Source organism: Prionailurus viverrinus, chromosome A2 (genome assembly GCF_022837055.1).
Source record: "Prionailurus viverrinus isolate Anna chromosome A2, UM_Priviv_1.0, whole genome shotgun sequence".
Classification (NCBI taxonomy): domain Eukaryota; kingdom Metazoa; phylum Chordata; class Mammalia; order Carnivora; family Felidae; genus Prionailurus; species Prionailurus viverrinus.
In genome coordinates this window covers 85,228,282-85,372,460 of record NC_062562.1, presented here as the reverse complement: position 1 = coordinate 85,372,460, position 144,179 = coordinate 85,228,282, and the positions used below count along the sequence as shown (strand labels likewise).

Below are 144,179 nucleotides of genomic sequence, written 5' to 3'. Positions count from 1 at the left end.
GATAATAGACCTGATAATTCTGTTACACCAGTATATGCAGATGTCATTATTTTAGAGTGGCAAAGAACAGTTTTGAATGAGGTATTCTCTTCCATATTCTGCACCTCATTAGCCACCACAGGACACCCACAAGTGGAAAAGGAGGTTCGTGACATTGTTTAGAAGTAGGATTATTTGCTTTGCTGTCATCATTGAGCTATACTTACAAATATATAGATTTACTCATTTAACATCTGCTTCTCCCATATGGTTACTCAGAAGTACAGGCTTAGATCTTTCTTGAGATAAGCAACTAAAATATTTTCTTAACTAATGGATGGATAATGATGCTATCAATTTTGTCACTTCTGCAAATTCATCTTTGGACACTGTATTCAGATTACCCTCAAATGTGCATTTAAGTATCAGATACCACCTAAATGTCAGGGAGAGAAAAACTAGACTAATCTTGACAGCCTGGAAGAGCAATGTTGTCAAAGGTCATCAACAAGTCTGACAGAACAGTCCTCATTAACAGTGTCTGTCAGCACCTCCATTTGGAAGTAATTTGGATATTTGCAGTGACCCCATCAGTTCTGATTGGCTGGGCAGTGACCTTGACCAGGGTGAAACCTGTTCAGTGTAGCTCATACAATGCACTGTAGGTGGAATTCAGGATGACAGATGGCAGTGGGGTCAGTAAAGAGGAACTTGTCCGTCACTGCTATTGAAGACGAAGCCACTCAACAGCATAGTTCAACCGGCACAGGAGCTGTGTGTGCATGTGCCACAAGAGAATTGTTCAAGTTCTTTATTTTTAAAGAAATTCTAGTCTCATAATCTCAGAAGTCATGAGATTGATGAATAAGTGGAAAGAAAAGCATAGCGGTTGGAGTTTAGCAGTAAACTATGCATTTCAAAACTTGTCTTTGAGTCAATAGCCAAGGCCTAAAAAGTCATGCTGCCTATATCTTTATTGTAGATGAATTCCTAATCAAAAACTAGTTCCTGTAATATTTTTCTTCATTCTTGCTAAAAAAACTGGGTTACCAAGAGTAATTACTTGGCTCTTCTGGCAGATACAACCCTTCCTTTTACCTCCCTCATATATCACAGAATCAATATGAAATATAACTATGATAATACAATATATTATATATTCTAAGTGCTAGACTATAAAAACAATTATAACATCTTCTGGAAATAATCAACCTTTGATAGAATAATCTGGATCTGATTTTTGTAGTTACAGCAGCACTTCTTTTTAGTATAAAAAATTAGGAATGGATCGGATATTGAATGTCATGTATAGCACAGCATTTCGATTCTGTGCTCCGAGTCTGTCATTCGGAAAACACAAGGCATGCTGATGGGCTAAGGACCTAATGGAAATGCATATATGTCAACTAAAATAAAATGATGAATCAAAAAGAAAATGCCATAACTTTCAATTACTCATGGGATTTTTAACAATCTAGAAAACCTTTTTGAATTCAAGACCTTTCTTCCCCATTCGCTGCTCAGCAATTTCTCCCAAATCTTTATCGTTGATTTCCTCCTTATAATATTTTGTACCAAATGGCCAGTCATTCCCAACCAAAGATAAATAAAAAATGACAAATGGATTTATTTCATAGAAAAATACATTAATAAAACTAGAAACAGATGATGTAGTTAAGTTGATTTCCTGCCTTGTGGATTAGTCAGTGTCCACATCTAGCATTTATTTGTTTGTTTGAGGTATAATAGACATACAACATTATATTATTGCCAGACCTACAATACAATAATTTGATATTTGTATACATTGTAAATGAGCACTCCAATAAGTTTAGTTTTTCCCTGTTACTGTATAAAGTTACATATTATGCAAAATAATATTGACTATAGTCACCATATTGTACATTATATACTTACGATTATTTCTTTCATGGCTGCAAGTTTATACCTCTTGATCATTTTCTTCAATTTCACCTCCTCCAAACTCCATCCCCTCTGGCAACCACCAGACAATATATTCCATTGTGTATATACCATATCTTCTTTATTTATCCATCAATGGATACTTATTTTCATATTTTATCTATTATGAATTATTATGAATAATTCCACAGTGAACATACAGGTGTATGTATTGTTTCAAATTGGTGTTTTTATTTTCTTTGGACAAATACCTACATGAAATTGCTGTATCATATCAAAGTTCTGTTTTTAGTTTTCAAAGAGTCTTCATACTGTTTTCCACTATAGCTTTACATTCCCAAATTTACATTCCCAAAACAGGACACAAGTGTTCCCTTTTCTTCACATTCTCTCCAACACTTGTTATTTCTGATCTTTCTTGTAATAGTCATTTTTTGTTGTTGTTGTTGATATTCAGCTGAATTTTAGTGTAATATATCTTGGCTATTAAACATTTATTTGTTAGTATATATCACATCATATTATATCAAATCATATATATTGGATATATGGGAGTAGGTTGCCTTTTTATTTTGTTGATTTTTCTTTCGCTGTGCACAAGCTTTTTAGTTTGATATAATCTCATTTGTTGATTTTTGCTTTTGCTACCATTATGTTCAGAGCCAGATCCAAAAACATAGCTCCAAGAGCAATGTCAGGGAGCTTACCACCTATGTTTTCTTCGAGTAGTTTTATTGTTTCAGGTATTATGTTCAAGTTTTCATACTATTTTGAGTTAATTTTTAAGTATGGCGTGAGATAGTGATTCAGTTTCATTCTTTTGCATGAAGCTGTCCAGTTTTTCCAGCATAGTTTACTGAAGAGACTGTCCTTTCCCCCTTGCGTATTCTTGCCTCCTTTGCCATAAATTAATTGACCGTATACATGCAGGTCTATTTCTGGGCTATCTATTCTGTTCCATTGATGTGTGTGTTTGTTTTTACACTAGTACCATACTGTTTTGATTATGATAGCTTTTAATATAGTTTTAAATTAGGGACCATGATGCCTCCAGCTTTGTTCTTGTTTCTCAAAATTGCTTTGGCTATTAAGGATCTTTTGCAGTTCCACGCAAATTTTAAGATCGTTTGCTTTATTTCTGGGAAAAAATGCCATTGGAATTTTGATAGGGATGCAGTGAATCTGTAGATTGCTTTGGGTACTGTGGAAATTTTAACAGTATTAATTCTTCCAATCCATGAGCATGGAATTGTTTTCCATTTATTTGTGTCTCCTTTATTTTCTTTCATGAATGTCTTCGTTTTCAGTGTATAGTTTTTCACCTCTTTGGTTAAATTTATTCCTAAGTATTTTATCATTTTAATGCAGTTGTAAATGTGATTATTTTCTTAATTTCTCTTTCTGCTAGTTTGTTATTGGTGTATAGAAATACAACAGATTTCTGTATATTGATTTTGTATCCTGCAACTTTACTGAATTTATTGATTATTTTAACAGTTTTTTGGTGGACCCCAAAACTGTTTTTCCTTATATAATATCATGTCATCTGGAAATAGTGTTCTTGCCTAATTGATCTGTCTAGGACTTCCAATACTATGTTCAATATAAGTGGTGAGAGTGGACATTCTTGTCTTATTCCTCCTCTTAGAGGAAACACTTTCAGCTTTTCAACATTAAGTCTGATTTTAGATGTGAGCTTTTCATATATGACCTTTATTAGATTGAGGTACATTTCTTTTATATCCACTTTTTGAAAGTTTAGATCATAAATGGGTGTTGAATTTTGTCATATACTTTTTCTGTATCCATTGAGATGATCTTATGATATTTATCCTTCATTTTATTAATTTAGTGTTTCACATGGATTGATTTGTGGATGTTTAACCACCCTTAAGTCCCTGACCTTTACCATTCTTTCTCTTTCTTCTACTAAATTTGGGCTTTCTTTTTCTTTTTCTACTTCCTTGACTTGTAATGTTAGGTTGTTTATTAGTGATATTTTTTGTTTCTTGATGTAGGCATTTACTGATGTGAACTTCCCATTTAAAACTTTTTTTGATGCACCCCATAAGTTTTGGTATTTTAATTTGTCTCACGTATTTTTTTTTCTTGATTTCTTCATTGACACATTGACTTTTCAGAAGCATGTTGTTTGGTCTGCATATATGTATGAATTTTCCAGTTTTTACTTGTTTTTTTTTTCATCATGAGTAGAATGCTTTCATTTATATGAAATTAAGCTTCTGTGAATTTTCAAAATGTAAAAGTATCAAAGGTTTTACACAACATCAAATGAGAATCAGTAATGCTCACCTTCATATCCAAAAAAAAAAAGTCAAGTAGAGGTTCAACAATCATTATATAAAATCTGAAATGAGTGGCCCAAATTTTAAATTATCAGTAGATAGCTCTTCAATTTTAAGGGTCCCTCAGTATACTTTGGTTTGAAACCACAAAAAAGGACTATTTATTAAAGCATGAAAAATATTTCCAGAAAAGTGTCCAATTTGGAAAATGAAAACTGTAACCCTTGGTAAGTAGGAAAAATACAAATCATACACTGAACAGAGGGGAACAAAAAAGGCAACTGACCTTTATAGGAATCAAGACAACACCATGGACTTATATAAAGTCTTCCCAAATCAGCAACATACCCTGTATTATCATGTTTTAGAGCACTGTAATTAAAGCATGATAGTTTTTTTATTAGTTGCATAATCTAAAAAAATGAGGAAATTTTGAGCTATACCTCTAAAAGGACCAGAGTTGTCATTGAAATACACTTTTAAAAAATTTTTTTTTTCCAACGTTTTTATTTACTTTTGGGACAGAGAGAGACAGAGCATGAACGGGGGAGGGGCAGAGAGAGAGGGAGACACAGAATCAGAAACAGGCTCCAGGCTCCGAGCCATCAGCCCAGAGCCTGACGCGGGGCTCGAACTCACGGACCGCGAGATCGTGACCTGGCTGAAGTCGGACGTCCAACCGACTGCGCCACCCAGGCGCCCTGAAATACACATTTTTTAAATGTAGGCCTCACACCCAGCATGGAGCCCAGTGAGGAACTTGAACTCATGACCCTGAGAGCAAGACTTGAGCTGAGATGGAGTCTGACACTTAACCAACTGAGCCACCCAGATGCTCCTGAAATAAACATTTCTTGAGAAATTGGGCAAAGTTCTCATTTATGGGAAATACGTTTTTTTTTTCCACAAAGTGAAACTGAGAAAAATTGTATCAAATGAGAAATCTTTTTATCCAAAGTAATCTCTTTAAATAGCTCAATAATGCAGTACTTAAGAAATGTAATTTTTCAACTCAGACTTGAAACAAATTATTCAATAAACATAATCGAATCTTAGTGCTTGGCCCCAGAGTTTTCAAAAATTGAACAATTGTTTAAACCATCATACTGTTGTTCTTAAATCCCATTTTAAATTTTTTTATGTAGTGCTACTTTTTATTTTCTGAAGATAGTTTGTTCAGTCTAAGACAATCTAGACTGAACCCTGCAATGTACAAGCATGTCTCAGTTCACTTCAAACCAAATGGTCAGCCTTTTGTTTTTATCAAAATCATATTATGATATTCATAACAATTAGCCAGGATTTATCTGTGAACAAGGAAGGACCCACAGGACATTGTCTGTGGCATTCTGTGGAAAGTCTGTTTGTTCCTTCTTTCTGCTTCCTTTTCTGAAACATTTTCATGAGCTTCTTGTTACTCCACTTTTTTCAAAGGTTGAGAAGATTCTGATAATAATTATTTTGGGGGGGGAAGGGTATGGCTTGATCTGTATCTTTTTGAAGGAAAAAGGCAGTGCAGCACAAATATTATACAGAGTCCCAATGGTAGTCCTGAAAGCAGAGTTGCTAAAAGCAAAAACTGTACATTATCCCCAAACCCATAATCAAAGGTCTTCAATAAAATAGTTACAGCAAGTCCTGATCCATGAAGATAGCTGAAAGAGTGCTAACATACTATTCATCAGAACAGATTCTGGGCCAAACCATGATGAAATGGGTTCAGTACTTTTCCACTCTTTCTCATTTATAGTTTATGAAGTCCTTCTTATTCATTGAGCCCTGATAGCACCTAAATTCACCATCTTAACAATAGTAGATGGAAGGAAGGGCAGTTATGATAAACCATCCACTCAGTCCTGGCTGCTCTATGACATCCCCTTTTGCAACATTAACCTCAAGATGTTCTCCCCATTGAGCGAAACTTCTCCATTCTGGTTGTAGATTCTGACAAGAAAGACACCATGGAGCATAAAATTCTATCATCCATTCTCCTTCCAGCAACTCTCTCCTGTTCTTGCCATGATGTTGGGCACGTCACTCTACTGCACATGGGTCCAGGGAACCCCACAAAACAACAGCAGGAGCCCTGCTACAGGAACCATGAAACTCCTGGAGGGTGTCATGTCTGGTGTTTGCCCCCCCCCCCCCCGCCACATCTCCATTTTTACTCGTAATTGACTTCTAGTTTTATACCACTGTGGTTAGAAAAGATGCTTGATATAATTTCAGTCTTCTTAAATTTATGACGATTTGTTTTGTGGCCTAACATATATTTATTCTGGAGAATGTTCTGTGTGCACTTGAGACGAATGTGTGTTAGGTTGCTTTTGGATGGAATGTTCCATATATATCTGTTAAGTCTATCTGGTCTAACATGTTGTTTAAGGTCAATGTTTCCTTATTGATTTTTCTTTTCTTTCTTTCTTTTTTTTCCTTATAGATTTTTCTGTCTGGATGATCTATCTATTAAGGCAAGTGGGGCATTAAAGCCCCTACTATTATCGTATTGCTGTCTATATCTCCATTTGGGTCTGTTAATATTGGCTTTATATTTTTAGATGTTCTTATATTGGGTACATAATTATTTACAGATATTATATCCACTTCTTGGATTGACCCCTTTATCATTATATAATCCTTTTTTTTTTTTTGACTCTTATTACTGTCTTTGTCTTGAATTCTATTTTTTTCTGATATAGGTATAGCCACCCCAGCTTCCTTTTGGTTTTCATTTGTATGGGGTATCTTTTCCATATCTTCACTTCGAGTTTGTATGTATCTTTACTTCTGAGGTGAGTCTCTTGTATTTTTTTTTTTATTCAATAAAGACTTTGCCTTTTGATTGAAGAAGTAATCCATTAATGTTTAAAATGATTATAGATAGGCATGTACTTATTGCCATTTTGTTCATTATTTTCTGGTTGTTTTATGGTTTCTCCCTGTTCCTTTCTTTTTCTCTTGCTATCTTCCCTTGCGGTTGATAAATTTCTTTAGTGTTCTGTTTAGATTCCATTCTCATTACCTCTTGTGTATCTACTATAGGTTTTTGCTTTGTGGTTATGTGGCTTACATGTATCTGTTGCCTAGATGTAGACCAATCTATTTTAAGTTGATAGTAAGTTAAGTTTGAACACACTCTAAAATTCCACATTTTCCTGCCCCTTTCCCATGTTTTCTGTTCTTGATGTCACATTTTGCATCCTTTTATTTTGTGTATGCCTTAATTGCTGTAATTATACTTATTTTTACTGCTTTTGTTTCTTAACCTTCATGCTAGCTTTGTAAGTGATTAGTCTACTACCTTTACTATAGATTTATCTTTACCAGTGAGATTTTGCTTTCTTATATTTTCTTGTTATTAATTATTGCCCCTTCTTTTCAGCCTATAAAAGCTTTTTCTTTTAAAAGTCAACATGTTAAAAATGTTTTTAGGGTTTTTTTTGTTTTGTTTTGGTAATGTTTATTTATTTATTTAATGTTTATTTATTTTTGAGACAGAGAGAGACAGAGCATGAACAGGGGAGGGTCAGAGAGAGAGGGAGACACAGAATCTGAAACAGGCTCTGGGCCCCGAGCTGTCAGCACAGAGCCCGATGCGGGGCTCGAACCCACGGACCATGAGATCATGACCTGGGCTGAAGTCGGATGCTCAACTGACTGAGCCACCCAGGCGCCCCTTTGTTTATTTATTTTTGAGAGAGAGAGAGATAGAGCGAGAATGAGCAGGGGAGGGGCATAGAAAGAGGGGGACATAGCAGAGGATCCAAAGCAGGCTCTGTGCTGACAACAGAGAGCCTGATGTGGGGCTCAATCTCACTGAGCCGTGAGATCATGACCTGAACCAAAGCCAGATGCTTAGTTGAGCCACTGAGGTGCCCCCAAAATCAACATTACTTTTAAAGCTGATTTAGTGGTGGTGAATGCCTTTAGCTTTTACTTGTGTGGAACACACTATTTATCCTTCAATTTTGTGGGTTTTTTTATTTAAAATTTTTTTTTAATGTTTATTTATTTTCGAGACATAGAGAGACAGAGCATGAACGGGGGAGGGTCAGAGAGAGAGGAAGACACAGAATCTGAAACAGGCTCCAGGCTCTGAGCTGTCAGCATGGAGCCCAATGCGGGGCTTGAACTCACAGACTGTGATATCATGACCTGAGCCGAAGTCGGAGGCTCAACCGACTGAGCCACCCAGGTGCCCCGTATCTTTCAATTTTGAATGTTAACTAACTGCCAGGTATTCTTGGTTGGAAGGTTTTGCTTTCAATACTTTGTATATATCATGCCACTCCCTTCTGGCCTATAATGTTTCTTTAAAAAACGTGCTGATTGTCTTATCGAGGTTATTAGTTTGTAACAAGTTGTTTTCCTTTTGCTAGCCTTAAGATTCTCTCTCTTCTCTCTCACTGTATCTTGATGTGGCCTTTTTATCTTTTGTTGTGGAGGATCCCTTTAGCTAGTTTTCAGGTCTGTTTCAGAGAGAAGTGTTTTATATGTAGCTGTAGATTTGGTGTGTCCATGGAAGGAGGTGAGTTCAGGATCTTCCTATGCTGTCATCTTGAGCTGCCCTCCCCATATCTGGCATTTAGAATGCCTCACACATATTTAGAACAAAGTGAGAATCCTTAATAAGAACCCACTGAACTCTGCTTACTAATTACACACCAACATTCTTCTCTATTCTAGTTTGAAAAGGAGCTTGCTGCAAGGCAAAATATTACCCTGGACATCCAGACCACAACTTATGGACATTTATGGTTCAGTTATCAATTTAATTTTTTCATTTGGTCATTTTATACATGACAGATGACGTCATCCAAATGGCTTTTAGGATAATGCTTCATTTTCACTGAAACACTTTGCCTAACTGAATTTGAGATACTTCCCATTTGGGTACAGCAGCTTTTATAAAAATTGCCTCAACCAGGCTCATTACAGCTAAATTTATACCACCTGTTTTAATGTGTATATTGTCATGACCCACAGAGACCGCATTAAGTAATTAAGAGACAGACCACATAATGTCATTTGCTGTAACTGAATCTGTGGTTTCAATCAATAACCACCTGAAAGTGCCTGGGGGTACAGGATTAGGGCATAACCTGCTGAGTCAAGGCCTAGGGGGTCCAAATGAGGGTGCATTAATTTGTGACACCATCCTGCTGTTTTCAGTCTCTTTTCAATTAGTGATAAAAGAGCATAAACCAAGTTGTTAAAACCATCCAAGATAGATTCTTCCTTCCCTTAGAAAAGATCTGATATAGAGCTAAAGGTATAAGAAGACTGCCAGTAAAAATCATGCATTTTAACTGCCTTTCTAAGATGTAGCTTATCTCCTAAAGAAGGGCTGAATCATGTGATTGCTGCAGGCTTCCTTATTCTCTAAAGACCAAAAGAAATAGCCATTCTGAAGTGCTAATGTAACTATAAACACAATTCATTTTATTTGAGTTTTTATAGTTCCACCGGTAAAAGGGCTGTGCAGCTGTTGTTTGCTAAATTGTCATTTGTTGGGTTAAAAGTTCGTCCCACTCATCCAAAGTATGGTCACTGCTCAGGAATCAGATGACCACACCAGAGCTACATATTATATGGATCATATAATTTAATTTGGATCAGTTGCTTTCCAGATGCTAAAATCTGGTGTATTTATTAAAAATTGGCGTAAGCCCTGATTCACTCTGGAATTCAACTGAAACAGACTAATCGAATGGGACTCATCCCAACACATATGTCTCCTCCAAGCTGCTAGTGATTTAGGGTTTTGATGGCACGTAGTGACCATTGGGTAGATTTGTACTTATTCTAGGCAGTTCACATGCAATAGTGTTTCCACCCTACAAGAAATCTTGAGGTGGATGTTTCCCAAATGCATTTTCGGACAAAGGTCTTGTACAAAAGAAGAAAAGAACACTTTTACAAAGACCAAAGAATATTTCCTATTTAAGAATTTTGGATGGACATATTCAAGGGCTTTTTCAAACTCTACAGGGTGCTTTTGGAATATATTTGGAACATAAACACATGTTTGCACATTGCCCAGCTGCCACCTGGCCTAGAGTATGACCTTTCATAGCATTTTTGTATTTTGAAGCAAAAAGGAATCTTGGTGGTCACTGGGGTCAGACTGTCCTTTGCAGAAAAAAAAAATGGGACTAAGATAAGCTAAGTAATACACTTGCATGCATTTGATTTCCATCCCAGCCTCCACATGCTCTCCCAGGGCCTCCTGGTTCTGTGGCAAGGATGCAACTCAGCAGCATGGCACTTACTGGTGACCTTCTCTCCCTCCTGCTTTTATATTCACTTATCTCCCTTTCACTTCTGCCTCTTTTTTTTTTTTTTTTTTTTTTTTTTTTTTTTTTTGGTTTTCCCTACATTTACTCCTGCTCTCCCACTCCTATTTTCCTATCTTTCTTTTTGAAACCATCTCCCAACTCTATCACTAAGTTTTAATTATAGCAATAAGAATAGCCTGCAGAAATAAAACAAATACAAATCCTACTCAATAATTGCTCATATAATTTCTGACTCCTCTCAAGTTTCAAATGAGAGTGTTTATTGTCTATAGCATTTGTCTGAAAACTGTACTATCTTATGATATTTGAGGTCTTATTGTATTATATTTACTTTTACTTTTTTTATGTGTATATGTAGACACAGAGACCTCAGATTACTTTGAATCCCCCAGAGTACCTAGTACAGTTCTGGACTATCTGATTATTTAAAGAGATTGATTTTATGTCTAGAACTTTTAGATCAGTGGCTTTGATTTAGAAAATCCAGTCGATCACATGGCTGCTTCCAAATACTTTAGGGGGAATAAACACTTCCAAAATGCAGATTTACCTGTACCTTGAATGGCATAGGCATTTCAACACCCCATTTCATAATGAGGTGAGATAATCCTGGTATTTGATTTAGGCATTTTAAATTTTTAGGGATTTAACTTCCCTATTCAATTGAGAAATTATCTCAACTCTTTCATTAAATCTTTGCTTCTATGACACACACACACACACACACACACACACGCACACACTCACACACTCACACACATACACTACCTGGAGTGCAAATGTACCAAAGAAATAAGTTCATTTGAATCACTTTAATCATTAAAGTTTGTTAACCTTATCTTCAGTCCTATATATTCAGAATTTGTGTGATAGCTATAACAGAATGAATGTTAGAAATACCATGTTAGAATTACAGAAATGTGTTGCAATCCCCATCATTAATCATAATGGAAGTCTAAAAATTAAGGAAGTAAGAATAACCCAGGATAACAAAAAGAGCTTAGGAAACAGCAACAGAAAATATTTGCAGTAAGACACTGATGGGGAAATGTGTCATGTGGAGTGCAAGTGTGACTAACAGAAGGTATAGTGGCCAGGAAGAGACTGAGGATGACAAAGTGACATAGAAGCTAGCAGGAAGGGTGTGAGGACTACACTGGCAGGAAATGCAATCGTTCCTGCGGATGGAATGACTGGAACACAGCACTAGAGCAGACTGACCCATGTTAGCCAATCATCATTGCTGACTCACGTGGGTCACAGAAATATGAAAGGTCAATGAGGGGCATATTGGATGATATAGACTGTACTGTGGGAGTACTGAAAGTTTAAAGAGAAATGGGCAGGATAAATTACTGAGATAATTTGTTTTGCTCTCATGGTGTCACTTCTCTTTTTACCTGGTCCTCATACTTCAAAGGAAGTAACCAAGCCATGGTATTCTCTTGCCCTTGAGGAGATTTGTGTAGCTTGAATGAAAATCAAAATTGCCTTGGAAAAATTGGCTCTTTAAGATTCACTACATATTATGGGGTGCCTGGGTGGCTCAGTTGATTAAAGCATCTGACTCTTGATTTTGACTCAGGTCATGATCTCACGGTTTGTGGGATGGAGCCCCACATTGGGCTCTGCACTGGCAGCACGGAGCCTGCTTGGGATACTCTCTTCTCTCTTTTCTCTCTTTGCCCTTCTCCCTGTCCATTCTCTCTCTCTCAATAAACAAACATTAAAAAATGATTCACTACATATTCTTCATATTGTGTTAAATAACTTTATATAAATTAACTTCATTGCCTGAGGAATTGCATTTAAAAGTATGTTTAAAGTTTATGTTTCTAGTAATTTCCCAATTTTATTGAGATACAATTGATAAACAGCACTGTATAAGCTTAAGGTTATAGCATAATAATTGAACTTACATATATCATTGACACAATTACTACATTATGTAGTTATGTCATATAACCATTATCTTATATAGATATTTAAAAAGGAAAAGAAAAACTTTTTTTTCCTTATGGTGAGAATTTGGGATTCATAACAATATTTCTCATAACAACATTTATATACACCATACACACAGCAGTGTTACCTGTAGTCATCATGCTGTACCTTATGTTGCTAGTACCTACGTATTTTATAACTGGAAGTCTGTACCCTGGACCACCATCCTCCATAGGAATATGTTAATATGTTTATTAACTTTTGCATATTACATCATGGTGTATGTCCCAGAAAATTTTTGAAAAATAAACATGTTGGGTTTTTATTTTCTAATTGTTGATATTACAGATTCCACATGCTTACACATACTATTGCTTTTCCATATACATGTTCCATCCAAGCTGGTCTGCTCACTGATATGTTCTGCATATTTCTTTCTGTAATCTTTTCCATTTCATTGGTGGCATGCCTTCTCCAGCCTCTTCTCAATGGTTGTAAGTCCAATCCATTGTCTATAGCCTGTTTGCCTTTTCAACCCTTGCCCTGAATTTTCCTTTCATTTATTTTTTGTGTATTCATTACTTCTCTGGGCCTACTTTGCTCTGTTACTAAGATAGAAATATAATATCAAACCCAGATAGTATTTGTGAATATTAGGTGAAGTCAGTGTAGGGAAACATTGAATAAGTGATTAAGCACTACAAAAATATAAATAATACCATTCATGTTTTGTTATATTTTGTTTTTCAATACATTGTTATGTTCTAATTATTTATGTTATTATTTGTTGTGTGGGTGTCACTGTTATCAATTTGTGTACCTCCTGTGTGTATACATATTGCCTTTTCACTAGATTACTAGGACTTAAAGAAGGATTCACTGTTTATCTGTGGATCTTCCACCAGCACATAGATGGCATCTTGTACATGAGAGATCCTCAATGATATTAATGGGATAATAAATTCTATTACATCATTGATTCTAATATTTGGATTTTGAATTTAAACTGTTCTATAAAGAATTTTAAAATTAAAACAGCGGAGTATAAATGATGGTCCAGAACTTATATGTAGTTTATTAGGAGAAATGCTCAACCAAAGGGCACATCCTTTTGCACCGGTATGCTCCATTCCACCACCAACTCCTATAAATACATATCTTGAAGGAGTTTGTTGAATCTACTATAAAACACACTTCAGATCACAACTTCTCTAAGAGAACTACAGACCTCTCAGACACAGCTAATCACATTCTCTGACTTATTTCTGTGACATCTGTTTCATCTATAGATTTTGTTTTTCCTTCAATTATGTTTTAAATGCAATGACTTCATTTACATGGCTTTTCTCCTGTTATATGGTAACACTTAAAGAGTAGTGATAGTGATTTTCATTCTTCTCTTCCCAGTCTCTACCACGGTGCTTGGCACATGCTGTGTCTATAATGTTCATGAAATTAGAATTAATTAAAATTAATTTGAGGAAATTAATCATTTATATTGCTTGATAATTGCAAAAATGAAAAGACTTGAGATGAAAATTTGATCTGGGAAAAATATATATGCATTTATACCATTATGTAAGTTTCATCATCATAAAATTTTGATAAACTTAATAACAACAATATGCAAAGATGATATATTACCATCAAGCATAGAGTTGAAAAGAAAAAGGATTTCATGGTATCTACTAAATATAGTTCAGCCAATATCCATTTGTGATACCATTAGTTACTACCTACTGGCTAGTGTTCAACCATAATCAGCAAATTAACACATTGTTTTCCTGATGATGCTTCTATTTTCTGCCTAATGGTGTATTAAGTTGGCTCACATTGGGTGTCCTGATTAGAATCAATTGACACATCATAACATTGTTTATTGAGCATAGCAAATGTTTGCCTAAACTCTTTTGCTTTTGTGTCTTAAAATAAACAAATAAAAAGTGTGCTAAGGAGTCCTAATAAGAAAATTAAAGTCTTCTGTTGAGAATAGGTGTTCTGTGTTCTAGTCCAAACCAGTGAACACTTTTTAGAATTTAAATTAACTTGAGTGTATTCCAGCATTAGATTCTGTGATCATAACCCTCTTCTTGAAACACTCTTTAGCTGGCTTCCTTGAGATTATTCTTTTAACACTAGGATATCCTTGTCCCTACCTGGCCACAGTTCAGTCTCTATTGCAAGTTCTGCCTATCCCTTAGAAGTTAGTTTTACTCTGATTTCTGTCTAAACGCTTCTTGTCCTCAGCTGGTGTCATACTGGTGACTTGAAAATCAAGATATTGGGGCTATCAGTGCTATTTTATTATTGTTTTTAGTTAAAATTGTGTCTTTTTTAGCCTGTGAATAAGTAATGATAATCTATATGCTTACAGTGAAAGTAAACCCACGAGAAGCATCTAGCACCTTGTCCTGCACTGGTGGTTAGTAAATGTTTCTTGAGTGCTAAGTGGATACTCCACAAAATATTTTTGACACAAATAATGATTTTTAAAAACACCTTTTGCATGATTGGAAAAATGAATAGTAAGTCTTTCTGTGGGCTTACAGAAGCTTCAGTTTTCTTTGTCTATAATTTTCATGTATTTTAAGATAATTTCCTATTGCCCTGAAATTGCTTTGGATAAATGTTGAGTTCTCAAGGCCATGGAAGTGACAATTGTGAGATTGCAGAAACCCCTTATTTCTTTTGTAATGGACTTTTGGTGTGTGCAGGGACCATCTTATTGAAGAAAGGTGAATCAGAAAAAAATTTGTGTGAAGGTAAAATTTGAGCAGCCATCCCAAATTGATTAAAAGTTCTCAAGTTATTTGGTGACTTAATCTGGAATTAAATAAGAAGTGTTGGTTTGCTGGCTTTTTTGTTAAGATGCTCCCCAAAGCTGATTTATTAGTCACCTTATTTCTGGAACATTCTAGTCTTAATAGTGGTAAAATGTTATGAAGTAATGACAAGGGAAAGGCAAAGCCATGGTTAATAGTCATTGTGCAATAAAACCAAGTCTATTCACCTTCAAGGCTCAGTTCAGGATCTGTTTAACAAGATTTTTTTTCCTAATAAAAGAGAAGTCAGGCAGTTCCTTAATTTTGAAATTGCATCATTTCTTATTATTCTGTTGGCCTGGCTTTTATATTCATAGTTCCTGTAATGTATATTATTAGTACAGTTTTAGAAGTAAAAGTCTAGAGACTAGTAATTATTATTGTATTTTGGCCTGAAAGTAGATTAACTTTTATAACTAGTAAAAATAATACTGCAATTAAATGTATAGTATGTACAAAACATGCCAAACTTATTTTAAAACGTGTACCTTTTGTAAATTATTGAATATGAAAATTTCTTGCTATCCATAGAAATTTATTCACCAATTGGCATGAGGAATATTAATGTGCTAAGCAAAAAGAGTAACATTAAGACTCTCAACATTGTGGGACTCACCTTTTTTTAAAGCATGGAAGTTATTTTATATTAAAAAAACCCATAAAATTCCTAAGTTACATTTGATGTAATTAAACCATGCACAATTTACTTTTAATAAGAATTAATAAGAATTTCGAAATGATTTGTGTGCATTAAAAAAAACATATCAGACTCGATAATAAAATCAAATTTTCCTTAATATTTTGCCAGAAGAAAAAAGGTCTTCTGTAAACTAACCAAAGTTCCTAGAGAATTGAAAGAACAATAATGCCACATAGAGAATAATGAATTAGCATCATTAAAGTAAGACATACTTGATTCTGACTGAATTATGAAATGGCCAGCCAGTACCAGATACTGGAATTTGTCGTAAGTTACAGACTCACTTCAGACAGAAACATAGGTCAGAAATACCACTGTCATGATTATAGTGGACAAGCATTTTCTAAATTGTGAATAGTAGTGGACTATTAGAGTGTTATACATTCTCTTATTGTATCTGATGCACCCTAAAAACATGGCTATTGTGGGCTCTGCACTGAGCGTGGAGCCTGCTTAAGATTCTCTCTCACTCTCACTCCACCCCTCTCCCCAGCTCATGCTCTTTTTAAAAAGTAAACAAACAAAGATGTAAATAAAAACATGGCTTTCCCTCTTTTGTTTGAATAGAATAAAATTTTAAAAAGTGGAAGAATCAGCATAGAAAGTATTTTGAGGACATTTTTCAAGCTCTGTATTTGCTTCTCACATCTGTAATAAAACAAAAACATACCATAATATCTTAATCTTTGTTTGTGCAATACACAGTATGTGAAACTAAAAAGATTCCACTTATATCAATTAATAAAAGAATGAAGTAAGGAGAATTAGTTGCTCTAGCAAAAAATAAATCCTTTTTAAATATCTCATTTCCAAAATGATTGCCTAAGGGTAGTCGTTCTCAAAGTCTGTTCTCTGGACCAGCAGTAGCATCACCTTTGTACTTGTTATAAATGCAGATTTTCAGGTGCCACCCACACCTACCTAATCAGAAAGTTCGAGAGTGGAGTCCATCAGTCTGAGTTTTGATAAGCTCCCCATGTAATTCTGATGTCCACTACAGTTTGAGAACAACTACCTTAAACCATGAGCATAAGTTAAAAGTAAAAGAGAAAGGTCTGAATTTCTGGGTAGACTCATTGGTTCTCATTGAGTCTCAGTCCTGCTTACTGATCCCATTTGGGGATGTTTTCAAGACCCCAGCCCAGATCAAATGAATCAGAATCTCTGCCTTAGCACGAGCATTTTTAAAAGTTCTCTGGTGGTTCTAATGAGCAACAGGCTTGAGAGGCATGGTTATTAGTTCTCTGTGCTTGTTCTATAGGTCAACCATTTCCTGCATATTCAGGTTATTCATGTTGCACTTTTCCATTGATCCTGATTCCCTGATTTTCTTTGTTAACCCATTAACTGAGGTATAGAGAGCCAGGGGTAGCATGGATCAGCTTCCAGAGTAGTTATATATGCATTGCTCCCATTTTGGGCAAGAACTTTTATATCCAATTTAAAAATCAGCCCACTATCCTTTGGATTATTAAATAGACTTCACTACTGTTATTCTTACTCTGTCTTCTCCCTTTTCAGTCCATTCTCCACATAATGCTCTAGCCAGCATTGTCTTTCTAAAATACATATCTGGTCATATTCACATTCTTAAAAAAGGGCTTGCAGGGTTGCACATAGGGTCCTGTTTCCTCTGTCCACTATTCTCCTCCCCAAATTCCTTTTATGCTGCAGCCATATGAAATGTTTAGTTTAGTTTGTTAGTTTGAACCCAGCATGTTTTCTCTGAACAGAGTACATGTTACCTGGAACACTGCTCCCTGACAAGTGGTCACCATTCACTCATTCATCCAAGACTTTAATGTGATTCTTCCAATTTAGCTGATCATCAGCCCTTGAGATAACACTCTCTGAGGCTCCTTAGAATCTCCCTTATTACAATTTGTTATATAGCTTGCTTACTTTTCTGGAGTTCCCAGTGACTTAAAAATTAATGAAGGTATTAGGGTGCCTGGGTGGTTTAGTTGGTTATGCGTCCGAATTCGGCTCAGGTCATGATCTTGTGGTTTGTGAGTTCAAGCCCCGTGTCGGGCTCTGTGCTGACAGTTTAGAGCCTGGAGCCTGGTTCGGATTCTGTGTTTCCCTCTCTCTCTGCCCCTCTCCTGCTCATGCTCTCTCAAAGAAATAAACATTAAAAATAAATAAACATTAATTTTTTTCATTAATGAAGGTATTATTCATGTATTTATTGTTAATTTTTTGCATCTAACATAGATCCTAATCATAACATTTCCAATACAATTTATATGTAGGTGAAAGACTGTTAACACAATTAAATAATAAATTAAAAGTAAATAAGAAATGCACCAAAAGAAAAACAAAAAGGCAGTATAGAGTCAGGAGTGAAAGTTGTGCATTAACTGTACTGTGATAGACAAAGGGCCCAGATGGCTGATCTCTCAGGTAAATGGCCTTTTTCGTACACCAGCCTGACACTTTAATCCTTTCCTTTCCATCTTGCGTGAAAATACTATCTTCTGACAAAACATTTCAGAGATGCCATTGTTTTATTAAAGGGAATTAATAGGTCAGCATTTCCTATACTGTGTTCCTGAAGCATTAGATACACAAGATTTTAATAGATATTTTATATAAAAATATTCTCTGGCCAAATAATTTTGGGAGATATTAGATTAAGTAGGATTTATTATGCTAAACTATTTTGTTAATCTCCAAAAGAGAAAAATTGTAAGCATTTATTTGGATTTTTTTTTGAGAGACATCTAGCAGAGGTACTCACCAATTAATTGAAACAGTTTGAAAAACAATAGTCTAAAAGTATCAACAAAACTCTAAGAAAGTTGAGGGGAAAAAAGGGAGAGGGTGTTGCAGAGAGGTTTCCTCCATCCTAAGGAAACTAACTGATCAGAATTATTTTCTGATCCATGGGAACTTTGTGAGCTTGAAAAAAAAAACCTATACATACAAGTATTTTTTAAAATTTTTATAAGGGTATATAATTTATTAGATTTACCTAAAATTTTCCTATTAATCAGGCTCATTAATATTGTAAAAAGAACGTCAAAAATCAACACGTCATATAGAAATTCACATTGATTGCCAAACTAAAGTTAAAATATCTTACTGCTATTTTAGCATATTTTAGAAAGATAATTTGAGCCTTTTTAAAAACTACCTTGGGAATAAAGAATTGACCAATTTGTGTGTTGTCAAGGCTATTTAAAAGTATGTATTAAATATATAAATATACTGCATATAGTATACAATATGATAAGCATAAGATATTAATCATTCTGTAACTACACATTTTTGTTGAACATGCAAGTCACTGTAGTGTATAGATTTTCTGAAATGTAAAGTCTATAAATGCATAACAGTTCAGAGCAAAAGTATAACAATGCTGGCTGAAAGAGACAAGGAAAACAAAGATACAGGAGGGACCTAATTTGGCCCTGAGGGAGAATAATACGGGACCTTTTTAGAGTCTTGGAACTTGGAGTTTAGATTATATTGAACAGTGGAATGGGGCAGCATTCCTTTCCAAAGTTAAACTTTGAGTGTCCGTGGGTAGCATTAGTGGGTACCCTACCCTGTATGCATTTGTAGTTAGGAGGCTTCTGGGAGAAAAGGCACTGACACCTCAATCATTGAGATTTGAAGGCATAAAAGCCTAATTGCCTGGCTACAGTGCAAAAGACTGAGTTAATCTTGTCATTCTCAAACTCCCCTCAGTAAGGGAAGCTGGACCACTAAAGAACACTTAGTGCAAAGGCCTAAGTTATCTGGGGAAAGTGACTTTTCAGGCACATTGTATGCTTAATTCCAGAACTTCTCTGAATGACTCTTCTGGCACAGAGGGAAAATTTAGAGATAGTCACTGTGACTGGCTCATGTCATTAAAGCCATTTCAAGTTTCTCTTATACACGGGGAACATGGAAGTGTAGAATCCTAACTGGGCTTACTTTAGAGGGGCCTAGTGGGCAGTGTGTGTGTGTGTGTGTGTGTGTGTGTGTGTGTGCGCATTGTACATGCACACATGTGCTCATGCTTCATCATTATTTCCACCGAGGAAATGTTCCTCTTCCTTTCATAGTGATATTAGTCCATAGTCCCACCCTCTCCTAACTACAGGACTAGGCCCCAGATTTGGCCTAGCTCACCGGGATAAACTATATCCCCAATCAATGAGTGTGGTATTCCAACAGGTAGACATGGAACACTAGCAAGACCAGAGTCCTTCATGAGATTAGATAGACGCTGGTAAAGAGAGAGGCTTGCTATCTTTTGATTCATAAAATATGTAGATAGTGAGCTGAGGCTGACACACATCCTCTTTCCTAACATGTGCCTAAGAATGAAGTTATCACTGGGGCACCTGGGTGGCTCAGTCAGTTAAGTGTCTGACTCTTGATCACTGGTTAGGTCTTGATCTCAGGGTTATGAGTTTGAGTTCCACATTAGGCTCTGGGCTGGGTGTGAAGCCTACTTTAAAAAAAAAAAAAGAATGAAGTTGTCGCATAGAGGAAAGCAAGAGTCCAGATACAGAGAAACTGAGTCAGGCAGCTTTGTCAGAGACTCCAGATTGAAATGTGCTCTAAGTCTACCCCATGCTTTGACTTCCCATGTGCATAAATCAACACTTTATTTATTTACTTATTTATCCACTTATTTAAGCTAGCTTCAATTTGTTTTTGGTTTCTTTTAGAGAGAGGCGTTTACTAATGGATACATCTTTTCACAAAGAGGAGGCAGGAAATGGATGAGGTCACTGGTAGAAGTTTTCATCAGGATCTTGGGGAGCATGGCATTATGGATGCAGGAAGAGGTGTTTGATGTTCAGGTGAGCCACAGACTTAAAGAATTGCTTAGGGCTTCCAGCAAAGTTAGCAGTAACGTTTTATGTACAGTTGGACCACTAGAAAGAATAACCATCAATCACTGGCAACGTCACATGGGCCATACTCAGCCAATGGAAGGAAGGGGTTTGGAAATGGAGTTTGACCTGTAGGAGCCTGCCTTGTGGTATTGCTCCCTTGGTATCTGAAGGGTAAGTCCAATGACAAATAGTTCATTATTCACCACAAGCACACGTTGAACATTTTTAGAATGGAAGTCCTTCTAAACATTGTAATTTCTGTAAGCAAGCTTGGTAGCCTTATAGCTACTGTGATTTAAGGTACAGTTTTAAGTGTATCTCAAATTTCTTACATTGAAAAGAAGCGAGGAGAAGTCACTCCAGAGATAGGGAAGTATTGACGATGAAACCTGGGTAATTCATAAGGCTTGGAGAGAACATTAGACTGACAAAACAAGGTGAAATTTTGGACGGGGGTGTGAGAAATAAGCCTGGCTAGTTAGAAGGCTGGGTTATGGTGCAGTTTGTCAGAGAAATTTGAGTTTAATGTGAAATGGTACAAGGAGGGTTTTATTATCACCAAATAAATGTGTGCTGTAGGCACAGAGCCAGATGTGGGTCTCAATCTTGCAAACCCTGAGATCTTGACCTGAACTGAAATCAAGAGTCAGACACTCAACTGACTGAGCCACCCAGGCACCCCATATATTACCAAATAATATAAATTTAGCATCATTTATTTAACTTGGTTTCAATAAAAATGCAATCACACTTCTTACTTTCTAGCTAGTTGTTTGAGTTTTCAGGTTTCCTTCTATAGTATAAGATCCTTTATTTCTCTTTTGAAGATGTCCCACCAAACTCCCACCCCACCCCCATGCTGAATTGTCCAAGAACCAAGGGGCTTACACATAAAGGATATTAGTTCTGCTTCCAAACACCAGATAGTAAGAGAAGACAGTAAGGTCAGGTTAGCCCACAACCACAGTTGGTTTGATAATGAGCATCTCACATAATCAGATGATGTTTCTTCCTTCCTTCAGAAATGTCCTGTTAGTCCAGATACCCACACAAGATGGCAGTGGTGGCCATCTTCCAGCTTCAAGAATGCAGACCTTAAATAACATTTGTCTTCTAGATGCTGTTTTCAAAAACAGGACACCATACCACAGTGGCTGGGGGTCTTAACTCATGCTGACTCACAAGAAAGCTAGAGCACAGGGATGTTCTTAGAGAGTAAACTCCAAATTCCACAAGCTCTGCCTCCCAGCAGCTGATTATGGAGTAAATTTTGCTGCCCTCCTGCAAATTGGCTACAGGCTGAATGATATCTGATGTTCTCGAGAATGTGGATAAACTGCAACCTTTGTAAAATGCTGATCAGAGTACAAATTGCTAAACCCACCTTGAAAAGCAATTTCACATTTAACAATTTTCAAGATGCTTATATACAATAATTCTCCCTAAATATAAGCTCACGATGAGCATGATGTTCGGCAATGGAGAATGACTACAAAAATTATGATATGGTCATGCAGTCGATTAAAATTCAATAGCAAAAATGAATGAACAAGAGCTACACATGTCAACATAGATAAATCTCACAACAACAAAATCAAAGCATAGAAGAACACATGCAGCCTGAGGCCATTTATCATTTCAAAAATATGAAAAACTGAAAAGTGTAGTTAAAGAATATGTACATGTTTGGTAAATCAATAAAGTAACACGTGGATTGATAAACACAAACTTCAGGATCCTGGTTAGCTCTAGAGAGGATGGAGAGAGCTGTGATTGGAGTTAGGTGTATGGAGGCTCCAAAGATAGTAACTCTATGTAATATAGACAACGTAAGTGTTTCATTCTTTTTTTTTTTTTTTTTTTTTTTAAATTTTTTTTTTTCAACGTTTATTTATTTTTGGGACAGAGAGACAGAGCATGAACGGGGGAGGGGCAGAGAGAGAGGGAGACACAGAATCGGAAACAGGCTCCAGGCTCCGAGCCATCAGCCCAGAGCCTGACGCGGGGCTCGAACCTCCGGACCGCGAGATCGTGACCTGGCTGAAGTCGGACGCTTAACCGACTGCGCCACCCAGGCGCCCCAGTGTTTCATTCTTTAAAGCATACATACACACTGTATGTTTTATGCATTCCCATCTACATACAAACACAAATAGAATTTCATAATGAAAAAACTTTTAAAGCATCATTTTAGTGGTCTCTGTAGTTCTATAAAAGTGCAAGTCCAGTCAGAAAACCTTGGTCTCTGGCTCACAAACTACAGGGAGCTGAAGAACTATTTGCATAAGAATCTCTGGGGCTTTATGAGAGTGAAAGACCATAATAGCAACTCCTCCCTAGCTGTTCTCTACACACAACCACAGATACTTGTGACCAGACCATGAGACACTGGGAGAGCCTCCTTGTACAAAAGCCTTCCTGTGGACGATGACCACTCACATCTTCTTCCAGGAGTTTTACCTCCAGGTCTCTCCCTTCCGGGTGACCATGGCTCAAAAGTGTCTACCTGTGTGCTCATCTACTCCACATTTGTTCAACATTTCTATTCTTCTAACTTCTTCTATCCTTCTCTTTTCTTTTTTTCACCTACTTCCCTGTTTGTTGTTTGTTTTTGTTTGTTGTTTTTTGTTATCTACTTACCAAATTCTTTATTTTTTTTAAGTTTATTTATCTTGAGAGAGAGAGAGAGAGAGAGAGAGCAAGTGCGGGAGGTTACAGAGAGAGAGAGAGAGAGAATCTGACGCAGGTTCTGCGCTGTCAGCACAGAGCCTGACACTGGGCTCGAACTCACAAACCGTGAGCCAAAATCAAGAGTTGGATGCTTACCTGGCTGACCCACCCAGGCATCCCTCTACTTGCAAAGTTCTTACAGTTCAAAGTAATTGAGAAGAAATGGGGTGGGACGAAGAGAAAAATAGGAGGAAATACTTAAAAAAAAACTGTTCTAAATCTACTCATTATGTCCCTGTAGGTGTTTGAGGGGGACAATGCCTCCTTCATTCAGTAAGTATAGCAAATGTAAAAAAAAGTTTTGTTTTGTATCAAGACTTATCATAGTCTTTAAAACTCTAAGAGGAGAGGGGTGCCTGGGTGGCTCAGTCGGTTAAGTGGCCGACTTTGGCTCAGGTCATGATCTCGTGGTCCGTGAGTTTGAGCCCTGCATCCGGATCTGTGCTGATGGCTCGGAGCCTGGAGCCTGCTTCTGTTTCTGTGTCTCCCTCTCTCTCTGCCCCTCCCCCATTCGCGCTCTGTCTCTCTCTGCCTTTCAAAAATGAATAAATGTTAAAAAAAATTAAAAAAAAAAACTCTCAGAGGAGAAGCTAGTATGCTTTTAATTCCCAAATTTGTTTAGCAAGTATCTCCCCTCTTTTTCAAGTACCTATCTTGAATAATACTATGTGCAGTGAAATAATGATGGAAAATACTGAGTTTGAATTACTACCAAGAGTGTTCTTATAGTAAAAGCAGGAGTTAAGTGTTATGCTTTTTTTTTTTACAGTAAATGTCAGTAATAAAAAATTTTACTGAATTCTCCTTTCTTTTTTTAAAGTTTTTATTTTAATTCCAGTTAGTTAACATGCACTGTTATATTAGTTTCAGGTATACAATGTAGTGATTCAACAATTCCATACATTACCCAGGGCTCATCAGAAGTGCACACCTTAATCCCCATCACCTATTTCACACATCTCCCCCTTCACCTCCTCTCTGGTAACCATCAGTTCTGTATACATGAGTCTGTTTCTTGGTTTCTGTCTCCCTTGCTCCCCTGTGCTCATTTGTTTTGATTCTTAAATTCCACATATGAGTGAAATCAATGGTATTTGCCTTTCTCTGACTTATTTCACTTATCATTATGCTTTCTAGCTCCATCCATGTTGTTGCAAATGGCAAGATTTCATTCTTTTTTATGGCTTAGTAATATTCCATTGTGTATATGTATGTGTATATATATATTTTCATGTACATACATATATATATTCCTATATAGATACACACACATACACCACTTCTTCTTTATCCATTCTTCCACTTTTGACACTTGGACTGCTTCCATATTTTGGTTATTGTAAATAATGCCGCTATAAACAAAGGGGTGAATATCCCTTTGAATTAGTGCTTTTGCATTCTTTGGGTAAATATCGACTATTGTTATTCCTGGATAGTAGAGTAGCTCTATTCTTTTTTTAAATTTTTAATGTCTATTTATTTTTTAGAGAGAGAAAGAGAGAGACCGAGAACGAGCAGAGAGAGAGGGAGACACAAAATCCGAAGTAGGTTCCAGGCTCTGAGCTGTTTCCATAGAGCCTGATATGGGGCTCAAACCCACAAAACATGAGATCATGACTGGAGTAGATCTGTTTTTAACTTTTCAAGGAAACACCGTACTATTTTCAACAGTGGCTGCACCAGTTTACATTCCCACCAGAAGTGCCAGAGGGTTCCCCTTTTTCCATATCCTTTCTAGCATCTGTTTTTGTTGTTGTTGTTGATTTTAGCCATTCTGACAGGTATAAAGTGATATTGTATTGTAGTTTTGATTGCTTTTCCTTGATGATAAGTGATAATGAGCATCTTCTCATGTGTTTGTTTGCTACATGTCTTGGAGAAATGTGTGTTCATGTTTTCTTCCCATTTTTTCATTTGATTACTTAGGGGTGGTTGGTGTTGAGTTGTGTAAGTTCTTTGTATATTTTGGACACTAACCCTTTATTTGTTATGTCATTTGTGAATATCTTCACCATCTGGTAGGTTGTCTTTTAATTTTGTTGATTGTTTCCTTTGTTGTGCAGAAACTTTTTATTTTGATATAGTCCTAATAGTTTATTTTTGCTTTTGTTTCGCTTGCCTCAGGGGAACTATCTAGAAAAAAAAAAGTTGCTATGGCCAGTGTCAGAGAAGTTACTGTCTGTGCTCTATTCTAGGGTTTTTAAGATTTCAGGTCTCAAATTTAGGTCTTTCAACCATTTTGAATTTATTTTTGTGTATGGTGTAAGAAAGTTGTCCAGTTTCATTCTTTTGCATGTAGCTGTCCAGGTTCTTCAACACCATTTGTAGGAGCAATTGTGTTTTTTTTCCCAGTAGATATTCTTTCCTGCTTTGTTAAAGATGAACTGACCATATAATTATGGGTTTATTTCTGGGTTTTTCTATTCTGTTCTATTGATCCCTGTATCCATTTTTGTGCCAGAATCATACTTTTCAGATTACTACAGCTTTGTAATGTAACTTGAAGGCCTGAATTGTAATGCCTCTAGCTTTCTTTTTATTTTTCAGTATTGCCTTTGCTATTGAGGGGTTTTTTGTGCTCCAAACTTAAGGATTGTTTGTTCTAGTTCCGTGAAAAATGCTGTTAGTTTTGATATGGATTGCATTAAATGTGTAGATTGCTTTGGGTAGTATAGACATTTAAAAAATATTTGTTCTTCTAATCCGCAAGCATGGGATATGTTTCCATTTCCATGTCTTCAGTTTCTTTCACCAGTGTTTTATAGTTTTCAAAGTACAGGTCTTACACCTCTTTGGTTAAGTTTATTGCTAGGTATCTTACTATTTTGGGTGTAATTACAAATGGAAATGTTTTCTTAATGTCTCTTCTGATTAATTATTGGTTTCTGTACATTGATTTTGTATCCTGTGACTTTACTGAATCATTTATTTGTTTTAGCCACTGTTTGGTGGAGTCCTTCAGGTTTACTATTTATAGTATCGTGTCATCTGCACACAGCGAAGTTTTATTTCTTCCTTATTGATTTGGATGCCTTTTTGTCATCTAACTGCTGTGGCTAGAACTTCCAGCTCTGTGTGGAATAAAAGTGGTGAGAGTGAGAAACCTTGTCTTATTCCTGAACTGAACGGAAAAGCTCTCAGTTTTTCCCCATTAAGGATGATGTTCACTGTGGACTTTTCATATATGGCCTTTATTATGTTGAGGTGTGTTCCCTGTAAATTTACTTTGTTGGGAATTTTTTTATCATGAATGGATGTTGTACTTTGTCAAATGCTTTCTCTGCCTCTATTTAAATGACCACATGTTTCTTATCTTTTCTCTTGTTGATGTAATGTATCATGTTGATTGCTTTGTGAGTATTGAACCACCCTCGCAACACAGAAATAAATTTCGCTTGATAGTGGTAAATGATTTTTTTAAATGTATTGTTGGATTTGGTTTGTTAGTATTTTGTTGAGGAATTTTGCATTTCTGTTCATCAGAGACAGTGGTCTATGGTTTTATAATTTGTATGTGATGTCTTTATCAGAATAATGCTGGCCTCATAGAATGATTTTGGAATTTTTCCTTTTCTGTTTTTTTTTTTGGAATAGTTGAGAAGAATAGGTATTTCTTCTTTAAAATTTTTTTAATGTTCATTTATTTTTGAGAGAAAGACAGAGCATGAGTGGGGGAGGGGCAGAAAGAGAGGGAGACAGAATCTGAAACAGACTCCAGGCTCTGAGTTGTCAGCACAGAGCCAGATGCGGGGCTTGAACTCACCAACCGTGAGATCATGACCTGAGCTGAAGTTGGATGCTCAACCAACTGAGCCACCCAGGCACCCCTCCTCTTCTTGAAATGCTTGGTAGAATTTGCCTGTGAAGCCATCTGGTCTTGGACTTATGTTTATTGGGAGTTTTTTATTTATGGGTCAATTCTTTGTCGGTAATAATTCTGCTCAAATTTTCTATTTCTTCCTGCTTCCTGTTTTGTTAGATTATATGTTTCTAGGAATTTGCACATTTTTTCTAGGTTGTCCAATTTGTTGGCATGTACTTTTCCATAATATTCCCTTATATTTGTATTATAATTTGTATTTCTATGGTGTTGGTTGTTATTTCTGCTCTCCCATTTGTGATTTTATTTTAGTCTTTTCTCTTTTATTTCTTGATAGCTCTGGCCAGCATTTTATCAGTGTTACTGTTTTTTGTTTTCAAAAAATCAGCTCCTGGTTTCATTGATCTATTCTACTGGGTTATTTCGTTTTGTTGTTTTGTTTTGTTTTAGTGTCTATAGCATTTATTTCTGCTCTGATCTTTATTATTTCTTTACTTCCTCTGTTGTTGTTGTTGTTGTTATTGTTCTTTTCTTGGCATCTTTAAGTGTAAGGTTAGGGTGTTTATTGGAAAATTTTCTTGCTAGCTGATCTAGACCTGTATCGCTATAAACTTCCCTCCTAGAACAGTTTTCACTGTATCCCAAAGATTTTGAACTGTTGTGTTTTCATTTTCCTTTGTCTTAATATATTTTTTTAATTTCCTCTTTGATTTCTTGGTTGACTAGGCTTTCTTGATTTCTTGGCTTCACATTTGGTAGCATGTTATTTAACCTCCTTTTATGTGTGTGTGTGTGTGTGTGTGTGTGTGTGTTTTACAGATTATTTCTTGTGTTTTATTTCCAGTTGCATAATGTTATGGTCAGAAAAGATGCATGGTATGACTTCAATCTTTTTGAACTTGTTGAGACTTGTTTTATAGCCTAATATTTAATCTATTCTGGAGAATGTTTCACGTGTACTTGAAAACAGTGTGTTCTGTTTTAGGATGGAATGTTCTGAATATATCTATGAAGTCCATCTGGTCCAGTGTGTCATTCAAATTCCAGTGGCATTTTTTGTATAACCAGAACAAATAGTTATAAAAATTTTATGGAGCCACAAAAGACTATGAGTAGCCAAAACAATCCTTTTTTAAACTTAGTTTTATTTACTTAAAGTTTATTTATTTATTTTGAGAGAGAAAGAGAGAGAGAGCAAGAGCATGAGCAGGGGAGGGGTAGGAGGGGGGAAGAAAGAGAGAATCCCAAGCAGGCTCTTTGTTGTCAGAGCAGAGCCTAATGCAGGGCTTAATCTCATGAACCATGAGATCATGACCTGAGCTAAAACCAAGAGTTGGTAACTTAACTGACTGAATCACTCAGATGCTCCCAAAGCATTCTTGAAAAAGAAGAACAAAACTGGAAGTATCATGGTCACAGATTTCAAAATATACTATAAAGTTGCAGTAATCAAAAAAGTATGGTTTTGGCACAAAAGCAGACACACAGATCAATGGAACAGAATAAAGAGTCCAGAAATAAACCCATGATTATGGTCAATTAATCTATGACAAAGCAGAAAGGAATATGCAATGAAAAAAGTCTCTTCAGTAAATGATGTTGGGAAAACTGGACGGCTACATGCAAAACATTGAAACTGGACAACTTTCGTACACTACATACAAAAATAAACTCAAAATAAATTAAGGACCCAAATGTGACATGTGAACCCATAAAAATCCTAGAAGAGAGTACAGGCAGTAATTTATTTGACATTGGCCATGGTAATATTTTTATAGATGTCTCTTGACACAAGGGAAACAAAAGCAAAAATTAATTATTAGGACTACATCAAAAGAAAAAGCTTCTGCACAGCAAAGGGAACAGTCAATAAAACCAGAAGGCATCCTGCTGAATGGGGAAGATATTCACAAATGACATATCCAATAAAGTGTTAGTATCCAAAATATATAAATAAGTGGGGGCCTTCCTGGCTCACTTGGTAGAGCATGCAATTCTCAACCTGAAGGTTGTGCGTTCAAGCCCCACATTGGGCATGGAACCTACTTAAAAAAGAAAAAAGAAAAGGAAAAAAAAAGAACTTATACAACTCAAACTAAAACAATCTCCCCAAATAATCTAATTGAAAATGGGCAGAAGATATGAACACACATATCTCCAAAGAAGACATTACAAATGGCCAACAGACACACGAAAGATGCTCAACATCACTCATCATCAGTAAAATACAAATCAAAACCACTATGAGATACCACCTCACACCTGTCAGAATGGCTAAAATAAAAAGAAAAAAGAAAAATAACAAGTGTTGGTGAGAATGTGGAAAAATAGGAAACTTGTGCACTGTTGGTGAGTATGAAAACCATTGCAGCCATTGTGGAAAACAGTATGGAGATTCCTCAAAAAATTAAAAATAGGGGCGCCTGGATGGCTCAGTCAGGTAAGTGTCTGACATCAGCTCAGGTCATGATCTCACAGTTTGTGAGTTCGAGCCCTGCATTGGGTTCTATGCAGCTTGGAGCCTTGAGTCTGCTTTGGATTCTCTGTCTTCCTCTCTTTCTTCCCCTCCCCTGCTTGTGCTCTGTCTCTCTTTCTCTCAGAAATAAATAAACATTCAAAAAATTTTTTAATATTTGAAATTCTTTGTCTAATAGTTTGTAGATCTCCCTTTCTTCAGGGTCAGTTATTGGAGCTTTATTAATTTCTGTTGGTGATATCATGCTTATCTCATTGTTTGTAACTCTTCATTGCCTATGTTTTATCTGTGCATTTGAGTAAGTGGTCTTCTCCTCCAGACTTTGCAGTTTGGTTTTCTTCGATATGTTTGTTTGTAATGTCCTTTGCTGATGGACTTACTATCAGGGCCTATTCTGTGAAAAGGCTACTTTCCGCACTCTGAGGTGGGCAGTGGTAGAACGTCTGGCTGAGAGCAGTTGTATAGGACTGTTGGCTTGGGTTTCTGCCCAAGTGAGGATGTAGAATGGGTTCTGCAGTTGCATGGATTCTCTGGTCAGGTTTACCAGATGGTCAGACTCAGTACTACACTCAGCGATAAATGGATCTATGATTTTAGCTTTCGTAAACTTACAGATCAACCAAATGGGCTCCAGTGTTTACATGGCTCATTTTTTAAGAACCCAAATCAGGCAAGCCTGGGAACTGAATTACCTGGCCTCATAGATCACTGATGTTGCTCTGCAGATGGGGAAAACTATGGGCTGTGCTCTGTATTCAAGTGTTTCTGTAAGCAAGGCTATTGGATGAGATATGCAGCTTATACTGTTTGCTCTTGTTAGGTTCCCTGGCTAGGGGCTGCAGGCTGTTTTCAGCAATGGGAATACACATTTGTTTTCCTGCCTGGGCAGAGAGAGGAACAGACTTCAAGCTCAGTCAGGCCCTTTGTGCTCTTGACTCAAATCACCCCACTCCCTCCCTATGTTCCCTGGCTGAACTGTGCACTGGTTTGCTTTGCAATTAATTCTACTTGCCAGGCACTGTGCTCAAGTGGTTCTTGGGCTAGGTAGCTTCTATGTGTTCCCAATCCGACTTTCTTGTCAAGGTGGGCTAGGATGTAAGCTCAGCAGCAGGTTGGATTGTTACTCAGCTGCTCTGCATGGGCAGAGGCAGATTAGGCTCCAGGGTTGGCAAAGGTGAATTAGGCAGACCTGCATCCTCCTGTGTTCCCTGGTCAAGTGCACCACCATCTTGGCTCTGCAAGTGAACAAAGCTGCTCTTTGGTACTACAATTTGACTACCGCAAGTAGGAACTTGGTCTGCCATCATCTGAGTGCTGGTTGTTGCAAGCTCCTCCCTGCTTCTCCATCACAGTCAGATTCTTAGGGGTCAAGTCTCACAGATTCCCCTTAGCCCCATGGGGCGATTCCATCGCCCCATGGGGTGGGCGCTTCCAAGAAGCAACCCATACCACTGGAGGAGTTGAATAACCACCCTAGGCGCTTTTTTTTTTTTTTTTTTTTTTTTTTTTTTTTAACTGGAGGAACCACAGGAGGCTCCGGGGAGATTTCTGAGCATGACACTGCACCAGTGTGGGGGAGGGGCAGTTTGGTCAGGGGCTCTTCTTACTCTTCTAAAGTGGTCTGTGTTGGTCTCCATTGTGCAGGGGGAGGGGTGCTTCAGCCTCAGAGCCATGTTCTGTGGTTCTCTCACTGAGAGAGAGAACCATGAATAGTTGCTAGTTATTCTTCTTGTGAGGGGGAGCAAAGTCGGGAACAACCTATGTTGCCATCCTGGTGACATTACTCCTAATTTACATTTTTATTTAATATTTTCAATTACAAATATTTTATATAACAAATCTATTAAAATTGTGTATGTTACATAATGTATGATACAGATATATTTATGTGCACATTATATTTAAAAATTCTGTCAAAACAGGTTAATACTTAGCATATTACTATAGGTAAATAATACCCAAATTCTTCCTTCTGTAAGTTGTCTAGAGAACCAAACCACTCTTAGAATTGTTGAGTCTGAGAGTTTTCAGTTCCCATCTCTTTGATATTTTTTCCTCTGAATTTGGAAGTTGAAAATTGGAACCCTTGTTTGCTGGGCTTTAAGGAACTGTGGATGCCCTTGTCTATTTATAGCAGTAGATTCTCTTTTGAGGCATAATTTTAAATAACACTACTGCTTAGAATGTGGCAATTCATTAGCACCAGGACATCCATCAGGTCTACAGTGGTGGTATCTATAGGCCTCAAGATAATACTATTCCTCAAGTGTATGAGAGGAACAGACCGTCTCAAAATCATATTTTAAAACCTTAAGCTAATCTGATACCCTTATCTGTATGAATTTAAAACTTTTTCACATAGAAATAAGAGAACCTGATATTCTGTTTCAGGATACAGTATAGCGCTGGGAGACAGAAAGGGTAGATACTTGCCTCAGAGTCTCTCCTCTACCACTTACCCCCTTACCATAAGAATGACAGTGAAATCTTTTTACCTCTTGTGGCTCTATAAGATGAATCATTCTCAGCTGTGTAACCAGAAAGAGACAGTTTATGATCTTATTTTGGCTTTCAACATTCTCTGATGTGCAATTAGATTCAGGAAATATATACAGAAAATCTGGTTAGTGTCAGCTTTTATTTTTTATTTTTAAAGGATACTATCCATGCTTAGATAGAACTTATTTTTCAAATCTCATATTTACATGGATTCGTGAGGAATAATGCTAACTAGCTAAAGTGCTAGGTAGGGCCAAAGAGATGATTAACTTTTCTCTACTTTCAAGTTGAGTAGAAACTGTAAGTAGAAATTGATGCCACCATTGTTAGCTGATTGATGCCTTTGGTACTCATGACCTAATGCAGTCAATCAACTACTTAGTTAATTTTTTCTACCACTGTCCGCAAGAGCACCAGAGAGCAATGTGGATGATGGTCCTTCCCAGTCCTGGAGCTGAAGCAAATTCAAAACCATCAGTGATTTGACAGCTCATGTATATGCATGACCTGTGTGAGCCTGTCAGTAGTGATGCCTTTAGAGGAGCATTTTTTCTCCCTAACCATGATCCATAGAACACTAGCACAAAAAACTACAGCAAGAAATGCTGTGCGCTGCAGTCCTGTCTTCTTAAGTATTCAAACTGCACAATTATTTACTAACAGCTGAAGAATTCTGCAATAAAGCAACCTGTTTAATTTTGTGGACTGCATCCAGCTTTGCTCAGAGTTATTGCACAGCCTACTCCTCTCTTTTTCTTTTTTCTTTCAGTAAATACCATTAACATTGTTTGGAAATAGTATTACAAAATCCTGTTTTGGAAAACTCTGCGCTTAACCCGTTAAAAGGTAGTCATGTCCGGGGCGCCTGGGTGGCTCAGTCGGTTAAGCGTCCGACTTCGGCTCAGGTCATGATCTCGCGGTCCGTGAGTTCAAGCCCCGCGTCGGGCTCTGTGCTGACAGCTCAGAGCCTGGAGCCTGTTTCAGATTCTGTGTCTCTCTCTCTCTCTCTCTCTCTGACCCTCCCCCGTTCGTGCTCTATGTCTCTGTGTCTCAAAAATAAATAAATGTGAAAAAAAATTTAAAAAAAAAAAAAAAAAAAGGTAGTCATGTCCAAACTAAAACAGACCTTGCCAAGTTAGAAACTTCTGTATTGCTTTAAAATTATTTTAAGGGGCGCCTGGGTGGCTCCGGTGGTTAAGCATCCGACTTCGGCTCAGGTCATGATCTCATGGTCCATGAGTTCGAGCCCTGCTTCAGGCTCTGTGCTCACAGCTTAGAGCCTGGAGCCTGCTTCAGATTCTGTATCTCCCTCTCTCTCTGTCCCTCCCTCGTTCTCTCTCTCTCCCTCAAAGATAAATAATAAACATTTATAAATAAATAAATAAATAAATAAATAAATAAATAAATAAAATTATTTTACCTTGGCTTTTTCATCCTCTGACAAGATAAAGTTAAAAAAAAAAGTTAAAAAAATACATTAAGTATTATTCGCCCCATTGCACAATAGTTAGAATAAAGAAGAAAATGGGAGTGTCCTAGTGCAATAGAATGAGGGATGAAAATTAGTAATTCCAAATCCTGGCTGTGTGCTGAAGAAGGCGTGACCTTTGCCTGGGGATTGAAGACTTGGTCAGCTGTCATGCTGGACAGACTTAGGTCTGTTGCCCTCCTCTGCTCATAGAAGCTGAAAGGATGGTCACCTTGATCCAAATTTTAATCCCGGTTAGCAGTAAGGAATATCCAGGAATTCTGGGCCTGACTCCTGATTCTCAAGTCCCTGGGCCAGATGTAAGAGCACTGGGGAGTATTGACTCAAGATGATGAAGAGGTTGGCAGTATCACATGTGAATCAGGAGAAAGAGTCCAGGTGGGTGTGCCTGACAGTGAGATGTGCAATGTGCTGAATACACCACGAAGGGACTGTGTGAGAGAAGAGGGCCAAAACGTCCCCCTGAGACTCTGCGAAGCCAAGCTGAGTCAATTATGCGTACAAGAAGACAGGTCACAAGAATTCAATTGTAGGCTAGAGCTGTGTGGTAGTAATAAATATAAATTTATAACAGACATGACAGCAGTATTTATCACACTTTCAGCATTTGGAAATGCTTGCTATTAGCATGAAATTACAGCTGTGACCAGAAATTACCACTATTTGCATGTGATGCAGTTTATAAAGTTGTAGTCTTCTTGCAACACTTCCCTTTTTATTGTCTTCTTCTTTGGCATGCAGTGAGAAAACTTCCTGGTTCTAATTTTCCAAAGTCACTTAGACTTTTGTTCTTATGAAACAAATTAAAATCAGTAAACTCTTTTTTAGAAACTACCATGTGCAGAAAAACATACCAGACAATACAGGGGAGATAGCAATGTCGAAATAATTCTGCTCTCAAAGTGTTTATCCTAAGGTCCTATTAAGATTCTGAAATTTTTAAATTAAAAAAAATTGTCTTATTTTACATTTATTTATTTTTGAGAGACAGAGAGAGACAGAGCACAAGCAGGGGAGGGGCAGAGAATGAATGAGACACAGAATCCAAACCAGGCTCCAGGCTCTGAGCTGTCAGCACAGAGCCTGACGTGGGGCTCGAACCCATGAACCATGAGATCATGACCTGAGCCAAAGTTGGATGCTCAACTGACTGAGCCACGCAGACACCCATGAAATTTTTACTTTTTTTTTTTTAACAAATACTTATGTATCCTTATGTATGCACTATGAATAGTATTACTAGGTACCATTCTAAGTTTGTTAAAAATATTACCTAATTTAATCTTACTAATAATCCAGTGGGTGATTCTATTAATATCTGCATTTTACAGATGAGGAAACTAAGGGACAGAATGAGTAACTCATTTGCCCAATGTCACATAATCAATAACAGATGGAGATAGGATCTGTACCCATGCATTCTAGATTGACACTGTGCTCTAAATCATGCTGCTCTATTGGTTCTCAAATGATATGAAATATATGTTAATTCTGGTGAATCCTTTTATATCATTGACATATGCCAAATCAGAAAAGCTTTTAAGTGGGCAAGTGATATTCTTATAAGCATAGCTGGATATCTGATTTTACAAGGTCCATCAAAAGTGATGGAAACTTGGCTGGACTTTGAAGAAATTAGGATATTGTAACTCAACCTGAAATTAGATTCATTTTCCATTTCCTTGAAGTACTAAGTCTTTGCCCTATCTTTAGAGATTGATCATTTTGAATGAAGTGGCTTTTTCATATCTGGTTGCAAGTCCACTGTAAGCATTCATTTCAATAAAAACAATTAACTTGAATGTATGCACAGAAACAGACAAGTAGCTGGTCAAGTTTACCTTGGTGATAGCTTATCCTGAGTGATTATAGTATTGAAATCTATTATGATTGACAAGTAGCTTTGCCTTCATCACATCCAGAAGAGGTGACTAGGACCCTCACTTGAGGAAGTTCTTGACGTAGAGATAGCAGCTTTAATAGTTGCTTTTATATTCCCAAGACTATAAAAAGAGCCTGTACTCCATTTAATTGGAAGAGGTCTTGAGACTCATCAAGAAAGCACTTCCTCAGGTTTAGACTCCAGCTTTCACAACATTTCTCAGCGAAATGCCATAAAGAGCTGGTACTACTGCCCCTGAGATCTCAAAATGGAATTCTTTCAAAGTCTTTCTAAATTGTGCCCTGAGAGAGAAAAGGAAAGACTGTCACCAATCCCAAGCTTTAGTGACCTCTTTCATGTACCACCCCTACTTCAGCATCAGTGGAAGATCCGATGTTTGATTGATTGTGGGTGGAAGATGAAAAGCACAGGGTTTAGGAGCTGCAGCTTCAGATGGTGAGGATGAGAGGGACACACACAGGAGCATGCCCTGTACGTTAGCACTGAGTTGAATTTTATAGGCTTTCTAAAGCTCACCGAGATAACCTGCTTGCAGAGAAAACAGTGTGCTCACTACACCATTCTGGCTATCTTCTTTAGTTTTTTGATTAATGCATAGGATGAGATTTAGTTGATGACCTCTTTTTCTCAGCTTTTGAGTTATATATACGTTTTTATGCTTCTTTTCTCTTTAAGTTTATTTTGAGAGAGAGTGAACAGGGGAGGGGCAGAGAGAGAGGGAGTGAGAGAATCCCAAGCAGGCTCTGCCTTGTCAGCACGGAGTCTGGAGCAGGGCTCCATCTCTCAAACCATGAGATCATGACCTGAACCAAAATCAGAGTTGGATGCTTAACTGACTGAGCCACCCAGGAGTCCCTACACTGCTTAATACTCCACTCATTCTTGGGCGATCTGGTTTCTACTCCCCCACTCCAATATCCCTGCTCCCCTCCAAAGTCTAGCATAAGGATGGAAACTGCTAGTCACTAATACTTCTTTTCTGCAGCAGGTGGTTATCCTGCTACTAGGAGGTGGTTATTCTCCTACTATTCCTGATAGATTTTTTGTAAATACTCCTTCTCCCACCTGATCCTTTAATAAAGTTAGTGCTTCTCAAAACTTTGTCGAGGATTATCGTGTTACTTTGTACATTTCCTCTGGATGAATCTGTTGACTTCCATGGCTTTAATTATACCTCTTTCCAGCTCCATCTCTAGAGTTCACTTATAAATTATGTATTTATCTGAAAAAATCAGCAACTTCACCCAACACAAACCATGTCTGATTTTGTGTTTCCTATGTTAGGGGTTGGTACATTCATTCATCAAATTGCTTAACTATCTAAATAAAATTATCTTACATCTCTCAAATTAATTAACAGATCCTGCCAATTTAATCTGCTCATTATTTATTGAATACCTTCCATATCATTGCAAAACTTCAAGTACTTTATTTCTGACCACTATTATCTCTTGCTAAGCTTGTTGTAACATCCTTCAATTGATTCCATACACAGTATCTGGAATGATATTTCTGAAATATTATCTGGTCATATCACCCTCTTACCTAAAACCTTCATTGTCTCCACCTTGCCCTCCTATATCCATTACTCCTTAGCCTGCTTTATGGATACTTTTCTATTCACCTATTGTTCATACCTTCAGCACCATTCTTGCCAATCCCCAACTTGTACTTGAAACATTAGCCCTACAAAACTTGTCTCTGTTCCTTCAGGTGCATTTCTTTTTAAATCTTTCCATATGATGTTAATTCTGCTTAGAACTCTCCCTAGTTTGATTTGATTAATAGTTTTTCTGGTTTTTCTTCTTTTTTTTTTCATTTTTCTCAGTCTGATTGTTCTGTAGTCCCGTCTCCTGTCCTGATTAACAGAGTATTATACTTTTTATTTATTTGTGTCCCCTCTAAACTGCAAGTTACTTACGTTCATTTTCTTTACAACTGCATAAATGGTGGAGCCATTCACTAAATAGAGAATAAAGTAAATGGACAAGATAGGGAAATGTAATTAGTTTAACACATTTCTATCTGTTTTCTCAAATTCCTTCATTATGTGTCCAGTGTACTTTTTTTCTGATTTTGCTTTTGTATTAACTTCTCATTATGTGTAAAACTAAAAACAGTACAGTTTTTGTTGAGAAAAATTATCAAGTTGAGCCTCAAAGCCTACAAAAGAATAAAGAATAATTATTTGGAACGGAGGTTATGAATTTCAGAGAGAATAGTAAGAAATGTTCAGGTATTACTTGATGGCCTGAATCAAATTTGACATAATGCTTTCCTGTAGGTCATAAGAAAAATTTTGAAAATGTTGAGGCCTTAAAAACATCAGGGAGAAATCTATAAGTATCCTTTAAATATACAGTTGAAAGAGAAACATCAACAAGTGCTTGTTGTTAGATCCCCTAGGGGAACACTTCCATTTTCTTAATCAGAAAATTCAACAAGGAGTTCTTTATTTGGCATATCTTAATTTTTTTATAATTGCAGTAGTAATAAAATAAATATAAGCAATTCCTTTTGTGCTTCAGCTTGGTATATAGCTCATTTTCCTAAATCTTAAATGTCCCAACTTTGAAAAATATTTTTGAACATAGCATTGGTCACTTATTTACACAGATTATTTCCTGCTGGGTGGTATCAGATCTTAATATGCTCAAATAAGCCATTTATCTCCTCTGTTATTACATTTCTTTTGTGTTTATCTTATCTCGCTAATTAGATAATTACTCCCTTGAAGTCTTCCTTATAATTCCCTCATTTCTCCCCGAGAAAATAAGATAGTTCCAAACACACAGCAGACATTCAATAAATACATTTTGATTAATTGAGTACATTTGGATCTTTCTTCTATTTAATGTTTGCACTGTTAGTCACCATCTGTGGCTCTCTTTAATCATTCATATATAATTATATCAAAAACAAGCTTGCTACTTCTGGTGATGCTCTTCTCTGGAAGGTGATGCCTCCTTAAAATTCAACTAAACTTGTGGGTCAGCTTAGATAAGACCCTTGTATGTGTACACACACACACACACACACACACACACACACGTACACACAAAAATTATTGAGAGATTGAAGATGGAAAACTAATGTTTTCTTTAGGAGTAATATATAATTGCTCCTTCCATATCTCGTGCCATCCCTAATTCCTCTCTATGCACAAGTGTACTCCTTAGAGATAACATATGAGCATGGATTTTAAATGTTTATCTTTTCAACATTGTTTTAAATAGCTTCTATATTACTTGCCTTCAGACACTTTCATAGGGGATACAGTCAATTGTACTTATTTGTGATAAATGCCACATTAAAGTTAAAAATGATTTTGGGGAGCAAGTGAGAGGGATAGCTACCTTATGCCTGGGTAGGAGAAATGAAGAGGAATACTACAGAAAAGTTTTCTCTGCAGATATGACAGGCAGAAGCCTGGAACATTACATAAGAGTCACCCAGTATTCTGGTTTCTGTCACTGTATATTAAATTATCCCTAATTTAGTTGCATAAAACAACAACAGTCATCTGATATTCTTTCTCATGGTTCTTGTGTGGACCAGCTTTAGGCAGACATTCCAGATCAGGGTCTCCATTATGGACTGAATATTTGTATCCCCTCAAAATTCTATGTTGAAGTTCTAACTCTGTTATAGATACTCATTAATATAGCAGAAGTACTTTTCTAACGTGAGCTTGGTATTAGCATTTTAAGAGATAAGGTTATTAATATATATTTATATGTATTCACCACCTTCCCTCCTTCATGTCGCTCGGTCTAGGTAAATAATTCTGCCTCTGCTCATTCTGGAGTTGCTCATGCGGAAGGCTGTTTAGGAACGTAGTATATAAGCCCCTGCTTTTTGGATAGTCTGTCTTCACCATTCTCAACTTAGGGGCTTTCAGCACTGCGTGTTTTCTCTGTATAGAACATCCTAATTCATATAGGCCTCTATCCAGTTTGAATTTACATGGGCCCTTATGTGTACCCCAGTTACCTCTGCTTTGGAGGCTGCTCACTTACATCTTTGGGATATATGCCAGGGTAATTTGCTAACCCATTTCAAGTCAAATCATTGCAAACATAGTCTTCCAGTTTGTCATAATTCTGTCAGATGCTTGTCTCCAGTTAGTAGCAAAAAACAAAAATCTAGTATATTTATATAATTATTATATAACATATACTTATTATATATTTATATATATTATATATGTATATATATTATATAAAGGGTGCTGGGAGGTGTCAGTCTTTTTGGGGGACTTTCAGGGGCCTTAGAACCCATTTAAATCTCAAATATTAAATCTCAAATCTCAAATATGCTTCGTCCCATTCTGATTTCTTAGAAATGTGAAAGCCTAAGAAGGAGTATTTAATTCATTCTGATCTTATCATGTATTTACCATTCTGTGTAAATGCAAGCCAGGGAGGTAAGATTTGATGGGTGGGAAAAAGAGGAAAAAGCTTGAACATGGGAGCATTTCTGGGAATTGGGAATAATGTGTTCCCAGAGAGAAATCACAGTGAATCAATTTCACCTCCTTCACAAATGAGGTCAAGCAGATCTTGATAAACATTAACAGCTTAAAAGTTTGTTTTCTTGTGAAAATTATTAACACAAAGGACAGAGGTACATACCTTTCTAATAGCCTGCAAGTGACATAAATATTTTATTATTTGGAATTTAGTTTATTACTTAGACATTTTACAGGTTGTTAAAAGACTCTCACTGTTCCTGCATGGAACAGCTAGTTCACCCTCTGGTTAGCGTGTTTAGCATCACACTCTCCAATAATGGCTTGGCCACAACCTTCATTGGAGAATATTCTACAACTATTGTGCTAACCAGCTACAGATCTGAAAAGTCACCTTCTGTTTGTTCTCACATATTAAAAAGCACGATTGTCTCACATATCGCCTGCTATAGTTAGAGCTTTGAGTTATATTCCATGTAACCTCAGACTGCAGTAATTAATTTGAATTTTAAATAAAGCTGTCTTGTTAGGAAATGGTTTTCAAGTGGGAATCTGTACCAGTCTAGGAGCTATAAGGAGGGAGTTGGGGCTGTTGCTGAATCTGAATTACTGGAATTTCAACAGGACCAGGAGGGGAACAAAACCTCTGCAGAAGGGCAGAAAGAATGTGAGGGGACAAGTATGACATCACCTGTCTTCAGTCTCACAGATTTGAAAACTAAGTGACTCTAGCAATGTGACTCTAGAGAAGTTTCCTGTATTTCTCTCATGAGAGCCCAGTCAGGGCTTTAACTCACAAGAGTCCTTGTGATTCCCACTATGAAACTAGGAGAATGTTTCACCTGGAGTAGACAAACTTGAAAATGTCCAAAGGAATCTGGGAGACAAATACAGAAGCCAGCCAGAATCTGTGAAGATTGAGGAGGACATTGAGGGTGATTATCAAAGTGTGGATTGGTTAACGGCGGCCAGCCTGACTTGAGGTCCTCAGTTCCTACCATCTCAGTCAAACAAGGGGAGGAACACCTGGGTGGCTCAGTCTGTTAAGCCTCCGACTTCAGCTCAGGTCATGATCTCACAGTTCGTGACTTGGAGCCCCACGTTGGGCTCTGTGCTGACAGCTCAGAGCCTGGAGACTACTTCTGATTCTGTGTCAACCTCTCTCTCTGCCCCACCCCGCTTGTCCTCTTTCTCTCTCTCTCAAAAATGAATAAATGTTAAAAAAATTTTTTTTAAAAAGGGGGAGGAGACTGCAATTATAACATTAATCAATGTTTGAGTACTGCTCTATCATTCACAAAGCAATTTTCCATACAACTCACAATCTTCCACTTAGTCGGTGCTTTATTATTTATTATCCACAATTTATGAGTAAGGATGTGAATTTCAGAGAGGTTAGATAACATAATTCCTTCGTTTAATGTCAAAACTATGACTAAGCCTCAAGCCTCCTTATATGCTCTTTCCACTGTACCAAATCCTTTTCTCTGGATAGCCACTCCTTCAGTTCATTATTAAATTTATAAGCTAATGTATAGGAAGTATATCTCTGTATATTAGTGATACAATTTATAATAGTAAATTGAGTAAAGTAATTATTCAAGTAAAAATTAGTAAATCAATAAAGAAATTCTTGCTTATCCATTTTCCCTCTTCCTGCCCACTAATTTTACATTGGGTTTTGTTTGCCATCTAGTGGAATCTTGATGAATCACATGTAAAAACTAAGGAATCATTCCAAGCAGGCTATTCAATTTTATTTTGTTTTTGAAATTTAATCAAACTCTTTATCTGTACCTGGCCCCTTTAAAGTACTCTTATGTACACATTATTTATTATCTAATGTATACGTAAGTGTTTTGTCATCTTGGAATTTTTGTACAGTCCGGATTTTGGCTACTAACATGTTACGTGGCTTTGGACAATATCTCTCCCCCTTCGCTCCATCTTCATTTACTCTTCCACAAAATGAGGTTAAAATCTCTTTCAACTAGAGCATTCTACAGAATTATACTAAATGTTGATTGATAACAGTAAAAATCTTTTTTTTTTTTAAGTTGATACTCTTCCTCTGTTTTCATACCTTATAAGGATCATTCATATGCATTGGTCAGGTAATAGGAAACCAAAATTATGTGGAAAATCAACAAATGATGTTTTAAAAGGTGATTAACATAAGTCACATATGTTGTGGAAAAGAGGATAAAAAATACTCATGAGAGAATCATTGAATCTACATAAGAATGTGTAAAATATTTTTAAGTTTTGTTGAGTCATCACATAAAATCTCATTTCACCTTCCAATAACTCTTTGAGGCCTTTAGAGCGGGGCTTGTTACTACTATTTGCCAATGAGCAATCAGGAAGAGAAATACTTAGTTGATCAATCTCACTGGCAGTTATAGAAAGGCTGGCAGTTATAGAAAATGCATTAAAAAGTCTCCTCTACTGCCTGTAGAGCAGCCGTCTTGGCATCACATTTGGAGCTTGTGAAAAATGCAGATTCACAGACCTCATCCCAGGCCTGTGCAATCAGAATCTGCATTCTAACAAGACTCCCACGCGATTTGACGCCCATTAAATTTGAGAATCACCAGTAGCCCATGAACCATTTATAGACCAAGATGTCTTTCCAGGATATTTAAGGCAGCCACGTGGTCTGTGAAGTGTGATTAAATTAGTTTTAATTTCAACAAAAGCCTTAAACATGGGGAAATACTGTCTAAGTGAGAGGACAGATTTCAAAATAATCAAATCTCATCAGATATATAAAATATTAAGATGTTTTGAATAGTTTCAATCAATTTATTTTGGAAATACAATCAATTCTGGAGTAACAATATGTGATCTTAGAGGAACAATCACAATTTTCTTCTTTGTGTATCTGTAACAGCATATTATAACTACTATAAGTTTTTGAAAAAAATCTAGATTTTTAAAGATATAAAGCACTCAGCTCAATTCTTTCAATTTATAGATGAAGCAAATGAAATTTACTCAGAAAGTTATTGACAGGACTAAATTTGGAGCTCCTGTCTACTGGACAATTACTCTTCAACCAAAACATTTTACCCTTCACAAATATGAATTATAATCTGTCTGGATGACTTTTCCCCAGAGCCTGTTCTATGGAACACTATTCCAGTAAGTTGCTCTGAAAAAAAATGTGTTTGGAAATGCTGCATAACATAGCTTGTTCCTTATAATTCATGGTACATCCTCATAATATGGTCTTATTGTATAGAAATTATTCTAACTCTTCATCTCCATTTCCCAAGACCTGAATAATATATGCTTGCCTCCTCTTTGATGTCCCCTCTGCTACATTTCTTTTTCCTGCAGGCAGAAAAAGCTTGGTAGTTTGAAGGACTCTTGTGATTTTTTTGGATCCACGTGGATAAGACAGGATAATCTCCCAATTGAAGTCAATAACTTTAATTACAAGTCTGAAGTCCCTTTGCCATGGAACAAAATACAGTCTCAGTTTATAGGGATTTTAGGGATTAGGGCATATACATCTTTGGAGGGCCTGTCTTCTTACTACAGATGTCAAATCCTTACAGAGATCTTCCCTTATTACTCAGTATGAAGGTACTGCTCACCACTTTATCACATCGCCCTAATTTAATTGTGCATGTCTGTCTTTTAAAAAATTGGTATATCTGGGGCCCCTGGGTGGCTCAGTTGGTTGAGTGTCTGACTTCGGCTCAGGTCATGATCTCGCAGTTGACGAGTGTGAGCCCCGCATTCAGCTCTGTGCTAACAGTTCAAAGCCTGGAGCCTGCTTCAGATTCTGTGTCTCCCTCTCTTTCTGTCCTTTCCCTGCTCATGCTCTTTCTCTGTCTAAAAAATAAACATTAAAACAATTTTTTAAAATTGATACATCTGATGATACTGGAATAATGTTTGGCATATAACAGGTATTCAATAAATATTTGCTCTCTAAACTTAATCTAAGTCACTAGGCTTTCCAAACTTACGGTTCATAAAATTCAGGGTATATGCTGGAGAAACCTAACATTACATGAACAAGACCATTCTTGTGTTGTTCTATGCACACATACATGCACACATGTATATAGTATACATGTTAAGTGCATGAGTGTGTGTATGTACACATATACCTTGTACGTGTACATACACATATTAAGGTTCAGGTGGTTTAGGAACCCCACCAAATAATCTATGTGCTTTTGGAGCTTGACTGCTGCCTGCTGAAGTTCAGTGTTGTCCTTATTTATTTATATCCAAGTACTTTTGTAGAAGAAAAGAGGCTTCTTTTTTGAGTTAACAGTTATACTCTTTATCTTTCTTATATTGTACCTATTCATCCTGGAGCTCTTGAGCTATATGAAATATGCATAATTTCTTTATTACATAGCAGCCTGAGTGAGAAGTATTAAGCATTTCTCCATGTTGACTTTCCCAAATTGGAATTCTTTAAGTTACTACTATGAATATTTAATGGAAAAAACTGTGTTCCATGTTTAAATTTAGAAAACATTGGCTTAAAAGAGTAACTGGTATCTTGGAACATGTATCATGCTTGTATATCTTATGATTCTCTTAGAGGGCTATTTAGCTTGCAATATCTCCCAAATATTTCACCAGAGGACCAATTTTCCCCATATAGTATCATATCCAAGAATTCGTGTGCAAAGAGACACCATTTAGTAAACATCACTACAGTATATTTTCATTCTCAAAATGAGGGTCTTCAAGTTTTGCTGAACTTATTAGCATAGATTTTACATAGGCTATTGGTGGCCCCCAAAACAACTTAAACAATTTTGGGGAATCCCTTTTTGGGGGGAATCCTTTACTATTCAAAATTGTTTTGTTTTTATAATATAACATAACAAAATCTTCATGGCATAACACAATAGGTTTTTCTTTCTCATACCACATGCCTCAAACTTGTGAGTGGTGACTGTATTGCACACAGTCACTCAAGAAGCCAAGTTGATGAAGCCCACTATCTTGTCCCTGTTGATGTCATGTGTAGCAGCAGGTAACAGTGATTTAAAATCTCTTTAGAGCTTCTGAGTAAGTATCTCATGTTGCTTCCATCTGCAGACAATTGGCCAGAATTTATTGCACAACTCCTAATTGTAGGGATCTGAGAGATGTAGGGAGGTGGACAAAATGTTTGGGGACACCACTTTCTGTGCTGCTACTAACAATGCTTCTTAATGTCTTTATGAGTGAAATTTCCATGGCATCAATGGGAGCAATGTCTCCTGAATGTCTTGATAGATTAACATACATATTGTAGGATGATGAATAGAGTTTGCCACAGAATGTGGAAATACTGAATATAAGATAAATGCATTAGTAAGATGTGTGTCACGTACCATTGAGAGCAGAATTTCAGAAAGTCTTGGCAAGGAACTAAAGGAGCGTTTGGCATTCATTTAATGATGGTAGCTATGTAGCCCAGGAACTCACTTAATGATGGTAGCTATGTAGCCCAGGAACTTGTCATGTGGCATAAGAAGTTAATAAAACAGTGCAGTCACTCTCATGATCAGATGATTAAGGTTAGCTTGTCATTAAAAGCCACAGAGTAGAGACGACAATGGTTTTAAATACTGAGCACTTTATATGTGCCTTTTTTTGGTGCTAGGTACCTTATATACATGCACAGATTAAAGGTATGGTCATTTTACAGTGACCAAAAAAAAAAAAAAAAAAAAAAAGACCAAGATATACCTTGTAAGGAACATGCAAAATAGGAGTAGCCAACAGTTTTTTTTCAAATGTACTTAGCATTCATAAGTAATTATTCATAAGTAAAAGGAATTCATAGTCCTAAAACTTTGGGATACACTGAACAGTATTTTTTTTTCTCCTTGGAGATTTATAGCACATTAAAGCCTCTGAGAAACCTTCCAGGAAGAAATAAGTTTAATGTTACTTTCCCACATTTATCAAACTGTTTATCATATAGCTAAAAAGAGTAAAGAGAAATTAATCTAACACAAACTACTTGGCCATGCAAATCACTAAAAGAGATAATAGTCATCAGGCTTCTCATTTTCCTGTGTGCCTTGCTGGATGTGCCAAGAGAGGAAGGCCCTGGCCCTGGCCCTGGCCCTGGCCCTTACGTGGTCCTTGTCTTAGGACACTGGTCCGTCGGGAGGGATACAGGAATGTCTCCCTCCCATCCCCAAACAAAAAGCAGCCTTGCATACTGTTTACTTTCAAAGTGGTAGATTCCTGAAGCTCATTGTACCTCAGCTGGATACAAACCCACTATGTGCACAGCATCCATAGTGCATCCATAGTGCAATACCATCCATGCTGTATTGCATCGCCCCTGTGATACTTGGAGTCAAGGGCCGCTGAGAGCAAATATGTCGATGCTCATGCTTTGGTGTGCTATAAGTAACAGGGCCATTCATCTCTTTCCCAGGAGTATCGTTATCTGCTGTCCACATCTACGCACAGTATAGGTAAATTATTAGCTTGCAAGTAGGGCAAAGTCAAATACGGGATCCAATAGTACAACATGGTAATAATAAACTTTCAGAACTTTCCAAAGGATGATTAGTTTGGATCAATTTTTCAGTGTTATGAATTTTATTTGAGAAAGGAGAAATGTGAGTTATTAGACAAGTCTCTCACATTTGCTGTGATCTACCAAATGTACATGGTCTTAATTAACATTTGAATGCTTTCTCTGCTTCATTCACTGTTGGAAGCACTTTGTACGCATTAACTCATTGAATCCTTAGAGTGACTCCATGATGGGGCTGCTAATGCCTTCATTTTACAGATTAGGGAACTAAGACATAGAGGGGTTCAATAATTTTTCCAAGGTCATACAGTAAATGGTAGGCCTGGAATTCAAACCCGGGCACCAGAACTAAATTATTACCCATTAAACTAAGAGAAAGGAAACAAGTTTACATTTAGTCACGGTAGAAACCGGAACTATTATTTAAAAATTAAAAATAAAAAACCTAACTGAAGTATGATTCTCTAAACCATAAAACCCCCAGATTTCCAAATATCTTCCCATTAAAATCAAAGCAAATCAAAATTTTTTTCTCCAACAAACGTAAGAGTATCTGAGAAGAGAGCAAATGAATTTTGAATTAGAAGAGAAGGCCCCACCAATTTAAAATATGGCAATTCTTATTTAACAATTCCTATAGTATCAAGCATAGAAGCCCCATCAAGATGGGCCTCTAATCCCAACGTCGAGTTTTATTCTTGGTGTGGAAAAGCAGTTGAATCAGTTAAATATCTATTCTTTAGAGCCCAAATTTTGGGTGACAAATACCTTACTTGTGTAGCTATGTAATAGTAGTGTATAGGAAACTTCCAAGTTAACCAAATCATTCAACATTACCCATCATACCATATTTGCGAGGTTTAGGTATTTTCTAGTACAGGATCAACAAACTATGACCCGCGGGCCAATTTTGGTCCATTCTTGGTTTTTGTAAATAAAGTTTTATTGGAACATAGCCACACCTATTTGTTGGGTATTGTCTTTGGCGGCTTTCGTGCTACATGATTGAGCTAAGTAGTAACAACTGACACAGAGCCCATATGACCTGCAAAGCCTGAAATATTTTCTATCTGGTCCTTTACAGAAAAAGTATGCTGATTCCTATTTTAGTAGCTTAAGCAGATTTTCATCAGTGATAAGTACCTCATTCATGTATATAAAACTGAGTGACATATATAACTTCAATGTTTAAAAGTGAACCTTAAGATTAATACAACATTGAGAATTTTTTTCTAAGTATTTCTACAGTGTGGCAGTGAATTAAACTAGTTGATCATAAATGTTTATCTCATTCAATGGTGTCAGTGTTTAAACCCACACATCAACTTGCACATTTCATACAGTTAACTCTAGGGACTTTCCCTTCCCCTAGAGATCCAGGGACTTTCCCTCAGTATTGTCTATGATAGGCCTTGCTAACTACTGATAGCCATTGGTCCATCTACTTATCTTTTTCATTCAGTTCAGTCTTTCTCGACCAAATGACTTCAGGAAACTCCTACCAACAGTTGCTAAAAGAGACTTATTTTGCCATTTGGGCCTTATACTGCATATGCTATCTGTAATTTGTTGTTTATTTAGCAAGGTTGTTGAATACTTTCTTCTTCTTCTTCTTCTTCTTCTTCTTCTTCTTCTTCTTCTTCTTCTTCTCCTCCTCCTCCTCCTCCTCCTCCTCCTCCTCCTCCTCTTCCTCCTCCTCTTTCCTCCTCTTCCTCCTCCTCTTTCTCCTCTTCCTCCTCCTCTTTCTCCTCTTCCTCCTTCTCCTCTTCCTCCTCCTCCTCCTCCTCTTCCTCCTCCTCCTCCTCTTTTTATTTACATCCAAGTTAGCTAGCACATAGTCCTATAATGATTTCAGGAGTAGATTCCAGCGATTTATCCCCTATGTATAACACCCAGTGCTCATCCCAATAGGGGTCCTCCCTTATGCCCCTTACCCATTTAGCCCATCACTCTACCCACAACACCTCCAGAAATCCTCAGTTCTCTGTATTTAAGAGTCTCTTATTTTTTGTCCCCCTCCTTGTTTTTGTATTATTTTTGCTTCCTTTACCTTATATTGATCTGTTTCATATCTTAAATTCCTCCTATATAAGTGAAGTCACATGATATTTGTTTTTCCCTGACTGGCTAATTTCACTTAGCATAATGCCCTCTAGTTCCATCCATGTAGTTGCAAATGGCAAGATTTCATTCTTTTTGATTCCCAACTAATACTCCATTGTATATATATACCACATCTTCTTTATCCATTCATCCATCGAGGGACATTTGGGCTCTTTCCATACTATGGCTATTGTTGATAGTGCTGCTATAAACATTGGGGTGCATGTGCCCCTTGGAAACAGCACACCTGTATCCCTTGGATAAATACCTGGTAGTGCAATTGCTGGCTCGTAGGGTAGTTCTATTTTTAATTTTTGGAGGAACTTCCATACTGTTTTCCAGAGTGGCTGCACCAGTTTGCATTCCCCCATCAATGCAAAAGAGATCCTCTTTCTCCACATCCTCGCCAACATCTGTTGTTGCCTGAGTTGTTAATTTTAGTCATTATGACTGGTGTGAGGTGGTATCTCATTGTGGTTTTAATTTGTATTTCCCTGATGATGGGTGATGTTGAGCATTTTTTCACGTGTCTTTAGCCTTCTGGATGTCTTCTTTGGAGAAGTGTCTATTCATGTCTTTTGCCCATTTCTTCACTGGATTGTTTTTTTGTGTGTTGTCTGATAAGTTCTTTATAGCTTTTGAATACTAACCTTTTATCTGATATGTCATTTGCAAATACCTTCTCCCATTCTGTTGGTTGCCTTTTAGTTTTGCTGATTGTTTCCTTTGCTGTGCAGCTTTTTATCCTGATGAGGTCCCAATAGTTCATTTTTGCAATGGAAACTTGCCTTCAGAGATGTGTTGACTAATAAGTTGTTGCAGCCAAGGTCAGAGGGTCTTTTGCCTGCTTTCCCCTTTAGGATTTTGATGGCTTCATGTCTTATGTTTAGGTCTTCCATCGATTTTGAGTTCGTTTTTGTGTATAGTGTAAGAAAATTGTCCAGGTTCATTTTTCTGCATGTTGCTGTCCAGGTTTCCCAGAACCATTTGCTGAAGAGACTGACTTTATACCATTGGATATTATTTCCTGCTTTGTCAAAGATTAGTTGGCCATATGTTTTGGGGTCCGTTTCTGGGTTCTCTATTCAGTTCCATTGATCTGAGTGTCTGTTTTTGTGCTGGTACCATGCAGTCTTGATGATTACAGCTTTGAAATACAGCTTGAAATCTGGGAGTGTGATGACTCAAGCTTTGGTTTTCTATTTTAGGATTGCTGAGGCTATTCAGGGTCTTTTCTGATTCCATACAAGTTTTAGGATTGTTTGTTCTAGCTCTGTGAAGAATGCTGGTGTTATTGTGATAGGGATTGCATTAAATATGTAGATTGCTTTGGGTAGTAATGACATTTTAACAATATTTGTTCTTCCAATCCATGAGCGTGGAGTATTTTTCCATTTTTTGCATCCTCTTAAATTTCTTTTATAAGTTTTCTATAGGTCTCAGTGTATAAATTTTTCACCTCTTTGGTTAGGCTTATTCCTAGGTATTTTACGGTTTTTGGTGCAATTGTAAATGGGATCAGTTCCTTGATTTCTCTTTCTGTTGCTTCATTATTGGTGTATAGGAATGCAACTGATTTCTGTGCATTGATTTTATATCCTGCAACATTGCTGAATCCATGGGTCATTTCTAGCAATTTTTTGATGGATTCTTTTGGGATTTCTATATAGAATATTATTTGTCTGCAAAGAGTGAAAGTTTGACTTTCTCATTGATGATTTGGATGCCTTTTATTCCTTTGTGTTGTCTGATTGCTCAGGCTAGGACTTCCAATACTATGTTGAGTAACAGTGGCAAGAGTGGACATCCCTGTCATGTTCCTGACCTTAGGGGGAATGCTTTCAGTTTTTCCCCATTGAGGATGAGAGTAGCTGTGGGTCTTTCATATATGGCTTTTATGATCTTGAGGTATGATCCTTCTATCCCTATGTTTTTGAGGGTTTTATCAAGAAAGGAATGGTCCAGGTTCATTTTTCTGCATGTTGCTGTCCAGGTTTCCCAGAACAATGTGTTGAAGAGACTGACTTTATTCCATTGGATATTCTTTCCTGCTTTGTCAAAGATTAGTTGGCCATATGTTTTGAGGTCTGTTTCTGGGTTCTCTATTCTGTTCCATTGATCTGAGTGTCTGTTCCAGTTCTTTAAGGTGTAAGGTTAGGTTGTATATCTGAAACCTTTCTTCATTCTTTAGGAAGGCCTGGATTGCTATGTACTTCCCTCTTATGAACGTGTTTACTGTGTCCCATAGGTTTGGGGCTGTGGTGTTATCATTTTCATTGGCTTCCATGTAATTTTTAATTTCCTCTTTAACTTCTTGGTTAGCCCATTCATTCTTTAGTAGAATGTTAGTCTTTTGTCAAATGCTTTCTCTGCATCTATTGAGAGGGTCATATGGTTCTTGTCTTTTCTTTAATTGGTGTGATGTATCACATTGATTGTTTTGCGAATATTGAACGAGCCCTGCATCCCAGGTATAAATCCCACTTGGTTGTGATGAATAATTCTTTTAATGTATTGTTGGATCTGGTTTGCTAGTATCTTGTTGAGGATTTTAGCATCCATGTTCATCAGGGAAATTGGTCTGTAGTTCTCCTTTTTAGTGAGTTCTTTTTCTGGTTTTGGAATCAAGGTAATGCTGGCTTCAGTGAATGAGTTTGGAAGTTTTCCTTCCATTTCAATTATTTGGAACAACTTCAAAAGAATAGGTGTTGACTTTTCTTTAAATATCTGGTAGAATTCCCCTGGAAAGCCATCTGTCCCTGGACTCTTGTTTTTGGGAGATTTTTGATTACTAATTCAATTTATTTACTTCTTATAGGTCTGTTCAAATTCTATTTCTTCTTGTTTCAGTTTTGGTAGTTTATATGTTTCCAGGACTTTGTCTATTCCAGACAGCCCATTTTATTGGTGTAAAACTGCTCATGATATTCTTTTATTTTTTGTTTTTTGGCTGTGTTGGTTGTGATCTTTCCTCTTTCATTCTTCATTTTATTTATTTGGTCTCTTTCCTTTTCTTTTTGATCACACTAGCTAGAGGCTTATCAATTTTGCTAGTTCTTTAAAGAATCAGCTCCTGGCTTCATTGATCTGTTCTGTTTTTTTGTTTTTTGTTTTTGTTTTTGTTTTTGTTTTCGATAGCATTGATTTCTGTTCTAATCTTTCTTATTTCATGTCTTCTGCTGGTTTGGGGTTTTATTTGCTATTCTTTTTCCAGTTCTTTAAGGTGTAAGGTTAGGTTGTGTATCTGAGACCTTTCTTCATTCTTTAGGAAGGCCTGGATTGGTATGTACTTTCCTCTTATGAACGTGTTTACTGTGTCCCATAGGTTTGGGGGTGTGGTGTTATCATTTTCATTGGTTTCCATGTACTTTTTAATTTCATCTTTAACTTTTTGGTTAGCCCATTCATTCTTTAGTAGGATGTTATTTAGTGTCCAAGTATTTGTTATCCTTCCAAATTTTTTCTTGTGTTTGACTTCAAGTTTCATAGCATTATAGTCTGAAAATATGAATGGTATGGTCTCAATCTCTTTGTTCTTGTTGAGGACTGATTTGTGTCCTCACATGATCTCTTCTGGAGAATGTTCCATGTGCACTTGAGAAGAATGTATATTCTGCTGCTTTATGATGAAATGTTCTGAATATATATGTTAAGTCCATTTGGTCTAGTGTGTCATTCAAAGCCATTGTTCCCTTATTGATTTTCTGTTTAGATAATCTATCCAATGTTGTAAGTGGGGTGTTGAAGTCCCCTACTATTATGATATTATCAATGAGTTTCTGTATGCTTGTGATTAATTGATTTATATATTTGGGTGTCTCACGTTTGGAGCATAAATGTTTACAATTGTTAGATCTTCTTGGTGTATAGGTTTCATAATTATGATATAATGCCCTTCTTAATACTTTGTTACAGTTTATTTTAAAATCTTGATTGTCTATATAAGTATGGCTACTCTGGCTTTCTTTTGGTAACTGTTAGCAAGATAGATAATTGTCCATCCCCTTACTTTCAATCTGAAGGTGTCCTTAAGTCTACAATGGTTCTCTTGTAAACAGCATATGGATCTTGTTTTCTTTTTTTTTTTTTTTTTTTTTTTTTTCCACTGCTCAGACTGTTTTTATTACATAGATACTCACCTTCTGGCTCCAGTACCCTCTCCCTTATAATATTTGTATTTATTTATTTTTTTTCAATATATGAAATTTATTGTCAAATTGGTTTCCATACAACACCCAGTGCTCATCCCAAAAGGTGCCCTCCTCAATACCCATCACCCACCCTCCCCCCCTCCCACCTCCCATCAACCCTCAGTTTGTTCTCAGTTTTTAACATTCTCCTATGCTTTGGCTCTCTCCCACTCTAACCTCTTTTTTTTTTTCCTTCCCCTCCCCCATGGGTTTCTGTTAAGTTTCTCAGGATCCACATAAGAGTGAAACCATATGGTATCTGTCTTTCTCTGTATGGCTTATTTCACTTAGCGTCACACTCTCCAGTTCCATCCACTTTGCTACAAAAGGCCATATTTCATTCTTTCTCATTGCCACGTGGTATTCCATTGTGTATATAAACCACAATTTCTTTATCCATTCATCAGTTGATGGACATTTAGGCTCTTTCCATAATTTGGCTATTGTTGAAAGTGCTGCTATAAACATTGGGGTACAGGTGCCCCTATGCATCAGTACTCCTGTATCCCTTGGGTAAATTCCTAGCAGTGCTATTGCTGGGTCATAGGGTAGGTCTATTTTTAATTTTCTGAGGAACCTCCACATTGCTTTCCAGAGTGGTTGCACCAATTTGCATTCCCACCAACAGTGCAAGAGGGTTCCTGTTTCTCCACATCCTCTCCAGCATCTATAGTCTCCTGATTTGTTCATTTTGGCCACTCTGACTGGCGTGAGGTGATATCTGAGTGTGGTTTTGATTTGTATTTCCCTGATAAGGAGCGACGTTGAGCATCTTTTCATGTGCCTGTTGGCCATCCGGATGTCTTCTTTAGAGAAGTGTCTATTCATGTGTTCTGCCCATTTCTTCACTGGGTTATTTGTTTTTTGGGTATGGAGTTTGGTGAGCTCTTTATAGATTTTGGATACTAGCCCTTTGTCTGATATGTCATAGGCAAATATCTTTTCCCATTCCGTTGGTTGCCTTTTAGTTTTGTTGGTTGTTTCCTTTGCTGTGCAGAAGTTTTTATCTTCATAAGGTCCCAGTAATTCATTTTTGCTTTTATTTCCCTTGCCTTTGGGGATGTGTTGAGTAAGAGATTGCTACGGCTGAGGTCAGAGATGTCTTTTCCTGCTTTCTCCTCTAGGGTTTTGATGGTTTCCTGTCTCACATTCAGGTCCTTTATCCATTTTGAGTTTATTTTTGTGAATGGTGTGAGAAAGTGGTCTAGTTTCATTCTTCTGCATGTTGCTGTCCAGTTCTCCCAGCACCATTTGTTAAAGAGACTGTCTTTTTTCCATTGGATGTTCTTTCCTGCTTTGTCAAAGATGAGTTGGCCATACGTTTGTGGGTCTAGTTCTGGAGTTTCTATTCTATTCCATTGGTCTATGTGTCTGTTTTTGTGCCAATACCATGCTGTCTTGATGATGACAGCTTTGTAGTAGAGGCTAAAGTCTGGGATTGTGATGCCTCCTGCTTTGGTCTTCTTCTTCAGAATTACTTTGGCTATTCGGGGCCTTTTGTGGTTCCATATGAATTTTAGGATGGGTTGTTCTAGTTTCAAGAAGAATGCTGGTGCAATTTTGATTGGGATTGCATTGAATGTGTAGATAGCTTTGGGTAGTATTGACATTTTGACAATATTTATTCTTCCAATCCATGAGCATGGAATGTTTTTCCATTTCTTTATATCTTCTTCAATTACCTTCATAAGGTTTCTATAGTTTTCAGCATACAGATCTTTTACATCTTTGGTTAGATTTATTCCTAGGTATTTTATGCTTCTTGGTGCAATTGTGAATGGGATCAGTTTCTTTATTTGTCTTTCTGTTGCTTCATTGTTAGTGTATAAGAATGCAACTGATTTCTGTACATTGATTTTGTATCCTGCAACTGCTGAATTAATGTAGCAGTTCTATCAGACTTTTGGTGGAGTCTGTCGGATTTTCCATGTATAGTATCATGTCATCTGCAAAAAGTGAAAGCTTGACTTCATCTTTGCCAATGTTGATGCCTTTCATTTCCTTGTGTTGTCTGATTGCTGATGCTAGAACTTCCAACACTATATTAAACAACACCAGTGAGAGTGGGCATCCCTGTCGTGTTCCTGATCTCAGGGAAAAAGCTCTCAGTTTTTTCCCATTGAGGATGATGTTAGCTGTGGGCTTTTCATAAATGGCTTTTATGATCTTTAAGTATGTTCCTTCTACCCCGACTTTCTCAAGGGTTTTTATTAAGAAAGGGTGCTGGATTTTGTCAAAGGCCTTTTCTGCATCGATTGACAGGATCATATGGTTCTTCTCTTTTTTTTTTTGTTAATGTGATGTATCACGTTGATTGATTTGCGAATGTTGAACCAGCCCTGCATCCCAGGAATGAATCCCACTTGATCATGGTGAATAATTCTTTTTATATGCCGTCGAATTCGATTTGCTAGTATCTTATTGAGAATTTTTGCATCCATATTCATCAGGGATATTGGCCTGTAGTTTTCTTTTTTTACTGGGTCTCTGTCTGGTTTAGGAATCAAAATAATACTGGCTTCATAGAATGCGTCTGGAAGTTTTCCTTCCCTTTCTATTTCTTGGAATAGCTTGAGAAGGATAGGTAGTATCTCTGCTTTAAACATCTGGTAGAACTCCCCTGGGAAGCCATCTGGTCCTGGACTCTTATTTGTTGGGAGATTTTTGATAACCGATTCAATTTCTTCGCTGGTTATGGGTCTGTTCAAGCTTACTATTTCCTCATGATTGAGTTTTGGAAGAGTGTGGGTGTTCAGGAATTTGTCCATTTCTTCCAGGTTGTCCAATTTGTTGGCATATAAGTTTTCATAGTATTCCCTGATAATTGTTTGTATCTCTGAGGGATTGGTTGTAATAATCCCATTTTCATTCATGATTTTATCTATTTGGGTCACCTCCCTTTTCTTTTTGAGAAGCCTGGCTAGAGGTTTGTCAATTTTGTTTATTTTTTCAAAAAACCAACTCTTGGTTTCGTTGATCTGCTCTATAGTTTTTTAAATTCTATATTGCTTATTTCTGCTCTGATCTTTATTATTTCTCTTCTTCTGCTGGGTTTAGGCTGCCTTTGCTGTTCTGCTTCTATTTCCTTTAGGTGTGCTGTTAGATTTTGTATTTGGGATTTTTCTTGTTTCTTGAGATAGGCCTGGATTGCAATGTATTTTCCTCTCAGGACTGCCTTTGCTGTGTCCCAAAGCGTTTGGATTGTTGTATTTTCATTTTCGTTTGTTTCCATATATTTTTAAATTTATTCTCTAATTGCCTGGTTCACCCAGTCATTCTTTAGTAAGGTGTTCTTTAACCTCCATGCTTTTGGAGGTTTTCCAGACTTTTTCCTGTGGTTGATTTCAAGCTTCATAGCATTGTGGTCTGAAAGTATGCATGGTATAATTTCAATTGTTGTGAACTTATGAAGGGCTGTTTTGTGACCCAGTATATGATCTATCTTGGAGAATGTTCCATGTGCACTCGAGAAGAAAGTATATTCTGTTGCTTTGGGATGCAGAGTTCTAAATATATCTGTCAAGTCCATCTGATCCAATGTCTCATTCAGGGCCCTTGTTTCTTTATTGACCGTGTGTCTAGATGATCTATCCGTTTCTGTTAGTGTAGTGTTAAAGTCCCCTGCAATTACCACATTCTTATCAATAAGGTTGCTTATGCTTATGAGTAATTGTTTTATATATTTGGGGGCTCCGGTATTCGGCGCATAGACATTTATAATTGTTAGCTCTTCCTGATGGATAGACCCTGTAATTATTATATAATGCCCTTCTTCATCTCTTGTTACAGCCTTTACTTTAAAGTCTAGTTTGTCTGATATAAGTATGGCTACTCCAGCTTTCTTTTGGCTTCCAATAGCATGATAAATAGTTCTCCATCCCCTCACTCTCAATCTAAAGGTGTCCTCAGGTCTAAAATGAGTCTCTTGTAGACAGCAAATAGATGGGTCTTGTTTTTTTATCCATTCTGATACCCTATGTCTTTTGGTTGGCGCATTTAATCCATTTACATTCAGTGTTATTATAGAAAGATACGGGTTTAGAGTCATTGTGATGTCTGTATGTTTTATGCTTGTAGTGATGTCTCTGGAACTTTGTCTCACAGGATCCCCCTTAGGATCTCTTGTAGGGCTGGTTTAGTGGTGACAAATTCCTTCAGTGTTTGTGTGTTTGGGAAGACCTTTATCTCTCCTTCTATTCTAAATGACAGACTTGCTGGATAAAGGATTCTCGGCTGCATATTTTTTCTTTTTAGCACACTGAAGATATCGTGCCAAGTCTTTCTGGCCTGCCAGGTTTCAAAAGAGAGATCAGTCACGAGCCTTATAGGTCTCCCTTTATATGTGAGGGCATGTTTATCCCTTGCTGCTTTCAGAATTTTCTCTTTATCCTTGTATTTTGCCAGTTTCACTATGATATGTCATGCAGAAGATCAATTCAAGTTACGTCTGAAGGGAGTTCTCTGTGCCTCTTGGATTTCAATGCCTTTTTCCTTCCCCAGTTCAGGGAAGTTCTCAGCTATGATTTCTTCAAGTACCCCTTCAGCACCTTTCCCCCTCTCTTCCTCCTCTGGGATACCAATTATGCATATATTATTTCTTTTTAGTGTATCACTTAGTTCTCTAATTTTCCCCTCATACTCCTGGATTTTTTTCTCTCTCTTTCTCTCAGCTTCCTCTTTTTCCATAACTTTATCTTCTAGTTCACCTATTCTCTCCTCTGCCTCTTCAAGCCGAGCCGTCGTGGTTTCCATTTTGTTTTGCATTTCGTTTAAAGCGTTTTTCAGCTCCTCGTGACTGTTCCTTAGTCCCTTGATCTCTGTAGCAAGAGATTCTCTGCTGTCCTGTATACTGTTTTCAAGCCCAGCGATTAATTTTATGACTATTATTCTAAATTCACTTTCTGTTATATTATTTAAATCCTTTTGATCAGTTCATTAGCTGTGGTTATTTCCTGGAGATTCTTCTGATGGGAATTCTTCCGTTTGGTCATTTTGGATAGTCCCTGGAGTGGTGAGGACCTGCAGGGCACTTCCCCTGTGCTGTGGTGTATAACTGGAGTTGGTGGGCGGGGCCGCAGTCAGACCTGATGTCTGCCCCCAGCCCACTGCTGGGGCCATAGTCAGACTGGTGTGTGCCTTCTCTTCCCCTCTCCTAGGGGCGGGATTCACTGTGGGGTGGCGTGGCCATCTGGGCTACTTGCACACTGCCAGGCTTGTGGTACTGGAGATCTGGCGTATTAGCTGGGGTGGGTAGGCAAGGTGCACGGGGGCAGGAGGGGCAGGCTTAGCTCGCTGCTCCTTAGGTGATCCACTTCAGGAGGGGCCCTGTGGCAGCGGGATGGAGTCAGATCCGCTGCCGGAGGTTTGGCTCCACAGAAGCACAGAGTTGGGTGTTTGTGCGGAGCGAGCAAGTTTCCTGGCAGGAACTGGTTCCCTTTGGGATTTTGGCTGGGGGATGGGCGAGGGAGATGGCGCTGGCAAGCGCCTTTGTTCCCCACCAAGCTGAGTTCTGTCGTCCGGGGGCTCAGCAACTCTCCCTCCCTTTGTCCTCCAGCCTTCCCGCTTTCCGAGCAGAGCTGCTAACTTATGACCTCCCAGAAGCTAAGTCGTGCTTGCTCTTGGAACACAGTCTGTCCAGCCCCTCTGCTTTTGCCAGCCAGACTCGGGGGCTCTGCTTGGCCGGCAGACTGCCCCTCCCCCCCTCCCCCGCTCCCTCCCGCCAGTCTGTGGAGCGGGCACTGCCTCGCCACCCTTCCTACCCTCTTCCGTGGGCCTCTTGTCTGCGCTTGGCTCTGGAGACTCCGTTCTGCTAATCCTCTGGCGGATTTCTGGGTTAGTTAGGCAGGTGTAGGTGGAATCTAAGTGATCAGCAGGACGTGCAGTGAGCCCAGCGTCCTCCTACGCCACCATCTTCCGGCTTCCCCCTGGATCTTGTTTTCTTATCCATTCTATTACCCTATGTCTTTTGGAGCATTTAGTTCACTGACATTTAGAAAGATGTGCATTTATTGCCATTCTATTCCCTGTAGAATTGGATTTCTGGTGATGTTCTCTGGTCATTTCTAGTCTTTTTGCTTTTGGTCTTTTTTTTTTTTTTTTTTTTTTTTTTTTTTTTGTCTTTTCTCCCTTCAGAGAGTCCCCCTTCAAATTTCTTGCAGGCCTGGTTTAGTGGTCACAGACTCCTTTAGTTTTTTTGTCTGGTAAACTTTTTATCTCTCTTTCTATTTTGAATGACAGCCTTGCTGGATAAAGAATTATTGGCTGCATATTTTTTCTGATTCAGCACATTGAATATATCCTGCCACTCCTTCCTGGCCTGCCAAGTTTCTGTGTATAGGTCTGCTGTGAATCTGATCTGTCTTCCCTTATAAATTAAGGACTTTCTTCCCCTTGCTGATTTTATGATTCTTTTCTTGCCAGAGTGTTTTGTGAATTTGACTCTGATATGCCTTGTTGATGGTTTCTGTTGAATCTAAGGGGAGTTCTCTGTGCTTCCTGGATTGTGATTTCTGTGTTTTCCCCAGGTTAGGAAAGTTTTCTGCTATGATTTGCTCACATAAACCTTCTATCCCTTTTTCTGTCTCTTCATCTTCTGGGAATCCTATGATTCAGATGTTATTCCTTTTTAAGGAGTCACTGAGTTCTTTAATTCTTATGTCATGCTCTTTTGCCTTTGTTTCCCTCTTTTATCCTGCTTCATTCTCCATAAGTTTGTCCTCTATATTGCTGATTTGCTGCTCTGCTTTATCCCTCCTTGCCGCCATGGCATCCATTTGAAATTTGTAGCTCAGTTATAGCATTTTTAATTTCATCCTGACTAGATTTTACTTCTTTTATCTCTGCAGATAGGGGTTCTATGCTTTTTTCAACCCCAGATAGTATTCTTATTATTGTGATTCTAATTTGTGGTTCAGTCATCTTGACTGTATCTGTTTGATTAATTCCCTGGCTGTCATTTCTTCCTGTTCTTTCATTTGGGGTGAATTCCTTCATTTTGTGATTTTGAAGGAAGAGAAAGTATTAATAAAATAAAAATAAGAAATAAAAACAACACAAAAAATCAAATAAAGGATGCTAGCTCCTAGGTGTGTTTTTGTCTGGTTGTTGAAGAAGCTTGATAGAATAGAGAAAGAAAAAAAGGTGGGGGGAGAAGATAGGAAAATAAAAGGGAAGGAAAGGAAAGGAAAGAAAAAAACAGGAAGAAAAAGAAAAATGTGTGAAAATTTAAAAAAAAATGAATACAATAAAATAAAATAAGATGAATAAATAAAATAGGGTTTAAAAAATTACCATAAAGTAAAAATATAGTAGAAAAAATTAAAGTCTTTTTTATAAAAATTGAAAATGATAATGAATTTTTTCTTTCTGTATTCAAGAATAAAAAAAGAAAAAGAAAAAAATTGGATTGATGGACCAGCAAAAAGAATGAAATATGATTGAAAGTACATCCAATTTCCCCTAGTAGTCAAACTATGAAGTACTTTATAGTCCTTATACTAAGCAGGTGAAGAGATATGTGTGTTCCAGTAGAGCATGGTGGCCCAGTTGGGAAGGTCTTGGTGTAGTGGCTCCATTCTCCAGTAGATGGTGCTACTTAGTTTACCGAGATGGATTGTTGTGGCATGTGTAGGCATGTGTGTGCATGTGTAGGAGGGGTGATAATGGCTTCACACAGCCACCCAGTCTCTAGTATCAGAACTCTGTGCTCTTGCCCACTGGCAATCAAGCTCCTCTCCTTTTTCTCCTGCTTCCATCTACTCCCTGCTTCTACACTGTTCATGACCAAGCCATCAGCCTGCCAGGCTGCACCTCCCTCCAGAGTTTTATCTTAGATGGGGCTGTGTTTCCAAACCCCTCATTTCTGAGTGCCCTGTAGCTTTGACCCACTCAAACCTTCTGGGGGAGCATCTCTCTGAGCAATGGCTGGGTGCCAGCCTCCCCCCTGGAATGTCCATTTGGCTGTGCTGCTCTACATGCACAGAGACTGTGGCCGGTGGAAGCCCACCCCAGAAAAATTTCGTGCATTTGTGTAGCAGCTGTGGTTCAGGGATTATGTAAACCACAACACCATCTGACGCCAGGCTTCAGTGAACCGTTAATGTCCTTGTTCCAACCCCAGCAAATGTGGCTGTTCTCCGGGGTCTGCTGAGACCTCTTCCTGGGGGAAGGCCACTCGGCCCCTACCACATGTCCTCCCAGCAGGGAAACCACCTCTCCTTGTGTGTTCTAAGAACCCCTTGGATCTCACTGTCTGCTCCTGGGGATTGACCCTTTCCACCAGTGGTCCACCAGGTATTGAGCTGCCAAGTTTCAGACTCTGAGCTCTCCTGTTTATAGCATCTTAACGGAATTTAAACCTCCTTTCTCCTTTATCCCTTTTTTATTCAGTCCCTTGAAGTCCCTTTCTCCTTTTCCCTTTTTTGTTCAGTGTACTCTTTCTCTTTCTCTCTGGCTGCTTTTGGCGGGGGGTGGGGGGTGGGGGGAGGGAGAGTGCTTTTCCTATACTTTCCCCCAGTCTCAGTCCTCTGTCAGTAAGCGAACCAGCTCCCTAAACTCTGTGGCTTCTTTCTCCTCCAGTTCACCTCTCTGTGCCAAGTACCTGCCAAGTTCTGTGGTTCAAGTTGTGCAGATTGTTGTGTTAATCCTCAAATTAGTTTTCTAGGTGTGCAAGATGGTTTGGTGGTATTCTAGCTGCATTTCAGGGCTGAGAGAGGCAAAAAAAAAAAAAAAAAAGCTCCATGCTGCTCTGCCTTCTTGGCCCCTCCCTCCTGAGCCAACCCATTTTTAACACTCCTGAATATTTTCTTCTTATTTTGCATGCTAAGTTACTCTAAACAAACAAAGTTGTTTGTTGTGTGTTGGGCTTTTTGTTTGGTTTTTGTTTTTGTTTTTATACTACAAGAACTCTAGTGTTGTGTAGGAAATGATCTTGATGCAATAGTTTCTTCTGAGTATACATCCAGGGGCAGTGCCACAGGTCCTAAAACAGAAAGTCTCAGAAAACCTTAGTTTATCAAATAACCTAATTTATCTATTTAAAAATACACAGTGAGAAGTTAGGAGAAAGTGAGTGAGTACGTTTACAAACTTAGGACAGAGTGGAAGCCCTACTATCCCTGAATCATATTGCCTGTCACTCATTTTGTTGCAACAGCTTTCCCTGTTGATGGTGAAGATAGTAAGACCAGAGCTGGGGTTTGAGCAAGGGGGTCCAAAGTACAGAGGATGCTTGGTATCAAAATCTTCCTTTGTTGTATTGGAGAGACACAGAGGAAAGTATGTCCAGCTACAACTGTAGAGAACCAGTGACCTGATAGATAGCCAGGCCTTTGGTTTTTGTTTTTTTCTGCATGCTATTGGTAGGGGAAAATGGGATACTGCTACATCTCATATAAATGTATTACACATCTGTAGGGACTCATATGTGCCTTCCTATTTTGGCAATTTTGTACCTTTCTGTTTTGTACCTTCCTATTTTCACCAAATTCTCTAGTTTTTGTCTAACATGTCACACAAACTACTTCCTTCCTTAATACTTAGTTTCTCTCCCTATTATCTCTCTTATAACCAAAGCTGAATATTCTTTTTTGTTAATTGAAGTATAATTGACATATACCATTACATTCGTTTTAGGATTACAACATATTTGTACATACTGTACCGTAAAATAAGTCTAGTTCACATCGGTCACTGACATAGTTACAAAACTTTTTTCTTAGATGAGAGTTTATAAATTTATATTCATATCAGCTTTAAAATATGAAGTACCATAACATTAACTTTAGTCACCATCCTGTACATTACATCCCCATGGCTTAAGCATTTTATAACTGGAAGATTGTACCCTTCAACCTCCTTAAGCCATTTCAATAACACCCCCCCATACACAACCCACCTCTGGCAATCAGCAATCTTTATATCTGTGAGATGGGCATTCATTAATTCATTCATTCCACGTATAAATGAATCCTACATTGTTTGTCTTTCTCTGACTTACTTATTTCACTTAGCATAATGCCCTAAAGGTCTACCCAGGTCACAAATGCAAGATTTAATCTTTTATGTTTGAAAAATATTCTGTTATATGTGTATATATCTTCTTTGTTCATTCATCCATTGATGGACACTTAGGTTGTTTCTACATCTTGGCTATTGAAAGTAATGCTGCAGTAAACATAGGGGTTCAGATCTTTCCCATTAGTATTTTTATTTTCCTCAGAAAATATCCAGTAATGGAATAGGATCATGTGGTAATTCTATTTTTAATTTTTTGAGGTAACTGCATACTATTTTTCATAGTGGCTGTACCAGTGCCAACACAGTACAATAGTTCCCTTTTATACAGATCTCTCCAACACTTATTATTTCTTGTCTTTTTGATTTTTGGGTTCTGACAGGTGTGAGGTGGTATCTCACTGTGGTTTTGGTTTGCATTTCCCTGATGGTTACGGATGTTGAGCATCTTGTCATGTACTTGTTGGCCAGCTGTATGTCTTCTTTATCAAAATGTCTATTCAGATCTTCTGTCCATTTTTAAATTGGATTCTTCATTTTGTTCATGTAGTTGTTGTGTTATTTATTTATTTCAAATTTGTATGTAAATTCTATTTAGGTAACATATACTGTAATATTGGTTTCTGGAGTAGAATTTAGTGATTCATCACTTACATAGAACACCCACTGTTCAACATAACAAGTGCCTTCTTTAATGCCCGCACCCATTTAGCTCATGGGTGGTGGTGTTCCCCCACCAACCCCCCCTTTAGCAACCCTCATTTTATTCTCTATAGTTAAGAGTCTCTTGGAGCACCTGGGTGGCTCAGTTGGTTAAGCATCTGACTCTCAATTTCAACTCATGATCTTGTGGTTCATGAGTTTGAGTTCCATGTCAGGCTCTGTGCTAACAAGGAGCCTGCTTGGGATTCTCTCTCTCCCTCTCTCTCTGCCCCTCTTCTTATTGCTCACTCTCTCTCAAAATAAATAAAGAAACATTAAAAAAACAAGTTTCTTATGGTTTGTCTCCATCCTTTTTCCCCCTTCCCGTATGTTCATCTGTTTTGCTCATTAAATTCCATGTCTGATTGAAATCATATGGTATTTGTCTTTTTCTGAAGAGCTTATTTTGCTTAGTATAATATACTGTAGTTCAATCCATATCATTGCAAAAGGCAAAATTTCACTCTTTTTGATGGCCAAGTAATATTCCATTGTGTGTGTGTGTGTGTGTGTGTGTGTGTGTGTGTGTGTACACACATACATACATGTATACTACATCTTCTTTACCTGTTCATCAGTCAGTGGACTTTTGGGCTCTTTCCATAATCAGGCTACTGTTCATAATGTTTCTATAAACATTGGGGTGCATGTGCCCCTTCAAATCTATATTTTTGTATCCATTGGTAAATACCTAATACTGCAATTGCTGGACCATAAGGTAGTTCTATTTTTAACTTTTCAAGGAACCTCGATACTGGTTTCCAGAATGGCTGTACCAGTTTTCATTCTTACCAATAGTATAAGAGGGTTCCCCTTTCTCCACCCTGGCCAACTTCTATTCTTTCCTGTGTTGTTAATTTCAGCCATTCTGACATGTGTGAGGTGGTACCTCATCATGGGTTTGATTTGTATTTCCCTGATGATGAATGATGTTGAGCATAATTTCATGAGCATGTTGGCCATCTGGATGTCTTCTTAGGGAAAAATGTCTATTCGTGCCTTCTGTCCATTTCTTAACTGGATTATTTGTTTTTTTGGGGTGTTGAGCTTGATAAGTTCTTTATAGATTATTGGCACTAACTCTTTATCAGATATGTCATTTGCAAACGTCTTCTCCCATTCCATAGGCTGCCTTTTAGTTTTGTTGATTTTTTCTTCACTGGGAAGAAGGTTTTTATCTTGATCAAGTCCCAATAGTTCCTTTTTGCTTTTGTTTCCCTTTCCTGTGGAGACTTGTGTAGTAAGAAGTTGCTGCAGCCAAGGTCAAAGAGGTTGGTGCCTGTGTTCTCCTCTAGAATTTTCATGGTTTCCTGCCTCATATTTAGGTGTTTTATCCATTTTGAATTTATTTTTGTGTGTGGTGTAAGAAAGTAGTTCAGTTTCATTCTCCTGAATGATGCTGTTCAATTTTCCCAACACCATTTTTTGGAGAGACTATTTTTTCCATTGGATATTTTTTCCTGCTTTCTGGAAGATTAGTTGACCATATAGTTGGGGGTCCATTTCTGGGCTTTCTGTTCTCTTCCATTAATGTATGTGTCTGTTTTTGTGCCAGTACCATACTGTCTTGATGACTACAGCTTTGTAATATAGCTTGAAGTTTGGAATTGTGATGCCTCCAGTTTTGTTTTTCTTTTTCAAGATTGCTTTGGATACTTGGGGTCTTTAGAGGTTCCACACACATTTTAGGATTGTTTGCTCTAGCTCTATCTGTTGGTATTTTGATAGCGATTGCATTAAATATGTAGATTACTTTGAATGGTATAGACATGTTCGCAGTATTTGTTCTTCCAATCCATGAGCATGGAATGTTTTTCCATTTCTTTGTGTCATCTTCAGTTTCTTTCATAAGTGTCCTATAGTTTTCACAGTACAGATCTTTTACCTCTTTGGTTAGTTTATTCCTAGGTATCTTATGGTATTTGGTGCAGTTGTAAATGGGATAGATTCCTTGATTTATCTTTCTGCTGCTTCATTATTGATGTAGAGAAATGTAAGAAATTTCTGTATGTTGATTTTATATCGTGCAACTTTGCTGAATTTGTGTATCAGTTTGAGCAATATTTTTGGTGAAGCCATTCAGGTTGTTTTTAAAAAAAATTTTTTTTAATGTTTATTTTTTAGAGAGAGAAAGAAAGTGTGTGTGTGAGCAGAGGGGGGGCAGAGTGAGAGGGAGACAGAGGATCCTGCTGACATCAGAGATCCTGATGTGGGCTTAAACTCACAAACCACAAGATTGTGACATGAGCTAAAATCAGATGTTTCACTGATTGAGCCACCCAGATGCCCCATTTAGGTTTTCTATATACAGTATCATGTCATCTGCAAATAGTGAAAGTTTGACTTCTTTTTCAATTTGGATGCCTTTTATTTCTTTATGTTGTCTGATGGCTGAGGCTAGAACTTCTAGTACTGTGTGTTAAATAACAGTGGTGAAAAAATAAATAAATAAATAAATAAATAAATAAATAAATAAATAAATAACAGTGGTGAGAGTGAACATAGGTGTCTTGTTCCTGAATATAGAGGAAAAGCACTCAGTTTTTCCCCATTAAGGATATTAGCAGTGGGTCATCCCTATATGGCCTTTTTGATGTTGAGGTATGTTCCATCTATCCCTACTTTGTTGAGGGTTTTTATCAAAATGGATGCTCTATTTTGTCATATGCTTTTTCTGCATCTATTGAGAGGATCATATGCTTCTTATCCTTTTTGTATTAATGTGGTATATCACCTTGATTGATTTGTGAATGCTGAACCAGCCCTGTAGCCCAGGAATAAATCCCACTTGATCATGGTGAATAATTCTTTTAGTGTTCTGTTGGATCTATTTGTTAGGATCTTGTTGAGAATTTTTGCATCCATGTGAATTAGGGATATTGGCCTAATTCTCCTTTTTAGTGAGGTCTTTGGTTTTGGAATCAAGATAATGCTGGCCTTGTAGAATTAGTTTGTAAGTTTTCCTTTCATTTCTATTTGTTGGAACAGTTTGAGAATAGTAGGTATTAACTCTTCTTTAAATGTCTGGTAGAATTCCCCTGGGAAGTGCTTTGTTTGTTTGTTTGTTTGTTTGTTTTTTGCTTGATTTGTATGAGTTCTTTATATATTTGGATATTAATCCCTTATCAGATAAATGATTTGCAAATATTTCCTCCCTTTCTATAGGCTGCCTTTTGATGGTTTTCTTTGCAGAAGGTTTTTAGTTTGATGTAGTTGACTTGTTTATTTTTGCTTTTGTTGCCTTTGCTGTTGATTTCAGATCCAAAAAAATCATTGTCAAGACTTATGTCATGGAGCTTTTTGTCTATGTTTTCATCTAAGAGTTTTATGGTTTCAGGTCTTACATTCAAATATTTAACCCATTTTGAGTTAATTTTCATGCATGTTTTAAGAAAGCAGTTCAGTCTCATTCTTTTGCATGTGGTTATATATTTTTCTCAACACAGTCTCTCTTATAAAGAGACTATCCTTTCCTTTTGATCTCTATGTTTGTTGTTATGCCAATACCATACTGTTTTGGTTACTGTATCTTTGTAATATAGATTGATGCCAGGAAGTATGATGCCTTCAGTTTTGTTTTAATTCTCAGTATTGCTTTGGCTATTCTCTTGTTCCACACAAATGTTAAGATTATTTATTCTATTTCTGTGAAAAATGCCATTGGAATTTTGATAGGTATTTCATTGATTCTATAGACTGCTTTAGGTACTATGAACATTTTAACAATATTCTCCTAATCCATGAGCATGGAGTATCTTTCCCTTTGTGTTTCCTTCAATTTCTTTCATTAATGTCAGATAGTTTTTACTGTACAGATAGATCTTGCACCTCCTTGTTTAAATTTATTCCTAGGTATTTTACTTTTGCTGATGCAATTGTAAATAGGATTGTCTTCTTAATTTCTCTTTATGATAGTGAATGTTTTACTTCTTGCTTCTAATTTGGATGCCTTTTATTCTTTTTCTTGCCTAATTTTGTGGCCTGGACTTCCAATACTATGTTGAATAAAATAGATGAGAGGGGACATTCTTGTATTGCTCTTGATCTTAGAGGAAACTGTTGAGTATAATGTTAGCTGTGCTGTTATCACATATAGCCTTTGTTATGTTGAGATATGTTCCCTTTGTGTCCACTTTGTTGAGAGTTTTAAACACTAATCGATGTTGCATTTTGTTGTGTCTATTGAAATGATCATATGATTATTATTATTCATTTTGTTAATGTACTATGGCATATCATATTGCTTGATTTGCAGATGTTGAATCATTCTTGAATTATTTAAATAAATCCCCCTTGTTCATGATGTATGATTCTTTTAATGTATTTTTGAATTTGGTTTGTTGAGGATTTTTGAATTTATGTTCATCAGACATTTGGGCCTATATTTTGTTTTCTTGTGGCATCCTTGTCTCGTTTTGGTATGAAGATAATTCTGGCTTTGTAAAATGAGGTTGGAAGTGTCCTTACTTCTTCTATTTTTTGGAAGAGTTTGAGAAGGATTAGTAATAATTCTTGAAATGTTTGGTAGAATTTACCAGTGAAGCTGTCTTGTTCTGGAATTTTGTTGGGAGGTTTTTGATTGCTGATTTACTCTTCTTACTAGTAACCAGTCTTTTTACACTTTGTATATCATCATGATTCAGTCTTGGTAGGTAGTATAGTACTAGGAATTCATCAATTTCTTCTAGGTTTGTCCAATTTGTTGACATATAATTGTTAATAATAGTCTCATGATCCTATGTATTTCTGTGGTATCCACTGTATATTTTGTCTTTCATTCTCATTTTGAGTTTTCTCTTTTTTTAATTTGTTCATCTAGCTAAAAGTTTGTTAGTTTTTCTCTTTTCAGAGTACCGGTCCTTCCTATCATTGATTGTTTCTATTTTATTTTTTTTTTCTTTATTTCATTTATTTATGCTCTGGTCTTTGTTATTTTCTTTCTTCTGCTAATTTTTGGCTTTATTCTTTTTTTTAGTTAAGATGTAATTAGGTTTATAGTTGAGATATTTGTCTCTTGATGTAGACATTGGTATGAACTTCCCTTCTAGAACTGCTCTAATTGCATCCCATACATTTGTGTTTTTTTTATTTCCATTTTCATTTGCTTCAAGGAAAATTTTTAAAAAGTTTCTTTTGATGTCTTTGATCCATTGGTTGTTCAGTAGTATGTTGTTTAATTTCCACATGTTTGTAAGTTTTCTGGTTTTCTTCTTGTAATTGATTTCTGGTTTTATACCACTGTGGTCAGAAAAGATATTGATATGATTTCTAAGTTTAAAATTTATTTACACTTGTTTTATGGCCTAACATATGTCTATCCTGGAGAATATTCCATGTGCATTTGAGAAGAATATGTGTTGTATTTCTTTTGGATGGAATGTTCTGTATATAAAAATTAAGTTCCATCTGGTCTAAGGCCAATGTTTCTGCATGGATGACCTATTTATTTAGGTCAATGGAGTATGAAAGTCCGCTACTTTATTATATTGGTGTCTATTTTTCTTTTTAGGTCTGTTAAAGTTTGTTTTGCATTTTTATATGTTCCTATATTGGGTGTATAAATATTTGTAAATGTTACATCCTTTTGTTGGATTGACCCCTTTATTATATGATGTCCTTCTTTGATGTTTATTATAGTCTTCATCTTAAATCTATTTTGTCTGTCTAGGGGTGCCTAGATGGCTCAGTTGGTTAAGCTTCTGACTTCAGCTCAGGTCATGATCTCAAGGATCATGGGTTTAAGCACTGCATTGGGCTGTGTGCTGACAGCTCCAAGTCTGGAGCCTGCTTCAGATTCTGTCTCCCTCTGTCTCTGCCCCTCCCCCACTCGTGCACGTGCTCGCTCTCTCTCTCAAAAATGAATAAACTTAAAAAAATTAAAAATAAAATCTTTTTGTCTGCTGTAACTGCTTCAACTTTCTTTTGGTTTCCATTTGCATGATATATCATTTTCCATCCCTTCATTTTTAGTCTCTGTGTGTCCTTATACCTGAAGTGAATTTTTTTGTAGGTAGCCTGTATCTTGGTCTTGTTTTTATCTTTTAAATCCACTCAGCCACTCTGTCTCATGGTTCTAAAATTTAGTCCATTTACATTTGAAGTATTTATTGATAGGTATGTACTCTTTGCCATTCTGTTCATTGTTTTCTGGCTATTTTATAGTTCTTCTCTGTACCTTTCTTCTCTTGCTCTCTTCTGTTGTAAATTGATGACTTTCAGAATGGTATGTTTAGATTTCTTACTCTTTATTTTATGTGTATCTACTAGAGGTTTTTGCTTTGTAGTTATCATGATACATATACATACTTCTATTTATAACAGCTTAAGTTGATAAGAACTTAAGTTTGAATGCATTTTTAAAGCTCCATATTTTTATGTTTTTTTGGCATCACGTTTTACCTCTTTTTATCTTGTGTGCCCTTTAGTTATAGTTTTACTTTTGACTTTTAGTGTTTATACTAGCTTTAATAGTGAATAATCAATTACCTTTACCATCCATACATGTATCTGTGTGGTTTATACTTTTATAAGTTTTCTTGTTACTAATTAGCACCCTTTCTTTTCATCTTAAATTCCCTCTCAGATTTTTTTATAAAGCCACTTTAGTAGCGATGAACTCCTTTCACTTTTGTTTGTCTGGAAAATTCTGTACCTCGTCTGAATGATAACTTTGATTTTAGGTAGAATATTCTTGGTTGGGATTTTTTTTTCTTTGAGCATTTTGAATATATTGTGCCACTTCTTTTTGTTCTGCAAACTTTCTGCTGAGAATTCTGATAACTTTATGGGGGGAGGGGACAGTTCCCTTATACATAACAAGTAGTTTTTATTTTGTGCGTTTAAGATTCTCTCCTTGTCTTGGGGCGCCTTGTCTTGATGGCTCAGTCGGTTGAGCGTCCGACTTCGGCTCAGGTCATGATCTCACAGTCTGTGAGTTCGAGCCCCATATCGAGCTCTGTGCTGATGGCTCAGAGCCTGGAGCCTGCTTCCGATTCTGTGTCTCCCTCTCTCTCTTCCCCTCCCCCATTCATGCTCTGTCTCTCTCTGTCTCAAAAATAAATAAAAACATGAAGAAAAAAAAATCTTAAAAAAAAAAAGATTCTCTCCTTGTCTTAAACTTTTAACATTTAATTGTAATGTACCTTAGTGAGAATTTCCTTGAGTTCATCTTATTTGGAACTTTATGGGCTTCCTGGCTCTGGATGGCTATTCTTCCCTAGGTTAGGTTAGTTTTAAATATATATATATATATATATATATATATATATATATAATTTTAAATTTATTTATTTTTGAGAGAGATGGAGTGAACAGGGGAGAGGTAGAGAAAGAGAGAGAAAATCCCAAGCAGGCTCTGCTCTGTCAGCGCACAGCTCAACATAGGGCTTGATCCCACAAACAATGAGATCATCACCTGAGCTGAAATAGTCAGATGCTCAACCAACTGAGCCACCCAGGTGCCCCTAAGCCTATATTTCTTTACATAATTGTTTTCTGTACCTTCTCTTTCTCCTTTCCTCTGGGCCCCCTCTAATGCAAATATTAGCCTCCTTGATATTGTCCCTTAAGTCCTTTAAGGTATCTTCCCTTGTTTTAATTTTTGTTTTTCCTTTTGCAGTTCTGATTAGGGTGAGTTCCTCTGCCCTGTCTTGGAGTTCATTGATCCTTTCTTCTACTCCATCTTATCTTCTAGTCTTCTGTTGAACCCTTCTCATGTACTTTCAGTACACTTACTTACTCTTTACTTCTGTAACTTCTGTTTGATACTTTTATCTTCTCTTTGTTGAAGTTCACTCTGTTCATCCATTTTTCTGGGTTTTTTGAGCATCTTTATGACAGTGTCTTTGACCTCTTTATCAGGTAAATTACTTATCTCCATTTTATTAAGGAATTTTTCCTGAAGTTGTATTTTTTAAAATTTGGAACATATTCTTTTGTTTCTTCATTTTGCTTGACTTTCTGTGACAGTTTCTATGCATTAGATGAAATAGCCACCTCTCTGATTTGAAGGAGTATCTTCCTGTAGATGACCCTTATTGTTCAACCCTGCCCCTAACTTTTGGTCATCTCTTAAATCTTTGTGATTTTCCAAGGAGCCTATTTTATTTTTTAATGACTCCCAGTAGATGAAGGTGTGCCAAGACATGTCAGTGTCAAAAAGGGGAGGATCTCAGTAGGCATCTGTATTCAGGCAGACTGGACCCAGACCCTCAGGCAGCAGCAGCTTTTAAGGTCTGGAAATATATACAGTCTTGTGGAACTTCAAATGTATACACTGCTGGCCGTGAAGCCAAGTACTCTAGGTATCAACTGGGCAGCAGCCCAAAAAAAAAAAATCTCCAGATGGATTTTAACATAGCACTAGTGGGCCTGCTACTCTCCAGGGAGAGAAGCTGGTGGGTGCTATCTTTGTGTCCTCTGCCTTGCTCTAGTCAATAGGCATCAATTTCAACCTCCTTGCCATGCCTCTGAGTGCCAGTAGCTCCCAGAGGGGAGCTTTTACACAAATCTAGTGCCCTGATTTCTGCAGCGCTGCCCAGGAAACACCCTTTGATTACCTGGTCTGGTGTCTGGGGCAGTTTATGTGCCTAGATTCCATAGGCCTGAAACAATCGGGAGACATTTGTTGACAGATTACCACTCCCAGAGCATTGGACAGACAACAGGCTGACACGTAGCCCAGTTTATCTGAGAAAGAGCTCAATTTGCTTGTCCAGGAGCTCTGGCCTGAGGGACAAGCTTTAGGTTTGGCGCATATCTAGGAGCCTATGCAGGTGTTCTCAAGGAGCACGCCAATGAAGGTCAACTTTGAGTTCTCTCTGCCTTTCCTTTAATTACAAATAATATTGTTGTGTAGCTCAGACATTGACAATGGGTTAAAAGATTATTGCATTGGCACATATCAAACACAAACATCCAGTACTTTCACAGTGGATATTCAGGGATAACCGATTTGTCTGTAGCTTCATTTTTTTTCTCCCTAAATGATATCCCCTTTATCTTTTTGTTCCTGAGATAAAAGCTATAGAGATTTTATTTCTTCATGCACTTGTCTGCAACAATAAGCATTAACACATTTTTAGATGTTGTAGGTTGTCTAACTTATGTTAACACTTTTGCAGATGCTGTAGATTTTCAAATTTAGGGTATGAACAACCATGCTTTGTGTGGTGGTGAGGAAAGATAGTTTGGAATGAAAATGTGTAATTATAAATATTAGAACACACATGCATTTAAACAATACTAAAGACCCAGAAGTGAAAAGATTTTCCTGATACCTAAATGTGGTGAGAGGATATTCTTTATGAAGATTTTAAAGTCTGAATCATTGATTGGATATCCAGATCTTGTGTGAGGTGGCTACGTATGTTTTTCATCCAATTCTTTAGTCCTACTCTGTTCAAGAATTAATTTCCTTCCTATATCTCTTAGATCAACATGTCCACTTTTACATATAAGATATCCAGAATCTAATCTTACATGTCACTAGCTTACAGGGATACCTTCCACCCCCCTCCCTTCAATTAAATGTAAAGGCACTAAATCAGTACACTTTTGAGATTTTCTAATGATCCCTCCAAACTGGCAGTGTCTTTGGATTTTCATTATTTGCCCTGGAAGGTAACGTGAGGAAAACAAGTTACTTTTAATCAATGTTCATATCCAAACCAGTTACTACTACTTTGTCCTATAAACCACTGTGTATAAAACACAAGACAATGTGGTACATCTTCCCTTTCTGTGAGGAACTTTTTAGGAGGACTAGTTCTCTCCAATAAGTGAACCCTTGCTGAAGAAAGCAGGATTACTTACCAGTATGTCTACTCATAGAAAGGAAAAATCCTTCAGTTTAGAGCTCAAGTCCTGCTTCTGCAGAGGATGAAACAAAATATCGGTTTTTTGTTTGTTTGTTTTTCCTCCTATTTGCTTAAAAATTTAGCCTAGGAGAAAGTTGTCATGATTGAATTCAGAAAGCATATGCCAGAAGGAAATAGAGATTCAGATGGAATATTAAATTAGGGTAAATGCTTTGTGTCACAAGAACCATGAGAAACACAGGAATTTAAGGAAGAACATATTTTAATGTTTGAGACCAGTCTTTCCGAGGTGACAAGGGAAATAAGAACTATTACAACAAATAACTATTAACACAATTCAATCCTTGATAATCTTTCGTATGATAATTCCTTTATAGTCATTTACATCTCTTAATGCTAGCACAGGATTCTGAAGTTGCCAAGCATAAGTTGCATGTAACTGAGCAGAAAGATCACAATCTCCCCGTATTGCTAGAAGAGCTTCAGGATGTGGAAGATGACAAAGTTCTTAACCATGAAGAGCCAAAATGTGCTAAAAATAATGTCCATTTGCATAATTAGTGATAAAATATAAGCCCATTTGCTATAAAGTAAGAAAATGGTTACAATGCCTGCTGTTGCTGTACAAAGGATTCCACAGAGAAAGAAACTTAAGTAATATATAATGAATGGCTCTTAAGGCCAATCATTTACTTTCCATTCTTAAATGTCTTTCACAATTGGTGGCGCTCATGAAATGTGATGTACTGACAGTCCTGGTGTCAGTCTATTGCAACGAATAGGGATGCTGATGTTTTCCCTTGATAAAGAAGACAAGCGTTCAGGGTCCAACATTTGTTGAGAATGTGCACTGTGCTGAATTTGCCACCAGGGAACCAGTTGGTGAATCAGTACCAAATAAAAACAATTGGTTCATGCTTGAGCCAGGTCCATGGAAACTGAAATCAATTTGTGAACATGAAGAATTTTAAAAGTCTCCGGTTTTGTGTTCGAAGTATAAATTTTTAATATCTTAAAATCAGTTAGAAATATGCTGCTGCTTAGTGCAAAAATAATGCCGCCATTTCTTCAACTAGAAGGTGTGTTTCGTAAAAATAAAGCATATTTAATCCTCATTTTGTAGGTCAATAGTAACAATGGTCCTGATGTAGCTGGTACATAAAGGTCGAAACTCATTTACTGCCTGGAAAATAGAAGAAATGTTCTTAATCAGAAAGCAGTGGGAAAATCCCTTACGGATTTTAATCTCGGGGTGCCTGGGTGGCTCGGTTGGTTAAGCCTCCAACTCTTGATTTAGGCTCAGGTCATCAACTCACAGTTGGTGAGATGAAGCCCCGCATCTGGCTCTGTGCTGTCAACACAGAGATCCTCTGTCTGCCTCTCCCCCACTCATGCTCAGGCTCTCTCTAAATAAATACATATTAAAAAAAATAATTTCAATCTCCCATAACCTGCCCTGGACAATAATGTATTAATTACTTGTGACTTTTTGTTATAATTAGCTAGAAATAAGAAACAAAATGTCACTGGGGCACCTGGGTGACTCAGTTAAGCCTCTGACTTAGATCATGATCTCACAGGTTTGGGGTTCGAGCCCTGCATGGGGCTCTCTGCTGTCAGCAAAGAGTCTGCTTTGGATCCTCTGTCTTCTCTCTCCCTCTGCCCCTTGCCTGCTCACACTTTCTCTCCCAAAAATAAACATTAAAAAAAAATTAAAAAAAAATAAAAGGATTTTGCACTAAAGCTATATTCGTACTTTCAAAGGGGATAATTTCATTTTTTTATTCCATTCCTCCCAGAACTTAAGATGCAATGTAGTAATCTGCTTGATGCAATGAGTAATCTGCTCATAGGCCTTATTTACTCATTCAGTCTTTGTGTTTTAATTTACATTAGATATCTCAAAACTTGGAGGATATATTGAAAATGGTAGTTGGGTAGACAAATCTGTTTGTAGTCTAATTTTATAACCCCTCTTTGGTAAAATGAATACAGGTAATAATTTTTGGTGTATACTTACTTATTTTACTTTCTTTGATCTGCACGCACAGTATGAAATCATAAAAGCAACAAACATCACCACGCCAACACTGAGTAAGGTAATTTCTACCAGGCCAAGAAGGTTGATTTTTCCAGTCACTCTTTTTCTAAACATTTCTGCCTTCTCATCACCAATGGTACCAGTCTGTAATAAAGTTAATGATTAACATGATTTGAATAGATGAGCAAAGCAAAAGACTTAAAACCTTCCACTTACATATCACTCTTTCCTCCAAATGCTTGCATAGGTGTTAGTCATCTGTATGTTTAAGATAAACTAGGATAATTCACTTTGCATGCCAAAGGCGGCAATAAATGCCAAGGTAGAATACTTAGTGAAATATAATCCTTCCCCCACTTTGCACATGTTATATAGCACTATTGAACATGCTAGGCTTCACTGATCTTCAGAATGACCTTATAACATCCTTTCCAAAAGATGCTCCCTTTAAGTGGCAAGGTTTCAATAGTTTCAATCGCTCTGAAGTTTTATGTACTGCATTCCCCAATTTTGGGGCTAATTGATATCATGGTTTACACTAAAATTATGTCATCAGGGAATAGGATAGACTGCATACACCTATTCTAACCTGGCCTTTATAAGTTTGGTTGACTTTTATTACCAGTATAATATTCACTGAGTCTTGAGTTATTTGGAGTTACATGTATGTATGACTCTTTCTTAAAATAAGCACTATGCCAAGAAAAAGTGCCTAAAGATGCATTTTGAAAATAATCTAAAATGATAGAAATTGCTTTGATTTTCTAAAAGAAAAATACTGAAAACTGATACAACTATGTGATTGGGTTTTCTCAAATATATATATATTCATCTATATGGGCAATGAAAACATATACAACTTCAAAAACTATACATATATATTTAATTTTGAAACACCAATGAAGTTTACTGTTTTTAATGACTGAGAGATAAAAATACTAACCTCATTAAGCCAAAGAATAGGCACAATATAGTTCCGCTTAAGACCCTTTAATGCCCTGTAATATACATTAAAAGTAATTATGAAAATACATACTAATATATTACACATACACAACAGACATTTCAACAAGTACTAGTGTAAATATATGTTCAGAAATTAGTTGCTTTTGCAACTTGGTTAAGTTCCTTGATTTCTGTTCCCTGTAACAAGTCATTTGAATGTTAATATAGCTGTTCCTCCGACATTTTCCATGCTTACAAATCTGTTTAATACAGATATATAATTAGATTAACTTTTTCTAAGCACAGATTTTCCCTTTCAACAAATTCTACCCAGGAAGGTAAAATATGAATTCTGGAAACTATGGTCATAGAAGTATCTGGACAGCTAGCAAAATGAGAGATACCACCAAATACTTAAAACATATCAAAATATGTGTAAATATCATTTCTATAAACACTAGGCATAATTATAAATTTAAAAAATTATAAGCATTTAATAATTATTTAATGACATTAAGCAAAGAGAAGTTGAAATTTTATATTCTTTCCACTTCTTATAAGAATGTGAGTTAGTCTATGAAAAGAAAATACTACAAAAATCATGCAGTGATAACCTCACTTAAGAGACTTACTCAATTTTCTTTGCTGGTTTGACCAATATGTTGATTTGCAGCCGTTTTGCGAATCGTAAAGTGAATCCGGTTATCTAAAAAGAGAACAAACTAATTACCAACTTTAAACAAAAAGTTGCAATATCCAAACTTACTTTTATTATTATGTAAAATTTAATATGACACTACTACTTGAAACTTGTGAAATTAATTGGACATATTATTACATATCTATAATTATATGTGTATATGCAGGCATATATATGTATGCGGGTATGTGCACACATAATGACTTTGTGCAACAAAATGTCAGGTCTTTAGTTAGATATGTGATATTTAACCAAATAGCTATCTATAATTACATGTGTATAGGCAGGTATTGCATACACAATTTCTTTGCCCAACCAAATGTCAAGGTTTTAGTTAGATTCGTGATAGTTACCTAACATGGTTTTGGTAATCAGCAATATGGAAACACAGAGCTCATATAATTAGATTCTTAAACTACACAAGGCCAGATATATATTCAGTAAAAATCCATGTATCCTCAGTGTAATTATACTAGTTGTATCATTATTTAAAGTGACACATGACTATTAAAATTTTGACATTTCATTTGACTTTTGAAGAGGAAAATATCAAAATCATTTAAAACTTTAAACTGTTGAGTTACAGGAATTTTTATTGATTTTTCTTGACCCTAAGTGAAATAGATCTTGCCCTGAATTCACATAATACCCATAAAATATCTTTTAATTCCTCATAATACACAGTATCTCTTCATATAAGCAGTATTTACAGTTATAAATTACTGCTTGATGATTATTTTATACATCTCAAATTGTTTTAAGCCAATTAGACTCATTCCCATCATTGGTATTCCTGACCTATGAACCATTAGATAGGCATATAAATTTCCATATGCTGAGAAACTGAAGTTTAATTACCTTGACATTTCATAAGCAACAATAGAAAGAAATCAATGTCATTTTGACTGAAATAATAGTAATATATCAAGATTTTGATTCAGTAACTGCAATTAACAAGGAGAGAAGTTACTTTTTCTTTCAATTTAATGAAATCAGATCAATAATATGTTTGCTTACAGGTTCAACATCTAAGTATGTGCTATGTTCGTCTTCATTTGGATTTAAGCCTTCAATGGGTTCTGCAATATCAGGACTTGCATGTAGAAAATGAGGAAGTGAAATATACACAGGTTTTCCTGAAAACATTTTAAGAGATATTGGAGATAAATAATTTTTCTCATTTTGCATACCACCCAAAAAATATTTCCTTAAAAATAAAACTTAAACTTTTTTTTAATGTTTATTCATTTTTGAAAGAGAGAGAGGGGCAGAGAGAGAGAGAGGAAGACACAGAATCAGAAGCAGACTCCCGGCTCTGAGCTGTCAGCACAGGGCCCGACACAGGGCTCAAGCTCAGAAACCTCGAGATCATGACCTGAAATTAAGTCGGATGCTTAACCAATTGAGCCACTCAGGCAGCACAAATATAAAAATTTTTAAATAAAAGAATGCATAACTAGGCTTGAACAATGATTGGGGAGTGAGGGTGGGGGAGAATTATATTACCTGATCACTATTGTACAAAAAGAAAATAAAAATTTATGCATCATTCTATTAAACAGTAAGTTAATGCCTGCTGTTCTTCCTTAGATGTCAATTTTAAATATGTAAAGATGAGCTGCTGAGCATAAAATTTCAATCATGTTCTTGTTTCAGGCAGTAATAAGTCTGTGAACTGAGAATTAATTTAAGAGGTCTTCTTTTTTGCCTTCACATTGACTCCAATATGAAGGTGAGCTAAATAAGATTCCAAGTTTTGTTTTTAAGTCAATTCTTCTTTCAGAGACATATTGAAAACATATTTTTATTTACCAATTTCTAGGGAAGAAAAATCTAGAAATATGGCAGATGGACAAGTTGGGATGTTCAAAGTACTCTAGGAATTATTCTTGTTTTACCATCTATTTGAAAGGAGCCCAGGAAACCAACAAAATGAAAAGTGTAACTGTGGAATGGATACAAGCCACATATTCAGTAAGTAGTTGATATAAAAAACATATAATGAATTCATAGAACTCAAAAAAAAAAAAAAAACAACAAAAACACCAGATAACAAAAAATGGGCTAAGGACCTAAATAGACATTGTCCAAAGTAGAAGGGAAATATCGGTATGGTTTTACCTAATAATAACTAAGTTTCACAACACTGGAACACAACTGGGACCTCAAAAACAAAACAAAAATCAAAGCAAAATTATTCTATTACCACGCTTCCTTAACTGTCTTCTTGCTTTCTCACTTTAATTTTAAATTTTGGTTGAAAGGGATCTTGGGTAAAAGTTGCATTTTTTAAAAAATGTTTATTTATTTATTTTGAGAGAGAGTGTGTGCACAAGCAAGTGGTGAAGGGGCACAGACAGAGAGGGAGACAGAGAATCCCAAGCAGACTTTGTCAGCACATAGCCCCACGAGGAGATCGATCTCACAAACCTCAAGATCATGACCTTAGCCGAAATCAAGAGTCAGGTACTTAACTGACTGAGCCACCCAGGTGCCTCAAGGTTGCATTTTATTTTGTGTATTTTTTTCAGTGTTTATTAAAATTCTAGTTATTTAACATACAGTGTAAAACTTGTTTCAGGAGTAGAATTTAGTGATTCATCACTTACATATAACATCCAGTGCTCATCAAAGTGCCCTCCTTAATACCCATCACCTATTTAACCCATCCGCCATCCACTTCCCCTCCAGCAACCCTCAGTTTATTCTCTGTACATAAGAGTCTTTTTGGTTTGCCTCCCTTTCTTTTCTTGTCCCTTCCCATATGTTCATGTTTTGTTTCTTAAATTCCACATATGAGTGGAATGATATGGTGTTTGTCTTTCCCTGATGAACTTATTTTGCTCTGCACAATACCCTCTAGCTCCATCCATAGCACTGCAAATGGCAAGATTTTACTCTTTCTGAAGGTCAACTAATATTCCATTGTATATATGTGTGTGTAAATGTCCATCTAATGATGAATGGATAAAGAAGTTGTGGTATGTGATATATCTTTATCCATTCATCAGTCGATGGATATTTGGGCTCTTTTCATAGTTTGACTATTGTTGATAATGATGCTATACACACTGGGGTGCATGTGCCCCTTCAAATTTGTATTTTTGTATCCTTTGGGTAAATACCTAGTAGTGCAATTGCTGGGCAATGGGGTAGTTCTATTTTTAACTTTTTTAAAAGAAGTTTTTTAATGTTTGTTTATTTTTGATAGAGAGAGAGAGAGAGAGTGAGTGAGAGAGGAGAGCATGCATGAGCAGGGGAGGGTCAGAGAGAGGGGGAGACACAGAATTCAAAGCAGGCTCCGGGCTCTAGGCTGTTGGCACAGAGCCGGATGCGGGGCTCGAAACTCACGAACCATGAGATCATAATCTGAGTCAAATTTGGATGCTTAACCAACTGAGTTACCCAAGGCACCCCTATTTTTAACTTTTTGAAGAACCTCCAGACTGTTTTCCAGAGTGGCTGCACCATTTTGTGTTCCCACCAACAGTGTAAGAGGGTTTCCCTTTCTCTGCATCCTCACCAACATCTGTTTCCTGTGTTGCTAATTTAGTCATTCTGATGAGTGTGAAGTGGTATCTCATGGTTTTGATTTGTATTTCCCTGAGGATGCTCACTCATCATCAAGGCTTCAAATTATATCATGGACTGTGACACTGAGAACACTTACCTTCTTTGCATCTGCCAATGTCTAATACACCATATGATGTACAATTATTGGAGATAACGGTTTCTGTGCAGAAACAATGGTTATCTGGATTTTGAAGTGGAGATGCAAAGGCCGTGGATGGAAGAACAAATCTATAGACAGGGATTCCTTTCAGGTTAATTTCAGCTCCAAACACAGCATAGATTGACCTAAACACAGAGAAAAAAGAGCTTTATTCCAGGAACCTAAACTACATTTTAGAGATTATTTTTTCTTCTTAATTTTAGATTATATTCTTGCTTTAAATAAGAAAGATTAGATACTTGGGGCGCCTGGTTGGCTCAGTCAGTTAAGCAATTGACTATGGCTCAGGCCATGATCTCGCAGTTCGTGGGTTTGAGCCCCGCATCAGGCTCTGTGCTGACAGCTCCAACCCTGGAGTCTGCTTCATATTCTGTATCTCCCTCTCTCTCTCTCTCTGTGTCCCTCCCCTGCTCGTGCTCTATCTCTCTCAGTCTCTCAAAAATAGATAAATGTTAAAAAAAAATTAAAAGAAAGATTGGATACTCTTGTTAGAATTTTAAATCCTCATTTAATTCACATGAAAAAACTTTCTTGTGAAATTTTAAGGCATACCAGGACACAATACCTGAGTGTGAACTATTCTTTGTTCTCAAAAGCTTCCAAGAGCAATTTTTGCTTATGTATTACCATGGATTATTTACACTGAAGACGTTTCTCATAGTTAATTTCCTCTGTAGATTAAATATTTATATGACTTCCCTCAAATCCTTTATTTGTGCCCAGGTTACATGAAATACAATTAAAATTTCTTTCTTTCAAAACTTAATCCTGGAGAGAAAGGCCACATACTCACTGAGGTACTTGCATGTGAGTCTCTTGATATACATCTCCATTATTTACTGATTTTTACTTAGTACTCACCAAATTTTTACTTAGTTTACTTAGTACTCACCAACACCTAGGCAATGTGTGGGGGCTCTATACCTATTTCTTCTAATCCCCACATAACCCTATATGAAGAAACACTGCTCTCTTCAATTTTACAGATAAGGAAATACTGAGATATTTTAAAAGTTTGCCCGTAAACATATGATCTTTAGGAAAAGGGCTAAGAGTGAACTGGCGTGGGCTCCAATGCTTATGTGATATCTACTGGGTTCCACCATTTTTAAAAGAGGCTGTTAATGTGACATTAACATAGTTCTGTGACAAAGGCATCATCTTCTCTGGACAACATTAGAAAGATGGGGATGACCTTCTAGACATAATTGCTATTGAATATACTACTAGTTTAGTTTTTTTAAAAAAAAGTTCAAGCTTAAAAATGAGAATAAAATAATTTGCATTATGTAAAATATCCTCCTGTAGCCCTCAATTTTTAGAAAAGTTAATAAGCACATTATCAATTCCATATTGTATTTATCCTGAATAAATCAAGAAAAATTTCCCTATGTGTATTTTAGTCTTCTCAGAAAACATAATTATTAAGTATAAGCTTCTTGGTCTGTGCTTTGTCACTTGAGGAAAAAAAAATTCTAAGTTACAGAAATACATTGGGCGTCTTGGTCTTACCTGCAAATGTCAGAAGAAAAGAAACGTAACACTCGCGTCTTCTCAACAAAAGGTGGAAATGAGGCTGCGTCTGTTCAAAAATCAAGCCAGTGGCAAGGGATTAGATGTAACGTGTATCCTAGAAAAATCTAGAAATCTCTATTCCAGTATGGTCAATAGAAATATAATGCAAACTGTAGATGTACTTTTTATATTCTTTAGTAGCCAATTTCTTTTAGGAAAAAAATAAAACAGGTATATATTTTTTTAACCCAATGTATCTCAAATGCCATCATTTCAACATGTAATCGATCTAAAAATTAGCAAAATCCCATGTGTATTTTATATTTACAGCACATTTCAATTCCTTAATAGCAACACAGGGCTAGCAGCTACCATATTCAGTAAGTCTGTATACTATATATATTCATTGGTATTTAATTTCATGTTAAATTTTCCCACGCCTTAAAAATAAATATTTACAAAAGTAATAGCAAAATCACATGTTGTTAAAATTGTGATTGTGTTTGTTTTTGAAATCTCCCCACCCTTTAAGGAGAGTGGCACTTTTATTTCTATGAAATTCACTTAGGACTTCAGTTAGAGTTATGTTGTTCTTACATTTTATAGGGATTCATTTGTCTGTCCTAATGGTTGACTAATATTTTAAAAATTTATTAAAATTCTCTAACTAGAATTTCCTCTAACTACTTTGAAATATATCCATCACCTTACAAAAAGGATTTTGTTGTGTTTATTGAATTTATACTATGGTTATGATCCATGGAACACACTGGATATATGAAGAAATAACTCGATAACTCCTCTATTAGCTTCTCAAATAAGTATCACTAAAATGAGCCACAGAACTGAATGTGTTTGTTGTAAACAGTGCTCATCCTTCAATTAGGCTTCAAGCTTGTGATCTTATTACATTTCACTTATACTCTTGTGATCAATGAAATAGAATATCACAGTGAATTTGATTGTGGTATTGAGAGCACTGGATATTAGAGTTTAGTTTAAACTCCCCAGATAGGTGACTCAATGGACATCATCTCCAACTGCCTTTCCAACACTTTAACCATTGAAGGAAAAGAATACATTAAAAAGCTGTAAGAATCATTATCTGAAATATCATTGAAGATTATGCCATAATTATTTCTAACAAGTACCATGGAAATAAGTACAAGATTGCAGACTTTTTTTTTTTTTAAACACTCAGATGTGTATCAATATTTTCATGTTCTGTCTCTTCTTACTCACTGAAGGTAGAGGGGACACTTCTATACTATGACTTTTTCAGTTTTGTTGGTTGCTTTTCCCTGAGGCCATCAACCAAGAATCTCTCTCCCAGTGATCACGTCAGAGTCCTCTGCTCTGTCCAATCTCCCTCTGATCCTCATTTGTTTTCCTTCTTTTTTCCTCTTAGATACTTTTAACTTTATGCCTGATGCTCATGTACTTATATTTTTGTGATTAATGAATCCTTTACCTGCCCTTTTAAAACTTTTTAGCTTTGGACAGAATTGCTTAATAGCTTTTTTTTTTTTTCTTTTCATTACCATGAAGAATCCATTACTATTAAGGAGCAGTACAATCTGTTTCTCTGTATTTAAAGTCTGAAATACTACACTTATGTAATTGTTGGAGTTAGTAGTGTTAGGACACTTGACAATTTATTTGCAGAAATGCTTTGTTTAGGGATTTCTTGAAACTTGCTACAAAGCAAACTCAACTGTGTTTTTGCTGTTGTTTTCTAGAAGACAGTGGTAACAAAATTAAATAGGCATGTAAAGCTCAACAATACCTTTGGGAAAGTAAATACCCTGTGTTTTGTTTTTATTCCCCACCCTTCACATAACTTTGTATTTAACTTTCTTCATCTTTAATATATTGTTTTCTTACAGGGTACTGCCTCACCAACTTTGTAAACATCATGCTTCTCTGTCTTTGCTTCTGCATTGCTGAGAGCTCACCTTATCTCAGGTTTTAATTACCTCATGGTATTGATCCCCATTTGCTTTTTAAAACCTTAGTTCTTAAACTAATAGGTCTACGTGTATTTTGCTTTTCTTCATGGAGAAGAAGAAGCCAAATCTAACCATGCTGCAAATCTAAATTCCTTCCACGTTCTTTTCTCCCCACTTCTAGTTCAGAATATTCATTTTTGCACACATTTTTCATGGTTAGTGGGCATGAAACCTGTTAAGTTTTTGTTTTTCTTTTTCTTTCATTCTGATCACCTTATTCGGAAATACAGGGCTCGGTCTTGCAACTTCACAGTTTCTGCTTCTGCTTGAAATCTCACTTGAAAGTAGATTTTACCTTTTGTAATTATCTTCATTTTTAAAATGTTTCAATTTTAAATCATTTTCCGTACAGTATTTATAAAACATGTGAATATTAACTATTTTTTCTAAGTTTTTCTTTTTACTCTTTTACTTCTGTTGCCATGAAGATAGTTCATGTAATCAAGGTTTTACTAATCAAATGTTTCCCTAGTAATGCAGTAAAGGCTAATCCTCAAGGATTAATCTTCAGAAATCCCATCACATTAGGCATTTACTAAGCCTGTGTAACAATAGACACTCTCAATTATGGCCTTGGGATATAAAGATAGGTAAACACATACCCTTAACACTCAGAACATTGTAAGTACAATGGTGGAATTTGTGGGAGAGAGGGAGGTGGGTTCATGGTGATTATTACCACAAAACAAATGCCCTTACCTGTACCATTAATCATGTCACAATAACTTGGCCAATAGGAGAGATTCCTTTGGAATAAAAAGAAAGGAAATGAATAAACATTCTCTTTTCTAGAGTACCTTTCTCATATTACTTTGTCTATTATGATTCAATATTGCTAAAATAAAGATTAGATGTGTGACAAATGCTAAGTTTAAGCAATGTTGTAAGTCCTGTGGTTTATGTTTTGTTTGAAGGTTTCATCTTGTTGAGGTAAATTAAGTGCCCAATACCATTAAGTGCCAGATTATAAAATAAAAAGTGCCAAGTGTTAACTTAACACAACTTAGAATAGAAAACAGTTCTGAAAAAAGAAAAAGGAGAAATACTTCAGAAATTTATATCTCTACATAGCAGAGAATTTTTTTTTCCATTTTGAGAAATGAACTATTTGGTAATATGTTGAGTTTTCAAAATACATAGGTAAATATAAAGTGGGTTAACTGATGTAAGCTCAGTATGAGGGAGAAGAGGGGTGTAGGGAAGAAGAAAGAAAAACCGATGTCGAAGAAAGAGATGGAAACACATAGATCATCCATTTATACTTTTCTCCCTTTTAACTCTTGCATAAGCTTGCATTAAAGTAGGACAGAGTTGGGGCACTGGGGTGGCTCAGTTGGTTAAGCGTCTGACTTCGGCTCAGGTCATGATCTCACAGTCTGTGAGTTTGAGCCTTGTGTCAGCCTCTGTGCTGACAGCTCAGAGCCTGGAACCTGCTTTGGATTCTGCGTCTCCCTCTCTCTCTGCCCTTCCCCTGCTTATGCTGTTTCTCTTTGTCTCAAAAATAAATAAAAACATTTAAAAAAATAAAGTAGGACAGAGTTTATTAATTTCTATACTGATGTGTAAGTAAGATATATGTATATATATCTGGAAGCAATAAAAATAGTAGTAAAAATTTCTCTGTATCCTCAGCCACTTTTTGGTGATGCAAAACCAGGTTTTTCCCCACTGATAATGTATCATCTAGTGAGATGTCAAGGCAAGTTGTTGCTTCTTTTTTATTTAAAAAATTTTTTTTCTAATTAGTCTCACTATTTTTATTTTTTTAATATGTTACTTCTTTTTTAAACAGAATAAACTGTTAATCATGCTCAGTCTTGCCATGATCAGTTACATTAAGCTTATCAAATCTTAAACTGAAGTGGAATTCTTACTCCAATTAGAAACACTTAGTAACTCTCCTCAAAATATCTCTGTAATATTGAAAAGGCAAAAATGCTTGTGTTTCTCAATATACAGTGATGTGACTTCATTGCAATAAGCATTTAGGAGTGTGAGTTTTCCTCCACTATACTTTTCTTTAAAAAGATGTTAGTATGGAATCTATAGAAGAAAAACTACTACCTAAGTGAATATTTAATGGTTTTATGCAATTTTTAGATAAGGACTTAGTGTGAGGCAGTGGTTACTTGTATTAATTAATAAAAACCTTTAATCTCTCTGAATTTTGATTACTGTATTCTTTCCAGGAAATAACTGATCCAAAGCATATTTATTAACCTTGATTAAAAGAGAAGATGACTTTCTTCCCTGACATTTATTAAGATTCTTCCTTTGTTACATGATAAATTTACATGATAAATTTACATGATAAATTATGTGTACTCTAGATGATTAAGCAGGAGCTAAGGAAAAAAGCAAATCATGACTATCTAATATTCATTCAGAATAGTAGCATAGTAGTAATCCAGTAGTAACAAGATAGAATAGTAATCATTCTATTACTACTTCAGAGGAGGCCTGGTCTTTATTTTCAAGTTAATATGGCAACTTTAGAACTATATTTGCAGTACTAATTCCACTTTTGCACTGATAAAGGTATAAAATGCTGATTTATCAATATAGAAAATTAAGACATTTTGAAGGAAAACGCCATGACAACATCTGCATGGATTCATTAAGTTTTCAACTTTAAAGAGACACATGAAGTCATGCGGTGGAATGAACAATTTTTATTTGATAGGCTCAATACAACAAGTTAAACACACCCAGAAAACTATGTTTTTCTACCTGCTAGTTGATCAGCTGACGTAATGCTTTTCTTCCTTTCATTTGTGGCCATATGAGTGTACTGTGATGGTGGCCATGCAACAGAGATGGAATTCACTTTGGATTTCTCTATGTAAGAGAACCTGTATACAGAGGTAAAGCTAATTCTGTAGTGAGGCTGATATTTAGCAACTATGCACTAGTGACCAGTTGTCACAACTAAAGGGTGAACACCTCAAAGAACACGAAGTTCCAGGGCTGAAATATAGGCAGATCTGGACCATAGTTAGTGCCTGTGCCTTAGCAGTTGTTAAACAAATATCCCTCCTGCTTTGGAGTTCACACACTTTACCTGGATACTTACTTTTTACCTTTGTAAGTGTCAATTATGGCAACTTGGCTTATGTTGTCTTTCCCACTGAAAACTGTATAAATTCCATCTGCAGTGTTGTTGTACTGAAAAGATATGTACAAGAAGAAATTACTTCTAGGACAAGTCATAGTTTCCAAGTTATAAAGTATGTAACTCATGTTCATATTTTTCAAATGCCAGTTATCGATTATTAATAATTATTTTATGTGGCCTGAAATATATATGCAATAAAGTTTTAAAATTATTGGTCTTTAACATTTTAAAAACATAGGCTATAAATGGCACCTCGAAATAAGTGCTAGGGGTTGAGACAAAGGAAGAAAGACCAATTCCAGAAGTTGCCATGATCCAAACTCTAGTCATAACTAAGTCAGTAAGGCAATTTTGATCACTACTCCTATTATATTGAGGTAAGGGGATATTAAGAAAAAACTTTGAGAACAATGGGAAGACTTCTAGAGGTTTTCTAAATGTTAGGATATTTTTTGTTTTCTTCCTAAATGGTATGATCTTTAACAAGTGGATATAAAACTTAGGCCTACAAAATTAAAAATGCAATCAGCCAAGGAAAGATGTTAAGAGTTTTTGAGTCAAAACATAGTAACTGAATCTCTGATCCTTTAAAGCTTTCTACATTCCTATTTAGTGGCATATAACCTTTCAATCCTAAACACTATCTAAGGTAAAATAACAACAATAAACTGGAGACTATAACTAATATCACATATAGTGCCAAATAAATCAGTCAAAATTCTAATTCAATAGTTAGCTTGTCCTATTTATAATTCAAAATATTAAGCTATTTTAAGTACATTGCCAAATTCACTTTTTCTTTCATCTGCAAACTGCCATTTCTTTGACAAAGTGCATTAAAATAGGACATTGCTGATTTATCAATCTCACTGTGTTCCAATTTAGGCTAACTTTTAAATTTTTATTAACACAAATTTGTGAGAGTTCTGGAGAAGGAGGAATGTTAAGATGAATACATTTAACACAAAGAAAAATACGGTATTAAACTTGATTTTTTGATAAGGGGAATCAAAACAGAAAATATTCACAGCCTTATTGGCTTACAACCTATTTTAGACAATTGTGTATTTATCAAAGAATGGAAACCTAATTAAATCTCAGTTTATTCGTTTTAAATTTAATTGTTAAATTTACATGAGTAAAATTTTCTAACTACAGAGCCATCTGAGATAGAGACTTTAAAAAATTAGAATAACCTCAAGATAAATAAATAAATAATAAAAATAATAAAATAAAAATTAGAATGTCTACTCCCAGATCAGAAATCATGTGAACACACTAAGTTGTAAAATTATAAATTGCCAATGTCATTATGTTTATCTAAGATATAAAAAATCAACATTCACATTTGGTACTCACAGGAAAAAACACACCAACTGTCGTGGAAATAGGATATGGAACCAAACTCAAGAACGGATCTTTATAGCCCCACAAGAGCTCTTTCACAGTTCTTTTTTGAAACATGGAAGATTTTGACTTTTTGATAAGTGAATTGAGTACCACTTGAACAAATGCATTTGGGTAGAGATGGGGTGCAGCCTATAAAAAAAAATCACTGAGACATCAATTTTAGTATCATATTTTTAACACATAGATGGATTTAATACAAGCCTTAAGTTTAATAGAAACAAATCTAACCTTATCTTTAAAATTACTGCTCAATCTTGCCAGGACAAAAAGTGCAACTTATCTAATCCCTAGATGACTACATTTCTCTGCCTCAGTGCCAGTCACAAGGAGACATTTAAAATTCAATCCTATTTTTTTTTTTAATGATAAAGTAGTCTTCCAATTCAGTTGTTATGATTTTGTCATTTTTCCAAATGATGCTAAATCCATTCAAAATAATGACATAGGAACATATTTTTATTAAAATGACAAAATGAAGAATATCTGATGAGAGTTCTAATCATAAGATGCACTACAGTGGATCCTAGAGTATTTCAAAACCAGTACTTTTGTTGTTTGTCTACTTACTGCTACAGCCAGATTGAGAACAGTCCAAGTGTCATTCTCTGTTCCAGCTGATAGTGAAGGCTCGAAGATGGCCTCATTGGGCTGAAGAAAAGAGACTGTGTGGTTCTCAGGATCGTGGGTTATATTTTTTTTGGCTAGATAACGAACTCTGAAAACCAGAAGTAAATAAAATTCAAAATAATTGTCTCAAGTGAACAGGTCTCAAATGCCATCCATTCACGTAACAAATAATTTTTGAGTATATAGAATACATCACAAGTGATGCCAACCAATTGGTTTAAAATGACAAGTAAGCCAATGCGGGGTCTTTAGTGTATTAGAGGTGATCCCAAATCTTCACAACATAGGAGAAGTAACATGTGTCATTATGAGAGCTTATGCAGAGTCCAGAGGGAGACCCAGAACAAATATAAATCCAGGTTTGGGACTGTCATAGTGGGAGTAATGATAGCCATTTTGGTAGCAATTCCACCCAGGTGGTCTGAATGACAAACAGAAGTTTAGGTGGAGTGGGGTAAAAAGACCCATGGTGTATTGTTAGAAACACAAATTGTTGAATTTGGATGGATTGCAAGGTGAGAATAAGGAGTATCATGGGAAATAGAGCCACAGAAGTAAGCAAGATCTCAAGCATAAAAGAGTTGCATCCTATCCTCAAATGTTTGGCCTTGATCCTGAGGGTAAGGAGGAGACAGTTAGAAAGGTTTCAGTAGGGGAATATTAAGAGTACATTTTCTTAAATGAGAAAGAATGTTCTAAGTACATAGCGTATTCAGCACTGGCTTTTTCATATTTCTAGTACTTTAATGAGAATGAAAGATAACTAATGGAATATAATTTCCATTTTACAGGTCAATTCCCTTCACCATTCCTGCCGTATATTAAATACTTATTAGTTCTAAGCTCCTGGCTGTAAAATCTCTAGGCTTATAAGTACCAAATACCTTTTAGGAACATGGGGAAGGGTGAATGAATAATCTTCATTATTATGAAGAAAAATCTTTTCCAAATACAAGATGTTTATTGAGACAAAATGAGGTATATACCATTCATTTCACTATCATATATGTGAATGTCCATACATGAGATGAATAGATAGCTAAAGTAAAGACTGAAAACCCATGTACAAGGAACAACATTTCACTCCGGTGTAATAAAGTTGTAAATTCCTGTAGGGTAGGGATTATGAGTGTTTTGCATCCACAGGCAGAGTGCCTGGCACATATTGAGTTCATGATAAATAATTTTTTGCATGAATAAACAAATTAGTTAATGGCTCACATTATTTTAAAAGAGTTCACAGTACTATAGAAAATTTATTTTTAATATAATGCCATCAAAGCTTTATTATTTATTCTTCTTGAAGTACTGTAGACATACCAGGAATATACAAATATGAAAGAGCACCCAAGACAGTCTGTTACTAGTCAACTTCTAGTTTTTCTTATATAATTGTATTTTAAATTAGAGAACCTACTATTAGCATTTAAAATTGAAGCACTTTAATTTTTAGCAAAATTTATGTATGTAAAATAATTGAAACAATAGCAAAATGTTACCCAGATTCCAATTTACTTAAGTTGTACTTACAACATTATACCAGTAGATGGCACTAAGAGAAAAATCTTTTAACTGAGGCCTGTGTTTAGAAAATACTTTTAGAAGCAGAACATAATCGCTCAATTCTTTTGTTTAAAAATTAAAATGTACACAGATTTTGGAAAGTGTTGGCTAATGAGGTAAAAGGGAGAAATTTGCCTTAGACTTTGCCCCAAATTGCTTTCTTTGTACTCCTGCCAAAGCCAAGTAACTTAAAAAAATAAAAGATGAGGGGTGCCTGAGCGGCTCAGTCAGTTAAGCCTCTGACTTAGGCTCAGGTCATGATTTCATAGTTCATGAAGCCCCATGTCGTCGGGCTCTGTGCTGACAGCTCAGAGTCTGGAGCCTGTTTCAGATTATGTGTCTCCCTCTCTCTCTCTGCCCCTCTTCCACTCACACTGTCTCTCTCTCTCAAGATTAAATAAACATTAAATTTTTTTTTTCAACGTTTTTTATTTATTTTTGGGACAGAGAGAGACAGAGCATGAACGGGGGAGGGGCAGAGAGAGAGGGAGACACAGAATCGGAAACAGGCTCCAGGCTCTGAGCCATCAGCCCAGAGCCCGACGTGGGGCTCGAACTCACGGACCGCGAGATCGTGACCTGGCTGAAGTCAGATGCTTAACCGACTGCGCCACCCAGGCGCCCCTAATTTTTTTTTTTAAATAAAAGATTAATTTTGGACCTGAGAATATTCTCAAGGAATTAATGTGTCTTCATAGAGACCACGTAATTTACAATATGTATAATTAAGATCTCAATCCAGGCAATTTCATGCTTTGACCAATGCTGTACCTTGTCAAAATTTCAGTGAACTCACTTTAACAGACATCAGCCAAATAAGCTGTGGTTGTGTTTGAAGAGGGACATCCTCCTACACTTCCAATTTCAAATGTATTCAGGGTATAATTTATAGGGAGGCAGGTTCAGTAAAACTTATTAGCTGTTAGGAAGAGTATGAAATTATTAACTTTTTCTGAAAGGTAATCAATTATTTTCTTATTATTTAAGGTATCCAAACAGACACTAATGACTCCATTTTGGTGACATCTTAAGATGAACCCTAGTTTAGAATTCCCTTTAACATTGTTATATAAATGGGATTTATTGTTTATAAACTTTAGCTGCAAATCCCACTTCCCTAATTCAACCTTCCCCTCATTGCTTCTCCAAGTAAATCTAAACTAACCCTTTTGTCCCTTAGAGAGATAGGTTAAAGTCTCTAAAAAGTAACTATGTTTTAGCTCTCTAGGGCTAGATTCAGTATTGTTTGTTTCTACATATCTCAAGGAATATATTTAAAAATAAAAAAAATACCCCTGCAAAATAAAAGTGAAAGAGTTCTCAAATTCTAACAACTATTCAGTTTCCTCACACGCATGCAGTTCAGTCAAGTTATAATTTTTTAAACAATTTTTCTTAGATTATTATTTCTTAACAATTTTTTTGGAGTAAGATACTCGCATAGGCTTTTTTTTTTTTAAGTTTACTTGTTTATTTTGAAAGAGAGAGCACAAGCAGGGGAGGAGCAGAGAGAGAGGGAGAGAGCAAGAATCTCAAGCAGGCTCTGTGCTCTGTGTTAAGCCGGTAACTGGGTTTGATTGCATGACTCAGAGATCATGACCTGAGCCATGAAGCCATGATCAAGAATCAAACACTTAACAAACTGAGCCACCCATGCACACCTCATATAAGTTTTTGATAATAACATGGTAACTTTAAGACCATGAAAAAAACATTTTCCTTTTTTTTTTTTTTTTTAACAATGAAAACCAAGTGTTCTTCAACAGTACTGTGAATAGTCACAGACATATGCACAGAGACAGGAGACTTGGGGACAATTACTAGGACAGAAAAGGCACCAAGGCCCTCTGTAGCTTATATATCACATACTATGGCAGCAGCCACTACCTTCACAACTACTGTTATTTTATTATATTTTGTGTGTGAGTAGTCAATCTAAAAATATATTAATGCATGGAAAAGAAACTATATAGACTATCTAAAACAGATATTAAAACTATGAATTATATGAAATCATAATAAATATGTAATTTTGTGATAAGAACTGATCAAAGTAAGTAACCAGTTGTAATTATCCTTGGGGGAAAATCACACATTTGTATAACAAATGATACAGCAGGACTTAATGGTGTTCCCACATGGATATCATAAATCTAATCCTTGGTTACAGTTAGTGCTTTTAGCACCTCAGTCCCCCCTTGTGTTACTTCGATAGTTGGAGAAAACACATAGTATATAATTTAAATAAGAAATAAAAATACATACAAAAATCTAGGAGGTACCATCTCTTAGGTCTGTGTAAACATAAACAATCACTACATATCCCTTGGTGTCAGTTTTTTAGTATACAAACTGAAAAGTCCTAGCTAATCATTCCCCTCTAGTTCTAATACCCGAATATTCCATTTAGAATTGTGTTAAACTATTAGGGTATATAAGAGAAAGGCATAGCATTTTGGTCTCAGTTCTGGAAAAAATATAAGAATGAAGCCACTGAATCAATATAAACACCCATATGACTTGGAAGTTAGTTTCTAGAAATCCTTAGCAGGTACTGCGGTTACATAAAATCAGTTTAATGCTGTGGTTCTCAAAATTGAGTAAGTACTGGAATCACCCAGAGGATTTGTAAAACTCATTGCTGGGCTCCAACCCAAGAGTCTCTGATTCATTTGATCTGGGAAAATCTGTAGATTCTCAGAATAGGTGAGGCTGTTGCTGTCAGGTTGGGAACCACACTTTGAGAATAACTGATAAAATGTATGCAATTTTAGGATCTTAAAATACTGGTTCTTAAAATTCTGATAAGATTTTTTCTATTATGCATGCATATGTCAGAGTTGTTGAGAATATATGTCATAAGTGTAAAACACCTGTGACTTCTTAAATGTAGGGTGGTTATCTGATACTGCTAAATTTATAATAAAATCTCTATTTCTTATAATCATTAAATCCTTAAATCAGGATTCCATATAGGCAGAAACAAAATATTTCATGATATTTTACTGGGAAACAGGAAGAAGTACATCTGAAAACAATGGCATTTTTCAAGTGGAAGTTTTTCAGAAATATGTATGGTCAAGGAAAGAATGCCACTTATTTGTGAGGACTCACCTGTACGTGTAAGGACCTCTTTGTTTAACTTTAATTTTGCTGCTGTTAGCTACCACTTCCTGTGGGTTTTGCACATCATAGATCCAAAACTGTCTGTAAACTTCTGTGCCTGTTTTAACCCAATTTTGATAAGCAATGGTACCTTCCTCGAGTACAACCTCCTATGAAAAAGAAAACAAGTTTGTGTTATTTCTCTGTATTAAATATGGGCGCCTCTGGGAGTTTATAACTTTGTTAGCCAAGGCAAGGACTAAGCTCAAGTACCTTCTTCATGAGAACCTTGGCACACAGTTGCAACAGAAATGTTTTCAAAAAATTACTATAGCAACCTCTTTTTGTCAACCTTTTACAAAGGGAATCAGGGTATAATATTGCAGACATGGATGTTGATGTAAGGCCAACCATTGGCAAGCTTTAGAGTGACCCTATATTGCAACAGTTATAACTTATTAAGCAAATTTTATTAAACCTAACAAAGTTCCTACCAGGTTGAACATTAACTTCTCTGCTGTCCTCAGATTGATGAGACAAAACAGAAAAAAGAGAGAAAAATCTGGTGGTATTGAAAGCTTTAACTTTTCTTCAAAAGTTGGACACTTCAGAAGATGATCACTTAACATTTATTAAATTTAAAAAAATTTCTTGGTGAAAAACACAAATTTGACTTCTTCTCTTCAAAATCCTTCTCAATCCCTAACTTAGTATATATGTGACAACTAAATAAGACATGTTTCCAGAAGCTACAACAGTCTAATGTTATTATTAAAGTTATTACTTACACAATAAAAGGATGAAATGAGGAAATTATCCTATTATTATTTTGTGGAATTCGTTAAAAATCACCAATGCGCCATGTAGTAAAGATAAACAAGTGGGAAAAAATGTCAATGAGGTAATCACAAAACCTCATGTTAGAAACGTGTTCCCTTGCTTTAGATGCTGTGGAACTGGATGGAAAGTCACCAAACCATTCAGGGTCAATATCATTATCTATAAAAGAGGTGGTTATAGATGATCTCCCAGTTTCCTTCCCCGGCTTTCACTCTCTTAGCCCAAAGTCTATAAGGCTATAGTAACTAGAGCAAACAAAGGTGATTTGGTAGCAGGCAGTATTCCCAATTAAGCACCTTGGGAAGAATGCCTAGAATGGAAAGCTCTACCTTTGTGCTTGAGGAAGAGGAAGAAAAGTATTTCACAGAAAATGAATCCCAACAGATCTATGAATACAGGAACAATCTGATCTATTTGTTTCCTTCACCTGGAAGCATCAATTCATAGAATGATGAGTCAGGAAAGGACATTGAACAATATCATATTTTCTAGGAGAGAACACTGAGGCTCTGAGGAACCAGGTGGCTGGCCCATGGGTAACCCAGGCAAATAGTAGCAGAACTGTGATGAAAATCCTAGTCTCTGACTCTTAGACTAGTCCTCTTTCATACCATGCTATTACAGTCTTTTAGTTTTCCTGTCACCTCTGCACTTAGTTGGTAGAAGTAAGATTAAGTTTCATATCTTCAGGATATGTTACTTATTGCTTAATCCAGAGAATAAGGAAATTCCTTAGAGATGAACAGGGAACCAAGCTGAAATGCTATTACAAAATCCTGTGCTGTTGCAATGCATTTTCACTGGGTTCACTGTTGTGCTCATGTTGATGTTAGACCATTACTTTTTATGACCAACTGTCCTTGAAAAACTGTTTATTAGTTCCCCAAAAGTCTTATTTCCAACAGTAACAAGCTCCATATTAAGACAGAGTTACATGCAGATCAAGCATGTGAATATGTTTGATGAGATCGTTGAAGCTGAAAGCTATGTTAATTTACCAATTTCAAGAGATTTTATGAGGGGAAGATACAGACAAACTTACACATTACTACCTTTGCAGTATACAAATCTTAAGGACAATGCAATATCAATTATTTATCATACACCTCTTAAGGCACACATTTTACGTTAGTTCTTAATGCAATAAACTCAATAAATGTTTACAGAATTGAAAAGGAAAAGTGATGGAAGATACTTGGCAGGGCAGAAAACCTCCCTAACTCTAATGTGTGTGCATTTAACATCAAACGACTAGAAGTGCATCATGCCTTTCTTCTAAAGGCCAGGAAACACTTTGCCTTATTTGTTGATCTAGAGATATTTTTTAAATGGCAAAGATGAAACGCAAAAAGTTGAAATGAATGCATTGAATTATTAGCTGTTAGAGTTAGAGTCATCTAACCCCATCGCTATTTATTCAGAGGTAGAAATGAGTCCTAAGAAAAACAGATGATTAGTCAATGTTATAGGACAACTTTGTAGCAGGTAATAGAGAAATCAGGTCTTTTTACTCCAATCTTGCATAGTTTCATAATGCCATCGTTTGTTCAGAGCCAAAGAGAAAAACATTGAAGCAGTCAAAATAGGAATGCATTTCTTCTGATCCTAAGACTACTCTATATATTAGAAAATTGGCTAGCCACTCCTTGAGTACCAAGACTAAATCAAGCCACAAGTTTCCTTAATTTTAAAAGGAGCAAAGGATTTTACATCATTTGTGAACTTAAAAGGCCTTAAAGTTAAGTTGGATTTGCACTAGCTAGCCAATCTTGCAAACCTTTCACTAAGTTAGAAGTACAAAGCTGATAAATGAGCACATGAAAAAACAATATAATTCAAAATCCTCTCATTTGGCTGATGTCTACATCAGTATCTGTCCCTGACTTTAAGCGTGTAGACTAGTCCCAGTGCTGACTAGATTCCAGACTAATGACACTCTTATGGCATGGTCTCCAGCTGGGTTGAAAACTATTGGCCTTTGAAACTTCTATTTTGTTACATTAATGTGAAAGCAGAAGTTTGGAATAGTAGTATCTTCTACTTTGTTACATACTCACTAGATTATTGCTTTTTCAGGAAAACAGTGCCCATCACCACCACTGGCAACTTTAGGGTAATTATTAAAATGTCCTTGATAACTTCCCATGGGTGGAGTAGATAGAGTACCAATGTGGAAAATATGTTGTCCCATTTCTCAAGGATCTTGTAAAGTACTAATAGACAGGATCATGTGTAGCAGATTTTAACCTATGAGTTACATTTCCTTATCCTATCCCTACGCTGAACATATAGAGTGGCTTCTTCCCTCCGGGTACAGAGTAAAGTGTTTAAGAATGAAACTAGATCCTATGGGTTTAATCCCCAGTTGGGTGCCATGGTAACCATTAAACTTGGGCAGGTTATTTAATTTTTTTATACCTCACTTTCCTCATTTGTAAAATAGGGATAATAATAATATTAGGTTGAACCACATGAGATTAGTATTTTGAAACTCAACATGAGTTGAATATGGTTTAATTGAATATATAGCCTCCTAGCTTCTTATAGAGATTAATAAATGTGAGCACTTAGAACAGTGTTAGCACAGAGCTAGCATTCAGTGAATGTTGGCTATTATACAAATCCTATCTACTCTTTGGAGGAAGAACTCTAATATTTACTCTCCAGAGTAAATGGAGATGTCTAACCCAGTCATGTGGCAATAACTCATGTAGTATACGGTGACACTTCTTTTTCTTTAAATGATTTAATCATTTTTACATTTATTTTCACTGCAGTGACATCAAAACTTCCTTAAAATGTTCTGCACTGTGTTTCTTCATATTGAAAAGAGTCTTCAGCCTTTCCAGTTACTACCACAATTTGTTCTGGTTAGGACCAGTTACAAACCATTTCCCCACATTCAAAAAAGTTTGTATTATGTACATGGGCATATGTGTGCATGCATGCTTGCGTGTGCATGCTCACGGAGACTGAATTACAATATTAGTGGCAGCTGTGCTGAGAGTCAAAAAATGACTTCAGTCTCAGATTATCAAGTCATCAGTTAAAACACCAATTTGGGGAAACTGATTGGATTTAATGTTTCTGAAACCCAGGTCATTAGCCTCCAAAATTTATGTAAGAACTTAATATGGGAGATTCTGCATTTGGCTTGAGTAGTAAATTATGTTGATATGTCAATAAAAATTGGACTGGGGGAAAAATTATATATGCTTACCTGCTATTTCTTGAAACCCTTTTTAAGTAATTTTATTATTGCAATTAAATGCTAATGTATGTAGTGTTTAATTCATTTTTATGCCTCTATTTTAATTTAAAATTTACTTTGGACTGTTTCATGTTCATGCTTATGTTCTCATATATTATCATTAGCATAATTTATACAAATTATTTTTTCATATCTGGAAATACAATAAGCATATATTATTGAAGCAATATAAATGTTAATTTATATTATTAAAATATGGACTATTGAGTCCAATATTGGCTATTTTAATAAACAACTAATTATTTCAACTTATTTTATCTGAAAGCATGTCTTACAAGTTACTAAAGGATTATTCTTTTCAGGAAGTGTGCAAAGAAATGATGTATAATTTAACATTAGTCTTTTAGGAGGAAAGAAAGAGCTTTAATTTCCTTCTTGGTGTTCTATACTTAATATCATAGGGAAATTAAAATTTATTTAAAATTCCTACTGTTATACAATATTCATTAAACATTCATCAAGTAATATTAACAGTGTCAAGTGATAAATTATCTTTTATAAACAGTGGCAGGACTTTGACCTTTTTCCAAAGTGCTGTGCCAGTTTCTATATTTGTGGAAGCTAATGCCACTGACTTTGCTTATCTACATAAGGTTGCATAAATCTGTTGGCTCCACTCTTATCTGTTAGGAATCATAGTCAAAAGTACTGGTAAGAAAGTTCTCAGCTGTAATCCATAAAAAGCATGAGGTCCCTAGAAAACATCCCTTAAAAATTAAGAGTAAAATGAATGCATGTGTATATGTATAGATGTGTATATATACATCTGTATATTCGTACACACTATACACACATTATATATATTTTTTTAATGTTTATTGTTAATAAATATTGTTATTTATTGTTAATGTTGTTTACATATATGTGTATATATATACACACATTATATATATATATATACATATATATGTGTGTATATATATATATATATGTGTATATATATATATGAAAGAAATAAATTTTCTGGACCATTTTAGACCATTTTAAATGCCAGTTTCAGGGTGCTATCTCTTTTAGAACTGGAAGATATCATAGAGTCCCAGCTTTGCTTTATGAATGAGATAACTATGGGATGATTTTCTGATCTTTTTTTTTTTTAATTTTTTTTTTTCAACGTTTATTTATTTTGGGGACAGAGAGAGACAGAGCATGAACGGGGGAGGGGCAGAGAGAGAGGGAGACACAGAATCGGAAACAGGCTCCAGGCTCTGAGCCATCAGCCCAGAGCCTGACGCGGGGCTCTAACTCACAGACCGCGAGATCGTGACCTGGCTGAAGTCGGACGCTTAACCGACTGCGCCACCCAGGCGCCCCCTGATCTTTTTTTTTAATTAAGCAACTTAATAGTTTTAAAAGGTGCTTGTATATAGGTAATAACTTTCCCAATTTGCTGTTAGTCAATTAAATGAAGAAAGTAATCTTCAGTGAGTTTCAGTGGCAAAAACTGACTGGTACTAAAATTATTCTTTATTTGTAAAATAACAGCTTTACCCCAAATGATTTGGCTCTTTGGGTTTACACATAATTCAGAGATTTGACTCCAACTGTATTTCAAAAAGATATATATTCCAAACTTACTTTTAGAACAGTTTTGTAAACTAAAGAAAAAAGAAATACCCTGTATAAAGAAAGAACAAATCCCAGCATCTTTATAGGACTAAAGTTGATAAGATCAACATGACTATATGGAAATCTGAGAGCAAAACCAGGCTTAGTTTTAAATGTATCACAGATTCTGACCATTGGAGAGGTTCTGGTGATTAGTTTTAGGCTATAGATATGTGGCAGGCATACAATATAAACTATCATTTAATATTTTTGGAAACTCATTCTTCCTTAAATCTGTTTTGTGCCTCTTCCTCCTTCTAGGGTCTAGATCCATACCATCCCCTTTTGTCTTGTATAAGATTGCACAGATAACTCTTACTTCAAAAACAAGAAGAGAAAGCACTCTATTTCTTTGTTGCATACCTCTCTTTATTACCCTACCCTACTGAATTTATATTTTCAAGAACATTAGTAACCATGTCCTAATCATTATTTCCTGAATTTTCATCTGCCTTAGAGCATTTTCTCTTTCTTTGAGCACTAGCCTTATATTAAACTCCAAAGTAATTACACTCTTCTGTTTTTATTTCTTCATTCATAAAATCATTTTTTTGTTTTTATACCTCGAATTATGTATAAAACCTATAGTAATCTCTCTGCTTTTTTTTTTGTCTTGACGTTCAAGCCATCTAGATAGCAAATAGATTGTTTAGTTTTATCTGTAATCTCTAGATCAATGATCAAACCAATCTGAGTACTGACCTTTGAAATACTGATGTTCACGTCAAAACACTCATAAAACCTCTTTTATTATCCTAAGATATACATCTCTCCCAGTAATTCAACTGGACATCTTGAAGTGTTTTTACCCTCCCTCCTAATTTAGTTCCATATCCAAACTGCCATTACCCTCCATCACCCATTTTTTTCTGGGTACTCCACCACACTAGCCCAGAGTGCCTTTGTTACGTAATGTGCAGATTGTGCAAAGATCTTTCTAAAAGGGAATCTTAAATTCTCCTTGAAAATGGCCATGTCCTGCATAGTTTTCCCTCGTTTTCCTGTTTTTTGTTTAAACTCTTTTTTTTAATGTTTATTTATTTTGAGAGAGAGAGAGCAAGTGTGTGAGTGGGGAAGGTCAGAGAAAGAGTAAGAGAGAGGATCCCAAGCAGGCTTTGCACTGTTAGTGTAGAACCCAATGTGGGGCTCAAACTCATGAACCGTGAGATGATGATCAGAGCTGAAACCACAAGTTGGATGCTTAACCGACTGAGCCACCCACGTGCCCCCTGTTCTCCTGTTTTTGGTCTCTCCAACTCTTTTTATTGTAGGATCATACTGCACAAGACTGTGTATCATCTAGTCTCTGCCTTCAGATTGTCTAGGTTTGGGAACTGACTCCTTTTGGCCACATGAATTGGCAAGTAGATTTAAGGTCTTGTGACTAAAGTGGGTACGATAAGAGGATCTCATAGATATCTGCAAAGATTAAATGAATTAGTATTTATGAAGCTCTTCACAGCACTAAATAAATGGAAGCCATGTGATATGAATCGTTAAATGCAGGTTTTGTTATCTCTTACACCTACCAGGAAAGATCCACCAACCACTACTGCCTGTCACATGGCCAATTAAATATTCTTCTTCCTGATGTTCAAAGCTTCATATATTTTACCCCATGTTGTTTTTCTAATCATCTCTTTTGTAGATCCCATATTCTGGGCACATTTGATATGTTCTTCCTTCCCTTTTTACAGCACTTAGTTGCATTTCACACCTTTTCCTATAATATTCTTCAGCCCTCTGATGCCTTTATTACAGCCCTCTTTTGAACTTCCAAAGTCTTATCCTTTTTGAAAATCCAACAGTTTCACGTTTCGGAAGTGATCAAATGTTTTGAGACTTCTCTTTTTAAATAGCAAATTCCCATATAATACCCTAGTTTCATGGTTCTTTATGTTTTGGTATACTATGCTTTCCCCTGGTTACATTTTATATTTGTTGAAGTAAAAAAATTATTTTACTCTCTGTCACTATATAAAAGTAAATTTTTTGACATCTCAAAACTCTTATTTCCTCATGAACAACTATTATGAAGTTAGAGATATACATTAGACAGTTAAAATCTTTGCACATGATTGAACAGAAAAACTATCCGTACAAATCTTTGCACATGATTGAACAGAATCCGTATCAATCTTTGCACATGATTGAACAGAAAAACTATCCGTACTAATACTGTTGAATGAAGAAGAAAAAGATAAGTGAACAATATTCAACTACTGGACACCATCTGTGTGTTGGAAAAAAACAGTCTAAAATGCTGTGTAGTGGGAGATTATTGGGAATTTCCATTCTGGAGACTTTTCCAGAAGATAAATTATAGCCTGAGTGTTAGTACAGATAATGTATCTGTTCTTTCTCCACAGAAAGCCCAGAAGGGAAGCAGAATTTATAGAATAGGAAGAGTGCTGTGCAATGGAGCTCCAACTCACATGGTTACATAAGCCCCACCTCACCAGCATCTGCCTGTCTCTGTTGAACTGTATCATGAATAATAGCAACAAAACTGGACATTCCAAGGGAGGGGATGACATTCAATTTCTATCTATATTTATATTTATGTATATATAAATAATATATAAACATACATAATATATAAATCTATATTATTTATATATTATATATATATAATATATATATAAATAAAAATATCTGTATGCATCTTCTCCCTTTATCTGGCTTCTCAACCCAAGCACAGCCCCCCATATCCTGCCTGGAGTTTTCCTGTAAACTGAAGGTACGTGGACCCATGTCATCTCTGTCAAATGCTAAGCAAGTAGAGCTGGGGAGAGGCAGAGGGGGGTGGGGCAGAGGATCAAAAGCAGTCTCGGCGCTGACAGCAGACAGCCTGATGTGGGGCTCAAACTCATGAACTATGAGATCATGACCTGAGCCAAAGACAGTTGCCTAACCAACTGAGCCACCCAGGTGCCCCTACAATATATTTTTAAAGTTAAATGCATGGGGTTGAAGATTTACAATCTGTTAGCGAAAGATAAAAATGCTTATGTTATTATTGAGTAAATACATATATATGTGTATGTATGTGTGTATATATATATATATATATATGTGTGTGTGTGTGTGTGTGTGTGTGTGTGTGTATTAATGTCTTAGTATCAAAGATAGGACAATAGGATGTTATTGAGGTAATGGTTCCTATCTATCTGTCTATCTGTCTATCTATCTATCTGTCTATCTATCTGTCTATCTATCTGTCTCTCTGTCTCTGCCAGGGCATTGACATCTAAGCAGGCTGAGAGCTGAGGCCAGCACTCAGATAGGTTTTACTTGGGTAGGATTATGTGTAAAAAACCTGAGCATACTAGCCCTGGGGCAGGATACACACTCTCAAAGTTCACAGTTATCCCTGTTCTTATGTTATCTTGTTCTTGGAATGTTCTTAGAAGCGTCACTTTTTTTTTTTTTTTTTAAACCCTGTCTTCAAACTCCTGAAGCTGATTCAATTTGCCACCCACTGATTTAGGACTTCAGCAAATCTGCTTCTTATTCTAGTCTTCCTACTCTCTCTCAGTTCAAGTCGGTGAGTGTGAAGCACAATAGAAGGAAGGAAAGTGGAAGATGAACTCTACTTTGTTGTGCAAAGCCTGGCTATTGAACCACTCTAGTTTTTGTTAAAACTACAGTCAACTCATTTCATTTATGCTGACATTTGTCCTATATAACATTTCCGGAAGTATTTTGGCAGAATCAGTATAAATGTTTATAAATAGGAATGTTTATAAAACAATATTATGTTATTACATATATTATAAAATCAACAGTTTACCAAATAAAAAAATTATACCAGCCTTACCAAAGATTCCTGTTTCATTATTAAACACAATTTTAAATTTATATATAATACACAAAATACACATACTTATTTCTCGTTCAAAAGCTCATCAATATAGTCCTTAGGCACAATGAAAAACAATTATTTCTACTAACTTGTACACTTCTAAACACCTTTGATGAGAATTTGGATATTATACTTAAGATAGTGATGCATTCATGTTAAAAGTACATTATGCTTTTAACATTTCTCAACTGTGTGAAGTTGTAATGGCTCATAATCACCTTTGTATTAAAGATACAAAGTTACCAGTTACCACGAAATACAAATGACAAGAAATGAATGACAAGAAGTATCCTTTAGAATACTTGTACCTTTTTGATTGTCCTCTCAATAAGCATGTCTCCGACTGGCATCAGAATGCCTCCAAACACGGCCAGGACTGCACCAATGACAGCACCAGCGATGAGCCCACAGTTTCGGTCACAGCCCATTTTCTTAATCGGGGGAGAAATTAAGGTTCAGCACCTGCTTCTTTCAAACTCCCAGGTCTGATTAGGTGATTTCCAGAGGTCTGGTCCTAGTATTAGAAAGAGATCATAAAACAGAAGCTTAAATACCAGTACAAGAAGATCAAAGTACAGAGAAAACACAACTGAACAAGCATTTAGCCGGTTATGAATAAATAATTTTTGTTTGATGAAACTGACTTTCTAGGTTACGTCCTCTCCTTTCTTTCTTTTCACTATTTACCAGTGGAAGAAATAAAGAACATTGTCATATAGAGTATTTCTTTAAAATTCCCCTCTTTTAAAATTTTCTTCCTATGGATGATTAACACTGAAATCTTATCTAAGGAGAACTTGCTTACTGTACTTTCTCCCTCATCTACCTACCCTCAGCCCAGGACACTTAGATGCATCTTCGCTCTTTATCTGGCTTCTCCACTCAAGCACAGCCACCCACATCTTGCCTGGAGTTCTCCTGCAAACTGGAGGTTTCCTGACCCATGTCTTCTCTGTTCAATGCTAAGCAAGTATGGTAATAGACGGTGTCTTTACTATACCTTATTCACAAGTATACAGCAAGATACAAATTTTATAGGAAATCATCTGAGGAGTCTCAGAAAGAATTAATTCTTCTAATCATTTGTAAGCTATCTGTTAAAACAAAACAAAACAAATAAACATGGTTACAGTGGGAAAATACATTGTCAGTAAATTAATACCAGAATATTGTCTAATAACACCAAAATTATAATCACTATTAAAAAAAATCTTTCATGAATACTGAGCTCATACCTGAATTTTTTTATAGTGTTAAAAACAAATATTTTAAAGAATGTACTTTCAATTTCATTGTTAATAATTGGCTTTTGAATACACTAAAGGTGGGAAGAATTTAAAGAAGATACATAATGAATGTAAAGGATGTTTAATGATAGGCATTTCTTTGCTACTAGTCTCACAGGGTTTTTTTGTTTTTGTTTTATTTTTACATATGAAACTGCAACATTATTTATTTTGTCATCATGAACATTTGATTCACACCAATTCTGTTAAAATCAACTAATTTGTGCCAGTGTGTATTTCCACTATTCAGTCTTATTTTTGATATCTTTCTATACAGTATGTGGCTACTTCATAAAGATTGAAAGAAAATGATTAATGAAATGAGTGGATTCTATTTTAACAAAGTTAATAAAAATTTATTACTTCTAGGATTTTAGAACACCTTCATATTTTGGTTGTAACAGTATTTTTTTAAATGGGGCTGACCTGACGTTGATAAAGAGCCAAAATGTGCTTTGTAGCTTGTAAACAAAAATTCCCTACTTTATTGCCCAAGGCCATGGAAAACATAAATGCCAACAGAATGGAGACTATAGATAAAAAAAGAGAGTCACATGCCAATTATTACTGTCAACACTGTAAATGTAATAACAAAAATTCTACTTTGTTATGGTCTCAGATTTTCCCTCCACAGCTTTGTTCCAACAGAAGTGCCACTCTTAGGATATTCTTAGGACTTATTTCCACTGGAAGAACCGTTTAGTTTTTCAGGAATATTGCTTGCATAGCTAAGAAAATAAGGAAAATTAGACTTTTCCTCAATATTGTGAAGATAAATGTTACAGAGTTTTCCCATGACAATTTTATTTATTTCTCTTTACCCTTTCTTATCTTCGTGATTTCCCTTTACCCATGCCTTCTATCTAGGATACTTCCACTGTAAAGGAGGATAAACTGAATTCATTCACACCGAGGTTCTAGCAGCTAAGAAGTGTGAATACTATTAATATTACACGTTTTTGGGGTTTTTTTCCCAATGTAAAAGGACCATCTATAAGCTGTCTAAACAAGTAATTTGGTTTTCCTATGGACTTCCGTATCTCACTGAGCAAGTGGTGTTTGCTTTGTATTAATTGTTTGGAGATGGCGCGTGAGGAACAGCTTTCCTTGCCCTCTGAAATCATGTAACATGCTACCCATCTGGGTGGTCTGTATACTATGGACAAATAGTCATATCCAAGGGAGCCAATTAAGTAATCATTGGCTGAATCATCATTTCAGACACCATCCTCTATGTCTCATTTACAAGTTATACCTAAAGTAGTAATCAAGACACGGATCTAATAACGTAGTGTAGTTAAGACCAGTAGACTAGTAGATTAAACCAAAAATTGATGTGCTACTACTCTCTTGCCAGATGACAATGGGAAAATCACTTCATCTTTTAGGACTTGAATTTCCTCATGTGTAAAATAAGATGCTAGGATGAGATCGGCAATTTTTAATTTAAGTAGCTGAATCAGTTCTTCAGATTCTTATGTGGAAGACCAACAGGCAGAGTGACTGTGGAGTACAACAGTGGTGGCAACCCTGTGACCTTGATTCCCAGCCTGGTCTCCCTACTCCCACATGACATACTCCTTTCTTTGAGGAAGCTCTATGAGAATCTCTGTAGAAATCTATGGCTTTGCAAAGCCAATTAAAAATTGGGAAAGGAAATCCCCAGAGTCAAATTGCAGTTTTCTTTATATGGTATCATGAATCTATTTTTTTTAATGTTTTTAAATGTTCATTTTTGAGACAGAGACAGAGAGAGAGAGAGAGAGAGAGAGAGAGAGAGAGAGAGAATGAGCAGGTGAGCAGGGGGCGGGGGCAGAGAAAGAGACACAATCTGAATCTGGCTCCAGGCTCTCAGCTGTCAGCACAGAGCCCAACACAGGACTCGAACTCCCACCAGATCATCACCTGAACCAAAGTCAGACCCTTAACCAACTGAGCTACCCAGGAGCCCCTCATGAATCTATTTTTAAAAAGCAACTGAAGGGGCATCTAGGTGGCTCAGTTGGTTATGCGTCTGACTCTTGATTTCGGCTCAGGTCATGATCTCATGGTTTGTGAGATCAAGACCCTCGTTGGGCCCTGCGCTGACAGCAAGGAGCGTGCTTGGGATTCTCACTCTCCCTCTGTCCCTTCTCCACTCATGCTTTCTCTTTTTCTCTCTAGCAAAATAAAAACATAAAAGAAACCACTCAAGTATTAAATTTCCCTTTTGGAAAATTATTTTATGTTCTATATAAATATCACTAAAAAACTTCACTCCTATAATGTCATTTGCAACTCTGACACATGGAAATAAAATGATTTAAAAATTACAATTCTATGGCTGCTAAATATTTTGTGCATTTATCTGCCCTTTTCCAGATTAGGTGCCATAACCTAGTTGTGAATTGGACTTCTGCCAGAATTATTCTCCTTTATTCAAGTAGCCCATGTACTACAGAGGAAAGTTTCTGCAAGGGGCAAAGAGTCCCAAGAATGTCCACTGGAGGACTCAGGCAACAGCACATGTTGTCCAATACTTCCCTCTCTAAACCTGGAAACTCATGATTATGACTTCTGAGGACCCTGAGCCCCAGGCCTGTCAAGTAATGGTCATGCCTGGGTCCTACATAGGCTCTGTCTGCTTTAAACTTAAAACTGAAGTGATATAGTGTATCCATCCCACTGCTGTTGAGTCAAGCCCATCAGAAAAAAGAAGTATCCAGTAACTTATTCTGTTGATCATGCCATTAGTTATTGGAATAACACTGGTCTGGATGATATATAAGCAAAGCTGTAAGTATTAATCTAACATCACTTCACACATGTACTAATAGTTTTGAGAGAGACTGCGTTTATGTATTTCTTTCAAATTTTTAACTGATTGACTCACTTTTGTTACTTTGTTGTAAGTTTCCAACTTTTTCCCCTAATAATACGTAAGATATGCGACATTACTTGGGTTCATTATCCTTCAGTGCCTTGAAACCATGAGTAATGAAGTAATGTTATTAAACTACTCCCTTAGCTTTATGCTTCATATTATTAAATTTAGTTTTATTCACCTAGGCAAAGGAGGACCCAACACATCATGTAAGACACACGCTGACTACATAAGAGAAAAGTTCAGGTTACAGCACATTCACCAGTTTTTCCACCCATGTTTATCTTCAGGGAAAAAAAAAAAGTGTCGTTTGTCCCCATTCTCCTCTCAAATTTGGTAAGGCTTGTAAATTTGTGTCTTGTGAACTTGGTTTTCTTAATAACAAATTCCTTACATATTAAAATAGTAATTTATTTCACTTGCTAATTTTGGATTGCATTTTATTATTGTTATTTCTCCTTCATAGGAATAGACAAGACATCGAAATCTGCAATAATTTACTTCTTGTTTCAAGTAAATAAATTTAGAAAGCAAAGAATCATCACAGGTACAGTAAAGAAAAACCAATTGCTGAGACTTGTATAAAGCAGAGAAAAGAAAAAAAAGGCGTATTTTAAAATATCACTTATCACATACCTTTCTGGAGCCTAGAGGGAGATCAGCTGTATCCTATCAGTTTATAGATTATAAATCCTATTCCTTTTGTAGAATTTGTGAGTGTATTTTATTCCCTTGGGTTATCTTTGAAAGAAGGAAAAAAGGGTACTTTTTTTTCTTTACTTTTTTGTTGCCAAATCAGTGGAGTGTTTCCAGAATGAATTTATGAGCATTATGTCTTTCCATTATGTTGGAAACCTGGTGGTAGAAACTTGAGAGACTGAGCTATAAGAAACCTTTCCAGTAAATAGGTCAGAAAATCAGAGAAAATTCTTAGAGAATCTGTAATTCTTCCCATGTGTGATTAAAGCTGTATTCCTTGGGAAACTCCACCCAGAAAAGGCATGACCCAGAGGTAAATTTTCTGGGATGTAAACTGCAAAACTTGAAAAAGCTTCAGATTACAAAAGTATTTGTACCATAAATGAATGCCAGGGCCAGGATGACATTTTCTTACTCATGAGTGAGTATCTCAGATTTCTTATTCTATCCATGAACTTTCCCCCCACATTTTCTTAGAATTGAAAACCAGACCACACACTTCTGTTTTCAAGCACACACACATTACACTGTTCTTTTGATACACAGCCTTCTTTACCTAATAAATACAGTATCTGCCCACAGACCCCATTTTTGGAGTTTTGAGGGGTGATTAATTTAACAAGTTGTGTATAAATGATGAAAGTTAGCTTTCAGAATTAAATTCCTTTTCACTTTCTGGCCCTACACTGTAACTAGGTGTGTTTATAAAGCCATGGTTTCCTAGACATGAGTAAGATGCAGATTCAAATCCCAGCTATTTGTAATGGGTGTAAATCAGTAATTTAAATCTGGTTGCATTTCATCATGTGGAAACAGAAGGCCATTAGGTCAGTTCTTTATAAACTTCTGTTTAGAGACAGAATTCTTTACATGAAATTCCAACATATAAGCAGAAAACCTCTTGTGATAAAAGGGAGCAGGAACTCTGTGGCCCTTTCCCCTTCGTGTCACACTTCACTTGGGTTCTGAGTAATCCTCACAGGACTCAAGGGCTCTGCAGAAGACTCTTAAATAACTAGATGAGAAGTTCTCTCATATCTTTTCTTATTGAAGTTACCACAGTCCTTTTTTTATCATATTAGAATAGGTGTAGCTAAAAATACACAATAGAACAAAATTATAAACATCTATAATATGAAACAATAAGATACATCACTAAATTATACTTTTAAAATATTACAATTTAAAACTTGGTGGTAGTCTTAAAAAATTAAAGCAGTAAGTATATTGTACTTCATGTATCATACTAAGGATCCTTCTAGAAACAAGCCTGTCTTTTGGAGTACTTGATTACAGGGATTACTATAGGTTTGAAATGATTCTCTTTGATTCATGTTGGTTTAAATAAGATTGTCTAGAGCTCTTCTTGATCCTTGAACCTCAGACAGGAATGCTTTTTTTTCCCACCCCAAATTATAGTATAAACAGTAAGATAGCATGTGATATACAATAGTTCAGATTTTGGAATTTGAAGTCAAGTGATTTAGGTTCAGTTTTGGGTCTTAATAGCATAGTTTATCTGTGGCTTAATTTTCTCTAAAATGCTATATCACTCAACAGATAAGGTTGTAAGGGGCGCCTGGGTGGCTCAGTTGGTTAAGCGTCTGACTTCAGCTCAGGTCATGATCTCACAGTTCGTGGGTTCGAGCCCCAAGTCGGGCTCTGTGCTGCCAGCTCAGAGCCTGGAGCCTGTTTCAGATTCCGTGTCTCCCTGTCTCTCTGCCCCTCCCCTGTTCATGCTCTGCCTCTGACTCAAAAATAAATAAACATTAAAAAAAAACTTTTTTTTAAACAGATAAGGTTGTGAATGCCAAATAAAAGTAAACGATATTAGTATAAAATTCTTATCATAGGAAATGTTATTTTGATATGTTATCATGAAATATTATTTTGAACAACCTTACTCTTACTATTATACGGTGTAGTGTTATTTCATATTGGTCAAATAGTTTTTTAGAAATCTAATAAATACGTATAGTTTACACGAATGATTATTTGCAAAACACATAGATTACAATAAAATCTGATGAAATTATTTATTATTTATGTATATAGGAACTTAGAGTATCACCCAAATGGAGAGGCATCTGCTAGCTTAGAAGATGCTATTTGAAACTTTTAGCCATAACTTGGGCCAGTGTACTAAAACAGCTTACAATTAAATCAAAATATAGTTACAGAATTCCTTCAGAAACAAAAAATCCACAAGATTCAAATGTGTTGGAGTAAACATGCCCAAACGTTTTCATAAAAAATAAGGGAGGCAATTAGAAATTCTAAAATTTCCAGTACATTCTGCCCACATGTTTTCCAGTTGTAATTATGATATTCTTCCTGAGCTAACCTGTTAGCTGATGGTTGTGTATTTGATTCATCATTGTTTTGGTTTAATCGTGTTTCTAGTAAATAAAAATTTTCCTCATATTTTTTCTCATAAAACCCAATGGACCACTGGACGCTGAATAACAAAACTTTTTAAAAATTTCATTTTGGTTGTTTTGTGAGCCAGTATTGAAAGCAATGTTTATTTTAGACCCAAAAGACGTTACTAACTTAAGACCACATAGAAGAGGACTGAAAAGTACATGCAAACATTTTTAAAACATCTTTCACTATGTTTCTTGGTGATTCTAGAAACTGTATAAGATTTACTCCAGAGAATTTATGCCATTTACAGTTATATATGAATTAACTTACTGTAATTAATTTGAAACTTGTAATTTTTCTAGAGTGATTTATCCTTTATTTAAACTTGGTATCAACATTCAAGGAAATAATTTGCTGAAATTTATAAGCTTCCTAAATAGTCAAAAGTATTAGTTTTGGTTTTTATTTTCTCACCAAATTTTATATAATTTATACTAATTAAATCTAGAATCATTACTTGCAATATAACTTACCATTCCCAGTAGTAATTATAGTATCTTTTACATTAGAAAAAAATACCTATCAAGAACATATCCAAAATACATATTATGTTTAACCATGTTACAAAGTCAGGTTCACGAAAACTTAATGCAATTCAGATAAAAATTTAAACACAGTAATGACTCTGAAAAGTAATTAGTTACTTTTCAGTAGTTAATTGCATACTGGAAAGCATATTGCCATGAGTGGCAAATCATTTATAACTAATGTATTATATTTGTTTTTATGATAATTTTTTATTATTAATTTAAAAATCAGGTATAAATAGCCTATGTGTACAATGAAAGTTTTACAATTTCAATTGGATTAAAACTCATTTTTAAATATTAAAAAGTAAAGGTTTATAGCAGGCATAAGATTTTAAACATCAAAAATAAAATGTCATTGACCATTAGACAAGGTTTTAATATTTTTTAACATAAAATGTAGAAAGATTAGCAACTTGGAAAACAACACAAACCCAATTTTTAAATAATGACTTGGAAAAAAAAGAAACAAAACAGTTACAAGCTTTTTGTTGTTACTGTTTTACAACTTCTTAAGAGGGTTTATATAGTAGAGTCATCTATCATTTGGGACATAGAAATCTTTTCTGTTAAAAAAAAAAAAAACATATGACTTACCTTTAAAAAGGCTAAGAAGGATTTTTCAATCAAATGCTCAAACATTTGAACAGACGGTTATTAGTAGGACCAAATGGTATTCTGCAGAAAAACCCTACACTGAAATCCTCATTACATAAAGTGTGTGAGTTTAAATATGCTTAAAAAAAAAAAAATCCCATCCCAGTATGTGGTTTGTTGCCAGAGGAATTAGGAAAGAAAAAAAAAAAAAAAAACACCACACATATCACACTACTGTGATGGCTTTTACTGGGCTATTTTTATGGTCTGGTGAGGACCCATTCCCTATATCTGAGATACTCAGCAGACTTTTTTTTTTGGCCATTCTCCTATCCAAGTAAGTCAGAGGCCAGAGAAACAAAAGGAAATGACTTGCTGCGCTGCCTCTATGTATTCTGTTTTACTGCACAATCATTATTCCAGATGACGAATAGGGTTCTGGGGGTGGAAACTATAAACTGGGAAGGATTAGCAGTATCACTTCTTTGTCATGACTTAGCTTACAAAACTTCATAATGTTGAATTAAAATGTACCTAGCTATACAGCATTAATTTGACGTGCATAAAGACTAAGAATTTTGAAAACAATTGGAGATACTATCAACAAAGATGACAAACCGACTTTAAAAAAGGAAATAGCATATTGTTTTAACTGGAAATTCTTAACTGTTCATCATTTTCTGTTAGTTTTACAGAAGTTTCATGAGCAGAGCAAAATATCCCTATAAAAACAAAAAATTAAATTTCCCTTAAATTTCTTCAGCCAAAATACAACTATTAAACAGCATTTAAACAGATTACATCTAAGATGACCTTTTAATGTAAAAAACAGCATAAACATAAGTTACTTTAAAATAAAGGTATTATTTTAAAACCTAATAAAAATAAAAAGCCTGTGGGGGGAGACCCTCAATACCAAGAACCCATTCTTGCAGAGAAATTCTCAAGATCATGTAAGAGAGATCAAAATCTTTAGACAGTTAAACTGTCATCTATCAGACAGGCCAGCTGAATAAATGTCTCAAAGTCAACTTGAAATAAAGTAAGCTAACAATAACAGGCAGAAATATATTTAGTCCATTAGATCATGTTTAAACCAGTTCTTATCATTGGATTGGTCATGTGGCCCCTTCTGAGTATGTGGTGAATCTTTTCATTTGTTAGCAGTGCAATACAACTGGAAAAGGATTCAAAGTTCTCTTTTTCCCTCAGGCATTACTTTCTTTTTCCAAGGTATTTTTACTGACACATTTATTTAAAAATTAATACTTAGATATTAATACTTTAGATATATTGGGATTTTTTTTTTCAAATTTTATACCACTTAGTCAGGATCAGGTAGAAATGGCCTTGGACAATTTCCATGTGATTTATGCTACTCATTTTAAAAGAATAACTTACACAGATTTCAGGTAGCTTGAAAAGAGGATTTCTCTAACTGTGATCTCTGGTATTGGCTGTATTAGCAAAAAATGTAGAAAAAGGCTATTTTAATGAATATCTCGATTAAAAACATCTATTTTATTGTATTGAAGCTGCTTTGATATATTTTCTTCTCAACTTTAATTCAAACACACTTACACCCCCACCCCCTGTATGAAAATTGAGAAATAGCTCACCAACACAGGAGTTCAGATAGTACCTATTTTAAAGAACATATTTTAAACATACTGAAAGGATCATTAAATTATGATGAAATTATGAACACTATTAGAGAAAGACATTTCGGAAAAAATACAAGCACAATACATGCTTTAAGTTGACACTGAACTTACTTGGATCACTCATCAGTAGCCTAATGCCATCCAAACCCTCTGACTGTCTCTGGAGAGGAAAATGTCACACACTCCCAAGAGCAGTCCAAAGAATCAAATGTACATTCCCAGAGGCAGCTGTGTTCAATCCCATAGACAGCAGTTCCTGAGGAGCTTTCTGAGTCTCGTGTGGTAATACCCCGAGAGGGCACAGCTAAGTAAAATCTGCAATCATTTCTCTAGATTTGAGCAAAATATATACCTTAAACAACAAGGCAGAAAAATGCTGTACCCATTTCAGAGTAAAGAATGTTGAGGTTTTCATTTTATAAAGCTTACATACCCACAGTATTTTGAAGAGATATATTTTATATGAGAGTACCCCTTGCCTTATGTAAATCCACTGCAGCACTACATACATCTAGTATAATGAAGGATAAAACTTTCAACATAATGAAGTCAGCTTAGACACAGTTTTTTGGGAACCTTTCTTTTGCGAGAGACCACATAGGGTTTGGACCCAGACAGACAAGTGAATCCTGATGTTACTGGGCAATGGTTGTATTGAGTGGGGGTTGGGAGTTCAATGACTACTCTTATTTTTCTTTTTTTTGGAAAAAAGTGGGCAAAACTAACTAAGAAGGTCATAATATGAACTAAGTGAGGGCAGTTGACAGGAGCCTGATTACTAGACACTCAACGTCAAGCCCCTTCCATTCTTTTCTCCCTTCTGGTTTATTTTCTTCAGATTACAGAGCACCATCAGCCATCTACTGGGCTATCTGTTTGGTCCTGTTTTTGCATCTGCTAGAATGTTGTCTCCATGAGGAGGGGGACATTTGGTTGGCTCACTGCTGAATCCCCAGAGTGCAGGCCAGGCTCATAGCTGGTAACCGGTTAAGTAAATGGACACACGCAACAACTGTCATAACCATAATAATATCTAAAACGGAGCGAGAATGGCCAGAAGTCAGACGTTACTATGTTGGCTGTCTGTACCACAAATATTCAATGGTTTGATTGGGATGAAGAACATCTGCTTGGAAAGTCAATGGAGCAGAGTGTGGCTTTGGAATTCATCACTTCCTAAAGTGTGTTAAGGTTGCTAACTACTTCCCCTCTCTTAGTTACCATGGATCTAATCTGTTGTAAAGACTGACAGTGAGAATATAAAGGATTCATATGTATAGTTAGTAAATATTTGCTATGGTGATGATTAGCCATTAAGCAAATGTTTATTTTAGGGACTTTATTAAACTAATATGGACAAATAAAAAAGTATTGAAAATTATAAAATTCTCCCCTACCCCCTATAGTTTTATGAATTTTCAATTTACATTCTTATGTATATGGGATCATTCATACACCAAATCATACTTTCTGAAACTTGACTCTTCTCCTATTATGTGCGTTGGAGATATTCTCATGTTTTAGATAGAGTTAATGTGCTTTTTCCATCATTGAAAAATATTCCATACTAACAGGTGTATTGTCTTTTAAATAACCAATCTCCTATTTAATGGACATAGTTTTATTTCCAGTTCTTTGATCTTGCCAAAAAATGCTAAAAATTCCTATGTAGTTTTTAAAATTTTTGAGTATAGCTGACACACAAAGTTAGTTTCAGGTGTATGACATGGTGATTCAACATCTATGTTATGCTGTGCTCACCACAAGTGTAGTTCTCAGCTGTCACTGTATGACGCTATTACAATATCATTGCATGCATACATAGTTTTGTTTACCTGTTCTAGGACACCAATAAACAGCAGTAAGTGAAATTGTTAGTGTGTACTAACAATGTGTGAGAATGCCTGTCTACACTGTTTTATACTGAACTTTAAGTTTCTAACAAGTACTTTTTTATTGGTATTCAATTGAATGAAGTTGAACCTATTTTCCCAAGTATATTGGCCATTTCAATTTTAAAATACTCGTGATAATATCCTTGTTCATCTTTTTTTTTTCTTTAAATTTGTTTGTCCTTTCTTTGTTAATTGGTAAGGAACCAACCAGCCTTCTGCATTTGACAAAAAAAAAAAATCTTTTTTACTATTTTCATTGTATTATTATATTACTACAATTTAAAACTTGTATGCCATTAACTTTCACAGTAATTTCCTTTTAAATATAGTGTCATGCTTTCAAAGGCTCTCTTTACTTCAGAAGTATTAAATATAATAAAACTTCTTTTAGCATTTGTATGGTTTACAAAATCCTTTGTAACAGTATTTTTTAGAGAAGCTGATTCATGGAATTTAACACTTACGAAGTAAAAGAGGAAGAGTAAAGTAAATTGAATGACAAATATTGCAACATATTTGAGAAGCAGATGATAGATGAATCGTAAGAGTTCTAGAGGAAGGGTCACATGGCCTGAGTTCTGATCACATTATTAGTAACAGCAGGATTTGTGAACTCAGTAAGTAACACACAGTCATTGTATTTCTGATTTTCTTTCTTGCCAAAGAGGATCATCATACAGAGTCCATCTACACCCTCAAGCTGCAGATCAAATCACATGTTAGGTTTACCTAATTTAAATCTGTATGCAGCTTCTGTTAGGAGATGGAACTTTTTAAGTGATTTTTTTTTTTTTTTTTTTACAGTTCAGGAAATGAAAAGAAGAATCTTGATATAATACACATTGCATTTGTGGACTGTATGGATAAGCAATGACTTATAAATTATGATGATGATATAATAAGGGGGTTGACACATACTGGAGGCTTACTATCTGTCAGTTGTTGAACTAAGTATTTCACCTGTGTTACCTGTTGACCTATCATACCACCCGTTGGGCTCCTTAGACAACTAGAGTAGGTCACAAAGCTAGTATCAAGGATTAAATCCCAGAGAGACTAAGTGAAGAGCCTATACTCTTTTCTGAAAGAAAAAAAGCAGATAAAAAGTTCTTGAACAATACCTAATTTTACATACTTTTCTCAACACCTTTGTACAAATTGAGAAACAATTTTAAATAAATTGATGTTACACTGAGAAGAAAATGATATCTAATCATAACAAAGAATCAACAGTGAACATATTCTGTAAGTAGTAACAGAATTATTTTGAAATTAAATCCTTCTAAAGATGTGTAAACTATCTCAAAACATTAGTTACCAGTGTCAAACTGTAAGTAAAGTTTGTTTTATCACTTTAATCCTTGGAGATAACTAACCATAGAGATTAATGTGCACATATTTATGCACATGTATACACACGTGTGTGTGTGTGTGTGTGTGTGTGTATAAACATCTATCATTTTCAATTGCTACCTTATTTGTGAAAGTATGAAATCAATGGCATGCTTTACCTCTATTCTATGGTGAGGAAGGACTTAACATGCAGGAACAAAAATAAATATATATGTACATAACTAAGATATAACAGTATAATGTAATGCCAGTAAAACTTGAGAGACTAAAATACAGGCTTCTAAGATGGCCTTTAAAAGAGAATTTCAAGGACATTAATAAAGGATAGGATATCAGGGTAACTAAAGTTTAGACTTAAACCATGTGATCTAATAAATTGAAACACAGGACACAAACATACTGAATTAAAATTATAAAATAAACTTACCCATATGTTTAATAGAAGCCATAGTAGGAGCTGTGTGTGAAAGAGATTTAACAGAGAGCACCTCTGTATATGTGGACAGTGCTCACGTGGGCAGGGCCAAATCAATATGTAAATTTCACAGGCCATCTAAAAATGTTGACAGACCTAATCTTTACTTGAACACTTTGCAAAGCTGACTCAACTCTCTAAGGGGAAGTAGAGTAAGTCAACATTTAAATGATACTACGAAACATAAGGACATGGTATGATCAGCATAGTTGTCAGGGTAATTTGTATTCATACAGTTGATGGGATATTATTTGGGGGAAAACCAGAAATATTCAGGTAAAGTGATAACAAGGCCTGAAAACATGGCATGGTGAAATAGTAGGAAAAAAAGCACAATAATCAATAAAGAAAACAAGCAGTTAGTTAACAAATGCCAAATTTAAAAAGGTTGAGAAAAAAATATAATCAATGAATTTGAAATTTCACAGGACAGGAAAAATGTAAAAAAAAAACCACTATTCAATTGAAATACAAAAAAAAAAAATCAAAACAAATTTTTTCATTAAGAAAAGTAACCTAAGATATTCCCTGAAGTGGGGTCTTAAAAATTAAATAAATAAAATAATTTTAAGAGGGGTTAGGGACATCAGTTTACATTTGCTTTAGCTCATGGCTTGATCAAAAGGATGTACTTTAAAATCCTAAAATGTCAGGTTTTTTAACTCTGTTTAAACACCAGTAAAAAGCTGAAGTGTGTGATGAATGTATAAAAACAAAATACATTTAATCAAAGAAAAAAGATGGATAATGAGACTCAAAGTGTTTTATTCCATTTAATGGAGACATGCTAATCACACTAGAGACAATGAAAAACTTAATTATATGGACATCCGTGTCATCTGACAACCTGTTACCTTAAGTTTAAAGATACACACTTGGACATCAGATTCCTACAAGACTTAGGTACACATACTGTATGCACGTGTGCATGCACGCATGCGTGCATGCGCCCACACACACTCTTCTTCAGGGACATAGAAGGAGACCGACCTAATTAGGTTTCTTTTTAAAGATAGGAAAAAAAAAAGGTTTCTAAGAAACATGTTATACAATAATAATTTATTTAAAAAATCACTACACAGGAAAAACTATATTCCCGATACCTTTCTTTTTCTGTTTGTTTGAAGTGGGATAAACCCTGTATCTGAGTGACCCGGCATTTTAAAGAAACATAAAACAGTTTGTGGACCATCATTGCCCAGGTTGGTTCTTAGTGGGCTTAAGGGAAGGGTTTGCCCTTCAATGAGCCTGAGTTTTCTGTCTTCAAAGAGACCAGCAAGTTTGGTTTAGAGTGTTACTTATCAAATGAACTCCTTGGAAGAACTTGAAATAAATTCTTAAAATTTCAAAGAACCCATAGGATTCCAAGAGCGAACGTTTTACTTTAAATGTATTTTTCCGTTTGAATAAAGCCTCATGTTGTTTGTAAGAAAAACAAACAAAAACATTGAAAATATATACATGTAAAATTTTCAGAAGCAAATGTTTACCCGGAAATGTTATGGATCATTTCAATCACTTTCTTTACATATTTCAATGGGCATATTCCAGATGCCATAAACATTAGAATCCAGACAGAATAAAAAGTGGTACACCAGCACTCTATGTTGCATTAGACAGATAGATGAATTCAGAATAATTCTAAAATGTCAGAATCCTGAAACTGTCCTCTATGTGTCTCTGTGATTGCTGGGTACCTGCTTACCTGAAAGAAATTGCAACATATCAGAGGTAGAGTGAAACCTTCCCTTTGTGATCTCCATACTTCAGTTTTGAATCATAAAGAAGTTTGACTTGCCTATTAAACTTCATTACTTTAGCAGCAACTTTCGCAGCAGCATTAAACCTTGCTTTGCAATATAGGGCACTGACAAGGGAACTGATAAAGGAATTGACCTTGTGGTAACTGTACTAGGGTAGGTTTAGGTGGGTTCAGGCAGCATCAGCAATTATCTCTGCAATTATCGGTCATCCTTGAGCTCGCCAGCAAGCAACCAAGGACTCAAAACCTGTTTATCATGACCATCCCTTTCAGATTCCTGAATGTCACTCTTGTCTTTTGTTCTGAGGTTGTGATTCAAGGAACCAATAGTAGGTTATGGAGTCTGAATTGCTACAGAATGTCCCTCATACATGACTGAACTAGTCCTGCTAGTTTTGCTCTGCTTGATTAGCTCACTTGTCCTCAGGACAACTGGGACACAACTGTTTTCTTGGCTATTAGGGCCCAAGGTCTCTCGGTTGTGTTATTTAGGTAAGCAAAGTATCCTCCTCCACGGTGCCTCCAGTTCATGGATAAAGGTACGTATGTGAATTGGAGTGCTTATATTATCTGAGTGGGTTTCAGTGGACTCTGTGATGCTCCTTTTGTTAAAGAGCACAGTGCTTTCCTGTTCAGGGTGAATGCTGAGAATATTCTTGTTTTCCCAAACTGCATGTACAAGGCTTGAAGCAGCATCCTCCATGTGTTCCAAGGACTAAAGAACATTTTCTGGATATGATCCAGGAATGTTGCTAGGCCTGTTTTTCCTCTCATTTTCTACAACTCCACAGGGAAAACTGGGTCATCACAGTAGGCTGGCGAAAAGAAGGCTACTGTGAGTAAAATTGGGAGGTGAAGTAAGTCCATAAAAGCATGTAAAACCATACCATTTCATGAATTAACTCAAAATTAAAAACCATTACAGTGTTTCCTAGGTTATAAAGAGGCATGTCACAAAATACTGTTTTTATAGTAAGCCTCCGTATAGACTCCTCTCTTTCACATGCTTCTTTTCTTCCTTGGTTACCCTATGTGTATCTGTCCTGGTTGATTTTTATTTGACTATTTGACATTTCATTTTTATCTTTCTAGTATGCTCTCAAAAGGGTACATGATTTGGGATATGTAAATTTGGAGTTGCATTCACATGACTTATTGCAATTGCATTTACAAAAGCACATCTATCCCTAAATCAGCAGAAACCATGAATTCATTTGGTCCTTCACTCCTTTTACAAACATGCGTACATCATCCACTTAACAGATATTTCTGTTTTGAAAGGCGTCCAGCCTCCAGTGGCAGTTCAATGTACAATTACAGGTATCAAAATATTACCAAAAAGTATTCTAGTCAAAACTTCACCATATTTTGCAACTGATTCTATTAGCCTTGCATTTAGTATTCTGTATAGTAGGAAATATTTAAATTCTTCAAGAACCTCAAAAAATGAATATTAAATTACATTTATGCTATTTACTAAACTTTCTCTGGCTTGTCTGTTATGTCAGCCAGGTTATGGAAAAAAAATACAGTGTGATCTTCTTTTTAAGTCTTTTGGTGCAAATCCATTACTTGGAAAGCTTTTTATCTCTAGGATATAATATTCTACCATCATATGTATCACTCTTTCAATATTCATCCAATCCTATGCAAATACAATTAAAAATGAGAACAATGTCTTTTGTTTTTTGTTTTTAAGTCCATTAAGTAAGTACTAAGATGTGTTTGAGGGAATTGGCTTCAATCTTTAAAGATGGAACATAATGAATTTAGTTGATTATTTAAGGGATTTTTCACTATGCCTGAGAATTTCCCAGAGGAAAGAAAGAGAGTAATGTTTCTTTTTTTTTTTTTTACTTATTTATTTTTTGAGAGACATAGAGAGACAGAGCACATGTTGGGGAGGGGCAGAGAGAGAAGGAGACACAGAATCCAAAACAGGCTCCAAGCTGTCTGCACAGAGCCTGACATGGGGCTCATACTCACAAACCGTGAGATCATGACCTGAGCCAAAGTCAGACACTTAATGACTGAGCCACCCAGGCACCCCAAGATAGTGACGTTTCTTCAGGGACTTCACACCCTAGAACCTTAGTGCCTTTTATACAGGGAGGAGTGACTTGTGATCTAGAAGCCATGAGTGACTGACTCAGCATTTAGAGATGTCCTTCCATACTGAGTACAGAAGATTCAAAAACTGCCTCCATATTTTGATTTATAAAGGTTTTGATTCTAGAGACATCGCCTCTAAGAATGCCAATGCTCTATTTAAAATTTTCCTTTGATTAAATAGGGAGTGTTACAAGAACATGCATTTTCCCTCAGGACTCACAAAAGCTCCTTTGCTCAACATTGGTATGATCAGTCTTTCTACTATTATCTACTCCCCCCCCCCCCCCCACACCATCCCCATCTTCTATGTAGAAGAATAAGGAAACACATATTCTTCCTGCTGGGGGACTTTTTAAAAACTCAGGGTAGGTCAGTCTGTGTCAAAGCCAACACCCAAACAAGTGGAAGACAGAAAGTTAAGGAGAAAGAGCCAACAAGTTTGATCCAACTATGCCTAAAGAGTACTAACACTGGGGCACCTGGGTGGCTTAGTCCTTGAGTGCCAATTCTTGGTTTTGGCTCAGGTCATGATCCCAGGGTCATGGGATTGAGCCCAATGTCAGACTCTGTGCAGCCTGCTCAGGATTCTCTCTCCCTTCTCCTCTTCCTCTCTCTTCCTAAAAAAAAAAAAAAAAAGAAAGAAAGAAAGAAAGAAAGAAAGAAAGAAAGAAAGAAAGAAAGAAAATTAAAGTACTAACTCTGGAGTTTTCAATTATGTGGACTCCCTAAAATCCCTCTATTGAGTCAGCTAGTTTCAGTTGAAAACACAATATTCTATGTAAAATGTGGATCTTAGATCACTGCTCATTTACACAAATAAAATATCTAACCAAAGTTCTTCTTCATTAAGTGTCATCAAAAAACACAATCAGGAGGGGCGTCCAACTTTGGCTCAGGTCATGATCTTGCTGTCTGTGAGTTTAAGGCCTGCGTCAGGCTCTGTGCTGACAGCTCAGAGCCTGGAGTCTGCTTCGGATTCTGTCTGTCTATCTGTCTCTCTCTCTCTCTCTCTCTCTCTCTCTCTCTCTCTCTCTGCCCCTCCCCTGCTTGTGCTCTGTCTCTCTCTCAAAAATAAATAAAATGTAAAAAAAAAAAAAAAAAAAGAAACACAATCAGGAGACCTCTAAAAAAAAAGAATCAAGGACAGAAATACGGTTTTTTACACTATATGTAACAGAGATATTAGTATAATATTAAACACATATAAAACACCATGTAACTATATTTTCTTCTTCATATGTCCAGAACTCTTTAGTGTTATACTCATAAAATATGTCATAAAAAGCTCAGTTCATTCAGGAGTTGCAAGGGCGCAGGTGACAATGAAGCTCCCTATAATGTACTCACTTGGGAACTGTGTTGGTAGTGATTTTTATATCCCAGATTTTAAAATAGTGCCCGACACATAATAGATGCTCAAATACACATTGAATAGATAATGAAGAACCTATTCTATAGATATCACAGCATAGATCAAAAAGAAACAGGGGTATATTATATAATTTGGTAGGAGAGAAGGTTATCTTTGGTTCTCCATGTTGTCTGATACCAAGTTTAAAAGGAATGGTTATTTTCTATGTATGCCTTTTTATATTTAGTAGACACCGGGCGTGAAGTGCAACAAAGAACAGGTGTGGTCTGCTTTAAGCAAAAATCTGCATGTATTAAACAAATAGTCTGATTCTTTCACATTAGCAAATATTCTTGGGGTGCCTGGGTGGCTCAGTCAGGGCCATTTTTTTTAAAAACTGAAAACCATTCTTACAAAGGATTCTGTCATTCTTCAGATACTTCTTGAGTAAGTACAATACAAGGATGAATGACATGCTCCTACAAAATAACCTTTCCCCAAGCATTTTAATGTTTATTTTTATTTTTGAGACAGCATGAGTGGAGGACAGGGGCAGAGGGAGATAGAGAGTCTTAAGCAGGCCCCACACTTAGCCCCACGCAGGACTCAATCCCATACCCCTGGGATTATGACCTGAGCATCAAGAGTCTGATGCTCAATGGACTGAGCCATCCAGGTGCCCCCCCAAACATTTTAAGTGATCTACTATACTGTGTTTCTGTATCCACATCAAGGAATAGACATATTTATTAAAATGAAGATTCCTAAAATTTGTTAAAATAATTCACACCAAAAACCATGATTCGGTATTAAATGTAGATCATTATAAGTGGTTGTGGTGTATTATTTTGCCTATCAAATTTTCGCCAAGTCTTCTGAATAGTAATACACTACCGTCTAATTTTTTACATGACCATCTTTTTTTATAAATCAACTGATGTGATCCCTTGCTAATAGTTTGATTCCTCTGGGTTGTTTAGAGGGTTTATTCTGGACTGCTCATTTATTTTGTTAAAAGACAGTGGGTCTTTATCTGACTTCAAAATGCACCTTTGTCAAGAGTGTTAGTATGACCCAGTCACTAGAAACTTAAGCACCTCTGAGGATTGGCCTTTATGTTCTGATAGCAGTTAGTTCAAGAAAAATGGCTGAAGTTCTGTCTCTGTTCTGTCTTTGTACTTGTTACCATCTGTGACATGAGACTTCTCTTTAAGAGGGGCATCGCTCAGCTAAAGAGACATGCTAAAGGATTCCAAACACTGATCAATTTCAGAAGTCTGTAAAAATGAATAAAGTACAAAGAAAAAATCGAAAATATCACCACATGTGTCCTTCCTTATCCCATGGCAACCTGAGATGGACTTTTTTTTTTTTTACTCTCAAGAGAACTTTTCATACTATGACTATGAACTCTTAAATATCAAAACAAAATGCATAAATGCCAAAACCCAGGAGAAAAGGACAGTAAGTAGAACCTGGTAGCATTTTTGTCTCAGGAGAGGCTGCCAGCCCTGCCTCCGCCGCAGACTGTGACAAACATACAAGAGTTTGAGTCAATAGGCAGATAAGATAAATACAACACCTACATGTGAAGAGGTGCAGACGTTATGGTCTTATAAAGCATGAATATGTAAAAAAAAAAAAATGAAAAGGTGTCCTTAAAATCGGAAAAATTGTCTTAAATCAGAAAGGGCAAAATAGTTGAAAATGTACTCCAAGGAGCAAATCCTCAAACTGAGGATAAGAGTCAGACTCTAAAATCTTTTCCATTATTATAAAGATGTGTTTTTTAAATAAATTAATTCTCTAATACATTTTGTGTGTCAGATTACATGGTATATTACTTAAAGCATAAGATTTTTAAAACTATGGTAAACCACATTTATTCTATTTATATGCAAACAAAGAGTGAATATAAAATGAAAATATCACTAAAATGTACTACATTAGATAAATTTATAGATTGTTTTTATGGAATTATTAATCTAAGTCAAATTTACAGAAACTTTTTTTATCACATAAATAATATACTTTACTAGTCTTGCTTTCTCATGCTTTTAATTTAATGAAAATCCTATACATAAAAGTTAGGCAATGGGGTAATAACCAGCAAACATAACAAATTTGAAGTGTGTACTAATGTTACATAGTAAGTTTCAGCTTGATTTTCATGTAGTTGCTATCCATTATAAACTGTAAGTTCCTATGTCAAAATTTGGTAATTTGTAATTGGTAAATATGTAAATTGCTAATAAATATAGTTTTATTGTATAAATAATAAAAACTACTGATACAATAGAGGATCTGATCTGAATATTCTTACCATCAAAGTATGGAGAGGCGGCACAATGCCAGCTAAACTGGCTTTTCATTCACTGATAAATTGGGTTGCCATAGCAAGCCCATATTCACTGTTTCTAAGCAACCCAAGGCTCCGCAGACTTCAGATACTTAGGAATCCACTGATCTTTCATCATCCTTAAGGGAGAAATATGAAAACTTGTGGTACCAGACTCAGTGGAAGATTCCCTGATGACCCAGTAGAGCAGTGACCTGCCATAAAATGTCCCTGTGTTGGTATCCATTTAATTTATCAAATAATAATATTTGTGATAGGGAATTAATTGATTATTAAAGTGCTAAGTGGATGAAATTAGGTACAGAAAATGATCAATACCTAGTATGTCTTGAGCAGGCAGATGTTTGAGTAAACAGACAAGATACCATGCACAATCCAACTTTCTAAAGACAAAGTCATTTACATAATGCCAGCATTCATAAAGTCCTTGCCTTTTAGTGTAAAAAAATATATCTGTTTAGCAGCATTACCACACAGCAGGTCATTTCAATTTTTTTGTTTTCTAATTATTTATACTTAGGTAGCATAGATAATTATAGATCAGTAATTGCTTGTGATTTTATATTGAAATGTTTAATTATGGTTTGTCTAGAATGCTTGAATAATTAACCACCCAAACATCAAATAGAATTGTATAGGTCTGAGGTACAAGCAAGGTTAGGAATTCTTTGAATGAGGGAATATTAGCATTTCCTGCCCCTGTCTATGTCAAACACTCTCCCCGAGTCTCCTGTCTTCACACAGTACCCACAGAGGCAAACCACTGCCTCTATAGCTCTTAATTCACAAGGCTTACTTTCCAACTATTTGAGATAATCAAAGTGAAAGAGAGTTAAGGCACACAGATATCGTCCGTTCCTATGGAATACTGTATCACAATGCAGGTCAGAATAAAATGCCATTACTAGAAATGGTTATATGTGAACAGTAAAATGATTAGGTCTGAAATCTGTAAAATTTTACCTAATTCTAATACCTGCCTCCCATTATCATTCCATGTGGCTAGCTCTTACCAGGAAAAACATTGGAGGAATGATGTGCAAATTGAAAACTGGTTCTAATTTAATGGTAAATTTTGTAACATTATTTCCTGTATCCTGTTAGCTGTTGCATCAAAGATTCAGTAACCTGCCAGGTATACAATATGATGATAGAGTTCTGTAACCTGAATGTAAGATAAAGTTGACATGTCACCTCTCATACAAGTCCCAGGAAGCCACCTGTTGACTAGAGACATACCAGGAATGTCAGCAGTAGAAACTCTTCCTGTGATAGCTACTGATTACTGTTGATTCTAAATGGGAAAGGATAGATTCTTCTTCAAGACTGGGAAGACACCCACTCTGCGTTACAATCTTCATATAAGAGAGTCCAAAACTGGCATAACTATATTATAATTGCCTTTCCAGGCAATTATAAAATTCATCTGAAGTTTAACAGTCTCCCTGGGCATAGATATTCTTAAGAATAAAAGAACTGTGCATGAATTTGTCCTTTTAGTACATTGTTGCTCTGTTAAGATACTCCTCCACTGCTGCATGTATATAACCACATGTTTGTTGGAGGGTTTCGATACTTCTGAGTATTTTTTAATATCCTCTTATCACTTAGTATTGTATTTATTACTGGCAAGATCATACATGGTAAAGTTACAACTGCTTCCATTTTCTTTTAGATACAACTTATCAAAAAGCTGGGGACAGGGTGCCTGTAGGTCTGTATCTCAAATACTCCCTGAGAGAAGAGAGAAATGCAGGCAGAGCTTAAACTGGACAAGAAGAAAGCAAAAAACCAGATCAAAGTAAGATTTTAGTATTAAAAGGAACCAGTCTTGCATCCTATATTGTTAGGGTAGAAAACTTCACAGGGATTACATAAGCATAATTACCAGTTTGGAGTCCGATGAAAAAGGGCAAATCCTCCAATATTAACTCACTTGCAAAATGCTGGTTGGAAGACAATGGAATTAACACTGATAACTGTGGTTATGTTTGCCCCAAGTGCTGGGTCAAATCACTGCTGACTGCTGTGAGCCCCACCTTCAAGTATCCAAGAATGGCTGTGGAGTTTTGAGTGACACTCCACTGAGGCAGTATGATTGCTAAACCAAAGTTAGGCTCTGCCGCCAGTGTTTGCCAACTTCCCCAGCTTACAAGTGAGCTGCTCCTCACCCTGGTTCTTTCTTTAAAAAAAAAAAAAAGGGATAGAAAGAAACAATTACGCCGTGACGTTTAAAAGAACACAGAAGCAGATCCCTCTCCAGGGATATTCCTACTTATTTTCTTAGAGTGGTTCCCTTGACTCCTTTCATCCTGTGTCTTTGTTATTAGGAACCCGATAAAAAACATGCACACTTCTCTTAGGAGAAGAATCAAAGCATTGATGAATATTCTAGTTTGTGAAAGCTGGAGAGAAGAGGCTTCTTGGTCAGGGCATTGCAAAATCAACAGCTTGGGGTCTACAATAGTTATGACATTCTTTTGCCATGTAAGAGAACTAAGATAGCAATATTTGGTGGGTGTACTCTTATTTTTGCAACTCATTAGAATAAAAAAGTAAAGACACTCCAAAAACAAATCGAGCCATTATAATATAAGCTAAATTAGACAAAAAAATGTGATTTTTCTCCCATCATTTAGTCAGTAATTTCCTGGGGATTACTGTTGATAATATGCATCCTTATACATACATATTTGGTGAATATTTATCATGTGACCACTGTGTTCCAAGAACTCGGCCACAAAGAGGAAGAAAGCATGTTTCCTACCATGAGTTTTTCTGCAATGCACTACAAATATTTCCATATAAAATACAACGTGTGCACTCTATGTTAACTAGAATTTAAACAAAAACTTGAAACAAACAAAAGAGAATAAATACAATGTGTGAGTACTGAACACTTTCAATCCACCTTCTAAAGTGGGGTGCTACCCTAGTTGTGAACATTCATTCTAGAGCTATTTACCATGTAATCAAAATCTGTAATTTAATTACCTTTATCTTGTAAAATTTGAAACTCTCCATAAAAAATAATAGTGAGGTTCCCAGTGGTGAAATGAATGGCTTCAAAGATTTATGAGTTGGCTAGAAATATGGCTAACTCCCTACTCTTACATCACAGGTTATAAAAACCCACCAAGCCCAGATGCCTAAGGCTCAGTTGAGAAATGGCCCATTGTGTAGCTTTTGATTTGGGGACATTCCCCATTGTCTGACTATGACGGTATGGTTAGCTGAATTCCATGGTTAGCATGTCAAGCATATGCCTTTGAATTGTCCACGTAAGGACTACTGAGACACTGAAAAGTACAGAACATGAAAGCTTCGTGGAGCATGGGCAACAGGTTGAGTTCCTGCTTGCTGCTCATCTGCTTCAGTTAGAAGCCAATTTGAGAGAGTTTTCACTTTGTCTGTTTTAAGAAGGAGATTTATAGCTCTCCCTGCTGTTAGTTGTTGAAAGCTACCAATATTTACTAAGATAAAGCAATAATAGAATACATTCAAATCAGCTTGGATAGGTTAGCAACACCTCCCTGCAAGGAGCTCACATTCTGGGGACGCACCTCACATACAGAGGACAATTCTGTAGAAAGATTCTACGGTAGAAGATAACAGAGTTTCCTAGGCTCCCAGAACATCCACATTTACTCAGATATAAATAGCTGTTACTCTTAGTTCAAAGACCTTTCACCCACTTCTACGCATGACACATTTCTTCTCTCTGTTCATGACCTTTATACTGCAGAAATTGAAGGAATCTTAGGAATCATCTGGTCCTGATAATTGAGCAAAAGAGGTCACAGAGACCCAGAGAACTGGAAATGCTTATTCTACATTGCCCTAATGATTTTCAAAAAAACATTGCTTTCTTTTTCTCCTTATGCTTCTGTTTTCTCTAGTTTTTACCTCTTGTCACATATCTTCTTCTAGGTTCTGGTTTGATATTTGCTAAAGCATTGCTTTCGTTTTGTGTATATGTCATTATTCTTTGTTCCTCTTTAGCAATGCTCACCAACTTAAAGTTCAATTCCTGGATAATTAGAATAACTTTTACCTCTTTTTGATTGCCATGCACTAGATACTATCACTAGAGTGAAGTTGATTTTTTAAAGCTATTCTGGTTCCTGCTCTTTGGACTTCTCAAATTTATTTTAAATATTTAAACATCTTCAACATAATTTAAATTTAGTTATTAAATATGAAAATAAAAATTTTCTACTTGATTAATATATTCTATTTCTTCCCTTTCACATAGGACACTTTGAAAAGTTCTAGGAAAGAGTAAGGGAGAAGACCTATTAACATTATACCATGGGCCAGGTGTCATACTAAATGCTTCCATTTGTCATTATTTAAGTCCACAAAAAATTCTCTAATTGGGTATTATGAGCCACATTTTTACAGAGGAGATAACACAAGGAAAACTAAGAAAATTAGATAAATGCTAAAATTTTCAGCATCAGTATAAAATGGATGACCTTGAGTTTATGCATCCATACAACAAGCAATAGCAAAGATTAGTACGAAGACATAAGGATACATGGTCACATACAAACACTTCCTTGCCCAGATCTAAATCTTTACCTTTTGCCAATATAATGCTCTCAGCAGACACATTTTGCTATGCTACCCTGAGGTTTTAAAATTATTTTCATTACTCTTATATAGAGATTATAGTTACATTAAATAAGAATGTAAAGAAATTTCTTATTAAACTATTCCTCTTGGCACTGGGTATTTCTGGGTCCAGAGTTTATGAAGGTAAATAAAACTTATCTTCATGGAGTGAGAGATAGACATACAGAAAAGTTATTATAGTAATATGATAGGTGGTTTAATGGAAGGTTTATGGCACAGTGGAGGACATACAGAGGGGGAAGTTTCAGCAGGAGAGATGCCAAGCTTCACAGAGGGATTAATATTTCCAGCTTCTTCCAAAAGCGTAAGTCAGAGACTGACTACCATGTATTGGCCAACACAGAGAAAGGTTAAAGGCAGAAGGTATTTCTCCATCTTTAAAAAGAGCAATTTCTACCAAAAAGCTAGTGACCTCAAGGAAGAAAATATAAAAAGTTGTTGCCAGCAACATCAAAATAAGATTAGAGGAAATTAATTTCAAATTAATTGGATGCCTGCTAAGTTCAGGCATTGTTAGGGGAAAAATGTGGTTTCTTCTTAAAATTCAAAAGCAATTTGTATTAAGCTGCCAAGAATTATAACTTTGCATAAATAAGTCCAAGAAGGAACTAAAAATTCTTCCTCAAAGCCCCCAAATTTTACTTAATGCTGAACAAAAGAGTAACAACATACCGGATACATTTTATAACATCTTTGGTGTTTCCATACCTTCACAGATAGTGGAAGGTCATTTAAATTTAGAAAATGAGAGTAAATATGTTGACATACCAATAAATTGGTAAGCATACCAATTATTTTGATTCATTGATTTGATTTGAAAATAATGAAGCCTGAAAGTTAAGGTGTATATATAACTTTGGAAGCACTTTAATGATTTTTAAATCTAAAACTAATCAGGCTGAACATATCAAAAGGTACATGCTTATGACACTTAGAGATCTCTTTGTTGTATTAAGTAAATTTTAAGAAGATCTTAGTATATTTGTGTATGTCTTACTCAGGATAAAACATATCCTCTTACTATGAATGTTAGGCTTTAAAGAAAGCAAACAGTCATATTCATGCCTCAGGAAACAAGAAACCTGAGGTTGTACAAGTACTGATTCACAGAAGATAAAAACTTCAATGATGCATTCCTATATAAAGAAATTAAATGCAGTAGATGTGTTTCCACTTGAAAGCAGAGGAAAACTGTTTTTAAATAAAAATTTCTCGGTCCTTCTATTTTTGACAATAAAACATTCTTGAAATTGTAAAGTCTAGATCATAGCATTAAGTCAGGGACATTGGCTTTCTAGAAGCACTGATTATCCTCTTATATCCTTTATTTCCCCCACTTTAGAAGTCTTTTCCCAATCCCAGATTACTCATTTTAAAATCTACTCCTACAGATGCCACTCAAATATAAAGCCTTCTGGTCAGATTCATGTCAAGGCTCTCCTTACAAGACACAGAGGCTATGTGAGGACAGGACACTCTCTCACATGCAACCCCTACTCTGACCTCTGTCAGGCACTTTATCCTGGAGTCTCTCCCTGTTTATTGCTCAACTGGATTAGGTAATAGGAAGCCAAGTCTTGCTTCCCTCTATCAAATAGGTAACTCCCAAACTCCCTGGAGGCAGGGACTGGACTCCTCTCTCTCGGAACTATACCTAGCTCAATGTTTAAACCCACAATAAGTGTCAGATATATGGGTAAGCTCCTAGAATGAGACAACTGGACAAATAATTATTCAAATCTAGTTTTAAATACCACTGAAAGGGTATCTTGTGCCCCTTCCTCCTTTGGGCTACATACAAGCAAAGTTGTTTCTAGTGAGTCCCTTCCAAAGTCACTGCACTTATCTCCAGAATCTGATTGCAGGGCAGGTGACGTAGCATTGATGTGTGTTGGTTGACTTTTTAAATAATCACATCACAGTTTTTATTTCTTGCACTATCACATTGTATTTGCTTTGTGAAATGATAATCTTATCAGAAGCATGTTTTTACCAAAAAAACGGACGAAGAGATTAGAACACAGAATACCCTCTCTAAACTGGTGGCTGTGGCTTTCCCTGTCCTGGTCATGAGCACTTGGCAGGTAATGGCCCTGTTTTCCTCAGTTTACTTATGCAACTGTGTAGGGCCTTGAGCAGAGTGATAGGGCCCCAAGAGCTCTGTGAATCTGTTTCTAAACATAGCTGCCTACACATCACACACAGCCTATTATACACCACTGCTCTGGAGCCATGATGGACACAGTGTTTTCGGAGGCTGTTCTCTCTGAGGCATGCCTCAGCTCTGAGATCCTCATATTCGCCTCTGGGGATGGAGGTGAGAAAGCTTGCCTTTAGGAATGTGTCTGCGGCAAGGCAGACCACAGTAGCTCTCTGGGATTCCTCCACATCTAAGCTCCTTTGTTCCCACCTCTATTCAAGTGTATTGCCCTTTGCGCTACTTTGAAATAATGTTGAGAACAATGTGTCAGTTTGATCATAACTGCTTTTCATATCTTTATTAACACTGAATATTCACATAAAGTCTATTTCTTGTCTTCACTCAAGGTCCTTCCCCAATTTGCAGCTTCCTATTTTGCAGTTCAAAGAGAAGGAAGAGGGTAGAGGGATAAAATCATGTGGATTAATATCTCACAATATCATTTCATCATATTATAAAAACTGTAAAATGCAGGAAACAATCAAGGAAACAATGAAGTCCTAAGAGTATGTTCACAGAACTCACAGATCCTTAATCTTCCCTAGAAGATTAGTTGAATATAAATAAGTAGAAGGAAGTGGGGTTCTCAGAATATAAAATTAGGTAATTACATAAAGCATTTAGCACTATCATTGGTATGGTTGAAAAAAAAAGGCATGTGGAAAATGTAAGCCTGGTTTGACCTACTCAGGTAGAGGGAAGTATATTTAGACCAGGTTATGGGAAACTTAAATGCCTGAGCATAATCTGACAGAAAATAATGAAGGAAAAGATGAGTGATTTAAAGACCTCTGGTTAAACATGGAAGATTGAATCCATTTTTACATGCACCTGAAATTTCATTAAAATGAAAGTAATAGAATTAAAAAAAAAACATGAACACATGTGTTCAGCCCAGATATTTAGATGACAAAATCCAGAAAATAAGTCAATATTTAGAAAGCAAATGGACTCATGATAATGGGCCCTAAAATGTCAGATTCTCAACATTATATCTAGAACAGAAAGCCAATATGAAGCAAAAAGGATCTGCTAAATAACTCCAGAAAGGGTCATGAACCAGCAGCATGGAGTGCCATGGGAAGCAGGGTCTAACTTGGTTGACTGTCTAAGTCCTAAACCCCAGATCTTCTCTTCAAATACTCCACTCAGCCAATGCACTCTCCTTCCTCACCCTGTTAAAAGGTAGGGTGTTTCTGCTTTGACAATATTGAGCAAAGAACTCTGGATTTAAAAACAGAAGGCCCAGTTAGGGGCATGAGGGAGATCCATGCAGAAATAAGTTTAAGTGAAATTCCACATACTGATTCCTTTTCTACTGCCACTTCCAGAGCTCTAGCGAGCAAGAAATGACAGGATTTCTTTCTGGGGGAACTGACTGGTCCAAGAGAACACATTACATTACTTCCTAGTAGAAGTGGGTAATGGGGGAGGAAAATGAAATAACCAGAAGCTTACTTGATCCCTCTAGAGGGACACTGTCCAATAAAAGCAGAACGTGAGCCTCATGTTATATATACTTTTGAAATCTTCACTAGCCACATTAAAAGCATAAATAAATGGGTGATATTAATTTTAATATTAATATATCACTTAGCCCAATATCATAAATACTATCCTTTTAATATAATAATTATATATATAAATTATGTGTTAATATATTAATTATATTATCATTATTATAATGTATTATAATAATTGACATAAATTATTAAGGAGATATTTTACTTTTTTTATATACAAAGACTTACAAGTCTGGTTTTTGTTTTACTGTTGTAGCACATCTCAGTTTGGACTAAGTCTATTTCAAGTTCTCAATAGCCACCTGTGGCTAGTGGCTACCATATTGGTCAATGAAACTCTAGAATGAGATTCGTATTTATATGCCACAATTTTAAATGTAAATGGACAATCACCAAACATTTGAGGAACACTTCTGACATGCACGACAGTATTTAAAACAGGCAAGGAGACAAGGACAAATATAAGAAAAGGGAATAAAAAACACTAAATATTTTTTTGTGATTACTCTGTTCAGACAACTAAGGGAAGATACTCCATCATGAAACCAGTGAAACAGAAAATCATAAAGTCATAGAAAGGGAAATAAAAGGTAGCAATAAAGAAAATTTAAGCAATGGTTGTAGAAATAACACAGTCAGCAGGGCATTTGGAATATCACAGGCATGACATCAGTACAGGAGCCACAAGAGCACCATCAGAGGAACAGAACAGATCCAACATTCATAGGAAGGGTTTTCCAGGGAAAGAAAAATAAAACCAGAAAAAAAAGGGGGGGGGGTGGTAAGGATAGAATGCATGAGTGTTATCCAGAATTGAAGGATCTAAGTCTCCAGAGTACAAGAAGTCAGCCAGCTTAGCATGGTGGATTGAAATGGCCACAGGCCATTGTCCTACCTGTCTGTCTTCACATGCTTGCAGAGTATCAAGAATAACAGAAGATCTTAAAAGCCTCCCGGGGGACTTGGGAATAACGTCACACCAAGTCAGAACACTGGGAATTTAGGAGACATGTGAGCAATCTCTTTAGAAATCTGAGGGAAAAGGATTTCCAACTGTAATTCTATATGCAAACATGTTTTCAAGAAGGAGAATTTTAATATCTGCAAGTTCCCAAATTCTACTTGTCTTTTATCTTTTCCTAAGGAGTTCAAACAACTCCCAGAACAGAAACTCCACCAAAGTAAGGAAGTAAACAAAGAAATCAGAAGACAGAGGATGGAGAATATAGCTTGTCTGACAACCGAGAGACAAAAGGAATTTCCAGGAAGAAATTTAAAAGAAGTTCTAGGATAAGAATTATGTCACAGGCCTTGGGGTGGTGGTGAAGTTAGTATTGGGTCAGGAGGATGACAGGATTTTAGGAGGCGATTATCATCACCAGGAAAAAATAAATTTTACCAGAAAGAAAGCACTCATTCCAAACTTGTTATAAGAAAATTTATAACATGAAGGTAGATAGTCAATACTATCAAGAAAGGTGACTATATCAAGTGGGTAAAATGGAGGGAGGGTTCTGTAGTGTAGTATAAAACCTAGATCCTTCTCCATAGGAACAAATCAAAGGCCATGTGTAAAAGAGAATACTTTTTATAAAATCAAGAATTAACACTCTAAGTATGTTATCTAGAATAGTTCAAGGTATTTTTCTCCTGGAAAGAGGCATGGGGAATGGGAGAAGCTAGGGAAAATAGGACAATGGTCTTTTTTTCTTTAGGTGCTAAAATACTATTTGACTTTTTTCAATCACATTCATTTGATAATCAAATACATTTTAAAACAGTATTGTATCTGTTTCTTTTAATATTTTTCATGTTTATTGGGGGGGGGGGGAGAGGGAGGGAGGGAGAGAGGGAGAGGGAGAGAACCTACACAGGAGCAGGGGAGCAGGGAAGGGGCAGAGACAGAGGGAGACAGAGGAAGTGGGCCCTGCACTGGAAGCAGAAAGCCCAAAGTGGGGCTCAAACTCATGAACCTCAAGATCAGGACCTGAGCCAAAGTCCAAAGCTTAACCTCCTGAGCCACCCTGGCGCCCAAAACAAAACAAAAACAAAAACAAAACAAAACAAAGCAAAACAAAACATTTGAATTGAGCTGTCCGCAGTAACTACTTACCAATCCTTTACTTCTTTTCCTATCTTGTGTCTCTTCCCTTCACTCCCTTGGTGTGCCACATCTTCATTTTCTTAACAATTTCCCAGGAAATGTATCTGCTCAGGAAACTGCTTTATTTTCTACTTTACAGAAAGGATTGAGGCCATGGGCTATAGTCTCAATGTCTCTACAAAAACATGGTACCTGCTTCACACACATACGTAAATCATCACCTGGAAACCTTAGCTCTTATAAAGGTATTTTCATGTAGGTAGTGGTTCAGATTGAGGTTTCTGAGACAGAATGGGTGCTAGAAATTTCTAAAACTGCTATTTTGCTGACATTACTCCTATTTAATCTGAAATTTTTTGAAGTCTTTACCAACAGTTGCTATAGAATTCTGTAGATCAGAAAGTCAACACACGGAAATTTGCTTGTGTTTGGAATTTGACCAAGATATTTTATAACCTGTTACTTACCAGCTCCCAGCCTGTACATCTGTAAGTCGAGAACACTTTCCCCTGGTGAAATTATATTCATTAGTCAGTAATTTTAAAAACAAACCTGGGACGCTGTATGGTAGTAAGTATATACAAAAGAAAGGAAACAGACGTATAGATTTAGATAACAGATGATCCAGTAAACTTAGATTGGAAGATTCTTTATAGATCACCTAGGACAACCCCCTCATTTTAGCCTAGAAGCACAGAGAGGACCTGAAAATTTATCTTCTCAGTGTCACAGATAGTAAGAGAAGAGGGACCAAAGTTCATGTCCCCTAAATCTGAAACCTGCAAGGGATATTAAAAGTCATTTAATCTAAATGATTTATTTCTCAGATGAGGAAATGGAGTTTCAGATTTATATATACATAAATGTGTGTGTGTGTGTGTGTGTGTGTGTGTGTGTATACATATACACATATATATGTATATATATAGTTTGGCTTTTAAAATCTTAACCCTAAGATAATTTTGCACCCATTTTACAGATGGGGAAGCTGAGATACTGAAAGGTTACACAATTTATTCAATGTCACAAAATATGTAGCACTTGAATTCAGATTTATTTAATAAATAATAAATAATAATTATATAGCCTATAGTTTTTACACTTGGGAACTACTATTGGAGAAAATTCCCAGAGTTTTCATGAAGCTTTCCCCTAAGCTTATTTGAGAGAAATGATAAAGAGTTGAATAAAGAAAGTTCCAAGCTTCGGATGAAAAAGGAGGAAAGGTATTTGGACACTCATTAACTCATATATTCACTTAAACACTTACTGACCACTGACTATAACCAGACATTGATCTTGGTGCCGGGACACAAAGATGAAAAAAAAATGTCTTTCAGAGATCGTGGTTTTGTTGAGAGGAGATACACTATAAATTAATGGAAAGGCGTCAAAGGATACGTAGACATTTTCTAACCACCCAAGAGGTTGTAAAGTCAGGACAAGTAGAAAGAACAGCATGTATAAATTCAAAGCCAGAAGGGAATGATGTATTTGGAAAACCACAAAATTCTTTGCAGGGAAATGGCACAAAGTGAGAAAGATGAGCAGAAACCAGCTTTTGAAGCCCTTTGCATGATTCTAAGAAACTTGAGTTTTATTCTGTAAGCAGAATAGAGTCATTAAGTCACTTTAAGTCAGGGAAATGACAAGATAAGAGGTTACTTATAAAGGGTCATATTAAAGGCAGTAAGTTGGGATGAGAGTCTACACAGGAGACTAATGAATACTGGGAAGACATGAGGCTCTGAACTAAAACTTGTATTCAGTCAATGAAGAGGAGATGGACTCACTTTAGACAGACTTTTGGAGTAGTAGGAAGATACTTGCAGTGTGTGGTGGCATCCATGGCGAGGAGGGCTATAAAACGAAGCCAGCCCCAGGAGTTCTCCTCCTGAGTGGGAGAAATACTCTCCTGAAAAGCTTTTTGATGGTGCTCTGGAGCCTAACAGCAGGGGTAGGAATAGGAGAAGTAATGAAAACTGGGTAAAAACTGAACCAAGAGCTCCCGTAAAAGCAGAAACAAAACACTAAAATCCACAGGAACCTAGAACTGGACACTTCTCTTATACCAGCACCGGTTGAAGTGTCAAATATAGTATAATGCTAACAAATAGCACAGCAGTTAAGCTGTTAACAGGAACACTCACACACTTCCACTGCTATTAGGAAGTATTTAATCTCTTAATTTCTCATCTTCCCCACTTCACATTCCAGGCAGTGGTTTAGCTTTTAAGGTAGTGGTGTGGAATCAGGGCAGCACTTTAGCATCATCATGGGGGTTGGGGAGATGTGGAGGTAAGTGTGGGGAACAAAGGTCAAGATATGGAGGTCTGTATTGCAAAGGCCATGGACCAATATGTAGGAGACACTTATCATTTCATTTGCTTAGACTAGGCTCAGTAATTTACAGAAGGACCTTGTCAAGAATATGCAATAAATGGAAGGATTACATGAACCTGCTTTTTGGTGGTTGTTTGACCAGTGCCTGCATAAAATGTAAATGCATTAGGACCGTTTAAAGAGGTATAGGATAAGGGAAAAAAGAGAATCTAAGCTAGTGGAAAACAAGAATATTCTCCAAGAAACACTCTGTGTGGTTTTTGCAATTAAAAACAATCACTACTGTTTGCCCCTAAGGCTAATAATACGCCCTGGAAAAACAAGGATTAGATGTAAGAGGAGAAAGGTGCCATTTTATTCTGGCATAAGTCATACAACAATCATTTTAAGAATATCCATGATGGATGTAGTTTGCAGAAACACGCCAAGTGCAGGAATGTTTCGGGTAAGAAAAGTGATTGACCCTAAATTTTTAAATTTCCATTTAAAATAGGTATCTCTTGCTAAACTGGGCACACAAAGTACTCCTTTTGACCATCACAAAAGCAGTCATTATGTTTATTTACAGCAGTCTTCCAGATTGTAATGTTAAAATATACACATACCCCCAAGTACATTATGCAAATTTGACTCTGCAAAAAATAAAGAATGGTCTCCAAGAATACTGATTTCCCAACTAACACTTATTGGTATTGTTCTCCTTTTATTAACAGGGAATTAAGTCAGTTATCATGACCTTGCTCTAACTATTGAACCATTCAGATGTCGCATCCAAAACGATGGCAGTGGTTGTACAAGACTTGAATCAACTCACATCGCCTAGGCTCATAACAGACATCTGTAATCTTTAAAGACTTAAACCTTGTTATTTAATTAACAGTGGAAATGTTTAACTCGAGTTTTAACTTCTCAATGTCAGTTTCCTGTTCAGTTACTGTCTCGCATAAAACAAAGCTACATGTTTCACTTGAAAACAGGAAAGATGAACTAGGATCATGCAAAAGGGTAAATCTTAAGGGGAAAGTAAAAAAATGCACATCTTTGTTTGCTTAGATCCTATCTTCAAAGATAACTAAGGGCAAAGTCTATAAAGTTCAATGAAAATAGCTTCTCTTTATTAATAATATGATAAATAAAGCAGAGGTGGATAACAAATCTCTATTTTGTATTGCCTTTTTTCTAAGACCAATTGAAAAAACTGAAAGGTGGAAAATCTTAACCTTATATATGGGACTGAAACCTTGCATTTATTATGCAGCTCATGTTTAAAAAGCATATACATATAAAGAGAGTGGTATATTTCACAATATTCCAAATCCAAATGTCTCAAATATACATTATGGAAAGGTAATTTTTGCATGTGTGACTTATGGAATCAGGCTTAATTTGTAGCCTTAACGCCCTCCCCCCACTCCTGTCCCATCCCCACCCACAACACCTCCTCTGTAGACTTGATAACAAGTTCTTAAGCAAATTAGAAGCATGGGTCATTTGTTAATGTTTCTACTCATTTGAAATCCACACATTACTAAAACATTGAATACTCGATCATGAACTTGAATCACTCACTAGATGTTCTTTTAAACAAAAGTTATGATGATTTTCTATTATGTAAAGGAAAAAGTAAGATGATTCAATTTATTTTAGGTGGCATCTAGAATATCTAAGTAGAAAATTGATATTTAAACCACATTTAAGTTAAACTTAGATGGAGATTTCCAGAAATACTGTATTCACAATAATTCACAACTCCAAGATTTTACAATCTTGGTTAATTACATTCTTATCCTGTATAGTAAGTGGAAAGACTGCTTAATTTTTCCACAAGTAACTTTCACTACATGAAATTAAGATTTTATTCCATTTATTTCTTATCTGTCAATGTTATATTTTTTTCATTTATGTAACACATTAGTTTTTAGAGTGTAAATGCAAGGAACTGAATCAATTCCCTAAACAGTTTGTGCATGTTGTAGTTATTATACACAGATTGATCTCTTGTGGTTCTCATTGACCATCAAATTACTAGCATCAAATTAATGAGATTTTGTATTAAAATACTGTGCAGTGACTATACCATAGGGCTTAGGGAGACAATTACAAAAAAACTCTATTAGAATCTTATAACCAAAGTAGTGGAAAGTGGATTTCATAGAGGTAAGTTTCATTACTGAAGCAACAAAGAATTTTGTCATATGAAAGAGAAAATAGCTCCTGATGTCCAGGACCTGGTCTGCTGCTATCTGGTAGGTCTTGTTGTTTCTGGACATTGGCCTGGTACTCACAGCCAGCCTTGGTATCCTCTTGTTGAACATCAACAATTTGACAGAACATCAACTTTAGAAAAGGCCACTCTATGATCATGATGGTTCATGACAAAAACCAAGCGCTCTATAATGATGTCAGAGCATTTATGAACACTAAGATACCACATAACTCCCTTTCCCAGCTAATATGGGCCATTGCTGCTGCTTTGCCAATCACAGCCTTAGCCAGTCTCTTCTTCCCTACTCCTAGATAAGGTTTATTAGACCCCCAGTGGTAAAATTACCTTGCTTCCCCACAACATCCAATTCAGAGCACAACTCTGTTTCCTTAACCCCACTTCCAATCTAATCACCCCAAATCCAAATTCTATATGAGTTTCTTTTTACCACCTTCTTACTGAGTCACCCTTGTTTCCCTGTGGTATACTTTGCCCTCTTTGAGATGAATAATCAACTCAACTTGTTCAACTACAGGTGTGTTCCTGCAGGTCTTTGGCTAAAGACCATTGACAGTGATAAAGTATCTCACAAGCTTGGCTCTTCCTGCCAGTGTCATCAAGAAGCTCTAACGTATTTGGTACCACAATACTCCAGAATGTTGTGGAAGACCAAATGGAACTTAAAGGAAGGATAATTAGAAGATGCCTTAGGGATGAGGAACAGGAGAAATGATTATGGGTGTGCAAAATGGCAACAGACAAAGATCTTAAGGTTAGAGCAGCAATATCAAATATAGAATAAAAGAATATGCCAAGCTAGGGGACATCAGCCAGGGCACAGGGAGGACACATCAAGAGCTGAAGGACATTGAACCACTGAAGAGCTTTATAATCCTGTTTCAAAAGAAGCCAGGGGAGAATGTTGTCTTTTTCACTAAAATCCCACTAAAGGGAAGGAGTCTAGGTCACAACATTGAAGATAATATACTATTGTGGTATGTACAAAACATAGGCATAGGGTCATATAATTAGGGAACTAATGGCCCTCCAAGTAAAGGGCCATCAAGATAATGGTCGGTTAATTTTAAACAACTTCTTAAAAGGGATTAAGATAAAGTCTGTATTTAATAGGGATTAAAATTTTAATCAGGGTAGGAAGTACAGGGTACGAGTGTAGATTAAGAAAATAACAAGAGTGATCCTAAGGATGGTGATGAGGAAGGTAATTAAAACAGCAATGTAACAACGGATTTCTCAAAAGCAAGCATTATGAGAACTGAGTTAAACATTTTTGGTTATTCACATATATAGCAATTTTTTTGAGAACAGCTGTGTTAAATCCAATCTGATTTAAATAGCTGTTAAAACTGAACTGAGTGCTAGGAGATATACTTCTCACTCTCTAATCTCTAGCCCTTACTTGCCAGGAGTTTTTTTCCAAAAGAATGAAGGATTTAAAACTAGATCAGACTCGGAGTTTGACTCAACATCATAGTACATGTCCTTTCCTTATCTTATCTTGCCCTCAACCCTTTGCCTACATAGCAAGCACCTGCTGGGTGGTCATGCCTGGAACCTGAACCAAGTTGTGATCTGGCTCCCTTCACCTCCATGTCACAACCCAGAGGATATGCAGATTCTTGCTCCAGGCTTTTTGCAGTTACTTCTACAGGTTAAAATACTGGGTCATTTCCCCTATCAAACTCTTCCTCATTCTTGAAAATTTCAGATTGCTTTTGGAGCTACTTTCCTATCATAGGAAATGATAACTTTCATAGGAAATCATAGGAAATCATTAACTTTGTTTTTCACTTATTTATACTTTTATTTCTCCAGGACACTGGCAAATGTTTCATTAATCTGTAGCCTTTGCAAGAGTAAAATAAATTCCTCTGGCATTCTTGGTCTGGACTTCTAATTGGGACAAAATAGGAGAATGACCAAAACAAAATCCTGGTATCACACTCAAGTAGCTCACAGCATGGCTAGGAAGATAAATTCCTAAGCAGACTGTTATGATACATTGTGACACCTGCACTCAGGTGGGGGGAAGAATAGTGGATTGGGGAAGAGAGATGAAGGACATTTTGGTAGAAGAAGTGTGATCTTCCTTGAGAGTCATAGAATACAGGCCCAGGTAAATAAAGTGGGAGAAGGTAAAGGGATCAGAGCCATTCCCCCCAAATATATAAATCCAGAAGAACACACACAGTGAGGAAATACAGATATTTTGAGAAGGCTTTGGTATAGCATATGAGTTTTGGAAAGACAAGACAGGACACGAGAGAGGCAGGAACAGATGACAACACAAAGACCTAATATCAACAAACCACACCAAGACGTGTGCCTAAATACCTAGGAATTCTTTCTGTCAAGAATTTCTCTTGAAAGCAATAGAGAGCTACTCAATGATTTTAGGGAAGGAATACAATAAAATTCAGCATTGGAAGATGGCTCTGGCTCTCTGGAGAGTAGATTGGACAGAAAGCCAGAGGAAATCTTCTGAACTATTCTAGGCAGAAAAGTATATGGTCTGAATTATAGTGGGCTGGAGAAGAAGAAGTTGAGAAAGATTTCAGAAATACTTAGGAGAGATGGGGAGATATTTAGAAGGGAGCATGAAGAGCTAAGCCTTGGTGAATAAATAGCTAGGTTAAGGAGAAAAAAAAAAATCAAGAATGAGTCCCAGGTTTCAGGTCTAGTAACAAGATGAAAGAAAAGAATAGAAAGGAAATAATATAACTAGATGTGAGGGTGGGCTCAGGTTAGGCCCATTTTCATTTAATTAGCTCCAAGATCCTGGGACAGTAATCTCTCCGTTTACTCACTGTTTTTGTTAATGTTTTTAACATTATTAATGTTTTTGTTAACTGTTAACCCACTACATATTAATGTTTTTGTTAACCCACTGTTAATGTTTATTTTTGAGAGAAAGAGAGAGAGAGAGAGGGAGGGAGGGAGGAACGGAGGGAGAGAGAGGGGCAGAGAAAGAGGGAGACACAGAATCCAAAGCAGGCTCCAAGCTCTGAGCTGTCCGCACAGAGCCTGATGCAGGGCTGGAACTTGTGAACCACAAGATCATGACCTGAGCTGAAATCGGATCCTTAACCCAATTAGCCACCCAGGTACCCGTTTACTCATTCTTAAAATGAGGATAACATTAGACATGTTTTAATTATTTTGACAATTAAATAATAGTTAACCCTTCTAAGCACTTATCATGTACAAGGAAGACACTTGAGTATCTTGCATACGGTCACTCGCTTACTTTAAACAACTGCCCTATGAAGTAAGTACTTTTATAATCCCTATATTACAGATTAATCAAAGGCACAGAGAGGTTTACCATCTTGCCCAAGGCCACGGAGCTGGGAAGTGACTGATCCAAATTTCAAACCTCTTCAATCTGACTACAGAGAGGGTGCTTCAGCCAATGTTTACAGTGCCTCTCATTAAATACTAACCATTTCATATAATTATTATCAGAGTGGTTATAATCTCTGGTTTCACTGGCAGGATATACTTAACTATTTAACCTATCCATTTGTTTGAAAAGTATTTGCAGAGTATATGGATGTACATATATTTTACTAAACACCAGGATAAATTCAAGTATGATGTCACACCTATCTTGGGGCTGATTACAGTTTAATTTTGAACATAAAATGCGTATCGTGAAACACAAAACCAGATTATGTTTTTAAAGGGGTCAGATACTTTTGACATAAGACATAAAGCATCCACACTGGGACCTTGACTAGCAGGCACTGGGGCCAAGAGATGTAGATTTGGGTTCTCTGCAAAATATAAACTATTGGTGAAACTGTAAAAGTTGATGAGGTCACCTAACAGATATTGGCGGGGAAGGGGACCCTAGAAAAACTGCAAACAGGGGGACTGCC

The 144,179-nt window shown here is 36.2% G+C and overlaps 1 protein-coding gene, 1 long non-coding RNA gene and 1 pseudogene across 4 annotated transcripts; 1 reads left to right on the top strand and 2 right to left on the bottom strand.

The window, feature by feature from the left end:
- Positions 1 to 5,477: 5,477 nt before the first annotated feature.
- LOC125153537 (thioredoxin-related transmembrane protein 1-like) lies at positions 5,478 to 6,331 on the bottom strand (annotated as a pseudogene).
- A 67,459-nt stretch (positions 6,332 to 73,790) lies between these two features.
- Positions 73,791 to 127,297, bottom strand: CD36 (CD36 molecule). Of its 3 annotated transcripts, none has more exons than XM_047849911.1 (15): positions 127,152 to 127,297; positions 104,894 to 104,987; positions 104,202 to 104,407; positions 94,319 to 94,479; positions 89,582 to 89,729; positions 88,964 to 89,143; positions 87,563 to 87,654; positions 85,189 to 85,235; positions 82,478 to 82,547; positions 80,903 to 81,090; positions 78,250 to 78,368; positions 77,165 to 77,238; positions 76,531 to 76,585; positions 75,567 to 75,731; positions 73,791 to 74,729 (listed from the first exon to the last, which is right to left on the bottom strand). In XM_047849911.1, exons 3-14 carry the CDS (start codon positions 104,319 to 104,321, stop codon positions 75,567 to 75,569), a joined length of 1,419 nt encoding a protein of 472 aa, XP_047705867.1. In that variant the 5' UTR covers positions 104,322 to 104,407; positions 104,894 to 104,987; positions 127,152 to 127,297; the 3' UTR covers positions 73,791 to 74,729. The 3 variants fall into 3 exon arrangements, with proteins under 3 accessions (XP_047705867.1, XP_047705868.1, XP_047705866.1); XM_047849912.1 differs by lacking the exon at positions 127,152 to 127,297 and adding an exon at positions 117,632 to 117,650; XM_047849910.1 differs by lacking the exon at positions 127,152 to 127,297 and adding an exon at positions 112,293 to 112,673.
- On the top strand, positions 108,508 to 139,080 carry LOC125160703 (uncharacterized). The gene is made up of 3 exons (XR_007150344.1): positions 108,508 to 108,589; positions 126,939 to 127,064; positions 138,785 to 139,080. It is a non-coding gene; the product is annotated as an uncharacterized LOC125160703 (long non-coding RNA).
- Positions 139,081 to 144,179: the final 5,099 nt, after the last annotated feature.

What these genes read in the sequence shown, in the direction of transcription:
- CD36 (XM_047849911.1), bottom strand. Translation starts at nt 104,321, where the DNA reads ATGGGCTGTGACCGAAACTGTGGGCTCATCGCTGGTGCTGTCATTGGT. An exon ending in AGAGGTCCTTACACGTACAG is followed by an intron (nt 89,730 to 94,318) that starts GTGAGTCCTCAC and finishes TCTGGTTTTCAG; the next exon opens with AGTTCGTTATCTAGCCAAAA. An exon ending in AAACCAGCAAAGAAAATTGA is followed by an intron (nt 76,586 to 77,164) that starts GTAAGTCTCTTA and finishes TGTATATTACAG; the next exon opens with GGCATTAAAGGGTCTTAAGC.